Source organism: Myotis nattereri (assembly GCF_964212035.1).
Source record: "Myotis nattereri genome assembly, chromosome: 11".
NCBI lineage: Eukaryota > Metazoa > Chordata > Mammalia > Chiroptera > Vespertilionidae > Myotis > Myotis nattereri.
The window spans coordinates 80565938-80707580 of NC_138086.1; the positions used below are offsets into that span (position 1 = coordinate 80565938).

Consider the following 141643-nt stretch of genomic DNA (forward strand, 5'->3'; position numbering starts at 1 on the left):
ACCCGCTGTTTCAGAGTCCCCAAAGTCCTGTGAAGGACCAGAGAGGGAGTATTTTCGGCTTTGCAGGTTCCGGGGTCCCTGCTGCCACCGCTCAGCTCCCCCCTGGACGGTGAGAGCATCACCCGCACACACAGGGGAGGAGAAGGCAGCTCCAGGCACAAACGCCAGCTGCTGGCTGGGCTTGGCGCGGGCACGGGACGGGGTCTGCTGACGATGCTCTAAGCTACAGACACGGACAGATGGCACGTTTCCTTGTCTCCGAAGGAGTGGGCTTTGGAGGGCCGGTGGCAGTGGTACCAGGGACTCGGGGAGAGACCGGTGGGTGGGTGGGGCCGCGCCTCCCCTGGGCTCTGCTGCGTCCACACACTGTGTGGTGGGTGCGGCCCGGGAAGCCCGTGCTCGGGCGCAGGAGGCGTAGCTTCCAGGAATGGGGTACAGGGCATGCTGCTGTTTCCTTTGCACCCGGTTGCCAGGATTTCTGGCTCAGTCCTGGGCGGGGAGAGGTTCGAGGCAGAACCTGCAGGATGCCAGGGTGTGGACATGGCTGTACGCCCGCCCCCCCCGCCCCCCCATGGGAGCAGAGGGTGAGCCCCACGGCACCCTTTCCAAGCGATAAATGCACGCCCACAGGCTCTTGGCATTTCTTGTTGACCAATTCTGAGACCAGGGCGCCATTCGGATGGGACTGTTTGCTTTTCTACCCAAGTGTTTAACGTAGAGGGAGGACCCCGTGGCCTGGGGGAGGAGCCGGGACCCCACGAAGCCTGGAGAACTGCCTGAGGCCGGCACCGGGGGAACCCAGGCCCAGGCAGGAGGAACCCCGTCTCTGTCCCAGACCCCCCCACCCCTCCATTCTCAGGAATCTCTCTCCTCACAGTGAGAGTTACTTTGGCAAGATTTGGCCCCGAAGCAACATTTCTTCCAGCCTTGGCCCCTCCGCAGGGAGCTGCAGCCGGAGCGATGGGGGCAGAGGGAGAGGAGCGGGGCTGGTGCGTTCGCCTTGAGGTTGGGATCTTAGTCTCTCTTTTAAAATATATTTGTATTGATTTCAGAGAGGAAAGGAGAGGGAGAGAGAGAGAGAGAGAGACAGAGAGACAGAGAGAGAGATGAACATCCATGATGAGAGAGAATCCTGGTTCGGCTGCCTCCTGCACACCCCCTACTGGGGATCGAGCCCGCAACCTGGGCATGTGCCCTTGACCGGAATCGAACCCGGGACCCTTCAGCACTTTGGTGGGTCAGTAGTGAAGTGTCTGAAATGAGATACTACGGAAGAGTTCCCACCCACAGGAGTCACTGGTGGGCGAGGGGGTGGAGCCGTCCAGAAGTGAGGGGGGAGGTGGTAACAGGGCTGCAGCGAGTCCACCGCACCTGTGCCCAGGGCCGTGGGCATTAGTCACCCCCGAGCTGAATCCGGCGGGATCTCACCAACACTCCGCTCGCTTGGGGTCTCAGGAAGCAGACCTGTGGCCACAGAATCCCCTGGGCTCTGCGGAGCCGGAGAAACTCGAAGGAAATCTGAGGAGAGCTTTCGGGAGGTGTGCACAGGCGTGAAATGACCATAGAATCAAGCGCTTGCATCAGAGTGCACCGCCCACAGCACGGCACCCGGAGGGACCCCCGCTGAGGGACCCCCCACTGAGGGACCCCGTCCTGATCCCACTCCCACACGGAACCTCCGGGAATTCAGCTGCGACCAGGCCGCTGGGGTGTGGGCGGCGATAGGGAGGGAGGGTCCTGGTGGGAGGGGAGGGTGGGTTGGGAACTTCCTACATTCTGCCCCGTTTTGCAGTGTTTCAACCCGACAATGCTCTAAAAATAAAGTTTATTAATGAACTTTAAAAAGTCATCAGGAAAGAACATCTACAGGAGGTCAGATAGGATCAATAACGAATATCAACATTGTTAGCCAGGAATCCAGTATTATGCGTACAGGTACTTATGCATAGAGACAATGAACGGTGTACACCTAATTGCTAAATACTCGACACACAGTCCATGAGTCCTGATCCCACGCGTACACCATAGCCTGGGAGGCTTGCGTTCCACGTGGACAAATACTGCTTTCCTCTCTCCACACTCACAAGGTTAGAAACGTACCGTGTCCGCGCGCTGCACGGCTACTGCTTGATTCGGAAGGAAGTGACTGCTCTGTCCAGCCACTCAGTTCCACGGTCACCTCCAACCCACAGGGTCTCCGTGTTTGTCAGAGATTCTATTATTACACAGCAAGATTATTCTGCAGCCAAATTAGGCGGAAGGTCTTCTATATAAAAAACAAAATTAAATGCATGTAAATGTACCGCCAGGCGATAGGGTGGGGACTCGTAGGCCTTCAGAGAGGACAGCCTTGTGCACCGTGCCTGCCGCGGGAAGAGAGAAGCCACAAACGCGCATCGCTTGTTTTGGCCCCAGATACAGTTTGTGAAAAGGACATTCGACATGTTTCTGAAAGCACGGACCCTCTTGTTTCGATAGAAGCCATCCGACGGCTCAGGCAGGCCTCCTGACGCCTGCCCTCCGAAGGTGACTGGTGAGCCGAGGTTTCCTCTCGCCCTGGAAGCGAAGGCGGCGTGGCGGCCAGAGGGCGGGCGGCGCAGGCTGCAGGAGTGCCCGCTGTCTTTAGCTGCCCCACAGGAGAGACGGCGATTGCTGTTCCACTTGTTTTTGCATTCACGGTGGATTCTCATACGTGCCCTGACCCGGGATCAGGCCCGAAACCCTGGTGTTTCAGGATGGCACTCTAACCCACTGAGCCACCCGGCCAGGGCTGTGAGGTCTTAGTCCGGGTTACGTGGTGAGAACGCGCTGTTGACTAAAAGGCTTGGGAGCCCGGCCGGTGTTCCATTCCCCGTCAGGGCGCGTGCCCAGGCTGCGGGCTCCATCCCCCGTGAAGGGTGTGCAGGAGGCAGCCGACCAATGATTCTCCCTCATCACGGATGTCTCTCTCTCTCCCTCTCCCTTCCTCTCTGAAGTCAATAAAAACATATTTTAAAAAACATACCTTACAAAGTTCAGTGCTACATAAGAGGCTAAAATTCCTCAAAAAAGTTACAAAAATAGACGTACATGGAAAGTCCTGCCTGCGTGTGTCTGAGAGCCTGCCCCGCGGCAGGTGTGTGGGGGAGGCAGGCTTCCTGATGGGTTGGGTTTACAGCCCTGGGCGAGGGAAGGACCAGATCGTGGTCGTGGCCATGGCCACGTGCTCCTCCAAAGGCAGGCAGGCGACGTGGGCACTGAGGGCACGTCCAGCAGCCCTCGCAGTGCGGCCGCCCACAGGCCGAGGGGCCCGTTTCTCGCTCACGCCTGAGCAAACGCACTTGGCTGGGCACCTGCCCCTCCTGGGTCAGTTAGCTGCTGGCGACAAGGACTCGAGGCGTTGGGAGCGGCCGGCAGTGGCCACGTCCCGCGTGTCAGGGACCCCACGCTGCCCTGTGGGCTGCCTCCGGGGATCCCGACTGAACGCAGGCAGTTTTATCTGGTCCTGACCTGGGCGTGACCCAGACCACGGGCTTGTAGGACCCGGGGTGACCGCAGAGAGGGGGGTTCACCTCTGGCTGCCACTCCAGCCACACGGGAGCCCTGCGATTTCGGTTAAAGGGGCTTGAGGCCCCCGCCCTCTTCCTTTTAAGCTCACGGGGGACTCCAGTGGGCAGTGAGGGTGAGTGCCGCGAGTGAGCACGGTCCGACAGCCTTGTAGACGCTACGTACCCGGGGGCCCGTGGCCAGGAGCTCAGAGCGGGGAGACGGTCAGCTGGGGGCCCCGTCTCCGCCCCCCAGAACTTTCTTCACCCCAGGGGTCCCTCAAGCGGCGGGGCTCACCAGAATCCCCGGGGGGCTGGGAAAAGTCCTGGGCCCGGCTGCACCGGAGACAAAGCCCATCAGGACCTTCCCGGTGGGGACCTGGAGGTTCCCGGGCAGCCACACGGACCGGTGCCGGTCCCATCCCAGTCCCGTGTCTGCGGGAGAGGGGGCGGGGCACAGCTGGGGGGAGAACTTCCGACAAAGACCGAGGCCTGGGGGGTTCATCTGTCTCACTGAGGAGGTGACAGCGTTTCCACAGAGTGCGTTACAGGGCCGCCTTAGGGATGGTCTGGGACGGACGTCAGGACCGTGGCCCAGTGCGCATGTCAGCTTCCAACTCTCTGGAGGCCAGGCGGCCAGGTGGCCAGGTGGCGGGCAAGGCCAGGGCCGGGGAGGGGGGGGCGGGGGGGGCAGGAGCGGCAGGCCCACCCCCTGCAGGGGCGGAGGGCACAGCAGGAGCTTTGACATCTGGCCGACAGGGGCCTCAGATGGAAACCCGCCCCCCCTCCCCCGGGGCGCCCCGCTCTCCAGGCTCGGCCGTGTCCACCAGCCCCTGCGCCGCCCGGAACAGACGGGAGAATCACTTCGGGAAAAACACAACCTGAAGCGACCTGGGCAACTAGGTTTCATGCAGGAAAGCGGAAGCCCCAAGGAGTGCGCGCTGGAACCGTTTCTGCGGGTTTATTATATTTCACAGAAACCATTTCAGTTACAAAAACACGGGGACCTAATGGCCACAGGTGACCGGCTGCCGCACCCTCCCCGCCGGTCGCTGCGACCCTGGATGTGACCGTGGCTTCCAGTGCGAATACATGTCCCACGGAATTACTTACGCTCGGGGTGGGTAAACAATAAAGGTGGTCTCGTGGCAATGGCTTAACACGGCAGACGCTCAGCAATGTTGTGCGGCCGCCTCCCTGATCACTCTCCGATTTCTGGGGGGACGCAACCTCCCCAGTGGGGAGCCCGGGGCGAGGCCGGGGACTCCCAGGCTTAAAGGGGCGGTGGGTGGGCCTGGCTCAGCAGGTCCGCTGGCAGGTGCAGGCGGGTTCCCTCTGCCCGGAGCACACTTTCCACCTGGTGCCTTGGGCCTTCAGTCTCCTGCCTCCTTGCCCAGCCTTCCCGGCCTCCTGGAGGCACCCCCCCCCCACACACACACTGCCCCCAGTGCCGCCACAGGGCGTGGCTGCCGCATCTCGCCTAGCCTTGGCCCTCTTGCTCTAAGTTTAGCGTCTGGGGGTCCATTCCCTTTGCTCTGTTGTGAATTCTTGGAACCAGGGATTCTGTCTTATGGATTTTTGCACCGTTAGCACCTCTGCTGGGCTGGCCGAGGCCTCAGGAGTATTTGCGAGGGTGATGGCACTAACGTGAATGGAGCTTGTGTTTCCATGGAAACAAATTTTTTTGGTAACAAAACGGTGGGGCCCTGATCCATCGGAGTCACTAAATCTTTCAAAAACGAAAGGACAATTTTGCACGTGCGTGTGGCTGAGCACAGCCCGGGCCAGAGAGGTGGGGGAATGCGTCTTGCTGGGCTCGGTGGGCGGGTGGGTGTGGCTACGAGTGTGTAACGCATGGGGGAGGCCCACCTCGCACAGGTTGGGGTGTCGGAGCCCCACCTCGCTGGGCTCTCTGAGGAGAGAGACTTTTGTTAAAGAAGGAAAAACATTTTCTCTCCTCATGCACCTGCAGATGCTGCGAAGGCATTAGCGTCAACGTCAAACTCACGCCTTCATATTTGCCACCTGAATCCCACCCTCTCCACCCCATCGTCACTCCCCGCGGGGAAGCGGCAGTGCGAGGCTGTGAGTGGGTGCCTGGGTCTATTCACACGGGGGGCGGGGTCCCCAAAGGGAAGAGAAGAGTACCTTTCGAGTAAAAAACGTTTAAAGTGAAAGAAGGAAGGGTTTTTCTACGAGTAGCCTAAGCGAATCTTTTTTGGGGGCGACTCAGCCCGTCTCCAGCACAGCTTCCTCTCCGCAGCCTCCGGATCTGCGCCCGCCCCGACCCCCCAAGGCCGGATGGGCTTCCTCTGAGAACGTTCGCATCTTGATTAAAGGCTTCTGGTCTGAATGCAGCTGACTCGACTGGGAGCCGGCCTGGCCTGTTGGCTGTACCGTTTCCTCTTGCTGATGGGGAAACCGGATCGGGTTCCAAAAGGAATGGAATGGAGAACAAACAAGGAAGTCTTAAGGCTTGTCACGGGAAGACGCCGGTCAAGGGATGGAGGGCGAGGACCACGGGGACACGGACAGAAAAGCGAGTCCGAGGAGGAATCTGTCCTCGGGTCCTCCCTGCCCAGGAAGGGGGCAAGGCGGCTCATCCTCTCGTACCTGCCACGACAGGATGCCGTGCCGCGTACCGTCAGCCGCTGGGGTCAGGGAGGGCGCGTGTGACCGGGTCGGGGAGAGCAGAGGCAGAGCCGACGGTCCGCGTCCCCTCAGGCCGGCCTTGCTCTTGGTCCCAGGTGGGCCCCTGTCCTCAGGGCAGCCCGAGCTCCGGACGGTCCGGCCTCTTCCTCATCAGAGAAGCCCATTCGGAACCGAGCCAGTACCGGCCCTGAAAACCCCCGGGCCCCCGAGCAGTACCTCCTCAGTGTAGGCAGCTTTCTTTCCGAAGGTCCCTCATTGCCGGGTGCACGTCTGCCCCGGGGCGGCATTCTTTCCGGTGCCTTCTGAGGAGCCTCAGAGTGCAACGTGCCAGCGCACATCCGAGCAGGGGCGCCGCCTGGTCGAAAGGGGGCCGGTCAGACGATCTAAGAAGATCCTTGGATCCGGCCAGACCAGTCCGGGGCGGGGGCAGGAGTGGTGGGGCACGGCGGGTGGCTGGCAGGCCTGGGAGCTGCGTGGCCGGTCCCGGGGGCTGCAGGCTGGCCTGGCGGCTGTGGCCGCCTCCTCGGTCACGCGCCGATGGACTCGCTGCTCGGCAGGCCCACACGCAGGTAGTCTGTGTTCTCGGCCGTGGGCCCCGGGAAGAGGCCGTTGGCCTGGGCCTCCTTGGGCAGGAAGTCCTGCTGGTAGTCGGGGTTGTCCAGGTTGATTTGGTGGCTGCCGTTCGGCGCCCAGCGGGCCCCGTGGACGCTGGAGGGGTGGGTGGTGTTGAGATACTCGGGGTTGCCCACGGCGCTGCTGGGGGGGTTCTGGTAGTGCGGGTCCCGGCTGGGAGCTGGGGTCAGGGGCTGGTTGTGGTAGACGGGGTTCTGGACCGAGCCCGCCGGCCTCTTGGGGACCGACTGGTTTATGTATTCTGCACGGGAAGAAAGCAGAGGCAGTCAGCAGCCGTGCGGGCGGGCGCCTCCCTGGCTTCCTCTGACCCGGGAGCCTTCCCCAGGGGGTGGGTGACGGAGCGGGAGCCGGAGACAGCGGGCTTCCTGCCGCTCAAACAGGCTGTGCCCGTTCTGTGCCCCCAGAGCAACGGGCACCCTACCTCCCACCCCCTAGAGCTCTCGGAGGACAGCCTGCCCTGGGGGGTGCAGGCAGGCGGGGGGCGTCTGGGGGTAAAGCTTAGATCAGAAAAGTACATGTTCACAGGCCGAGCATGGAGCCAGGAGAGAAAAAGGGGATTGAATCTGTCACACACACACACACACACACACACACACACACACACACGCACACACAAACAGTCACACACATCCCCTCACAAACTCTCTCTCTCTCTCACACACACATACTCACATACACACACATACACACACACACTCTCACATACTCACACTCACGCACTCACATACATACACACACACCCCTGCACACTCTCACACACGTGTGTGTGAGCTGTTTGCTCCAATGCCTGGAACACCTGCAGATTCATTCTAAACCCTGAGCTCCGACCCCCCTGCCCACGCCCTGGGCTCGGGGGAGACGGCGGGCCACGCTGGGCTCGGGAGAGACAGCGGGCCACACTGGGCTCGGGGGAGACGGCGGGCCACGCTGGGCCCGTCTGTGCACATCTGCCTCTCCCTCCCTCCCCGGTGCCTGCCCATTTGCCCCATGTCCACCCTGGGTCCGCCCGAAGGAAGGCCCGGCCCGGGCTGGGGCTGGGGCTGAGGCTGCCGGGGCTGTCGAGCCTGAGTGTCCAGGACGGCCACTCACCTGGCGCGGGCAGGAAGGCGTCGCTGAGGCTGTCCTCGGTCAGGGCGCCGGTGGGGTCCGAGCTGTACCGCTGCAGGAAGCTGTCTTCCTTGTGGGGGCAGCTCTGCGGGGGGAGGGGAAGGAGGCGCAGTCACGGGAGCCGCACCCCCCAGTCCCTGAGCTCTGCCCCAGGCAGGCTCTCACTCTCTGGTCTGGGCAGCGGGAGAGTCTGCGTTCCTAACCGCTCCAGGGTTCCCACGCTGCTGGCCCAGGCCCGGCACCGCCGTCCAGCGGGCCGTCCACCCAGCGGGCCGCCTGCAAGGGCAGCCACGGCCTCTGACCTGCGCTCCTCCATGCGCAGCCTCTAGCCACGTGTGTGAGCAACTGAGTCCTAAACTGTATTTGGTCTTAATTAATGCACATTTACATGTCAGCCGTCCCATGTGGCCAGGGGCTTCCCCCTTGGTAAGTGGGGGTCCAGACCAAGGCTGCCTGGCACCGGGCCTCAGTGCCCCCCGAGGGCTGGGTGCCCCCCCTAGGGATCCGCTTCCTCGGTCTGGGCAGAGGCCCCCGCTTTGCATCTGTCACCAGCTGCCCGGTGACGCTGAGGCTGCTGGTCTGGGAGCCATGACAGAATAGCTCTGCCGTGAGTGACAGCTCACGCTGGCCTCGGGGCATGGGGCAGGGAGCCGGGCAGGGGAGGAGCCACGGGGCAGGAAGACCAGGGGCCTCTGGGTGAATCTGGGCATTGCCCGGTTTCCTAGAGCAGCGCCCAGGGTGCCAGTGAGCTCCGGTTTACTGGGCTCCGTACGTACCCCGTTTCTATCGATGCAAGTCACGGCGGAGTTGTTGCTGGTGGCACTCTGCAAGAGAACCGGAGGAGTTTATGGGACACGTATACGCTCTCCCCCGCCTCACCGAATGCACCCGGAGGGGCTTAAAGGCCACGATGGGCCCGGCTGTGCGCATCTGCCTCTCCCTCCCTCCACCATGTCTGCCAATTTGCCCCCGTGTCCACCCCTGCGTCCACCCGACGCGGAGGTACTGAAAGGCGCGTCCTCTCCTCTTGACCCATGAGCTGTAGGAAAACGAGGCCTGTATCTGACTGACTCCTGGTCCTCAGCGAACCTGAGAAAACTACCATCCCGTGGTCCCGACGCCATAAAAGAACGTCAACACGCTGACCCGATTCTTTCCGCCTTTGGCTTGTCACTCGGTGAAACGCACCTCTTCGTCTCTAAGTGCGTTTCACCAGATGGGCATCCTTTTCTCTAAACTCAAGTCACTCAGCCCGGCCGGCGTGGCTCCATGGCTGAGTCTCAGCCTAGGAACCAGGAGGTCAGGGTTCGGTTCCCGGTCGGGGCACAGGCCCGAGTTGTGGGCTCGATCCCCATTGTGGGGCATGCAGAAGGCAGCCGATCCAGGATTCTCTCTCATCATGGATGTTTCTCTCTCTCTCTCCCTTCCTCTCTGAAATCAATGAAAATATATTAAAAAACAAACAAACAAAAACTCAAGTCCCTGCAACCGGGAGAGCGTGAGCGGTGGCGGCCTCACCAGGGAGTTGAGCAGGGGCGTGCGGGAGGTGGCGGGGCTGTGGAAAAAGCCCTGCTGGGGGATCAGGTACTCGTCCGCGTCCACCACATCCTCCATGTCCTCTTCGTCCATCAGCGCGCGGTAGAAGTTGGAGTCCGTGGGGCTGGGCAAGTTCATCCTCTCGTCGCCCTGGGGGTGGGGGGGATTGGAGGCCATGAGCAAGGCCCAGGGGGAGGGCATCCCTTCTTGGCTCCCGTGGTCTAGGAGTCCATTGCTGGCAGACGCCGTGTGTTTACGGGTTAGTCACAGTGAAATCGCCCTGGTTCTCTTTTGTGTAGCGGCTTCCTCCCTCCCCAGGCCAGGAATTAAAACATCAAAAATTGCCCGCTGGCGTGGCTCCATGGTTGGGCATCGACTTGTGAACCAGGAGGTCGCAGTTCAATTCCCAGTCAGGGCACATGCCTGAGTTTCGGGCTCGATCCCCAGTGTGGGGCGTGCAGGAGGCAGCCGATCCATGATTCTCTCCCAGCATTGATGTTTCTCTCTCTCTCTCCCCCTTCCTCTCTGAAACCACTAAAAATGTATTAGAAAAACATTAAAAATTCCTTGATGCTTAAAAGCCCCCTGAGTGAAATGCCAATGCTTAGGGGAAAGAAGGCATGAAGCAGCAGCGTTTACAGAATGTGTATCTGCTGCTAGTGGCTGAGGTACTGTTTATAATACTAGAGGCCCGGTGCACGAAATTCGTGCACGGATACGGTCCTTAGGCCTGGCCTGCGATCAGGGCCATCCTCCCTGGCTGCCAGCAGCCAGCCCCGCCCCCTGCGGCCACCCACCCCCAGTTCCCCATTCACCATCAGAGCCTGCCAGCTGGAGGGGGGCGGGAGGGACCGAGAGATCAGCCGTTTTGCTCGCTTGCTGGCCTGGGGGACGGGGCTGGCACAGGGTGGAGCCTTGGACACGGATGCTTGTTATAGGGACAGAGGTCTGGTACCTGGATGACGAGGTAGCGCTGGGGGTCTCGGGCCATTTTGGAGAATTCACTGATCAACTCCCGGAACTTGGGGCGACTGTCCGCATCTATCATCCAGCCTGGAGGAGGGAGGAGGGAACGGGGTCCAGTGAGAGCCCCAACAATCACCCCCAGGACAGCATCGCTCAGGGGGAGGCTTACGGGGACCCTCCAGACAAGTAAGTGCTGCGGAAACCTCCTCCCTTGATGGACCTTCCCATCTCGGCAAACCGGTGCTGACGTGGTCGAAGTCGGACATGTGTGTGTGTTGTGTAATCAGACACCTATGTATCGTGTGTCCCTGATAACAGACATGTATGAATCAGAGAGACATGACATCTCTGATGGGCCCGCTGGCTTCTCTGAGGCCAGCACCGCGGCGTGACCCTGGTGGGGGGCCCTGGGAGCTGCTCTGACTGGGGGTGCCCCGTGGCCAAGCTCCCAGGTCCTCACTCCACGTGACCCTCGTCTACGGCCACTCAGCAGTCTCGCCAACTGGAAACCAGAGCCCGTGGAGGGGAACTTGGGGACTTTCTCTAAGAACCCGGGGGTCTGGGAAGTCTCCGCTCTGGTGTCCTCATGTGCCCGTGGGCCGGGGGGGCGGGTGGTGGGCGGCGGGGAGCAGAGGACACCCCTGTTCCCAGGCTGGTGGCCTTGCTTACAATGATCCCGGCCAATGGACGAGCTGCAGGAGCAGCCGGGAGCTGGCCGCCCTCCTGCCTCTGGGCCTCACATCTACTTCCTACCAGCGGGAGTCAGGCTATTTTTAGGCCAGACTGCCGGTGACCTCGGTCCCAGCTTCCTTGGCCCCCAACAAGGACGTTAAAAATAGATGACCCCGGGCTTGGAGTTCAGAGAGGCATCAATGTTTACATCCACGCTGCTCCCCGCCCCCCGTTTCCTTCTGGGTAAATGCTCAGCACACGGCCGTGTCGCCCTCGGGGCCGCTGAGCCTGGGATTCTGCTGCCGTAACAGCGTTACCGGGTCACACACACCCTGGCCCCGGCTCAGATGTTTACCGGCTACCCTGCCGTCAGGCCGCACCTAAATCCACGGCAGGAAAGATGGAAATCCAGGCAGGCATGCCCATTCTACCAGTCTCGTGTGGTCATTCATTCCCAATCTCTCTGGTCACACACTCCCACCCGGGCGGCCCTTCCCTGGAGCCACTCACGCCAGGGGGCCTGGGGGTCGTGGCTCACGGGGGACTTGGGTTTTGTTTATTTGCTCGCACCCACGGCAGACGCCGGGCCCCGGGGCTCCGTGAGTCAGGCTCGGCTTCCGGAGGAACTTCCGAGGGGCTGACTGACGGGTGTCCCTGGGCTGGACCGCCTGCTGCAGAGGCGGGGGCGGCATTTCTCTGGGGAGCCGGGGGCTCCGCTGTTTGGCTACGGCAGCAACACCTCCCCAGGCGCGGCTGCGTGGGGGCGGGGCCCCGGCGGTCACTCACACTTGACCATGATCATGTAGACGTCGATGGTGCAGATGGGCGGCTGCGGGAGGCGCTCCCCTTTCTCCAGGACGGTCGAGATCTCACTGGCCGGGATCCCGTCGTAGGGCTTGGACCCGAACGTCATCAGCTCCCACACGGTGACGCCTGCGAGGGCGAAGGTGCCGCTTTATGAGTCAGGGACCCCAACGCCTTGTCCTTGGTCATCACTATCGATGCGGTTTCTTATGCCTAGAAGCCTGTGGTCCCGGGCAATGGGCTCGCATGCTGGGAGCCTCAGTGTACCTCTCTGTAAAGTGGGGTGATGACAGTGTCTGTCGAGGATGTTACGAGGGGCCAGTAACATAACTGAGATGTTCAGACAACGCCAGGCAAAGAGCGAGCGGCCAATGAATGGTAAACTTTAGTGACAACAGCCAAGACACCACGGCCACGTGAATGAGTCAAGTCAGTCCGCTCTCGGGCGGGAGGGCCACGCAGGCCGCCCCCAGCAGCTTGGAGGAGGACACATGGGCTTGCAGCAAGAGTTTTAATCAAAGAAAAATTAGAGGGTGAGAGAGCAACCGAAGGCCTGGTAGGCACGCATACTGGAGTAACCAATGGACAGGGCACTGGGGCGGTGCGGGCTTGACCTGGGGGGCGGGAGCGGCAGGGGAGGGGTCAATGGGGAAAAAGGAGACAGATGTAATACTCTAAACAATAAAAATATATATATATATGAAAAATTAGAAACAAAGTCCCCCGTGTTCCTTTGATAAACATAAAAACCCTGTACTTGTTGTTTTAAAATCAATCATGATTTAAAAAAAAAAAATCACAGTGGTAATTTTCAAATGGGTGTTTTTTTCAGACCATCCTCCAGTTCTGATGGTCTTTCTTTCTTTCTTTTTTTTTTTAAAGCATCTGACTTTTTTTAAAAATTGATTTTTAGAGAGAGAGGGAGAGGGAGAGAGGGATAGAAACATCATGATGAGAGGGAATCATGGATCAGCTGCCTCCTGCACGCCCCACACTGGGGATGGAGCCCGCAACCTGGGCAGGTGCCCTGACCGGGCATCGAACCAGCAACCCTTTGGTGCCTGGGACGATGCTCAACCCCTGAGCCACACTGGCCAGGCCCTGACGGTCTTCCCACCTCTGTGCCTGCGACTCTCTGCTCTGGAAACACACGCACACCCGAGGGAGCTGGTCCTCGCCTGCACAGCGAGCGGCCGCTGCTCCCACCGCTGGGGACAGGGGACACGTCACGAGTCACCCCCACAGAGCAGCGAGCAGCCCTTCAGCAGCTGGCTGGGTGGCAGGGGAGGCGGGGGGTGGGGGGTGGGGGTGGGGGAGGGGTCCCAGTGGTGAACGCCCCAGCACAGCCCTCTGGGAAAATGCCTGAGTGACACTCTGCTCAGACAGCCCTTTGTGCAAAGGCAAGGCGGCCAGAAGGTGGAAGGTGAGAGGGGACTGCCGGGGGGCAAGCAAGCCGGGGTCCTGATGACGCCTGAGGGCAAAAGCGAGCCCCCTATTCCTACCGTCTTCTCCCAAAGACACCTCCTCACCGTGCATTTCTGCCGCCAGCTCCCCGAGACCACGCTTGCCACCATTCATTCCCAGCTCCAGTCCCTGGGTTAGTCCCTCACCAAACCTCCTATCTCTACCAGAAACTCTGCCCCGCCCCCCCCCCCCCCCCCCCGGGAAACCTCACTTGCTACCTCCCTTTGGTTCACTTCAAATTCACACAGGAGGTTGAGTTCAGTCTGGTTTTGCAGGTACAGGCATTTCCCAAGGTCAAGTTCTCATTCCCCGCCAGCCCCGCCCCCCACCCTCCCCTGCCCGTTACCCCCTGGACTAGTTCCCCGGCAGCGGTGGCGTTTAGTGTGGGTGCGTCACGCTTTCTTAGTGTCACTGACGCGGTGGTACTGCCGTCAGCCGCTGTCCTGGGAGGAAACGCCTGGGTGGTGAGCACACAGTGCAGCTCAGCGAGCGCTCGGAGCGGCTCAGCCCCGGGATCCCGGCTCGACTCACCGTAGCTCCAGACGTCGCTCTGGTGGGTGTAGATTCGGTGTAAGATCGATTCCAGGGCCATCCACTTGATGGGCACCTGGGGACACAAGGGACAAGGCGATAAGACAACCGCTGGCCTCCCTCTGCTGAGACCATGCTGCACGCTGCCGGGACAAGTGACGGGGGACGAGCGTGGGGAGGCCAGCCCCCAGCCCACCCCACCAGGCCCAGGGCTCTCCCAGAGGAGGGGCAGGTTTCACATCGGCGGAGAACAGGGCTGCTCTGGGAGGCCCCGAGCTGGCAGCCCAGGCCTGTGCTGTGCCCCGGGGTCCCATCCACCCACCCGTGCTTATGGGGGTTGCTGGGGCCATGCAGGCCGGAGAGGAAACTAAGAGGGTCCCTCGGACCCAGAGCATCTGAAGGCCTCCCCGCTGGGAGAGCCCCCGGCCGGTCCGAGGAGGGCGCCCAGCGTGCGTCACCGAGACCTCGGGGCTCTGACATGTTCTCGCAGCCGCGTGCCACCCACCAGCGGTGACACGCCCAGCTGCCTCTGAAGGTGCTTTCCCCTGCAGGGGCCGGACCTAACCTTGGGGACCCGGAGATGGAGCGGAACTCACGGGACTGCTTCCTGTCCTCCATCAGAAACATCCCTGCTCGCTCTCCCAGCAAATCCTGCCCCCCTCCCCCCAGCAGACCCCAGTCGCCCAGGACGGCCCGAGAGCGTCCCCCACGCCCGTCAGTCAGTGGCCGGCGGGCCGGCGCCGCGGGTCCCCAGCCAGCGCCTCACCTTGCCGCCCTCCGCGTGGTACTCCTTCTCCTCGGCGCCCAGCAGCTTGGCCAGCCCGAAGTCCGTGATCTTGACGTGCTGCGGCGTCTTCACCAGCACGTTCCTGGCGGCCAGGTCCCGGTGCACCAGGCGCCGCTCCTCCAGGTAGTTCATGCCCTGAGACAGGCCCCGCGGTGAGTGTGACGCGGTGGCTCCGTGACCCCTCCCCACCCCTGGCTGGCATCTCATTCCCACGTGGACCACGCGGAGGCGCCACGGAGCAGGAGCTGCGCCGCTGGGCCCAGACCTGGCTGCTGGGCGGTGGGCCGGCCCGCAGGACGCCCTCCCAGCGCCGGGCACCTCCCAGACTCACCGCCGATGCAGATCTGCCCGTCTGCCACCCTCTCTGTCACTTTATTTATGTTTTTAAAGAATAGCTTGCTTATTTATTTATTTATTTGTTGAGAGAGAGGAAGGGAGGAGAGAGAAACATGGATGTGAGAGCACAACATGGATGGGCCGTCTCCTGCACGCCCCCTACTGGGGACCATGCCCACAATACAGGCATGTGCCCTGACCGGGAATCGAACCCCAAAACTCCTGGTGCACCGGGCGACGCCCAACCAACTGAGCCACACCAGCCAGGGCTCGCTCACGTGTTTCACATGAAAACCACGTGGCTATTGAATTTGCTTCTACCAGCTCTCCCTGCCCCCTCTCCCACCCCCTCACCCCCCCCCCCCGCCCCCCCCGGCTGCCTCTGGAACCCTGTGCTGGTTGGAGTCCCTGCTGTAAGAGAGTAGGAAACAGCTGAGAAGCCCCTGGTTCCGTCACTGTGCAAACCCAGTAACTGAACTGAGCTCGGCCGCCCCGCTCCACGCCACCCCACCCCGCGGCCTTTAAAGGGCCCCAGCAGTGGGCTGAGCTGCGATGTGCTCTCTGGAGCCGGCTGGGGGAGGGGAGGGCAGGGCAGCTCCCTGTTCTGCAGCCTGCGGCTCATCGGCGGCGGTGGCGGCGTTTGAATCCGAGGTAATTCTGGGACGAGGAGATGAGACCCGTCTGAGCTTAGATCCCACGCTGTCCCTCGGTCTGGGTCCCACACACTGAGGCACCGGGGAGGCCACCCCGTGCCCAGCAGGGCTACGCTTTAACCAGCCACCGACGGCAAGCGCGGCGGTCTTGCTGGCGAGCTCCCAGAACTCTGCGAAGGGAGGTCGCAGGGCCGCGGGGCCTCTGGGGAGCTCACTTCCGGCCTCGAGAGCCTGGCTTCCATGTCATCAGCATGTTTATTTTTGTGAATGACTGTGGGCCGGCTGGACTGCATTCTGAAACACGGAGGTCCCAGGGACTCTGCCTGCCAGCCTAGACCTCACCCAGGAGGGGCCCAGGGCCAGGGGGCCCGCGAGGGGAAGGGTTTCCTGGCGGGGTGGCTGCGGGGGACATTTACAGGCTGTTTTCCCACGGCTGCCGCCTCCCACAGGCCTGGGGAGGAGCCCAGGGTGAGATACCCCACGTGGAAAATCCGGGTGCGCACAGACGCGTGGACACGGATGAGGCGGGAAGCAGGACGTGGGGCCCACGGTGCGCGCTCCCCACCGCTGACCCTGCCCTCGGAGGAGGCGGGCGGCGTAGGGTGTCTGACTCCAGAGCAGGAGCGTGTGGCACTGACATCGACTGGGGACAGGGACGCTCGCTCACTGGCCTGCGGGCTCTGCCCTGAGCTGGGGGCCCCTGCGGGTGACGAGCGTGGATCTGGGAGCAAGGCCGCCTGGCGTCCAATCCCCAGTTTGCTACTTGCTAGCCTGAGGCCTTGGCACGTTCAACACCCCATGCCTCAGTTTCCCCACAGTGAAGTGCACGTGGAGAACGAATCCTTTGAACTAAATTATTTTTTGGAAGCGGGTCCTTATTCAGTTTTATCTCCGAGACGGAGCTAAGCAGGCTGCTGCGTGCGAAGCTGTGGTCAGAGAACGGCGGCCGGACCCAAGCCTCTTCCTGAGGCCCGCGCCCCCTCGAGCGCTCTCCTCACGTCTCAGGCTGCTCCTGGCGACCTACGCTTCGCATTTGTCTGAGAACTCAACTCTGTGAGCTCTTTTTTAGAAATTGATTTTTCGAGAGAGACAAAGATTTGCTGTTCCCTTATCGATGCACGCATTGGTTGATTCTGGTCTGTGCCCTGACCAGGGATCAAACCCGCAACCTCAGTGCATTGGGATGACGCGCTAACCGACTGAGCCACAGGCCAGGGCTGTGAGGCCTTAGTCTGGGTTAGGTGATGAGAACGTGCTGTTGTCTAGAAGGCTTGGGAGCTCAGCCCGCGTGGCTCAGTGATTGAGTGTCTACCTATGAACCAGGAGGTCACGGTTCGATTCCCGGTCAGGGCACATGCCCGGGTTGGGGACTTGACCCCCAGTGCGGGGTGTGCAGGAGGCAGCCGATCCAGGATTCTCTCTCATCATTGATGTCTCTCTCTCTCTCTCTCTCTCTCCCTTCCTCTCTGAAATCAATAAAAATATACTTAAAAACAGGAACGGCTTGGGAAAATGCTAGCTTCATCACCGCCCAGACGGCTTCCTCTCCTGCGGACTGTGCAGTAGGAGATGGGCCCCCCGGGGCAGATGGCCCAGCACGATGGCTGCAGGGATGGGACTCTTGGATGAGAAGGCTGTACGCAGTGACCGTGCCACGCAGTACATTTCGGGGTTCACCACCTGCCTCACAGAGCCAGGAAGAGTGGGCACACTCTCTGGCCTGTCCGTGACAGCCCCCGTGGCCCCATGGGCCAGGTGTTCAGGAAACGCTGGCCTCCCTGACAGGCAGGCAGGTGAGGTCTGCGAGTCCCGAGCCCGAGACCTTGGTCTGGAGAACAGAAGCCATTTCCACGCCTGCAGCAAGGGGGTGGAGGGGGGCTTCCTTCTGCGCCCCCCCCGCCCCTCCCTCCCTCGCCACTCCTATGATTGTGAAATGATTATTTTTCCTTTCGCCTGGGCCATACAATTTTATCTGCCGTCTTGGCGGTTTAGCTGGGACAATAAACGGGCTTCCCGACAATATTTAGGCAGTTTCCCAAGACGGCCCAGCCCGGTGCCAGCGCGGGGCGCCTACAGCTCAGCCAATCCCGCTGCGCCAAGGCCGCGAGTGTAGGTTCTGGTCAGCCACCAAGTGTTTCTGGGTAGTTTCGCTTCAGATTTGTACAAAGAAAATGGTTTAGTCCTTAGATAAATAGTCCCTAACCCCGAGCAAATCTCTCTCTTCCTGGCTGAGGAAACCATTTCCTCCCCCTCCCCTGCCCCCAGACGTGGGTCCCGCCGGCTCCTGGAACACAGCGTCCCCTGGGAATTGGAAAGCGAATGTGTCACAGGCGGACAGCTCACAGCCGCTTGTGGAAGGACTTCAACACCAAGTACAGCCAAACAGAGCACAGGAGGCAGGACGGCGGACTTAAATGCGGGTTGATGCCCTGGCTGGTGTGGCTCAGTGGATAGAGCGTCAGCCGTGGACTGAAGGGTCCTGGGTTCCATCTCTGGTCAAGGGCACATGCCCGGGTTGCGGGCTCGATCCCCAGTGGGGGGCATGCAGGAGGCAGCCAATCCATGATTCTCTCTCATCATGGATGTTTCTATCTCTCCCCCCTCCCTTCCTCTCTGGAATCAGTAGAAATATATTTAAAAAAACGTAGCCGGATGACCTGATGCCCAGCGTGCAGTGGGACGGGCACGACTGGAGGCGGAAGACAATTCAGTTTCATCCCGAAGAGCGTGGGGCTCCCACGAGTGGCCGCACGTCCCGGGAGAGGAGGGACGGGCAGCAGGCTGTGGGCCGCGGGGCAGTGCCCTCCGACTGACCTTGGCGATCTGCACACACCAGTTGAGCAGGTACTGGGAGCCGATGTTGTCCTTGTGCTCGCGCACGTAGTCCAGGAGGCAGCCGAAGGGCATGAGCTGCGTGATGAGCTGGACCGTGGAGGTCAGGCAGATGCCCAGCAGGCGGCACACGTGGGGGTTGTCCACGCTGGCCATCACGTAGGCTTCCTGCGTGGACGAGAGGCGAGGAGGGCGTCAGACGTGCTCCCGCGGGCGCTGGGGGGGAGGCAGGCCGACCCCTCCCAGGTCAAAGAGCGACATGACGTGGAGGGGACAAGCTAGCCGGGAGGTGGACGTGTCCGCGGGGTCTTTGATGTATCGCGCTGTGAATGCCTAGGCGCAGCGCGAGGCCGGCACCCCCCGGGGGCCCGTAGGGACCTCCCTCCCTTTGCAGGGCGCCCCCAGTGGCAGAGACCTGATGTGCCCAGCCTGGCACTGCTGAGGTCTTCCCGAAAGACCTCTGCCTCAAAGCTAAGGAGGCTGCAGTTTAAGATGCCAGCGGTGGAGGGACCTGGGGAGCATTACGCTGAGCGAAACAAGCCGCTCAGAGAAAGACAAGGGTCCATGGTCTCGCTCATCTGTGGAGTCTCAGGAACCAAGTGAACCGACGAACTAAACAGACCCAGAGACACAGACGCATGGACAGACTGTGGACTCTCAGAGGGAAGGCGGGTGGTGGGTGGGAAGCGAAGAACCGATGGATTTGTGCGCAAATACGCATCACCCGGGCACAGACAGTAGGGGGGAGGGCCTGGGGTGGGGTGGGGGGAGTGGCTGGGAGAGGTCAATGGGGAAAAGGGGCCAGATGTAATACTTTCAACAATAAAGATAAAAAATTAAAAAATAATAAAACGTCGTCAGAGTTCCCACCCCGGAGAGGGACTCGCCCACGGGCGCTGGGCCCTAGCAGGAGCCGGCCAGGTGTGAGGCGGCAGGGCCAGCAGGGCTCCTCTGAGCTGGCAGGTGGCGGGGAGGAGGGGCTCCCCTCTCAGCAGGGCCCTGAGTCCCCGCTGTGGTCCCGGGGCCACCTCTGCCATGGGGAGCCAGAGACCCGCCAGGGGCCCGTCCGAGGCTGAGAGGCGCGGCGGGCGGGAATCTACCGGGAGGCGGACCCGTGGCCGCCGGGATTCCCTGGAAGCAGGGCGATCTCTGCGTTGCCCTCGCCGGAGTCTGGGACGGAAGTTGCGCTGCTCTGCGCCCGCTCTGCACCCGGTGGCCGTGCCCCTCGCTGCTGGCTGCCAGGCAGGGCCTCTGTGGGGCACAGGCCGGAGCAGAGACGGTGTGAGCCGCTGCTTTCTCGGGCGGAGGGAGCTGTTATTTATGACCCTGCGCACAACGGGGCCCTCTCTTCCGTCTGCGTGAGCATGCGGGGACCCTGACTTTCACCCATAAATCCTTCCTCTCTTCCGCTAACATACAAAGGGTGGGGGCTCTTCACGGGGGACCACAGGGCCTGGGGAGGCAGCTCAGAGGCGCCTTTGTCCTTCTCCGCGGCTCCCGTTGGACGAGGGGCAGCCGGGCGCTCCCTGCAGCAGTGAAGGCACCTGGGCCGCTGGGCATGGGCGGTGGCAGACAGGAGACGTAGGTGGGGGGCCTCCCCCTCCCCGGGCCTCACTGCTCCCCGAAGCCTGGCCTCACCTTCCAGCCCCGCCCCCCACGCCCCTCTGGTCCCCCTCCCTGTTCTGTCAGCCCTCCCTCAGGAGCCCCCACAGCCCTCCCCCCGGCCATGCCCTCTCCTCCTGTCCCTCGGCTGACTCCTCTGCAGGGGAGCCGCCCCAGACCCCCAATCTGAGTTCGATTCTCCTGGCATCTCACTTTTCCTCGGGGGGACGGGCTGGGCACAGCCTGGGAACTTTCTGTGAGAGACGCCAACTCCTGGCACCCAGATGCAGGGAGGCGGGCCCAGCCGTCTGTCTGTCGGAACAAGAGCTTCAGGCACTCATGGTGATGACACTTAGGTATTTGTGTGATTCTGAGAAGTCTTCTCCACCAGGCTCTCTGAGGAAAGGCTGCAGGTCAGCGCTGGCACACGCCAGAGCCCCTGGTACACGCCAGAGCCCCCAGTACACGCCAGAGCCCCCAATACACGCCAGGGCTCCTAGTACACGCCAGAGCCCCCAGTACACGCCAGAGCCCCCGGTACACGCCAGAGCCCCCGGTACACGCCAGAGCCCCCAGTACACGCCAGAGCCCCCAATACACGCCAGGGCTCCTAGTACACGCCAGAGCCCCCAGTACACGCCAGAGCCCCCGGTACACGCCAGAGCTCCCAGTACATGCCAGAGCTCCCAGTACATGCCAGAGCCCCTGGTACACACCAGAGACCCCAGTACACGCCAGAGCCCCCAGTACACGCCAGAGCCCCCAATACACGCCAGGGCTCCTAGTACACGCCAGAGCCCCCAGTACACGCCAGAGCTCCCAGTACATGCCAGAGCTCCCAGTACATGCCAGAGCCCCTGGTACACACCAGAGACCCCAGTACACACCCAGAGCTCCCAATAGACGCCATAGCCCCCAGTACACCCAGAGCTCCCAGTTCACGCCCAGAGCTCACAGTACATGCCCAGGGCTCCCGGTACACCCAGAGCCCCCGCACTGGACCCACTGCCAAGCGCTGATTATTTATTGCTCCCCTGCCCCCCGCCCCCGCCCCACGTGCTGCTGCTGACTCGGCAGTGTGGTCAGCCCTTGGCGGGTGCGCCCGGATCTTTCTTCCTCCTTCATTCCAGCGCAGCCGGCCCTACACCCAGGCACAGAGCCGCCTGGGACACGCCAGGGCTGCACTGCACGGAGATCACACGAAGCCGAAAGGCAAGGCAGAGCAGCCCTCCCTCCCCGCCCCCCTCCGGCCACGTCTCTGCACAAGGATCTCGCTGGGGGCCTTCCCGCTCGAGGCAAGGCTCCCCCCTTTAAGGAGCTACGGTTCTCTTTTCTGCGCCTACTACCCAGCAGGACGCGTGCCCATGGCAGGCCCGGCACAGTCCCACGGCCCTCATCGGGGAAGGGCCCGCCACAGGAAGTCAGACCTGCAGAGGCCTGAGCTCCTTTCCTCCGAGGCCGTTTCTGTCTAAAAGGGAATCGAGGCGCCGGGATGCGAACAGCCCACCCGAGACCACGGTTCTGGGCGGGAGCTGGCCCGCGGCAGGCGGCTCTCCGGCCCGTGCCGGCTGCAGGTCCACCGAGAGCTCGGGACGGGATGCGGCACACACCCCGCACGTCCGCAGATCTGTTTTGCATTCCCTTTCCCTGGCCCGCCATCAACTTAAGCTGGAAAGTCCACGGAAAAATGAACAGGCCCGTGGCTGCCAAAAGCACAAATCACTCTCTCCCCCGAGTCTGGGAATCGGTACAACCACAACACGCAGGCAGGCAGGCAGGCAGGCCTCCGGCGGCCCCTGCAGCTCAGGCTCCGGGGGTTTGGAAACATGTTGTCCTCATTTCGAGGGAGAAAAATCCGCGCCCAGCACTGGAGCGGCCGTCTGTGGCGGGGCCGGAGGACCTGGCTGGACCCGGGTGAGGATGGGGAGCAGCTCAGCGGGGGTGTCGGGCCACACAGAGCCTGGAGCCCCGCCAGGTTCCGGCCCCATTACAATCTGATGGAGCAACAGAACCAGGTCACCCCTTCCGCCCCCTCCCCCCCGCCAGGCACAATGGGGACGCTGTTGGGTCACGTGTCCCGTTCAGTGTGCGCACCAGCGAGTGAGCTGCGTTCTTCGCTGTTTGTTCTGGAGTCTGGGAGGCACAGGGTGACCCACGGCGAGCACGCCTGGTATTCCACCGCCCCGCCCGGCCGGCAGAGCCCGCACTCGCAGCCGCCAGGACAGGGGCCCCGGTCACGTGCAGGGTGTCTGAGGCCTGGGGACCTTGAAAGTCTGTTACTTTGTCCCAGTTGCCAAAATGAGTTTTTGGATCCTTCCTTCTTGCCTGAGTTCCCATCGGAGACGATTTCATGCTGAGCTCTGGGAAAAGAGCCCCCCGCTCTCAACCGCCCTCGGCAGAGCCTGTCTCCCCTTAAGAGTAAGGAGTAGGTGCCCTCGCCTGGCCGGGTGGCTCAGGGGTTGAGCATCAACCTAGGAACCAGGAGTCATGGTTCCATTCCCGTCAGGGCACAGGCCCGGGTTGTGGGCTCCATCCCCAGTGTGGGGCGTGTACAGGAGGCAGCTGATCAGTGATTCTCTCTCATCTTTGATATTTCTCTCTCTCTCTCCCCCTCTCCCCTCCTCTCTGAAATCAATAAAAATATACATTTTTTTAAAAAAACAAAGAGTAGGTGCCTGGCATGCAGCCCGCCGGCTGTGAGTTTGACATGCTTGATGTACATGCTCCCACGAGCCTTCGAAAGGAGGCGCTCGGCCCCAGGGGGCTCTATCGTCTACTTCTCTGTCCCCCGAAAGCACATTTCCTCCAATGTCAGGGCTCTGGGGGCCCTTTCCAGGGAACACGCTTCCTCCCCAAAGCATAGCTACTGGCTCCCACCGCCCTCCCTCTGCCTGGTGACATGGCGGGAATTCGCGCTTCAGCATCGTTCTGTGAGACCCACGAGGACTTCCGGAAGGAGTCAGTGACGAGTGAAGGGGATGCTGCCGGAGGTTTCCCCTGCAGCAGGGGCGCCGGGTGGGCGGGGGATGGGGAGAGGGGAGCCGTCACGAATGCCCGCGTCCCCTCCCTTCCTCCTGGTTCCGCTAACAGGAGCGGACACCGTGCTAAAGGGGCTTCACGCCGATCTGTGAGCCGTGACGGCGAGAGGTAATTGCCTTTGATGAGTATGTCCTCGTGTGGGGGCTGTCACGGCGCTTATGGATGCGGCGTCTTAGTTCAGGGGGAGTCTGAACTGGTGGAGGCAAGGGAACCCCTGGAGAACTGAAGTGGAGGGGCTGCCTCTGGGGGGTCGCTGCGTCCAAGCCTGTTTGAAAGGGTCCCCGCTGGCGTGGCTCACTGTGAGCATCGTCTGTGGGTCGGAGGCCGAGTGGGGATGTCACCGCCGACCGCTGCCCTTCTTGGCTGAAAGGGGAGCCACACCCCACAGACGCTGGAGTCGCTTTCCCTGTCCGTTAACTCTGCGCCCCTAACCTGCTGCTGACCCCCCCCACCTCCGTGGGCACAGCCTGGCCTCAGGCTCACCTGACGAGCTCCCGGAGCCCAGCGTGGCGGGTCCCACAGACTCGGAGGCCAAAGGAACCACACAGGATGCTCTAATCATGAAAACCCCTGACCAAGAGCAGGTCCTGGCGCAGTCATGGCCCAGGCCTGTGGCTCCCCTGGCCAAGGCCCATCTTCCGCCACAGCGTCTAGGATCACGGACCCTGGGGATGGAGAGCAATCCTCTCTCCTGGGCCTCTCGGGGCACCCTCTCCCCGGGAACACGAGCTCAGAGGAGCCCTCACGGCTGTCTTGTTCCCCGAATACCATCTCTACGGGCTGTGGATTGTTCACGACCCCGAACCCACAGGAGACAAGAAGTATGTGTCCCCTCGTTTCACTCTCGGCTCCAATCCCAGAGGCGTCCCGGCTGTGCTTTCTCTCGCCCCTTCAGCCACCACCCGCGGATGTGACGCACCCGCCTCGTGCCTCTCCTTCGCCTCCCGTCTATAAAACAAGCTGCAAAACTGCCACTCTCCGCAGCATCTCCCCAATCCTTTGGGATTCCGCTTCCCGGCAATTGTCGTAGTTTGGCTCGAATGAACTCATAACAGTTCTCGGGGCGGGGTGGGGAGGGAGAGGCCTGAGCATTTCTTACGTCCACCAAAGCGAAAACATCATAACCTGTGGAACATTCCAAGGACTCCTCCATAAAGTAACCATCCAGAGAGGCCGAGGACACTGCAATTATTTGGGGAGCAAGCGCAGAAGGCGGGCGACGGTTTCTAGAGTCGCTAGCGCATCATATTGTAAATTCTAGGCATCTTTCAAACGTCATTTCAAAGGTAAGAGAACTCGATAGAGCAAAGTGACCGTGAATTTCAGAGTTAGAGGGACAGTGAACTGGATCCCTCCCCGCCACGCCACCGCCGCCCCCCCCCACCCCCCCCCCCCCCCGGCAACCTGAGCACGTCTCTTTGGGCCTCCATTTCTTCATTCTCAGGGTGCTGGGCAACATCCCTACCCCCGAGTTTGCTAGAGGCGACCGCATGTCAACCTCGCGAGAGTGAGGCCCACCCTTGGAGGGAGAGGAGAGAATGGCGGAGCGGAGTCCTCCCCTCCTCTCAGGAGAAGGCCTGAGAGGGACGCGTGCCAATGAGAGGCAGAAGGAAGAAGACACGGAAAGTGACCCTTCGAATGTGGAGATGAAGGAAGTGTCCCACGCCAGCGTGCTGCCCGCCCCGAGAAAGGCGGCCCCTGACCGCCAGGCCCATGGCAGAGAGAGGACAGACTCACGTCGAGGATTTCCTTGTTGGCCTTCGGAGACGTGGCTTCCCGCAATTCCTTGATGGCCACGGGGATTTTAACCTTCTCGCCCTCCGGGATCCAGAGCCCCTGCGAGAGAGAGAGAGAGAGAGAGAGAGAGAGAGAGAGAGAGAGAGAGCAGGCATGAACTGGCAGGCCTTACACACGCCACGTGGGGCTTCAGGAGTGACGCCATCCGGAAGGGCCAGAGACAAGGAGCTCAGCCCTGCACGGCAAAGCCACTGGCGCCGGGAGTCCCCAAGTCTCAGTGGCTCTTTGGCGATCACGGTCCACGGATCAGAGTCGTCGGATAAACACCCTACGCTCGTGCCCATGACACAGAGTGCGCGGCTGCTCCCACAGCTCTAAGGCACCCGGTCCAGGCCTAACCGAGAGCAGGCTTCACGCAAAGAGGACTAGAGACCGACGATGGAGAGGAGGCTGCTCGGACCGGGGCCTGACTCGGAAGCTGACCTCTAGGGTCAATGCCAACTTCTATAAAATGTGTCTGTGGACACGTCTCACGGGACCACTTATTCGGCGCCGTGATTATAAAAGATTTCACCTCGACAACTTGGGAAAAATGCTGGAATTTCCCAAACCCTCAGCAACACAAGGAATAAGTGACATACACAGACGACAGCCGAGGACTCCGGCCTTGCTTCCCCGGGAGGCGAGGGGACACCAGCCCGAGCCCCCGGAGCGTCTGTGCCGTGCTTGGTGTCTCACCTTGTACACGGTGCCGAACGCGCCGGAGCCCAGCACCTTGATCTTTTTGAACTCGGTCTCCTTTAGGATCCTCAGGAGGGCCTGGTTGGGCGCCTCCCCGCTGGGGGTCAGGGGCTCCACGAGCTGTGGGCGACGAGGGTGAGCGATGAGTGACGGGGATGCCGGTCAGCCTCCACGCCGCCCGTGGACCGGGCCTGGTCCTGCCTCAGCCCAGAGAACCTGCCGGCTCGCTCAGGCCACACGGCCACCTGCTCTGAGGTACGTCGTGAAGACACGGGCGTCCCTGACCGGAACCGGTCCAGTTCAACAAATGTAACTTCCAGCTCTGTTTCCAGGCCCTTTAGTTGACCGGGGAAGTGTGGGTGAGGAAGCTTTTTATGGGGGGGGGTCATTTTGGTCGCCTGCTGAAGCCCCTGACACCCAAGTGCCAGGATGCCACCAGCTGCCCTGGGGACCACTCCCAGGGACTCCGGCTTCCGACTTTGCTGGGCACAGATGCCGGACGCGGACCGTCCTGGGGAATGGCAGTGCCAGGAACACACTGTGGGAAGCAGAGCTCGGAGAGGGGCAGGCATGGTCAGGGGCACCTTCCAGTTCCGTCTCCCCGCCCACGGGGCCTCCCCAGGACTCAGCAGGCACCGCTCAAAGGCTGGCTCCTGCACATTACGCACATACTGTCCTCTTTTTAAAAAAAATCTATATTTAAAAAATATCATCCAAGGATATTTTTCCATTGATTTTCAGAGAGGGTGGAAGGGAGGAGGAGAGACACACAGAGAAACGTGGATATATTGGTTGCTTCCCACATGAGCCCTATCGGGGCCGGGGATCAGCCTGCAACCGAGGTACGTGCCCTTGACCGGGATTGAACCTGGGACCCTTCAGTCCACAGGCCGACGCTCCACCCGCTGAGCCAACCCGGCCGCGGCCCCAGGTCCTGTCCTGCCCCCAGGCAGCTGTCATTGTGCCGTGCACTTACCCCAGAAACACGTGTGCTTCCCTGGGTAGTGCCCCCCATGTAGCTAATGGTCACTGGGCGTTCACACGCTTCCCGGCTTTGCCATCACAGGGAAGGAAGCGCAATGACGCAGTGACATCCTTAAACACAGTCTCAGGGGCCCACGCAGTCGGGCCCTGCCCGCTCCCCTGTGTGTGTGTGTGTGTGTGTGTGGGGGGGGGGGGGTGTCCCCAGGGGCTGGGGCGGCGCAGGGCGCACTCACCTCCCTCTCCTGCAGCAGCCGGCGCAGCGTGCGCTTGCGGACGATGTGGCGCCGACGCAGACACAGGCCCACCACCAGCGCCACCATCAGCAGCAGGAAGAGGCCGCCCACGATCCCCGTGGCGATGGACGGGATCCTGGGCCTGAAGGAGGTGCAGACACAGGAGAAGGTCAGGTTGTTGCCGACGTCATGGCATCTGTGTTTCACCTATGTCCTGCCTGTGCTGAAACACTGACGCCACTGAACACGCTCAGAGAGGCGCTGCAGCCGCTGGGGGTGGGGGGGGGGGGAGCTGAGGGTCCCTGCAGCGTCCTCACTTGTCCCCGCCCCCCACCTGGCTGCGTTGCACTTTTCAATTTGAGGCGTTATCTGGATCTCTCCATATAGTGGCTATATTAGTATGTAATTATTATTTTTTTTAGAGAGAGGGAGAAAGGAGAGAGAGAGAGACACTGATCGGCTGCCTCCTGCATGATCCCCACTGGGAATGGAGCCCACAACCTGGGCATGTGTCCTGACTGGGAATGGAGCCGGCAACCCAGCAACCTTTGGTGCAAGCACAACGCCCGACCAACTGAGCTACACGGGGGCAGGGCAATGGTTCTATTTCAATCTGTTGATTGAGAAAAGACATTAATTCCACAAGTAACTCAGGCTTCAGTTCCGGTTTCCATGTGAATCTGCATGTCTCTCAGAGTCTCTCTGCGTCGGAAGCAGCGGCCTCCCGTCCGTGAGCCCCGCGCTGCCCGCTGGCCTGGCTGGGGAGGGCCTGTCAGTGATGCCGTGCCTCCTCGAAGGGCCCTTGGCTTTCAAGATGGCACCACAGCCGCGGAAGCGCTTCGTGTGAGCTCGGAGGGGGCTGTGCAATGAGGGGACCGCACCCAGAGACCACCCCTGTCCCAGACCAGGGGTGTCACCTCGCAGCCTCGAACCCCCGGGCGAGGTTGTGCCTGATTCCTGAGAGAGCGAAACTCAAACTCAAACTCTAAAGCTCCCTGGGGAGAGAGCCGGCTGAAGCAGAAGATCCCGAATTTGAATATAAAGTTGTTATTCTTAAGTATGGATGCCATTTTAGCTTCCGGCAGACTTCATCGTTCCAGGTAGAAACGTAAACAAACAGCGAAGATCAACCAGTTGCGGCATTTGGACATACAATAACGGGACGTCGTCCTTACGAATTTCTCGTTAGTGGGTCACATGCACTTCGTGAAAGGGACAGTTACATGTTCTGCTTAGAGTACACGAGCCATCCCCCGCGTCCGACTGTCTGCCCACCACTGCCGCTGGAGCGCATGGGTTTCCATGGTTTTGGAGGGAACGTGAGAGAGACACAGGATCGAATCTGTTCCTATAGAGGATGTGTTCCACGTCGAGTCTTAACGAGGGCGAGCGAATGGCAAGGGAATGGCAAACTTAAAAGCGTAAACACAACAAAATCGGTGCCGGACGGGCGCCTGGGGGCGAGAGGGACCTCAGTGGAGGCGCTGACTGCGGAGGAGCAGCAGGAGCTGGCTGTGCCCGGCCCGGGAAGAGGGAGGGCTGAAGAAACCTTTCTCCCCGCAGCGGCCTCCTGTGTGCCCTGACGTTCCCCGGAGAGCAGGAAGGAACGGTGACCACGGCTGATTCTGGGGGGAAGCGTCCGCCGCACTGAGAGGGATTCCGTCGACATGACGGGAACCGCAGGGGTTCCCAGCCTGGCTGGGGTGGCTCAGCCTCTTGGGCGTCGACGGGGATGTCACCAGTTTGATCCCCAGTCAGGGCACAGGCCCGGGTTGCAGGCTTGCTCCCCAGTGGGGGGCGTGCAGGAGGCAGCTGATGGATGCTTCTCTCTCCTTGACGTTTCGACAGGTGTCTGTATAAATCTGATTCCTCTCTAGACGTTACTCATCGATAACCCCGCTCTTCCCTGCTGAGTCCGAACAGGAAGCCCAGCTCTGCTGGTCCCAGGGCCGCGTTTCAGCAACGATGGCCAAGTGACCAGAGCTGAAATGCTGAGGAGGTGGCCTGAGAAAGATCAGGGAGAAAGCTCACACAGGAGCTTTGTCACTGAGCAGAAAGGTCACTGGGGCACAGGCCTGTGGCAGGGCCAGCTGGGACAGGTCAGGGAGGGAGGCAGAGAAGCTAGGAGAAGGGAAGGGTCCAACCACACAGGTGTGACCAAAGAAGTCAGAGGAAGGACAGAGGAAGGAATGCTGGGCACTGAGCACGCACTTCCTGCACCCCTCACGGCAGCACCCCACCAGAGCCTGGAGATGGCGGGGTGGGGGGACCAGCAGGTGCTGGCCCAGAGGGAAGAACCTGGCCAGGCAGAGGGAGCCGGCAATGCAGCGGGCACTGTCTCTGCCCACATTGCGCTGCGTCATCAGACAACGCGGTCATACTTACTCGTTTGTGCAGCCTTTAAGACCTGGCCCTGTGCAGCTGCAGGGAGCAAAAGAGAAATACGCTTTGATTGTTCTCTTCCTTAGCATGTTCTCTGAAGAGCTGTTGTTAAGTCATGAGCAAGCCTCTTTTTATTCCATCATCAGGCAACTCTCTCTCTTATCTCTTAGGAGGCCGTGGCCCAGAGGGGTTACTAGTGAGTGAGATGCCCAGGGTCGTGATAACTTAGGTGGCAGGGACTGAGTGTCTGGGACTCATAACCTCTGCTCCTCCCCCATGCCCCCCGACTCAGCACAGTTCCAAGCGGAGAAGGATTAAGTTCCTCTCAAAGCGTTAAAAACCGCAATGCACCTCAATTTGGGGGCGGTGGATAATCATTTATTCTTACGCATTTATTCACTCGGCAAATATTTTTGAGCATCTACTCTGCGACAGGGACTGTTCTAGTGCTGAAAAGTAGAGAGTTTCCGGTTTGTATTGAAGTGTTTCCACGTATTGCTTTGGCGCAGGCACAGCTGTCTCACAGCTGTCTCGAGGGTACAAGAGGGCAGAACAGAACCAGGTCCTGGGTCGTGCTGGCCCAAGGGGGAGCGAGGGGGACGCAGGTGAGCGAGGACACAGGCCTCAGGGGCAGGGGACTGGGTGGCGATGAGGACTGCAGGCCCGAAAGCCGGGAGCAGGAGCTGGCTCCCTCCAGGGCCACACGACCGAGCATCACAGGAGGCAGGGACAGCGCCTGCGTTACTGTGACTCGAGCACCGGGCCCCGGGCACCGATGTAAATAAATGTCAACAGGAAAACAGACTATGCCAATTAAACGGAAAAGACGGCACTTTACGGCCTGGGGAGAGGGAAGTGCATTCGAGCGTGGGGAGAGGTCTGGGGCGCTTGTGTGACACGCCCGCTGATGACAGACATTTCCTGTCTCCTCTGAGGGCTCTGTTCTCCGGGGACCTGGCAGGACTATGCGCTCATTCCACCCGTCACGTCTCTGTGTGGTTAGGAGCTGCGGTGTCTCAGCACAGGCTCCTTCAGATGAGCCACTGGAGACTGAGCGGCCATGCACCACCACAAGCCCCGCCCACCGTGCCCCGCCCACCGTGCTCCTCCCACCACGCCCCCCCACCATGCCCTGCCCGCCATTCTCCTCCCACCATGCCCCTCCTACCGAGCCCCGCCCATGCACTCCTCCCACTGTGCCCTGTCCACCATGCTCCTCCCACCAAGCCCCACTCACTACTCTCCTCCCACCAAGCCCCGCCCATGCACTCCTCCCACTGTGCCCTGTCCACCATGCCCCGCCCACCATGCTCCTCCCACCATGCCCCGCCCACCATGCTCCTCCAACCAAGTCCCACCCATGCACTCCTCCTACTGTGCCCCGTCCACCATGCTCCTCGCACCGTGCGCCACCCACCACGCCCCTCTGCCAAAGCCCCTCCCACTGTGCTCTGCCCACCGTGACTTGCCCAACAGCCTGTTCTGGCTGCTGCCTTGCCCTTGGGGACCACCTGAAGCCCTGACTCCACCTCAAACCTCCGGAAGTGCCTCCTGGAAATTCTGGAGATATTTCCAATCTGTGAACTTGCAAGATAGGAAACCTTTTGTTCTGGGCGTTTCCTTTCCCAGGGCCCGAGGGGCACTCACCCGTAGGGGCAGTTGGGGTGGCACAGGTGGCAGACGTGACTGGCGTCCGCGAACTTCCAGACCAGCGTGTTGTTCTCGCCCATGACCCCGGCCGGGCAGGTCTTGACGCAGTGTGGGCCATCGATGTAGTGGGCGCACTGCACGCAGCTGTCGGGGCCCTGCAGCGCGGGAGAGAGGCCGTCACCTACGGGATGAGGGCTCTCCCCTTGGCCAAATGGAAGCAGCCTGTTACTTAAATACGTGTCTTGGAAAAAAGTCAAACAGTGTAGAAACTGCCCGAGTGGAAGGCGAGTTCGTCTGTGGTTGTGCTTGGGCCCTGAGCCCTGTTCACAGCGAGCATAAAGCCTGTCTGACCTCGCACACGTGTGCTACATACAAAACATGAGACCGTGCTAGTTTATTACACGTCACTCACACTCTGAGGGCATCTCTCCTTGTCAGCACAACCGGATGGGCCCGCATGTGCATTTACCCCCGGGCTGGTCGGGCGGACTTGCTCACACGTGGGATTTGTGGTTCAGGGCGGCTCGCGGCAGCCAGACCTGCCCAGCCCAGCAAATTGCCGGAAACCCACCTCCAGCCAGTCCTGAGCAGGAGGCGGTGGGTTGAGGGCAGTGCCGCTGCCCAGTTAACTGAGCAATGGGGTACCTTCCGCTCTGGGATGCTGAGTTCTCACTGATACTCTTCACCACATCACTACGTCGCTAGGAAACTGGATTTTAAAAAGTTTTCTAGGGCTTTCTTTAAGAATTCTCCAAAAATGATACACTCCCATTGCGTAAGAACTTGATGATGTTTGAGTAAAACTAAAGCAATGATGACCGACGTCAGAAGTGGGGGACACGGCTGACCCCATACCGGGTTCTGCAGGCTTCCCGCTTTGTGGGGACACGGTTAGGTGTGAGGGTGTGGGCAGGAGCGGGGGTGTGAGGACTTCAGCTCCGTCGGAGCCCCGCCCCAGCCCAAAGTCGCACGGCCTCTCTCTGGGGCGTGGGCTGGGGCGCTGTCCTCAGCACCCATGGGGCCGTGGGCCGTGGTGGGGGCGACCGCTGGGAGGCCCTTCCCCGTGGCGTGTGGGGGCACGGCATGAAGCGAGCTCCTTACGCGTCCTGTGCAGGTCACGTTCATGGGCTGGGGCAGGCACTCCGGGTGGCACTGGATGCACTCGCCGTTCTCCACGAACTCCCTGGGCTCGCTGCGGGGGGTGGGGGGAAGGACAGTGGTCAGCGCCTCCCTGGGGACCCGCAGCAGGACGCTGGCAGCTGCAGCTGTGAGCCGGTCTGTCTGAAAAGCCCGGTGACACGAACCACCTCTCTCAGCAATGCACAGCAGTTCCAGGTAAAAGCCACACGGCCAGGGTCCAGGGCGACCCTGTCATATAATAACCAGACTCTGACCGAACCCTCTGCCGTCTTCCACCAAAGCCAGCCATAACCCTCACCCAGCACCCACACCTCTCCCGGGTTCTCCTAGCGATGCTGTGTGCACGTGTCAGCGAGCGAGCCAGCGAGTGAGAGAGAAAGAGCCCCTGCGGACTCCCCGTGTGAGGGGAGCAGGAGGGGATCGCTGCAGAGACCACAGGGGACGGAGGGAGAGCCCTTCCCCCGCCATGGTCCGGCCCAAACAGTAAGAATGGAGCCCGGGGCGGGGGGGCGGGGGGGAGTGAGGACTCTGCTGGTAATATCGTCACCACTCCTCCAAGATGCGCCATCAACACGGAGCAAGAGGCCGTGTCCCAATCGAGAACCCAGGCGGGGTGGCGGAGACGACTGACACCTGCCTGGTGATGCCCGACCGGCCCTCACTGGGCGGTGAGCAGGAGCGGTTACACCCGAAAACGTGTCCCGCGAGTCCCCTTTCAGGCACTTGGCATCAGTTAAACCAGATGCCACCTTCGCTGGTCTCTGTGCTTCTGCCTGGGGCTGCCACGCCCGTGGAGGGGGCCGGTCTTGCAAAGGGACCCGTGCGGCTGGGCCCCAGGCGCTGTGGAGGAGAGACCTGGCACCTCGACGTGCTTGCTTTCATTACTTTGCCTTAAAAGACTTTTATGTTAGCCCTGGCTGGCGTTGCCTAGTGGTTAGAGCAAGGGTCCTCAAACTTTTTAAACAGGGGGCCAGTTCACTGTCCCTCAGACCGTTGGAGGGCCGGACTATAGTTTAAAAAAAAAACTCATCGGCTGCGAAGCAACAGGCAGCGGCGGCAGAAACACCTGGCAGGCCGGATAAATATTTTCGGCGGGCCGCATGTGGCCCGCGGGCTGTAGTTTGAGGACCCCTGGGTTAGAGCATCAGCCTGTACACCAGACGGTCACAGGTTCGATTCCCGGGTCAAGGGCCTGTGCCCTGGTTGCGGGTCCGATCCCCTCTGATCCCCGGCCCAGTTGGGTACATGTGGGAGGCAACCAATCCAGGTGCCTGTCATGTGGATGTTTTTTTCTCTCTCTCTTTCCCCTCCTCTCTCCCTCCACTCTAAAAATCAATGGAAAAAATACCCTCACTCCTCAAGTGAGGATTAAAAATTTTTATTTTATTTTATATTTTTATTGATTTTTAGAGGAAAGGAGAGGGAGAGAGAAAGAGAGAAACATGGGTGTGAGAGCAAAACATGGATCGGCTGCCTCCTGCACGCCCTGGACTGGGGATCGAGTCCACAGCCCAGACAGGTGCCCTGACCGGGAACTGAACCAGTGACCTTTCTGTGTGAGGGACGGTGCCCGACCCACTGAGCCACACCAGCCAGGACAATGACCTTGTCTTTTTAAAGAGAAGTGAAAACTGAAACACGAGCAGAGGGTCTACCTGTGGCATTAAGGAGAGCGCCAATAGTTCCTGCTCTTTGGCAGGCAGATCACTCCGCTAGGGGAGGGCCTGTCAGCTCATGGCGCCTACAGAAATGAACCTGACCTTGTCAACCTGCCCCGGAATATTTCTGGATCCATGCTGCGGCCCCGACAGTGAAATAAGAAGGAAGACTTCCTACAGCCATCCAATTCCAGCAGCTCTTCCCTCTCACAAAATTTCCGTTTTTCTTTAAATTTTCAAAAAACTGTCCCTGCCGCCCGACCAGCATGGCTCAGGAGTGAGTGTTGACCTATGAACTAGGAGGTCATGGTTTGATTCCCGATCAGGGCACAGGCCTGGGTTGTGGGCTCGATCCCCAGTAGGGGGTGTGCAGGAGGCAGCCTATCCATGATTCTCTCTCCTCATTAATGTTTCTCTCTCTCTCTCTCTCCCTTTCCCTTCCTCTCTGAAATCAATACAATATATATTTAGAAAACTGCCCCTGCTGAGCTCTACTCCTCAAGTTTACTTTCTCATTCAAAGATTGGCATCAATGTCAAGATTCCCACAGCATCGACAGGCTGTAACTGGTATTGATGGTAAGTAAACTCAGCAACCGTTAAATGGCTGTCTACTCCTTTGTCCATGGTCCTATTTAAAGCTATTTGCACCGCTCACTGTTTCTTGAACAGAACACAGAAATTAACCAGGGGATGGCATTTGCGTTAACTTAGTCTGACACGCCAGGAACGGTGCACCGAGGGACAGGCCGCATGGCGGCGGTCGTGGCCAGATGAACCGCTGATGAGCGATCCATCTTGGGAACTTTGTGCAGCTTAGAAAAATAGAAGGTATGTCCAGAAAAAGAGACTCTATAAATTATTAGGTTGGATTAAGTCAGGAAAATAGTTTGTCCATTTCCGTGTGTGATGAACAGTTGCTAACAAACAAACAAACAACAAAACAAAGGAAAAGAAACAACAGAGAGACAGGTTCACGGGGAACGGCACTGGCCCCGTCCAGCTGCCCTCCCACGGCCGCAGCGCTCACCCCTCCAGCAGGTTGCACCGCTCCATGCACTCCTGCTCGCGGCTGACGTTCTGGCAGGCCACGCAGTCCCCGGGCGCGGGGCCCCAGCAGCCCTCGGGTGTCGAGCACAGCCGGTTGCAGACTTGGCCTTGGGCCTCTGGGGAGACAGTGGGCACCGCAGTCAGGGGAAGAGTGACTGAGGGACCACTGGGACAGCGCCCCCAGTGAGGTGCCGGGGTCTTCCGCTGACGGACACGCCGGGGCCCTGAAAGAAGCCAGGACCCAGAACAGCCCCCCAGAGGCCGACTGCGAGGTGCCTTTTCCCTTCGGGGTGCCTAGGGCGCCACACTGGGCCTGGTGGGGTTTGCGGATTAACGTCACAGCGAGGGTGACGTGGGAAGGTGTGCTGTGCTCGCTTCCTTGGGCTAGGGAGGCACTGCGCCCAGGGTCTACACTCGGGATTGCACTTCATTCTCTCCGGAGCGGGACGCTGTGGCAATCGCTACTGCCCCCATAGTGTGCATGAGGACGCCAGAGCCCAGAGATGGGGAGGAAGTGGACGAAGGCCTCGGTGCCTGGAAGGACCGGGGCCAGGATGTGGAGGCAGGTCTGCTTCCAGGGGCCGGCTCTTGGCCACAGGTGCCGCCACCTGCCTGGCTTCACAGGCTGGCGATGGCTCTGACGCAGGTAGGAGACGCCACAGGGAAAGGTTCCTTCCACGGCGTGCACATGGGCGCACGCGTTTGTGTGCATGTGTGTGCATGCGTGTGTGTTAGCTAGAGCCATCGGAGACTGAAATGAGCAGGGGGGCCGATAGCTAAAATGTAATCTAATCGACACCAAGCTTACTCCTGTGCATTGCAAACAACTGACAGCCCGAATCTCCAGGCCACCGTCTCCTGCGAAAGGAGGATGCGCCAGAAGCGATCCTGTCCGGCGCCAGGTGGCAGCGCCGCCATCAGGAGCACACGGAGCCCCTCTCTGGCTGCGTCAGGGGGAGGAGAGGCCTTCGCGTGCTTGGGGGTGGCCCTGGGACGTTCTACGTGATCACACGGAGCCGCGGGCCCGCCCTCCGGCCGCGCGCCACTCACTGCAGTCTCTGCTGTCCTTGTTGCCTTGGATCTTGGCTTTCTGACTCGTGGTCCCGAAGAGCTTTCTCCAGTTGATGGTGTCTGCGTAGCACAGGTTGCGGTTCGCCGAGATGATCACGTCCCCGTCACTGATCTCCTTGAGGGAGCGCAGCCCCAGGGACGTGATGTCCAGCCCGACGACGGCGAGAGAGAAGCGGCCACTGTCGGAGAGAAGGAAACCAACCCCGTGAGACGCACAAAAACACGGCGTCGCTGAGCGAGGCATTTGGGTTTCCTGGGCCCTTTTAGATTCACTGCCCACCCCCCCCTCCATGACCGTCGGTCCCACTGCGCAAGGTACGTATTGCAACTTGAAATCTGCAAGTGGCCTGGCCGGTGTGGCTCAGTGGCTGAGCGTCAGCCTGTGAGCCAGGAGGTCACGGTTCGATTCCTGGCCAAGGGCACATGCCGGGGTTGTGGGCTCCATCCCCAGGAGGGGGCGTGCAGGAGGCAGCCGATCCGTGATTCTCTCTCATCATGGGTGTTCCTCTCTCTCTCTCCCTCTCCCTCCGCCCTGACATCAATGAAAAACATATTAATAAAAAAAATCTGCAAGTGTTTCCTTGTGAGTCCCTCCAGGGAAAAGCCAGTTTCCTGGCTGCTGAGTCTCTTCAATCCCAGGGGCGAGCCAGGGGCTGAAGGAAGGTCTCAATGCCATTATTTCCTTGCTGCCTGTTTACTCTGCCTGGGCATTGAGGTGTTCGAGCCTCTCAAACATCCAAATAGACTTCAAAAGCCACAGGTTCATTTCCCATCCATCTACCCAGCCACGCAGCCGCTGGACAAACACGTGAGGTAACATGTGACTCATTCTATGTAGGCCGTGTGTACATTTCCTACTCTCAGGACGGCACCCCTTTTTTCTAGTGGGGATACAATCATAGGAGCAGATCGTGTTCCCCAGCACCGTGAGTCTGGTGGTAGTGGGGGCAAGGGCAGGGGCACTGAGCGCGCCTGGGGAAGGCTGCGCAGGGAGGGGGCCTCCCGGAAGAGGTGATGCCCGATGGGGCGGACCTGGGAGCAGGCGCACCCAGCACTGTGCTGGTCCATCAGGGCGATGAAGAGCCCTCAGGGGGCCGGTGAAGGGACTCAGGTGGGAGGGCGGGAAGCCCAGGGCCAGCTGGAGAAGTAGGAAGGCAAGAAGGCGTGTGGCAGGTGCGGAGAGCCACAGGCCGCTACAGGGGCAGAAAGGTGGAGGCAGGGAGGCTGGAGAGGGGCCTGGGGAGGGGGCGGGACTAGAGCCCAGAAGACCTGACCCCACAGAGGAGCTCGGGGTGTTGTCTGCGATGACGGGGAACCACAGGAAGGAGGTCTGCACTCCCTGTCCCCACGGCCCGCGAGCGTCCTGAACTTGCAAGCCTTCCTCTGGTCTCCCATCAGCGGTGAACAAGCCGGCTCCCTCCCCGGGGGGGTGGGGGGGAGCGGTCCTAGGCTCTCCATTGTTATTGCTTCCACTGACCGTTGACATTCAGTGTTGCTTTGTGTTGGTTTCAGGTGTCTAGCATGTGATTAGACAATCGCATACTTGCAGCACCCGCCTAGCACCACCCACCGTTCCCACACCACCACCGACTATATTCCCTGTGCTGCACGTTACGTCCCGCGATCTCTCCCATCACGAGGACACGTCAGCCCTTCTACACAAAGCCTGCGCGGTCGTCCTCCAGCGCACCCAGGCCGTGACCGGTAAGGAAAGACGGGGACTGAGATAGACACGCCTGCAGGGACTAAGGAGACATAGCAACCAAATACAAGGTGGGTCCTGGCTGGCGTGCCCAGTGGTTAGAGCACGGGCCCATGCACCGAAGGGTTGTGGGTTTGATTCCCAGTCAAGGGCGTGTGCCGAGATTGTAGGTGCCATCCCTGGCCCGGGTGGGGACGCACGTGAGAGGTAACCAATCGATGTGTCTCTCTCACATTAATGTCTCTCTCTCTCTCTCGCTCCCCCTTCCCTCCCTTCTGCTCTCTTAAAAAAAAAATCAATGGACAAGTATGACTGGGTGAGGATTAACAACAAAAAAAGGCAGGATGAAGACCGGATCAGACGCGGAAACAGAAGGTGTTCACAGAGCAGCCAGCAAGCCCCGAATAAGGTGTCGCTTTGTTAACGGCACGGGGACCATGCTGACTTCACTGACACCAGCACCGCCCGCGAGACGCCAGCCCAGGAGAGACGGGGCGGAGGGCAGCAAGTCCCTGCAGCATCGCGGCCATACTTCTGCGCGTCTTATTTCAAAACACACCCGGCGGCTGCCGGGCTCGCACTCACTGCTGCTTGGTCCGGCCCCGGATGATCTCCAGGTTCCGGAAGGCGTGCAGGTCCGTCCTGTTCTCCGGCCAGGCCTGGATCAGCAGGAACCCTGTGGGCGGGCGGGCGGGCAGGAGGCAGGGCGCTCAGAAACCGCCATCCCGTCCGTGGCGCGAGGACAGGGTCCCGGAGCCCGCGGCACGAGCAGGACGGGGCGCTGGATCCGCTTCCCCTCCCGTCCGCCCGGAGCTGCACACACGGTGCGGGTGCCGGCCTAGGCCGCCTGCCTCCCCCCAGCCCCCCTCCCCCGGCCCGCCCACCCGCGCTGCCCCGAGGGCGTGGCCCCACCTGTGATCTCCTTCACGGTTTTCAGGTTGTCCAGCTCCCTCGGGTCCAGGGGCGGCGTGTGGGTAAAGGTGTCCCTGAAACGAAGGGGACAAAGGTCACTCCTCACCACTGCCTGACTGTGGCGGGAGCAGGGCTGCGGCCAGCGGCCCCCACCCCTCCCAGACTCACCCCTCAGAGGCAGCCTCTGCCCCCAACTCACCCCTTGAAGGTGGCCTACCCCCCGACTCACCCCTTGAAGGTGACCCCTTGCCCCCGATTCACCCCTTGAAGGTGACCCCTTGCCCCCGATTCATCCCTTGAAGGTGGCCCCCGCCCCCGACTCACCCCTAGAAGGTGGCCCACCCCCCGACTCACCCCTTGAAGGCCACGGGCAGGATGTGCAGGTCCCCGCTGATGGTGGTGCAGTTGCGGAAGTGCCTGATGTTGGTGGCGTTGATGGACAGGGTGTCTCTAAACTCCCCGATCCCTATCCCGTTACACACTGTGGAGAGAGGGACACGCCATCCCGTTCATGCCTGGGGACCTGAGCAGGCGGGGGTCCAGGGGGCGGGGCGGGGCGGGAGCGAAGCCGTGAGACTGTCACTGCCCAACCCGCGCCGACCTGTGTGGGGCTCCCATTGGTACCCTAACCACACCTCCGCCCTCCTACCACCCTGAGCCGGCTGTGGCCTTGTCTTCCACCTGAGAGAAAACACACACACGGTTTTTAAATCAAAAAGCAAGACGCAGTCCAGCCAGTGTGGCTCAGTGGTTGAGCATTGACCTATGAAACCAGGAGGTCACGGTTCAATTTCTGGTCAGGGCACATGCCCGGGTTGTGGGCTCCATCCCCAGTGTGGGGCGTGCAGGAGGCAGCCAATTAATGATTCTCTGTCCTCATTGATGTTTCTATCTCTCTCCCCCTCTCTCTTCCTCTCTGAAATCAATTAAAAAAATAATAAAAGGAAAAGATGAGTGAGTTTGTGCGCAGGGCCTATGGATGCCTCCTGTACAACGATCGCACTTTCGGGGGGTGTGTGTGAAAATTTACAGAATAAAAGATACAGTCGGGGGTCAGCAGGGATAGGTTGGCCTGGACGGTGCTCCAGGGACAGGGCACGGAATAAAGGAAGGAAGGGATTGCTGAGCCGGACAGAGAGCCACTGGAACCTCTCCCAGTGCCGCCGAGGAGCCTGGCGGGGCGGGGGCACCCAGCCCAGGGCCGGGGAAGCCGTGTCCCCACTCCGCGCCCACGCGGGCTCCTACCTTTGCGACAGGGCCCTTCGCACTTCTTGCACTTGCGGACGCCGTCTTCCTCCACCTCGTGGCTGTCGGAGCTGCAGGCCCGCACGCAGGAGCCGTGGTCGGTCACCACGTAGTTCCCTGTGGCGGGCGGGGGTGGGGAGAGGCAGGTGTGAACGCGGCGCCAGGTGTGTCCTCCTGAATCGCAGCGATGACAGGGCCCGTCATCCTCTCATTTTGTTTATTTTAAGGACAAAGAAGGGAAGGCTGCTTTCATCGCGTCCCAGGCCCTGATGGCAAACAGATCCCATCCCAGGCGGAGCGGATGTGCGGGAGCAGCAACCCCCAGGCTTACAGCTCTCTTCCCCGCTCTTTTTTTTTTTTTTTTTTTTTTTTAGGTTTTACCTCCAGGACTTATGATCAAAGCTTGAATCTTCATTAAAAATATGTGAGCCCAGCTGGTGTGGCTCAGAGGTTGAGCGTGGACCTATGAACCAGGAGGTCAGGGTTCGATTCCCGGTCAGGGCACAGGCTCAGGTTGTGGGCTCGCTCCCCAGGGTGGGGTGTGCAGGAGGCAGCTGATCCATGATTCTCTCTCATCATGAATGTTTCTCTCTCTCTCCCTCTCCCTTCCTCTCTGAAACCAATAAAAATATATTAAAAAAATACGTGAGCCTGAACGACGACTCCGCTCCCCTCAACGCGGCCCCGAGGCTGGGTCTACTCCCGGGGCTGGGCCTGCCTCGCGCCTGTGCCTGGCGGGAACTCGGGGAGCTGGTCCGGCACCTCCGCCCTCTCCTGGCCCCTCGCCTCACGGTGCACATGGGGCTCATGTCCACAGAGACGTCATTCTCTCCAGGGGCCTCTGCCTGCTTGGGCCCCAAGCCGACCTCACCCCCCTCCCCGGGCTGCTCCTCCTCCTGGGACGCGCCTGCCGCGTCCGGGGCTCTGTGCTTCCTCGGGGTCGTCACCCTCTCGCCAGCCCTCTCCCAGGCCCATGTCTGCCACATCGGACGGGGACGTCCTCATCCCGTCACTCCCTGCCTGTGGCCATCCCTCCGTCCCCCTGTCATTTCCTTCTGCCCAGAAGGTGCACATTCTCATCTCCGCAGCCCGCAGGGCTCTCCCTCTGCCGCTGCTTGTGGACACTTCTCCCTCCCTCCCTCTCCCGAGAAGTCAAGGCCGGTCCCAAGCGCGTTAACTAGACAACCCTGTGCTTCCGCGATGCGGCCGGGGCTGCTGTCACCACTTCCGAGAGCCGCGGACCAGCCGCTGCATATGCAGATGAGCAAAACCCAGCGACAGCAACGAAACAGCAGGCGACAGTCCCCCCAAGGGCCCAGGCCCCCTCTATCCACTGAGCAGAGGCAGCTCTGACACCCCCTGCTGGGGGCTATCACACCCCCCCGTCCTGGGTGCAGGAGACAAACGGTAAAGTGGCCCAATGGCCGCGGGTTAGGCCCACCAGACAGCTCACTGCCCTGGACCTCAGTTCCAGGGGCTGCCCAACACCTGCGGCAGCGACCTGCCCCGTCACCCGTGGCACGACCTGCCCCGTCACCCGTGGCACGACCTGCCCGTCACCCGCGGCACGACCTACCCGTCACCTGTGGCATGACCTGCCCCGTCACCTGTGGCATGACCTGCCCCGTCACCTGCATTCGGATGGGCCCTGGCCATATGCCTGACAATGAGGCACACGCCGACCAGACACTGCCTGAGCTGGGGACTCGGGGTCCCCGTAGGAGGCGCAGGGGAAACGGATGCTGGAGCCTGAAAGGGCGTGGCGGGCGAGGACTCACGGGGACACTTCTTCACACAGGTGGCGCCGAAGCTGTATTTGCCGTCGGGGTTGACGTCCATCTGGTAGGTGGTGGGGTTGTACAGCATGAGCGGCGGGCAGGTGTCCTTGCAGGTGGCGCCGTCCCGGAACCGGCGGCAGACCTGCGAGAGGCATGGACACGGGACATCAGAGCAGCCGCCTCGCTGCCCCGGACCTCGGACCGGGTCAGGTTAAATGGGCGACCACCTTTGGGCCTAAAGGACATTGTTTCCCAGAGCGCTATGAGCAGGGAGCGAGGGAGCAGAGGCGGACAGCGAGGAACAGTGCTAGCGTTCCTGTCACTATGGCAGCTTTCCTGCCAATAGCAAGCCTCCCGCTCTGGATGCGTAAAACCCACGGCTTGGTCTCCTCCTGGGACACTGGGCTTCTGCCTGAATCAGTGCTTCCCAAATCTCGTTCTCACTCTCTCTCTCTCTCTCTCTCTCTCTCTCTCTCTCACTTTGAAGCCTTTCATTTTTGCCGACCGGCGCAGGTGAGCGGAGCAGGCCGTTGGGTTCTGCCCGGAGGCCTCGGTTATGCTCCGGTGCTCGCTTAGAGCGGACGGCCCAGCACCGTGCGCGGCACAGCCGGAGAGGCCTTCCTCTCAGGAGCGTGGCTTTTCTGAAACACGTGTCCCGACTGCGAGCCTTTATGATCGTGGGGAGAGGAGAATGCACGTCTCCATCCGTGGGCAGAACAACACAGAGCTCGCACGCTGGGTGGGAACCACGACGGTGTTCTGCTCACACGCCATTCACGCCGGCTGCCTTTACAGAGGGCACTGGCGGGGGCGGTTCAGGGTACTGCCCGCCGCAGGGGCCCTCGCCTGGCAGCGTGCCGCCTGCAAGGACCAGGCCAAACGGGGCGCTCCCTCGTAGCCCCGCCCGCCATCGCTGACTGCAGGGCTCACACCAGCCTGGGGCTCAGGACTTCCAAGGTGCTCCCCCTCGGGGGCAGCTGCATGGGCCCCATCACCCCCCGGGGCAACACGGATTTCGTTAGGGCTTCCTGTAGTCCCGGGACAGACGGGAGCACCCCAAGACCCCCTGCGTGGGGTGCCGGCAACCTCTGAGCCGGGGTGGGAAGAGCAGAGCCTCGGGGCCCTGGGCCCCCTCTAAGTCTCTGTGGCTCACTCTCCTCAACGATAAACCACACGTATTTAGTCCTAGGCGCTCGTTCTATGCCTGGGGCCTCGTGCGAACGCCACCGTCAGCCGAGGAGGCCGGAGCACAGAGGTCACAGCCGCGGCCCAAGGTCACAGAGGGAGGGGGGAGGCAGGACGATGACAGAGGCTCTGGTCCCAGGAGGGGCGGCGTCCTGGCCCGCTACCACAGACGGTAACCCACACACCGCAGCCACGGAAGCCGCCACGGGGGCTGGGTGGGGGGCGGGACCCCGGGAGGCTGGGGGCAGCGGGCCTTACCAGGCAGTCGCTCTCGCGGGGCCCCGTGCAGCCGGCCGCACACTGGTTGTGGCAGCAGTCACTCGGGGACTTGCCCCGGCAGCGGCCGGAGCACTGCTGGGCGCAGATGGTCTTGGTCACTGAAAAGGAGCACAGGTCACGGTGAGCCGGGAGCGGGAGGGGGAGGCCGCCCCCAGGGACACCCTGGAGCAATCGCACATGGGGGGGCGGGGGAGGGGTGGGGAGTGATCGGGGAGGGACCTCGTTCAAGCTCCCGGACACCCCCGTTCTGCCAGACTAAACCCAGTCGTGACCGTCTGACGGCGCCTCAGTCTCCCTTATTTTTTGTTGTTGTTACTCTTCACCCAAGGATAGTTTTCCATGGATTTTTAGAGAGAGTGGGAGAGACAGAGAGAGACACATCGATCGGTTGCCTCCTGCACGCCCCTGACCACGGCTGGGGAGTGAGCTTGCAACTGAGGTACGACGTGCCCTTGACTGGAATCGAACCCAGGACCCTTCAGTGCATGGACTGACGCTCTATCTACTGAGCCACACCAGCCAGGGCTCCTGCTTGCTTTGAATCACTGGGGAGAACGGACCAGGTGAAGTCTAGACCTCTAGAGCCGCTAAGCCAGCGGTTCTCAACCTTCTGGCCCTTTAAATAGTTCCTCATGTTGTGACCCAACCATACAATTACTGTCGTTGCTACTTCATAACTGTCATGTTGCTACTGTTATGAATCGTCATGTAAATATCTGATATGCAGGATGGTCTTAGGCGACCCCTGTGAAAGGGTCGTTTGACCGCCAAAGGGGTCGCGACCCACAGGTTGAGAACCGCTGCGCTAAGCCATTAGCTACTCGTTGGAACCGAGCTTCCGGTGGCACCAACGCACATGCAAGTGACCGAAAAGACAGCCAGGGAGCCGTGTGGAAGGCTGTAAGAGTCACGTCACGGTCAGACGGTCTGTGAAGGACGACGGCCAGGAGGTAGGTGACAGGTCCCCAGCCCCCTGGCCATCGGTGCTCCTGCACTCGGAGCCCACAGAAAACCCTCCTGAAAAGGTCGCTCGGACCTCTCGGTAGGTGGGTCCCAGAGCCGGGGCTGGGGGGGTGGGGGGGAGGGCAGGCCGACCAGCCACCTGTTCCCAGGAAGCTCCGCCGGGCACTGCTCCAGGGGGTGACTGGTGCCGGCGGCTGACTTTCGCTCATTTATGGCCGCCTGGCCCACGTGCCCACAACAGCCGGCACCGGGTTCCCTGCAGGAGGCTGGCAGGATTGGTGTTCACTGGGCTGCTCACGTCTGGCCTTACGACCAAGAGTGACTTTTAGGTCTGGCCGGCGTGGCTCAGTGGTTGAATATCAACCTGTGAACCGGGAGGTCACAGTTCAATTCCTGGTCAGGGCACATGCCTGGGTTGTGGGCTCGATCCCCAGGGTGGGGTGTGCAGGAGGCAGCTGATCAATGATCCTCTTTCATCACTGATATTTCCCTCTCTCTCTCTCTCTCTCTCTCTCTCTCTCCCTTCCTCTCTGAAATTAATAAAAACATATTTAAAAAATGGCAGAGGCATTATTGAAAAACAAAAACAAACAAAAATACTGGCTTTGGGGCCTTCACACAAGTCTGGGGGGCGGAGGCAGCTGCACATTCGCCGCGCCCCCACCCGCCCACCGCGCTCGCTCGGGGACTCACGTTGTTGGCAGTTCTCCTTGCCCGCAGCCCAGCAGCTTCCGCTGGGGCAGCTCGGGTCGCACTTCTGGCCTAGGACAGAAACGGGAGAGTTAAACGCCATCTCAGCGAAGGGGCGATGAGAAGAGAGGGATGGGGCCTTCCCGGGCCCGGAGCAAAGCAGCGGCCTAGACTCGAGGAGTAGCCACCATGTTTCTGATGCTCGGCCAGCTGGTCTGGCTGGTCTGTGAGCAGGTGACTTATAAGGAAAGTAAGACGGCTGCACCTCGCACACCTCCATGTACACCCAGCCTTGACACGGAGGCAGCGTGGGCGCACGCAGGCCCCGGACACTGGGTTCAGTGAGCTCCGGCCCCGTTTCACGCGGGCTCAGGCAGGAGCAGCCCCAACATCCCTGCTCTGTTAGGGTCATCTACCCCGGGGGTGGGGTGGGGTGGGGGGGTGGGAGGTGCTGGCTGCAGTCTGCCCCTGCCCCTCCTGAGTGACGGATGGTCAGCCCCAGGGAGGCGGGTTTGTAAGTAAGAGCTCCCGGACTCTTAGCCAGAGAGGGGGGCACAGAGTCCTCTCCACAGGGAGGTGTCCACCGCGTGTATCGCTTTGTTCATCATCTACAGCCTCAGCTGTTCCCTCGCCAGCTACAGTCTGGAAACTTTCCAGCTGATCAGTCAGTGCTCGCAGCTGTCACAGGCGACGGCCAAGCACCCCCAGCTGAGAGGGGCCTGCTCTCGTCAGCGGTGCCGTGTTTGGGTCAGCACCCAGGATCCCAGGGATCTGAGGACCCTGCGTTCCCGCTGTGGTTCGAGCACCCCGTGTTCCAGCTGTGGCGAGAGGTCCCTGCTGGGGTTCCAGCTGCAGTTCGAGCACCCCGTATTCCCGCTGCGGCGAGAGGACCCCGCTGGGGTTCCAGCTGTGGTGAGAGCAGGCTGCCCACCAGCTCTGGTCACAGGATGTTGGCCCTGCCGCCGTCTGTCCCTGCAAATCACCCCCCGAGGACGCAGGTGCCCTGTCCCCCCAGCCAGCAGCAGCTTTGTCTCTGGAAGAACTCAGATCTCAGAAGAGCTGGTCACCACGCGACCGTGACCCAGGACACCCGCTCCTGTGACTGACAGTTTTCACAGCCACCCCCAGGGGCGGAGGGCATGAGTGCGATGCGCGTGCTGCTTAGAGTCAGGGAGGACGGCCAGGCAGCACCCTGAACGCACAGGGCTGCACCCTGTGAGGGGAGAGAGAGGGACCCAGACAGACAGACGGAGGCAGAGAGACCGAGAGAGAAGGAACCAGAGGGAAGAAAGAGCCAAAGTAACACACACAAATGTCAAGGGTGATCGTCGGTATAGAACTCTCATGTTCTTTTTACTTTTATCTCTACTTTACCTTATTTTTCAAATTTCTATTATAAGCACACAGCAGGTTTATAAAAGAAAAATACTTAAGTTGAAAATGCTTAAAGGCTTCTTTCTTTCTCTCTCCCCTCCCTCCCTCCCTCCCTCCCTCCCTCCCTCCCTCCCTCTCTTCCTTCCTTTTTGTTAACCCTCACCCAAGGATATTTTCCCATTGATTTTTAGGGAGAGTAGAAGAGAGTGAGAAAGACAGAGAGAAACATCGATGTGAGAGAGACACATCGATTGGTTGCCTCCTGTATGTGCCCTGGCCAGGACCGGGGCTGGGGAGGAGCCTGCAACCGAGGTACATGCCCTTGGCCGGTATCAAACCCGGGACCCTTCGGTCCGCAGGCTGGTGCTCTATCCACTGAGCCACACCGGCCAGGGCTGAAGGCATCTTCCTGGGACAGAGGAGACAGTGCTGACCCGGGAGCTCACCGCCTGCCTCAGTGCTAGTCTGCCCCGAGCAGCCTCCCGGGCGCAGTCCTTTGCGTCCTGCGCTTTAAGGTGAAGGGACCTGCGCCTTAGCCGGCCTCCCCTGCCTCCATCCCGGCCCCGCGGCCCTGCCCGGCCCAGAGCGGAGGCCGATGCGCCCGCACACTCACAGCTGCCGGGCGGGTGGCTCTGAAAGTCCAGCGACATGTTGCTCATGAAGCTGCCGTCCACGATGTCGTGCCACTGGATGGTGTCCACGCTGCAGAGGGTGGGGTTGTTGTTGAAGCGCACGGCGCCCTGCAGGATTTCTGCGGGAGAGAGGACGGTGAGCCCCGCGCCGCCCGTCTGCGCCCTCACGCAGTGCGCACGCATTTCTTTCTTTCTATTTTGTTAACCCTCACCCGAGGATATTTTCCCATTGATTTTTAGAGAGAGTGGAAGAGAGAGGGAAAGACAGAGAGAAACATCGATGCGAGAGAACCATATCGATTGGTTGCCTCCTGCACATGCCCCGATCAGGGCCCGAGGCCGGGGAGGAGCCTGCAACCAAGGTACATCCCTTGACCGAATCGAACCTGGGACCGTTTGGTCCGCAGGCCGATGCTCTTCCACGCTGCATCCTGCTGGGCGGACACCAGCAAGCCAAGGAGACTCCCCGTGGAATTCCATGGCAGCAGGTGGAGAATGAGTTGAGGCCCTGTCCGTGTGGCTCAGTGGTTAGGTCTGTCATTCAGTAACTGCTACTTTTCATGTCCCTGCCACAGAGTGAGGGCACGACCACTGTTACCTTCAGTTTTTAAAAAACCAGCTTCCCATCTCTCCTATCACCTTCCAGCTTCCTGTCAGAGGACGCTCATGCGTGACCCAGCCACAGAAATTCAGTCCTCCCCTGTCACACCTTCGTTCCTTGACCTGACTTAGATAACGTGACCCAGGAAACTGTCTCAAATATGCGTTGATTTTGTTGTTGTTAATCCTCTTCCGAGGACATTTTTTTTCATTGATTTTTAGAGAGAGTGGAAGGGAGGGAGGGAGGGGAGAGAGAAAGAGAGAGACAAACATTGATGTGAGAGAGACACAGTGATTGGTTGCCTCCTGCACAGATCCTGACTGGGGTGGGGATTAAACCCACAATCCAGGTATGTTCCCTTGACCGGGAATCACACCTGTGACCCCTTGGTGTGCGGGTTCACGCTCTGACCACTGTGCACACCAGCCAGGCACTAGGGGTTGATTTTTAATGCATGTCCCTTACACCTGAGGCCCAGGTCACAAGACTGGCAGCTTATTCGCTCCCTAGGCACAGAAAGTCTGCCACACTCCCTTCTCCCAGAGCCTTCACCATTTCTAACTCTCCGGATGCTTTTCCGTGAACACGGATAACCTGGCTACATCTCCCTTCTCATTGCACGTGTACCACCTCTTCAGTAACCTCCACCAGCTGTATCTCGCACATGAGTGGCACGGGATACAAGAGAAAAGCAGTTAGTTGCCTACAAGGGAGTGCCCATTCCACTGTCAGCTGATTTCTCAACAGAAACTATGCAGGCCAGAAGGGAGTGGCAAGAAATACTCAAAGTGATGAGTAGCAAGAACCTACAACCAAGAATGCTCTACCCAGCAAAGCTATCATTTAGAATTGAAGGCCAGATAAAGAGCTTCCCAGACAAGAAAAAGCTAACGGAGCTCATCACCACCAAACCACTATTCCATGAAATGTTGAAGCGTATTCTTTCATAAGAGGAGGAAGAAGAAAAAGGATAAATATTTGAACAACAAAATGGCAATAAATACGTATCTATCAACAATTGAATCTAAAAATCAAAATAAAGGAACAAGAAATCTAATAAAGTAAACTGATGAATAAAGTAGAATCAGAGGCATGGAAGCATGGAACAGACTGATGAATCTCAGAGGGAAAGGGGAGGCGTGTGTGAAGAGATTAACCAAAGAAATTATATGCATATATGCGTTAGCTATGGACACAGACAACAGGGTGGCAAAAGTCTGGAGTGGGGCGGGAACCAGTGGAGAGAGGCAACGGTGGGGGAGTGGGGGGGGGGGAGGGAGACATCTGTAATACTCTCAATAATAAAGATTAAAAAACCCACATTTGCTGTGATGAATAAAGCCTTCCCTGAGTGAAATGAGGAAAGGCCAGTTGGGCTGTGTCCCATTTCTGCGCTAGGGCCTCCGGGCCGGCCGCTCACCCTGTAGGTTCCGCATGGGCAGCTCCCGCAGGCCGGTCTTGTTGGCGCCGTAGTTGGACAGGACAGACAAGGCGTGGGTGTTCTCAAAGAGCATGTTCCCCCGGATGATCTGCAGGTTCTCCAGGGGGATCTTCTCCACCACGTTGAGGGCAATGAGGACGTAGCCGGCCACCTCCTGGATGGTCTGAGGAGACAAAGTGTGAAGCTGGCCTATCTCCTTCGAGGAGCTCAAGAACGTGAGGTCTAACACGGGCCCAGGGAACCAGGACGCCCCTCTGAACAACGCACACGCGTGGTGACAGCCGTAGAGCATGTGGGTGACTGCACGGAGGGCGTGGCAGGTGACGGGGGCACAGTCATTCCCACTTCGTGCCCCCTGAGCCCGCTGGCGGCAGGAAAGGGCAACATGACTACTCAGCAAAACCGTGACTCGCTTCCCTTGGCCTTCAACACACTCAGGTGAAGATGGGAACGGCTTTATTAATTTATCTTGCATCTATTCTGCCTGCTTGCTCATGAAAAAAAGAAAACAGCCACCCGTAAGGAGGCCAATCACACCCAGAGTTCAACTGCTGGCTCCTGCTGGCTCTCTGGAGCCGACTGAGAAACATGGGGACACTTGTGAAATGCGGTTAAACTCTTGGTGGCTGGAAAGCAACCGTGGCGGGAGTGTTTACACCAAGGCAATGGGCAGATGCTACAAAGCAAGGCTTTTCAAAAAGTAAGAGCCAGTTCCCAGGGTGCCACGGCGGAAGCCATGGTGACAAGATACCTCTCGGTGTCTATGATGACCGTGGAGCGCCGGCCAGGCCAGTTCCTCTGGGGCGTCCTTTGGTGACCTGGCACTAGCTGGGAGAGTGGCCTCCTCATGCCACGTGCACCTCACGCTCCCTAGGACTCAGAACTGCCGTGGCTGAAGCCAACACGCGCCCAGGAGAATGCCGCCCAGGCTGTGCCTGCCTCTCTCCACTCCTGTCATGTCTGGGCGAGGCACCGAACTCATGGAACCAACCTTTAGGAAGGACAGGTCGTAGTCCCTCTGCATGTAGGTAATCTCCAAGTTCCCAAGGACCACCTCGCAGTTGTTGAGCATCCGCTGGAGGTTCCGGAAGTGGTCGTCGAACGTGCCCAGCTGGGTGAGCTTGTTGTTGGTGCCCTGGCAAACTGGGGGGGACAAAAAGGCATCCCATGAAACGCACAGGAAGGCACACAACTAAAATAAAACCACATTCACAAACGCCAACGGACTCTGTGCTCCGGCGGCTCAGGACGTTAATTTTGATGGAGGCAGACGTGACAGCACAGGGCTAAGCTTTACAAGGAGCAGGTCAGCGGAAGGAAGAGCTCACTCCTACCCGCAGGGACTCGTTCAAACGTGTTCAGAAGTCACGGGGACACAGACGAGATTCTATAAAAACCTCTCAGATGAGACAGTCGGTAAGAGCTTCAGCAGGCCAAACAATACGCATCAGAAAGCATATGAATAATGTAATTACAACGTCGACTGAATAACTGCGTCGCGAACTTTTTACTTTGCCAAGAGAAAGCACGCCGCCTTCTGTGTGTCAGAGTATTTGCAAACATAACACACACCAGGCGACGTGTGCGGACCACACGGTGTACAGCCGGGAGTGGACGATGGGCGCGTCAAGGAAACCCAGAGGCAGGAGATTTAGGATAGTCTTCTAAGCGAATGCCTCGGCCACACGGTGTACAGCCGGGAGTGGACGATGGGCGCGTCAAGGAAACCCAGAGGCGGGAGATTTAGGATAGTCTTCTAAGCGAATGCCTCGGAGACTGAACCCCAGGTCTCATTAGATAAGGTTTAGTGAATCACGAAGTGGAAACATACATTCAAAGACCGCCAGTGAGAAACTGACAGTGCTCTGTCAGTCCGCCCTCCTGGCAGCCCCGCCCGCACAGGTGCGCTCCCCGGCCGGCCGGACCGCCTCGGCGCACTCCGCTCCTTCGTGTGCGAAGCTACCGGACTTCATACCAGAAAACATCTCCCATGAGGGGGAGACCCGCTTGGTAGTCTGTATTTCAAAGCCAAGGAGAGGATGATATGAAGTCACATTTACAAGCCCAGCTCTTTAAAGGACACGTTCAGGCAAGCGTAACAGAACAAAGGGGTTCGGGCCTTTGAAGCTGGGAGCTTTGAACCACAATCCCTCTGGGAGTGAAGACACAGGGCCCCTGGCCTCGGAGGGGAGACCGGGACCGGCCGGGGTCGCCCGGGTGTGCAGAGGCGGCACCACCATCGCAGCCAGGGGCTGAGCCCCGAGACGAGGCCAGTCCCCAGGCGGGACCTCCTCGAGGTCACCTCCAAAACCCGAGCTGCTCTTCCTGGGCCTCTGCGCCGCCATGGGAACTGGCCGCCCAGCATCACCTGGCGTCTGCCCTTGCTCCTCGGTGTCAGGGCAGAGAGCATAAGTTCAGACGCCAGCGCTGGGCATGAAGCACCCCCACTCCTCGTTCATCCTGTGGGGCTCCCCCCTCCCCCGCCCCCCGCCGTGTCTCACCCACACTCTGCGGCAGAGGGAGTCACATGGGAACTCTGATGGCGCCCCAGCGACTGGCTTCCAACCACAGCCTTGGGCGGACCCAACGTGGCCGGCCGCTGCCTTTGCCCAGGAGTCCGGGCCGCTCGCTTTCAGCCTCGACGTGGAACCCTTGAGCACAGTTGGCTGCGAGGCACAGGGACAGGGCCAGACCTACTTCCCAGCGCCAGGTCCTGCGTGAAGGCGCCCCCACGATGTAGGCGCAGGGTGGTGGCGGCGACGCGGGCTCCCCACCGGCACACCTGGAGGCCACCACCGCTCCCCTGGCGACAGGCTGGCCCTCCACCTTTCGGACTACCTGACTGGCTGTGGGCTAGGTGGCCACAGGTGTTGGCGTGCCCTCGTGCCAGCCAGGTGAACGGTGACGGCGGGAACTTGGGGGGGGGCACCCCTCAGGAGTTCTCAGCCACAGAGGGAGGCACATAGCTGCTTCCACCGTAAGCGAGGCAGGACATTCGCTTGTAAGCTTCTCTACTCGGAGCCAAAGGGTGTTTACTGTCACGTCGACGGGGCCCCTGGTACACGCGCCACTGAAGCTCAGCCGGTTTTATTCCAGAAACGGACAATGTCAAGAAGACGGCGCTTGGGCTTTCATTCCGCCCTCCTCTCTCGCTCACCCAGGAAGCGCCCACTGAGCACCGGGAGAGTTTCTGCGATGAGTCTCCGTCACGCGGCCTCGTGGTTCAGGGTGAGTCACTTTGATCGTCAGAAACAAAGACCCTCCCTTTGGAAGATGACAGCAGCACTGCTCACTGTCGATGTGAACGTGGATTCATGAAACGTGTTGGGAACCCGCTGGGCAGCGTGTGTGACTGAACCAGTGTGCTTACGTTCCATGGCAGGAGGATCCCACTTCGGAAAACGTATCGGAGGAAAGAGACCCAAATACAGAAGAAAAAAAGAAGCTTCGTGCAAAATGTTGATCGTTATTGATTTGTTTTTTAATAATGCCCCCGCCCCCCGCCCCCGTCGCAAAGAACCCTAGAAGCCAGCTGCCCAACATGTCTGTTCTGGGGAGAAGAAGGCTGCTGACATGTACTTGGTTCGGTCTGAGGCAGGCCCACCTGGAACCCGTTCCCCAGGTGAGGACGAGGTCCCCGCCCGAGGCAATCACGGCCCGGGCCCGGCCTCGTCCACGTGCCCACAGGACACAGCGGCAGCCGCGGGAGCCCGCGCAGGACCAGAATGGAACAAAGTATAATCTTGGTCCACCTTTCACACCAAATATCTCATGTTATGAAATAAAGCAATGGCAACATTTGAATGTGAGGCCACGGAGCCAGTAAACGTATTAAAAAATAGAAATCACAGACCCGCTGGCAGATTGAAGACAAAACCACAGAGAGCGAGCGCCTGTTAATTCTTGTTCGGCCACTGCCTCATGGTGTGCCCTTGCGGCACCGCCGGCAGCTCAGGAGGCGCTTTCCTCCAGTGCAGACCCAGGGACACCCCGCCTCCCAGGCTGCCGACGGGGCGGAACGGCAGGAAAGCTGGGCGCTCCTTCCCTTAGAGGGAACGACTGGGAATGTGCGGGATGTGACACGGGTGCGTCGGGCGGACGTGTGCCTGCCCCGGGCGTTGTCTGTTTCATTGGGAGCGACTGGATCTGCAGATAGGCTTAGTCAAACGTGGAGTGCTAAGCAGAGTTACTGTGTAGAACCTTCATAAAGAAGAGGAAGAGAGAGAGAGAGAGAGAGAGAGAGAGAGAGAGAGAGAGAGAGATATGTTATACTTTAAGAATGTCCTTAGAATATGCATTTAGGACTAGGCATTTAAGCAATGTATCCGAAGAGAGAAGAGATTCAATGACGTCAGTGCTGTATGTTTGACGACTAACAGTGTGTGCCCAGCCCTGTGTGCGCTATGCCTGGCTTCAGCCCTCGCAAACCTGAGGGCAGATTCCACTGAGTCAAGAGCAGCAGGAGCTACTCAGCACTAGCTTTCCTTCCTCAAATCTGGTGACGAGTCGGAACCGCAGAGAAAAGCTGAAAGGACCGTACCGCGGACATGCTTCCGTTAGCATGTTGCTATGTTCCCCTCGTCATGTATCTACTCATCTTACTTTTTTTTTTTTAATGTTTTTACTGATTTTAGAGAGAGAGGAGGGGAGAGGGAGATAGAAACATCAATGATGAGAGAGAACCATGGATCGGCTGCCTCCTGCACGCCCCGCACTGGGGATCGAGCCCGCAACCCGGGCCTGTGCCCTGCCCGGGAATCAAACCGTGACCTCCCAGTTCATAGGCCGACGCTCACCCACTGCCCACGCCGGCCGGGCTGTCTTACTTTTGATGCGTTTAAAAGGGGCAGATGTCAGTACGCGTCACCCCGCAGGCCACCACTTCTGGTTCAGTGGCTGTTTCCTCTGCCGTTGACGGACATGCAGAGGAAAGTGTGACCTGATCCCTCTGCAGCGGAGCACCTGGCGAGTTTCCACAAATGCACACGTGCGCACACGCGTGTCACCCACACTCCTCTCACAGGAGAGGACACCATCACCCTAGTGAGCCCTGCACGCCCCTCCCGCGGATCCCTGCCCCCCAGCCTTGCGGGCTTCAGGGCTCCGCGCTAGCGGGATGACGCCACGCTGTCCCTGTGGGCGAGGCGCCCTTCGGAGGGCAGCCAGGCTTCTGGGGGTCCCCACGGTGAGGCCTGGCATCTGCTCAGCTCTGAGCGACAGGCTCAGGCAAGGGCTTCTGGGAAGCTGGCTGCTGTTATCCTTGGACCCCGAGGGCTGGCCCACAGCCTGGCCATGTTTTTTCTCGAGCCCTACACCTTATCGTAACCGAGAATAAAACAAGCTGCCTCCCCGAAGTCTCAAAATGCCCCTCGTGTGTGTGTGTGTGTGTGGGGGGGTGAGCCTGCCCCTCCCCCGTGGCATTGGGGGGTCGGCACCCCTCTTTGCCCACAAGCCCGGGCAAGACATTCAAACTAGTTTCTTCAAGTTTCCCCCAACCCACTTAGACGCTTGGAAGTGCCTGAGTAACCGTGTAATTGTTTTAATTTGCTGTTTTCTCGACGCCACATTAATGGCTGCCCGGGCGGCTGAGCCCTCGTAAACCTCTCCCTCGGCCTCCTGAGCTGCCTCGGCCCGTTTTCCACCGAGCGCCTCGTTCTGACGCAGAAACCACGTTTCTCTTATTTATTCCACATTTTCTTCATTTCTCAAATTTTCTACAGTGACCAGATATGACTTTATAATAACAAGTAACTGAGAATACAATGTACAAAAATCTGCGGGGTATGAGAGAAGAAGGTGGGGATGTTAATAAAATACACTTGTTTAAAGAAAAAAAATGGAGAAGCCACCACGCACACGCACAACTACTGAGATCCTCCAAGTTTTCCGTGATTCACGATAGGAGGCTTTGTGAAACTGCTTTAACAATGAGAAACAATCGGTGAGCAGTGCAGAGCCGCCTGCAGACCGTGTGAGAAGGCAGGCGCCGGCGCCGTGATTTGTTCCTCGCATTATTTCTCAGAACAGGTGCATATGGTGGCATCGTACGGCGACGGTTTCCAGATCTATAAATACATTTTTAAACTTCGGGGACCACAGAGTACATTTACCCACAGAGAAATGTTATAAAGCACGATTACAGTACCGGACTCGCCTGTGAAGATTTGTGATAATGGGAACGTAGGGAAATTACGGCTGACTCACACGCAGTGGCAATTAGGAAAACATGGAAGCAAGCACAGGGCAGCACCAACATGTTCGCTGTGCGCTGAATCAAAGGCTTTGGCATGTGGGGGAAGTCGCACTGGAGCGGCGGCGATTTTTCTTTATTTTCCAAAACTTTCTCTTTTGTCCACAGTTCCTTGCTGGTCATATTCGAGTTCATAACGAATGACTAACTTGCGGCTTGTAGGCATCCAAAGAGCGTTGACCTTGAATCTGCACGGCAACCGGGAAGTGCTCAGGGGACGCTCAGAAGTCCTCTCCAACACCCGGTCACCTGCCCGCCCCGTGCACCTGCCCCCCGTGGCACCTGCCACGCTGTGGCACAGCCAACACGCTGCACACTGAGGGACCCTAATGAGTTAACGAGCAGAATTAGAGCAGTGATTCTCAACCTGTGGGTCGCGACCCCTTTGGCGGCCAAACGACCCTTTTCCAGGGGTCGCCTAAGGCCATCCTGCATATCAGATATTTACATGACGATTCATCACAGGAGCAACATGACAGTGATGAAGTAGCAACGAAAAAATTGTATGGTTGGGTCACAACCTGAGGAACTGCATTTAAAGGGCCAGGAGGTTGAGAACCGCTGCTTTAGGAGAACATCTTTCCTTTCTGATGTGATGAAGAGAGCTCCAGCACTGGCAGGTCTCCATCCCCAGGATTCTCTGAATTCAGAGCCAGTGAAACAATCCCCAGGCGCCCGGCCGGTGGCTCAGCGGCTGAGCTTCAACCTATGACCCAGGAGGTCATGGCTGGATTCCCGGTCAGGGCACAGGCCTGGGTTGGGGGCTCCATCCCCAGTGTGGGGCGTGCAGAGGCAGCCGATCCATGGTTCTCTCTCATCAAGAAAAAGAAGTATAAAAATAATCCCAAGCCAAGTTCATGATTTAAAGATATATATATATACCAAGTAGAGTAAGGGCACCTTTGCGTCTGTGTCCACTCTCTTGGGTGTTAACTGGTATTTCGTGAGCCAAGAAAGGCCAGTCCCATGAGGGATTGTGTGTGTGTGTGTTTAAATATTTTTATTGATGTCAGAGAGGAAGGGAGAGGGAGAGAGAGAGACAGAAACATCAATGATGAGAGAGAATCACTGATCGGCTGCCTCCTGCACACCCCACACTGGGATTCGAGCCCACAACCTGGGCATGTGCCCTGACCGGAAATCCAACCGTGACCTCCTGGTTCATAGGTCGACGCTCAACCCCTGAGCCCCCGGCCGGGCTGAACAACAGTGAGGTTAGCGTGCCGGCTTTTCCCTCCGCTCTGGCCGGCTCCGTCTCCCGGATCTCCGCCCGAGACTGCTGCTCACGCTGCTCAGGGCCTCTGCTCACAGCGCATGCGTCTGCGAGGACTAGCGCCCCTTCCCTTCCCCGGCTGCCTCTGCCCCCTGCCAGGCCGGCTTCCGCTCTGTGGCCTCCGAGCTACTTTCTCGATGAGCACCCGGCCCACCACCCTCCCCCGCGCAGGGCGGTGTGGCGTCAGGGATCGCACCTGCCTCTCCCCTTCCCGGCGCCCCGTGTGCAAAGCTCTCCCTCCAGGAGGCCACGGCTGAAACCTGCCTGCCCCCTGATGTGCAAGTGGTGGCCCAGCAGATCCACGGAGAGAGGGTGGGTGGCCCCAGCAGACCCATGGAGAGAGGGTGGGTTTGCCCTTCTCGTCAGCGGGCTGGCACCAGGGAACGCCAGGAGCCCTGAAAGAACGGGCAGCATGGGTGGGGAGGGGCTGGCAATGACGCGGGAACAGAGAAGTGAAAAGGGGGGTTGGTGGCAAAGACCCTGCTGGGCACCAGGTGCCAATCCCGGTGCAAGGGGGGCTCAGCCTGCCCTGCGGACCCCTCACCTCGGACTCCACTGCCCTGAGCAGAGGGAGCCGTGGGCAGAGCGGCAGGGGCGGGCGGGTGGAGGGTGAGCCCGCGGTGCCCGTCCATCCCCTTCGCCCTCGGCTCGCTGGCCGGCCGCCGGCTGCTTCTCCCGGCTTCTCAGGGGCAGTGGGTCGCGGTGTGTGTGTGTGGGGGGGCAGCTGCCTCCTGCTGGATGCGCCCTCCCACTCGGTGTCGTTGCCAGCAGGCGGCGGGGACGTGAGGTGAGGCAGAGCCATGGAGACGCCCTCCCGGCACGGCCTGCTCACATCCTCGGCCTCCTCTCCCTGGGGCTCACGCGAGTCGCTCCCTGAGGACGCGGCTGAGTGAGACGCCCGTGGTGGCTGCGGCCGGCGGTGTCCCCCTCCAGCTCGCCCGCTGCCTCCTGTGCGCGCCGGAGGCACCACGGCCGTGGCGGTCGGCGTCGGGGTGGCCGTGGCCTCGAGGCGGGGCCTGCGCCGGGGCCCCGGGGGCCGTCTGTGCTGCTCACTCCTCACCCGCGAGACACAGTCAGACAACGGAACGGCCGTGGCCAGGACGGCACGGGAAGCGGCTGCCGGAAGGAGCACCCGGGCCCTTTGGGAGAGGCCTTTGTCCACGAAGTAGCCGCAGGCGCCCCTCAGCCACGCAGGAGACGCGCTCCAGGAACATGGGCCGGGGACTCGCTGCTGGTTACCGGGCATCGGACAGGCGGCAGCTCCCCCCGAGGGCGGACCCCGCTGCCTGGAAGGCCGGGCCGGGAGATGTTAGCCGGCCTCCTGCAGCCCCCCTCCCGCCCCCAGGAAACAGCTGCCCTCCGTGTCCTCGCTCCCCTCCCTGGGCCACCGCTGTGCCCCCATGTGGGTACCGGGGCCCCTCCGCCTGGTGGCCGGTACCCACTGGAGTCCCTCCCCTGCCGGGCGTCCCTCTGAGCACCCTCCGGAGAGGGTGAGTCATGTGCCAGGAAGCGAGGCTTTCCAGCAGCCGGGGGCGAGCCTGGCTGGCCGGGTTTCCCTGCGGCAGACGCGGCCCGGGTTCCGCCCCCTCCCGAGGTGGCTGACGTGTTCTTTACAAGTTTTCTTCTGTGATTGCCCGTCTTTTAAAAAACCTCTCTCTCTCACGCACACTTGTGCTTGCTTCTTATTTTTTTGGTATTCCTCACCCAAGGAGATTTTCCCCACTGAGTTTTAGAGAGAGTGGAAGGGAGGGGGAGAGACGGAGCGAGAAGCATCGACGGGAGAGAGACAGCATGCACCCCGACCGGGGCTGGGGCTGGGGCCTGCACCCGAGGTACGTGTCCTCGACCGGAACCGAACCCGCAGCCTTTCAGTCTGAGGGCCGATGCTCTAACCACTGAGCAACACTGCTGGGCACCCCTCAGCTTTGTTGACTCTGGAACCATCAGCAAACTGAGTGGCTCCTGCCGGCGACCAGTGGCCGTGGGCTCAGGGGCTGGAGAACGCGGCTCCACCACCATCAGGCACCGTCTCCATCATGGGGGTCTCTTCCCGCTCTGTCCATGATGCAGGGGCTCCTGGGAGGACCCGGGGGTGGGCGGTGGAGACTCTGGCTAAGGCAAATGGCACGTGGCCGACCCCCAATCAATGCCACGTGACTCCAGTCCGCGCGGGGCCTGGCCGGGTTCCCGGCGGGATGAGCCGCTTCCTTCCCCCAGCGCCCCAGGCTGCCCTCCGCCCTCCGCCCTCTGCCCTCCGCTCCCTCCGCTGTGTGCGGCCTGCGCCCGGGCCCTGCGGGCGGGGCAGCTGGAGCCGGCCATGGCCACCTGGCCCGCCTCATCTCAGGGGCGGCCAGGCTCCGAGGACGGCGTGGGGGCCGTGTCCTCCGGCCGCCCCTGGGCACGGGAGAGGAGGCCGCAGCCCTGGGGCCTTTCAGAGCAGCCCCTGCTCCAGCCCCCGAGCAGCCCCTCCACCCGGCCCCGCGGTGGTTTCCTAAGTGGGGCTGGGGCTGTGGGCTGTGTGTCTGCACGTGTTTTTGTTTGATGCTCGTTTTGAAATGGACATTTTGTTTCCACTTACTCCTCCTTAAGTATCTCCTCAAGTGGCTTTTCCAAGGGGAAAGCAAGCAGCAGCTCCCAGTCCTCCCGGGCCTGGGCGAGGCCGGACCCGACCCTCTCCCGGGCCAGCTCTGCAAGCACAGCCCGCCTCCCCGGCTCGCTGAGGAGGAACACGGACTCAAAAGCCACCAGCAGCCGCCAGGGGAGCGGGCCCAAGCCAAGCCCTGCCGCCGGGACTCTCCATTAGGCTCAGACACGACGGTCTCTAGAACACGTGAGCCCTCACGGGGAGCGCCAGCCACTAAAAGCAACCGACCTCCCGGCCCGTGGCGCAGTGGCTGAGCATCGACCTATGAACCAGGAGGTCACAGCTCCATTCCCGGTACATGCAAGGGTTGCAGGCTCGATGCCCAGAGTGGGCTGTGCAGGAGGCAGCCGATCAATGTTGCACTCTCACATCAATGTTGCTCATTCTCTCTCCCCCTGTTCCTTCCTCTTAAATCAATAATGATAATAATAATTAATAATAATAAAAGAATAATATGCTAATTAGACCAGACATCCTTCTGGATGTCCTTCTGGACGACCTTTCAGACGAAGCCGGGGCTGCGAGGGAAGCCCGGGTCCCGGGTGCCAGAGGGAAGCCGGTGCCGGCAGCCGGGGGAAGGAAGGCCTATGCTTGCATGAATTTCGTGCATCGAGCCTCTAGTGTGTATATAAAAGCAGCAGTTCTCATAGGCAGCCGCTTGCTATCAGGCGGGCCCCCTGCCTGGAGAAAGAAGAGGCGGTGCTGCCAGCCAGCACGGCCTCTCATCGCCACAGGTCTCCGTCCCGGAAACCGAGCCCGCAGTGTCGTTTCCGACGACCCAGAGCAGGCCCGGCCGACTTCTGAAAAGAGCAGGGACCAGCCCTGGCCGGTGCGGCTCAGTGGGTGGAGCACCGTCCCATGGTTCCATTCCTGGTCCGGAATGGCTTTGTGTCCGGGGTGCTGCCGCTCTGCTCGGCACCTCTACTGTTAGGACTGCACACACAACCCCACGTGTCCCACTACCTCCTGGCTTTCCACGCCCGGGAGATGGTTGTCAGGCCAGCTTGTCCGTCCCGAGGGGCTGAGCGTTCTGATCGTGCTCAGAGGGTCTGGCACGGCCCATGCTGTGTCGACAGCTCCGTCACGGAACCCTTCCTCGCCTTGATCTGAAGCTGGCCCACGGCTTGTGTCCTCTGGCTTAGCACGGAGGCATGCCACTTCTCCTCCACCTCACAGCCCTGCAGGCCCCCCCCCCCCAGGGCTGTGCTCCAGCCCCCCTCCCCGTCCGCGCTCCTGGGAAGGCCATGAGTGGCCTCCTGCACGGCCGCGCCCCCCCCCCAGAAAGACCCTGTGCTGCTCCTCTGCCCGGCTTCCTCTCGGGGTTCGCCTTCGCTCCCGCTGGGGTGATAGAAGCGTCCTGTTGCCTCACAGCACTTTCTGTCTCTTTCACGAACACTATGTCATCCCGAGAACAACAGCAAACATTTTGTTTTCCTTTGCGGTCCCTTTCGTTTGTGACCCAGTCGGCCAGCAATAAAAGATGAATAAATATCGCTGAAGTGCTTGCATAAACATCATGTATAAGTTTTCAGCGGCCTTGGCTCACTCCTTTCTTTTTTTAAGGCTTAATAACGCACACACCAGTTGAGCAATGGAAATGGAATCCCCACGGTGTCTATTAATAGTCGGGCTGCCGGTAAATTCCTCCCCAGCTGGATGAGAAAGTATTTTTCCTTGCTTGGTGTTCAGTTTCTATAGCACCCTCCTGACCCCGCGGAATCGGAGCTGCCACGGGCTGCAGACACAGAGCTGGTGCTGGCGGCCCCCTTTCCGATCGAACGTGTTTGGGATTCAAACATCGCGATGCCTTCCCCAAACCATGAACCCCTTAGAACAACAGACACGAAGGCATATCGCGACCATCCTGGCTTTGCTATTGCTTGTTATCCAAGAGCACAGACACATAAAGATAAGTCACACGGGTGACTCGCAAAACAGATTTCCTACTTTCCTCTAAAAATTGCAACCTTCCGCTTTTCTCCTTGTGTGTTTATCTTGCTTCCAGAAAAGACTTGGCCTCTCTCCTTTGTTAACCTTTCTGTTGCAGCTTTCATGTTGGAGTGCGACAATGACGGGGAACGGCTCCATCATGACGGTCATTCGAGGCCAAAGACTCCGGGAGTGGATTCCCTCATCTCTTAGCAAGAAACTCCTTGCGCCCCCTCTGCGCCTCCCTACCCCCCCCCCCCCCCGCCCCCGCAGACACGTAAAGATAATGCCCAGAAACCTCCTCGCTGCTTTGGGTGATCAGAAGTGTCTTTCAAAACACAGGTGCTCCATGGCATGGATGCTCCATTGTGTAGATGCTCCGTGGTTTTTTTAATCCACTCATCTGCTGATGGGCACTTAGGCTGCTTCCAGACCTTCGCTGTTGTAAACCGTGCTGCTATGAACATAGGGGTGCATGTATTCTTTCTGATCGATGTTTCCGTTTCCTTTCCTAGAAGCAGGATGACTGGGTCAAACCACGGTACATTTACACCATGGAATACTACGCGGCAATAAAAAAAGAAAAGACTCTTACCATTCGCAACAGCGTGAGGGGCCTGGAGAGCATGATGCTGAGTGAAATAAACCAGTAAGAGAGAGACAAGGATCCCATGATCTCACTCCTCCGTGGAGTCTCAGGAACCAAATGAACTGGTGATCAAAATTAGACCCAGAGACCGAGAAGCATGGACAGACTGTTGAACCTCAGAGGGAAGGTGGGGAGGGTGGAGGGGGGGGTGGGGAAGAGATCAACCGATGAACTTGTCTGCATATATGCATAACCCGGGGACATAGACAGTGGGGTAGCGAGTGCCTGGGGGTGGGGGGATGGGAGCGGGCTGGAAGAAGTCAATGGGTGGGGGTGGGGGGGGGGAGGAGGACCTATGTAATACTTTCAACAATAAAGATTAAAACACACACACAGGCACTGTTACGTGAACCTCCACTGCCTTCCCCAAGATGCTCTACGGCAGGGGTTCTCAACCTTCCTAACGCCGCGACCCTTTCATACAGTCCCTCATGTTGTGGTGACCCCCAACCATAACATTATTTCCGTTGCTACTTCATAACTGTCATGTTGCTACTGTTATGAATCGTAATGTAAATATCTGATATGCAGGATGTATTTTCATTGTTACAAATTGAACATAATGAAAGCATAGTGATTAATCACAAAAACAATATGTAATTATATATGTGTTTTCGGATGGTCTTAGGCGACCCCTGTGAAAGGGTCGTTCGACCCCCAAAGGGGTCGCGACCCACAGGTTGAGAACCGCTGCTCTATGGTGAGGCCAACCTCGGATGCCTAGAGACTCCCCGTATTAAGGTGAGGGGTGAAGTGATGGGGCTGGAGCGCATCTCAGGGTCTAGAAAACCGCTCCTTCGAGAGCCCCTTACCCCACCCCACGCCTGAGGACCAAGCCCAGGCTCCGCCGTGCTGCGGAGGTGGAACGGTTTGCCTTCGCCCCTGAGCCTGCCCTGGCTCCGCCGCTGCCCCTCCACCTGACCGAACACGTCGAGGGAGATAAAGTCATTCCTGGCAGCCGGGCCCTGCGTGCCCCTGCAGGCCAGGGCTGCGCGGGGTGCTGTCCAAAGGCCTTCCGATGGCTGGGGGGCCGGGGCCCTGGGCCATGGACATATTTCAATGGGCCAGTAATCTGTCATCTAAAGCACTTTTCTTGTTTGTTTGTCTTCTGGCTTTTTAAGCTGACGAGCTGGTTATGGAGGCCAGGAAGGAGAGGAGTGAAGGAGCGGCAATGTGCGCCTCATGCCTTAACTGAACTCATCCTGAAGCTGTTTACTCGGGCCCGCGGCCAGATCTCGGAAGCGGGGGGTGGGAGCAGAGGGGTGCCTCCCAGTGAGCGGATTCCTACTCTGTTGAACGACCCCTCAAACCAGATCTCCCCCGCCCGGAAGCTGAGAAAGTTTTCTACACAAGCACGTCTTTGTAAGCTCAATTGACTTTTACAATAACTAGTGCTTTGAGTTTAAGAAATACAGATGTTGTGTGGGCGGTGGCGAGGGCGAGGGGGTGGGGAGGGAAGGGGAGGATCGAGTGGAGTAAGGTTTAGATGTCTCCTCCTTCGGAAAATGTGGTAACACTTTCTTTCATGGAAAAAGCACATCGATGTGAAGGATTACTAAAACATGGCAATCGTTTGTAGGAGAGAGAGAGAGAGAGCGCACGCGCCATGGCTGCTGGGCGCAGGGAGGCCCGACTGTGCCATCTCCTTCCCAGGTCCTTGTGACAGAGTCTCTGGAATTGGAATTTTATGCTCGAAAATAGTCGAAAAGCTGGGGAGCACAGCCAGGCCATTCGCCCAAATGCTAGTGCAATTTTCCAAACCAACACAAAACCCCAAAGATTAAGGAACAATGAGGAGTAAGTATTGTCAGTACCAGCCAAGGAATAAGGGAGCTCCGATGAACTCACCAATCCATTCATTTCCATGGGGAAGTGGTTGTTGCCATTAGAAATACACTTGCCTCCCTCCCCAAGTCTCCTCACTCAGCGTTCAGTATTGATTTGAGGTTAAACGGGGGTGTTCGGGCTTGGCTGAAGGTTTGTGGCTGTTTCATAGGACAATTTCAAAAGTAAATTTTAAGCCCCAAATCCCACAATAGTTTTCACATAATGAATGGCTGGGGCAAAGGACTCCTCCCCCCTGAGCCTCCCTATCCTCATCTGTAAGATGAGGCTAAAAGTGCCCCACAACGGGTCATCCGAAGGATTAACATGGTTAATATCTGTAAACAGTGTCAGGCTCATGTAAGCTATTGCTATCATCATTACCACCACCATCACCACCATGACCATCCTTATCTCCATCATCATCTCCATCATCATCATCTTCCCATCCTCACCACCATCATGATCATCACCATCTCCATCATCATCATCACTATCATCCTCACCACCATCATCACCATCACCACCATCATTGTCTCCATCATCATGATCATCATTGCCATCACCACCGTCAAGATCATCACCATCTCCATCACCATCATCACCACCATCATGACCATCATCACCATCTCCAGCATCATCTCCATCATCATGACCATCACCACCATCATGATCATCATCACCATCTCCATCATCACTATCATCATCACCATCATCATCTCCATCACTATCATCATCACCATCATCATCACCATCATCATTACTGGTGTCATTTTGGTGCCCAGGGGCCAGGGACATGGCACGGATGAGACTAACACTATTCCTGCCTCATGAAGCTTACAGTCCATATCTCCATGTGGGCATGAGTCAACCGAGTGCACTGCTCACGAGGGGCCCATCCCTGGAGCTGGTTATCTCCGGCCCAAACCAGTGCATAATGATGATGGAGATTTCATAAACATCCCAAGATCCACGGCATCCACACAGGGTCCCCTCCAGTTTCCAACCGTAGGTTGTTCCCAAAGATCCTAAACAACACCGCGATTGTAGAGCTTGAGTGTGCGATTTTGAAAAATCCGAAAACTTAACAAGAGCCAAGTGACCTTCCAGAGCCTTCTTGGTCCACACCTGTGCCCCGCACAGCCTCCGCTTGAAGATTCCATCCGCGTCAAGCCTCACGGGCATCCGAAACACTGGCACCAATAAAACGTGTCGAAACGAAGCTCTGGGTGCGACGGACGTGGTACGGATGGCACAGGAACACTGCCAATGGCGCGGGGGAAACGGCAACAAGCCCGGACACTTCAAAGCCGTGACTGATCGACAAAACAAAAGCTCTTCCTGTAACGTAAACGACAGCTTTCTGGTTCCCAGCTCTATTTGTGCACGGCTCTCGCTCCCTAACGAGACTTTTTACAACTACACGCGCGCACACACGTGCACACGCCGCCTGAGCTGGGAGAGGCCAGCGGCGCCCGCCCCTCAGGACGCCTCCTCTCCCTCTGCTCCTCTCTGTGCCTCCCCTGCAGGCCTCCTTCCCGGGGCTGCACGTCGGGCCTGAGCTGACACGCGTGCTGGCGAGGCGGGCAGCGCCGGCGCTCCCCTGACCAGGCCTCGTGGAAGCATCCCGGGCGGAGGGAGGGGAAGCCTGAGGGCGCCGCGGGGCGAGTGCACCGCACGAGGAGGTCCCGCCGCGAGAGCAGGGCCTTTCCCACGGGCTCGCTCCCGCAGGGGAAGGAAAGGCCAACACGCTTGTACGGAAAGCACATCCTCTCTGGGGCGCGTCGTCCTGTGCAGAGACACGCAGTGTTCCCAGTGCCCCTTATGCCTGTTGTACGTAAAGGCATGGTTATGCTAATGACTATCAGTGAACTTACACATCGTTATTGTAGTTGCTTCAGCAGATACCCATGTGCCAAGGAATGCCTCTCATTCCCTGGCGTTCACCAGCACGTCACCATCATCCCACGAAACTTTCTAGGTCCCAGCAGTCAGCGTCTACAGCCACACCTCACAGCTATTTTTTCCAGACAACACGTTTCAGACACAGCCTGGTGGCACGGAGAGACCAGGGCCACTCAGCATCTCCTACAGGACGCCGGGGCGGGGTTCGGGGCCGAGTCTGTGGGCGTCGCTGAGCACAGAGCAGCCCGGCCTCGCCGGTGTGCTGCCGCGAGCTCCTGGCCACCGTGCACCATCCGCCCCCATCCTGACGTGACCGGGGCCTGTGCACCATCCGCCCCCCATCCTGACGCGACCGGGGCCCGTGCACCGGCCGAGCCAGAGGGAACCTGGGCGACGGCAGCGGTGGAGGGCAGGCTGTGACGCAGCGACAGCAGAGGCTCACACGCTCATTCCCAGAGAGACAGAGGCACCGAACACACCCCAAACGTCCCCTGAAGGATCTGATGCTTGCGCTGGTCTGTGCAGAAGAAGTTGAGAGACGAAAGGGGTAGAGACAGGTTGTGGGGCGACACCAGTGCAGGCAGTAGGAGGACACAGGTACATTTGCTGAGCAAGTTGGGACCGATGCCAGATGCCAGTCGGAACGGCCGCTCACCGGGCACCGGTTCGAGGGGAGGGTGGCACGGAGGGCTGGAACTGCCGCCAGCTGGGGCAGGAGGCTCTGCAGGGCAGGGGCGGTGAGGGTGGGAGGGCCGCCAGTGCCAGAGGCGGTGGCATGCAGGCTGGGGCGGCGAGACAGGTGAGAGTTCAGGTTATCCAAGGGCAGGGATGGCTGAGGTCGGGGCGCCAGGAGGGAGGCTGAGAGCGGGAGGAAAGGGCGGGGGGTGCGGGGGTGGGGTGGGGTGGGGTGGGGAGAAATTCGGTGTTTGAGGGTTTAGCCAGAAGCTCTCTGGTTCACGGGCAGCTCTGAGGGAGAAGCCTCCTTGGCGGGTTACAGGCTGTTCCACAGAACACCTAACCAGTGGTCGGCAAACCGCGGCTCGCGAGCCACATGCGGCTCTTTGGCCCCTTCAGTGTGGCTCTTCCACAAAATACCGACTCCTGCGCATGGGCCACGAAGTTTCAATCGCACTGTACGTGCGCGCCCACAGGTCATATTTTGTGGAAGAGCCACACTCAAGGGGCCAAAGAGCCGCATGTGGCTCGCGAGCCACAGTTTGCTGACTACGGGCCTAACCTGATACCATTCCTCTGGAACGCGGGCTCAGGCTCACCCTCGAAATTTCTTCTGGGTGGTACGGAAGGCCTCGTGTGAGGTAAAGGGACTCTCATGGCCTGAGCTGAGATGAAAACTCCCAGTAGACAGGGTGTCTATTGCATCTCAGAAACTCTCCCTGCGCTTGGACACTTGCATGAGGCCTGTTCTCCCAGCCATCTCAGCGCAGCATCCAGCGTGACTCCAGGCCGTCGGATGGCAGAGAGCCACAGGCACGGGCAGACCTTGGCCGGATGCGCCCCCCCCCCCCCCCCCCGCAAGGTCGCCTGTCCCACCAGGACGCACCTGTACCTGCCAGAGAACTCAGTCAGTGACAGCGGACGGCCGACTGCGTCGCCTACATGCCGTTCTGTCCCCCCAGGAACGGCCTCCCCTGCGACGCCCTGTGAACGGGTGGACCTTGTCCAGGAGAGCGCGGCCATCTCAAACGAGACACAACGGCCATGGAGCGCGGAGCGCGTGTCTCTGACCTGTTCCTAGTGGGGACTCTCGGAGCCGAGAGAACGGCAGCGATGGGGCTGGCGGTGGGGCGGGGAGTGAGGAGGACGTCGGAGAAGGCACGGCGGGCCGGCTGGTTACGGGACAAATGAGATCTCTAGAACCGGGGGACTGTTTGCTTCTTCCCGTCAAGCAAAACGCGAAGATGCCCGAGACATTTTCCAAACGGCCACGCCATGAGCGGAGGGAGGAGGCCATGCGCGCGCGGCCGTCGAGGGCGCTCCTCTGACCTGCGTGTTCCGGGAAGGGCAGCCGCCTGCGGGCACCCCCTCCGCTGGGCGCCTCTCAGGGGCAGGAGCCCGGGAGGAGGCGGCCCTTCCCTGCCGACCCTGCCGGGCAAGGTCCCCCTTTGCTTTGCTCTCACACGTCTACCCCCAGGTCCCCTCCCCGCTGCTCCGTCCAAGCGCTCAGAGGCAGGGGCTGGAGGGCTTTGCCAGGAGGACCGCGAGGAGAATGTCTGCCTCCACGCTCGCCCCGCCCGCGCGGACACCGCCCGCCCGTGTTGTAACACTTGGATCTCGCTCATGGAATCTTCCCCGCTTTCAACACACATGACCTCTCCCCAGAGACTTGGTTATCACTCCATCCACCCCGCCCCCCGGCCCCGTAACCCGTCCAGCAAAGCCCCAACTTGCAACAAACAGGCGATTCACGGCCCCAGCAAACAGTTATCTCATCTCCCAGAAACGACACCTGGCAGGCTCCCCCGAAAGGCACTGGACTCACCTCCAGCCACACTGCTCCCTGCTAGCAGGGTAAACATTAACACCATAAATGTGCCTTTTAAGTCTGAAGGCGCCGGGACCATGGAAAATAAAATCATAAAACTAGTCCCAGGGTGTGTCTGAGGGTGTGCAGGCAACCCAAGGAGAGCGAGGAGTTCCCGCTTCGTCCATTCGTTACTGGGCCCTGTGCTGAGTGCTGGAGGCCAAAGGCAGGTCTGGGCCTCATGGAGCTGGTCGCCCAGGAAGGAGGGAGGGAGGGAGGGATTGAGGGAGGGAGGGAGGGAGGAAGGGAGGAAGGAAGGAAGGAAGGAAGGAAGGAAGGAAGGAAGGAAGGAAGGAAGGGTCTGGGCCTCATGGAGCTGGTTGCCCAGGAAGGAGGGAGGGAAGGAAGGAAGGAAAGAAGGAAGGAAGGAAGGAAGGAAGGAAGGAAGGAAGGAAGGAAGGAAGGGAGGGAGGAGGGTCCGGGCCTCATGGAGCTGGCCGCCCAGGAAGGAGCGAGGCAGACCCTGCATCCGGTGTCTGTGCCCACACCTGCAGGACAGGCCGGCGCGAAGGGAAGTGAGCAGCCGCCTCCTCCGGGCTGATTTCCCCAACCACATCCTCGTGCCGTTAGACATTCCTTCTCACACAGTGAACAACCTTCAGGTGAGAGAATGGGCCGAGCATCTGTCCGACCCAGGACGGCGTCCACGGCGTTGCCCTGCGGCCTCCCTCGCAGGCAGGGGGGTGATGCCCGCGGCCCCAGGAGCAGAGCCCGGTCCTGCTTCTCGTCTTCCCTCTCTTTCTAGGGCCCAGGCTGCCCGGCCTCCCCTCCGCCTCCCGGGCGTCGCACGGAGGCCCTCCTGGCGCCGCCTCCTGGGTTTCCTGTCGGCGGGATCCCACCTGGTGAAACTCCCGAGCCTCCAGCACGTCACCGTGGCTTTCTCCAGCCTCCACCACGCAGTCACCTTCGCAGGGACAAGTGTGGAAACCGTGGGAGACAAGCCTTCCCGCTGTGGCGAGGGCATCGGCGGAATGCCCGGGCTGTGTCCGCCAACAGGCGGTGCGGACTGCTCTCCCGGATGCCCGGGCCCCATGCCCACTCCCAGGCCCCACGGCCACGGCCAGGCCCCACACTTTAGTGGAGGAGGCAAGCTCTTCCGTAAAATGTGGATTTGTGTCAAAATAGTAAATTAACAGCAAACCATGCCAAACCCCGTATACCTCCGGCTTTGCTGTTTTCAGACAGTGTGCCATTTAACCTTCACCCAATCCTGGCCTCCTCCCCATTTTACGAAAGGAGAAACCAAGGTCTGGAGATAAGCTACTCATTTGACCAGGGCAGAGCCACCGTCAAGCCCTCATTCTGAGCCCTGGCTCCGGGCCGCCCGCCTCTTGCACGCCCCGTCCTGGGGATCGAGCCGATACCCGGGCATGTGCCCCGACCGGGAATCAAACCGTGACCTCCTTGTTCATAGGTCGACGATCAACCCCTGAGCCACGCCGGCCGGCCATGTCACCATTAGATTCCCAGGAGCACAGGCTTCAGAGCGGCTGAGATGAAACAGACAGGTGACCGAGGCCTTCACACGTATTTCGGGATCTAGAACAAACTCTCCAAACATTTATACGGAACCAAAGAAGACCCCGAAGAGCCGCAGCAATGTCGAGAAAGGAGAAAAAAGTCAGAGGGATCACAAGACCAGAGATGACGTTATCCTACAAAGCCTGGGCCCGAGTGCTTGTCCGTGCTCCCCCGCCCCCCTCGCCCCCTCCCCCGGGGCCCGGCCGCTGCAGGAAGGCCCTGTCCTGCTCGAGGTCGGCGGGCACCTGGACGGGACTTGAGCTCCTATAAAAAATTCCAGAGTCCAACAGCCCTGCTTCCTATCCCACCGCCTGGGCCAGGGTCACAGCCATGGCTCAGGGGCCGTCGTGCCGGACGGGACGCCGCCTGCGAACTCCCCGAGCTGGGTCCCCCCGCGGTGCTTTTGGTGGACGGGGGGACATAGTGGCGTTTTCGGTGGATTTCCCCTCGCTGGCTCCTCAGGGAGGAGGCCACTGGAATTCGATGGGGAATGTGGGAGGGGTTTTCTTGTCTCCAGGGCAGACACACACCCAGGACTTTTCTCACACAGGCCCCTGACCACGCCCACGGCCACGCCCAGGCCCCCCTCCCTCCCTCCACGGACACGGGAGAGCAGGCTCAGGGGCCCAGGCTGCACTGGGGGAGGAGAGGCTGTGTTGGGGGGGGCAGGAGGCTGTGTGATGAAGTGAACGGGGTTACCGAGCGCCCGCTGGACGCAGGCATGCACGGGCCCCGCTTGTCACCACCGCGGTCAGTGCTCTCGGGCTCCCTGCTGGTCAGAGGCTCCGGGAGTGGCTGTTCTGGTCACTGAGCTGCTGTTTAACTGAAGGCGGAGCAACCAGGTCTCTGAAGCGGGGCCTCCCTCCTGCCTGTCCCCTCTTTTCACTCTCAAACGTGTCCTGCTGTCAGCCCTGCAGCGTGGCTCAGTGGTGGAGCGTTGACCTATGAACCTGGAGGCCATGGCTCAATTCCCAGTCAAGGGCACGTGCCCAGGTTTCGGGCTCCATCCCCAGTGGGGGGCGTGCAGGAGGCCGCCCATCCACGGTTCTCTCTCATCACTGATGTTTCTCTCCCCGCCCCCCCCCTTCGTCTCTGAAATAAAATAAGAAAAAGTGTCCTAGTTTGGAGGGAAACTTATAGGAACACCCTGAGTCTGAGGGCAGCCCTGGTCTTCCTTCGGTAATATCTCAGGGTCCGCAGGATAAAGCGGCCGCCCGGGCGGGCGCGGGCCCGGTGGCAGCCCAGTGTGCCCGGGGCCGTGTGGTGCCCTGAACAGTGTCCGGGGCTGCGGAGAGGAGGCAGAGTCCGGGGGGGGGGACAGCGCCTCTTGGCGCCTGGGGCTCTCAGCCGGTCAAGGCCCTGTGGCCAGCACTCAGCCTGAGCGAGGCTCCTCACGGCATCACACTGCACACCCTGCTCCCCCCCTTGTCTCTGCTCTTCCAACCCCAACAGGCTCCCTCTCCTGCGAGGCTGTCCGTGCCCAGACGCGGGGCCTGCCCCTCCTGGCCTGGAAGGAAGGCGGCCCCCCCACCCTGCCGTCTGCCCCGGGGCCTGCCAGGGAGCCCGCCGGCCGCTCTGAGGCCACGTCTAGACGACACTGAAGGCCTTGATTGGAAGTGACAGCCCCCAGCTAATCATCTGTTTGTTCAGACCCCAAATTACGGGGCTGAGCCTGGAGCCCTCCCACCAGCTGCCCGTCGCCGGGGGGTGGGGGGGGAGGTGGTTGTGCCTGCAGGTTGGCCCGGATCCTGTCACCTGCCAGATGCTTTGCTGGCTGCGCCCGGACACAGACACGGACACAGACACGCCGGGACCAGGGAACGGCCCTGGGCTGCAGCCATCGGACGTGAGAGCAGAGCTCCCGAGAGCAGCGCCGGGGGGGACAGGCCTGGTCTCCCCGCGGGACGGAGCTCACCTGTGGGGGCTCACAGGGGGGCTGCTGCGGAGTGCAGGGTGCCCGCTCCTGGTCGTGGCATTGGCTTTTCCCATCCGAGGCGGAGCCTGTAAAAGGCGGCTTTTCTGCCCGCAGCAGAAGGGGCTTTGCCGCCTGGCTGCCTGCGAATCTGTGCCCCGGGCAAGGGCCTTTAGCACAACGCCGGGCGCAGGGCTGTGCCCTCCCCGTGAAATGTCCCCTTCGCCTGGCACCACCCAGGCCCGAGTGGGTGTCTGCGTGTCCGCACCCGTGGGCTGGCAGCGGTAGGGCCGCCTGTAAGGAGAGGCCTCCACATGGCCTTCTCTCAGGTCCCCCCTGCCACGGACTCGTCCACCCTGAGCAAACCAGCTCCTCGAGTTTCAGACCCACTCGGGCCTGTAAACCCGCACCCCCCTCCCCCTGCCTCTTACTAAAGAGGGCGGGTCACAGCCTGCTGCCTTCCACTCCAGAGGGGTCGGTCCCGCCCAGAGCCTGCTGACAACAGGCTCAGGAACTGAAACCCAAGGCTAATGAAGAAAAAGGAAGAAAAGGTGTGAGGGTGAAAGGAAATCCCAGCCAGCCAGACACAGCCTGCCCGGCGGCAGCTGCTCCCAAACCGGTTCCTGCGGGTTGCAAATCCCGCCCGCCCTGGCGGGGCGCAGACGCAGCCTCTGAGGACGGGAACACGGGGGACACGCTGTCCTCCCAGCGGCTGGGCCGGTGGAGCGGAGGGCGGGCCGCCTGGAGCGGCCACCACGTGGTCCCGGCTGGCAGGGCCGCCGGGGAAGAGAGCAGCCAGCTGCCGCCCGCATTCAGCGTCCAAATCCGATTTCTATGCTCCCTGACTCAGTTCCTGGGCCATCAATGGAAGGGGAAGCAACAATGATGCCTCGGAGAATAAGAGCGCGGGGCGCCTGGAAGCCCCCCAGCACCCCTCCCGGAGGAAGCTCTCCTGGAGGCGTGCGCCCCTCGATTCTGCAGCCGCCCCGGGAGGGTGAACGCACCCCCTTCTTGGCCTGGAAACGCTCTGCAGCTACTCACACCTGGGCTGCGGGCTGCCAGGGCCAGCTGGGCACGGAGCAGGCCGGTGGCCGGGGGCCAGCGAGAGGCAGGAGAGAGGAGAGCGGGCGGAAACTCGTCCCCCATGAAGTCTGAAAAGCAGGATTTGGACTTCCACTTCCGGACACAGGCCCACGGCGGCGTGGAAACCCAGGGATCGCCAGGCAGAGCGCCGCCTGGCCCCCGAGGGCCGTGAAGAAGTTGCCGCTCCTGAATTTCTTCTCATGGATAGATTTTGAGTTGAGGTGCAACTCAGTTAATCATCTTGAAACAGTTACGATTCAGAGCAAAGGCCCGTCCCATCGATCAGGGAGGTTGGCGCCACCTGGGCTGTGCCGGGCCTCTGCCTGCCTGGCCTGGTGGGGGGTGGGGTGGGGGTGGGGCACGCAGAGGGCCCGGCCGGCTGAGAGCAGGTGCACCTGGCTGTCTTCTCATCTGCTGGGGCGGTTGGGGAGCAGGTCACAGAGACCCTCTCCGCCCGCTTTGGCTACATCCCTATGAAGGTTTCAAATTTCTCTCTTTGGAAATTCTCCTAAGAGTCACATGCACCTTCTTCCCCACCTCCTTCTCCAACAGAATCCTGTACTGACAGCGTCACGCCTCTCAGCATCCATGCGTGTGTCATGGCCCCTCAGAACTTTCTCTCCTTCCGGGACCAGCCGCCTTCCGTCTGGCTGGCTCGAGAACTGAGTTTGAAAGCTGTGTATTGCGAAAGCACAGCCAGGACCCAGGCTGGGCCCCTGAGGAGCTGCACGGAGGAACTACTTTGGTGCTACTCAAAAAGAGGATGGCTGGCCTGGCCGGTGTGGCTCAGTGGATAGAGCACTGGCCTGTGTGTGGACTGAAGGGTCCCGGGTTCGATTCCTGGTCAGGGCGCATGCCTGGGTTGCAGGCTCCATCCCCAGTAGGGGGCTTGCAGGAGGCAGCTGATCAATGATTCTCATCATTGATGTTTTTATCTCTCTCCCTCTCCCTCTCTACAATCAATAATAAATACCTTAAAAAAAAAAGAGGATGGCTTTAAGGCTGTTTTTGCTTTTGTTTTTGAAATGCCAAACAGACTCTTTAAACTTTTTTTTTTTTTATTCACTTCAGAGAGGCAGGGAGAGGGAGAGGGAGACAGAAACATCAATGATGAGAGAGAATCATGGACCGGCTGCCTCCTGCACGCCCCCTACTGGGACTGAGCCCACAACCCGGGCCTGTGCCCTGACCGGAATCGAACCGTGATCTCCAGGTTCATAGGTCGATGCTCAACCACTGAGCCACGCTGGCTGGGCCCAAACAGGCTGTTTGTCAGGCAAATAAGCCCATGCCCACAGTCCTGGGCCCCAAGGATCCTTCGGTTCTGTCCTTGGAGGCCAAGGTTGCACCTGAAGGAGGAGGCGGCCCTTTGAGGTCTTGGGTGGGACACAGCCGTCGGCAGAGGCGATGCCCCGACTCACAGTGACTCATGGGAAAGAGGGGCCCTGGCCGCTGCCTCCCGACCGGCCTCATCTTGCTTCCCGCTTGGCCTCCTGCAAGAGAACCCCCACCGTCCAGCAAGCGCGATGCTCCGAGCCTTGATGTCTGTTTCTTTTGAAGACGGCGCCGAGGCTGCACCTCCCGCCGCACGCAGCCCGAGTCCCGTCCCTGGGAACACCCCCAGCCCCGTCCCTGCACTCCCGGGCTCCTTACGGAGCTTCTGCCGGGAACAGCCCCAGGTCGTCGGCAGGAGGATGTGATCCTTGGAAAGAATGAGCCACCCTGGACTGCGCGCGCTCGGATCGCATCCATATTTTATGTGGAAGGGACTTCAAGTAACTTCGCAGACGCCGTCATTTAATCCCCTGCACACGCCGGCTTCCAGGCTGCGGATCCGCTGCCTAATAAGGCCGCCTGTTCTCCGTTCGGGCGTCTGCATTCACCCTGCCCCACGCCGCCCGCTCCCTCCTTCCTTCCAGGCTCCCTCTATCACATCGCCCTGTTCTTTCTCCATGAGCATGAGCATCGTCGGAATTTCCTTGTTTTATAAAACCATATTCCTATTGATTTCAGACAGGAAGGGAGAGGGAGAGAGAGACATCAATGAAGAGAGAGAGTCATCAACAGGCTGCGTCCTGCACGCCCCACACTGGGGATGGAGCCTGCAACCCGGGCTCGTGCCCTGACCGGGAATCGAACGGCGACCTGGTTTATAGGTCGGGCTGCAGGCTCAGGAGGCGCTGGCTCCCCTGCCAGGCAGCCCAGCTGGCTTGTCACTTGTCAAAGTGACGGGAACGGCCAGCTGGCCGCAGGGAGGGGCTGCTTGGCCTGGGAGGAGGGAATCGCTGTCTTTACACCGAGCTGAACACGTTCGCATGCGGCTCAGAGGGCCCAGCTGAAGGTGAGGCGGGGACACCGATCTGGTCTTAATAACAAGTTAGAAAACGCTGCGAGAGCTATCAAAAAAAAAAAAAAAAAAAAAAAAGGGACGCAGATTGTCCCGGGGTGGGAAGTTCCATGTCATGGGACATGCATGTGGTTTTAGCGGCCCCAGCCCCGGGTGCCAAGGTGGCCGCCGGCTTCAGCCGTGCGTCCCTGCGAGGGGGATGAGGAGGTGCCCACTCGCGAGGGTGAAAGCCTCACGCCGCCCCGGCCGTGAGCGGTCGCTGGGCAGGAGACAGGGAAACAGCCAGCGAGGGGCGATTCCCGCACACGGTCCCCTCTGGAGGGCCCGCCGCCCACCTCCGGCCTCGCCCGCACCCGGGGGACCTGGCCAGGGCACCGCTTGCGAGATGTGGCTCACACAGCTGTTTACACGGAACATCTGGCCACAGAGGGGGCTGTGTGAGGCCACAGCTGGACGTGGTGCCCCAGGGAGCGCTGTCCTGAGGAGCTCTCGGCATCCTGAAAGCACTCCGAGCCGGCCGGCCAGGCGGAGGGAAGGCTCGGCCATCTTCCAGAAAGCTCCACGGCACGGCCAGGCGTCCCGGGAGCAGAGTCCGCTCTGGGGGCCCCAGAGACGCCGCCGGCCATGCGCTGGGCCCCAAGCCCGCCACGGACGCCGATCCGTTTCCCACACACCTGGCGACGGCACGGGCTCCCAGCCGTGTCTTAGAAACAACGAGGAAAAGGCAGACACCGCCGATGGGCGCCGCCCGCCGTGACCGCTGAACAAGGCGGCCCGGTCCCCGCACCCGCTCCGGCTCTGAGAGCAAACCGCACCGTCCACGCTCCCCCAGAAACGCCCCAGCGACCACAGTGAGGGAGAACGGAGGCCTCTGTCTTTTTCATTTGTTGTTGTTTTTTTTTTATTCCACATCTGTTCACAGAAGTTGGCAGAAGCCTTGAGAGCGGCTGTGAAATCCACACCCACTTTCTCACGGGTCGGACCTGGGGACAGGGCCCAGCACTGGCATCAGAGGATGCTGCCCCTCCTCCGGCCCCCAGCCCGGGGAGGCCGCAGCCGGGCACCCCTCAGGCAGGAGGGTGCCTGCCCCCTACCAGCCCGGGGAGGCCGCAGCTGGGCACCCCTCAGGCAGGAGGGTGCCTGCCCCCTACCAGCCCGGGGAGGCCACAGCCGGGCACCCCTCAGCAGGGGGCCGGGCAGCAGGGGGTCCTGCGGGGTCTGACCAGCTGCCAGGGCTCCCGGTACAAAGTGCTCCCTAAAGTGGGAGTCCGTAGATTGCTGTGACTGCGAGTCATGGTGTTCACGGTCCAACATGCTAACTCGGCCGAGGCCGTTCTAATGCTTCAAAGACACCAGCTTCCTGTGCAGGGGCCGGGCTGTCCAGAGCCTGCGGCACCGCACACGTGGCGCTCGCTGCGTTCCCGTCTCCTGCCCCGGCTTCCCACATCCTGAGGCCGGGCACCGTCAGCGGGTGCGGGCGGGGAAGGGAACTGGGAGGACGAGCGGGATCAACGCCTCCTCCCGAGCTCAGCCGGGTTCTTGGCGGGAAACTGTGAGCAGGTATCGGCCTCCCACCTCAGGATGCTCCCAGCACGGTCCATCCACGGCCCAAAGCTCCTCCCTCACACCCTCTGTGCCTGGGCCTCCGGCGGGCAGGCCAGCCTGTCCTCGGACGATCGCCGGGGCCGCAGGGGGGCACCCACCTCCGAGGCCCACTGTGCTGGGCGGACCTGCAGCCCGGAGGCCTCTCCATGGCTGGAGCCTCTCCCCTGAGGACAAGGGCAAGAGGCTGGGCCCGTTCATTCTCTCCTCCCGCTCAATGGAAACTCGCCTCTAGAGGAACTTCTTCCAAACGGATCAATGTAATCAGCAGATGCTGGCGTCTGGGGGGCACGCTGTCCCCTGCAGTGGGGAAAACACGCCGTCCAGGGCCCAGGGACAGCTCTGGACAGGAAGTCCCCCTTCCGTGCCCCACACGCCCCACACGGCCGGGCTGGGAGTTGTGGGCGCACGTCCGTCCCGGATGGTTTTGCCATCATCGGCCCTGGAGCCAGCTCCTGCTTCCTCGCTCGGAGACCCGCTTCCTCCCGGGACCTGAGGGGCAGAGCCGCCCGCCGCCACTGCCTCGGGCTGGACTCCACGGGAGGCAGACACGGCGCCGCTGGCGGAGAGAGGCCTGGGCCTCGGTGCTTGGAGCAGACACAGGTGCCTCCGGCCTTGCACCAGGCAACCTCACAGATGCCAAACCCAACCACACCGAGCAGACAACGCCCCGGCCTGGGCAGCGAGTCCCGCAGAGGCGCCGGCACACAGGCCGGCTGCGCGTGGACGGCTACCAAGCCCCCGCAGGCCCCGTGCCCGGCAGGGCCACACCCGCAGGCTGCTCTGCACTCACGGCCCCGGAAAGCTCGCAGGTGAAATGAAGGCTAAAGATAAAGCGGCAGAACACGGGGCCTGACACGCATGCCTTTGTATAAAAACAGAAGCGAAACCTCACGACCCATTTCTACTTGTACCTGCATTTGCACGTCAAACGCAGGAGCGAGTTCTGGAAGCTTCTCCCCCACTCCTGCCCATTTCTGTGGGGGCTGCAGGCGTGACCCTGGCTTCCCCTCACTCTCAGCGTCCCTCCCTTCGATGTCTCACAGCAGCGGCATTTGCATACTGTGTCAGCAAAGCCCAGCCCAACAAACAAACGAACAAATAAATAAACAAATACAGGGAGACAGAGAGGAATGGTGGACGGGCAGGTGACGAGGGAAAGGCAGGAGGGAGGGAGGCAGGAGCAGTGCCGCAGGAGCCAGAGCCGGGCATTTTTCTCTCTTTAAAAAAAAAAAAAAAAAAAATTTTAGTGATTTCAGAGAGAAAGGGAGCAGGGGAGAGAGAGAAACATCAATGATGAGAGAGAATCATGGATCGGCTGCCTCCTGCACGCCCCCTACTGGGGATTGAGCCCACAACCCGGGCATGTGCCCTTGACAGGAATTGAACCCGGGACCCGTCAGTCTGCAGGCGGACGCACTATCCACTGAGCAACACCAGCCAGGGCCACAGCACAACCTTTTCAAACGCCACCGAGAACCTTCCTGGAAGGAGCACGAGGTGCGGGCACGGAGGCCTGCAGGCAGCAGGGCAGCGGCCGGGCTCCGGGCCAGTCTCCGCTTCAAGTGGGCAGTGGGCGCGGGGAGCTAAGTAAACGCTGGCCGCAGATAACGGGCCATTACGGCCTGGACGACTTCCTGAATGGCCCACAGCTCGCTGCTCGTTTCCTGCCGGGGGGGCGGGGGGGGGGAAGACATGTGAGGAGAGCGTCGGGGCAAAGAGTGCAGCGCGTGGACGTGGGCAGAGCAGGATGGGACGGACATCAATTCATGGCTCAGAAGGCAGAACAAGAGGAAGAGGAAAATGTCTGGTCTCTTGTGGGTCATCCAACCCACGCCCCACGCGTCTGTCTCTCCGGCCGGGGCTGCCGGCTGCTCGATCCCCGCCGTCCCCAGCGGAGCAGAAGCGGGTGGCCTGGGAGCCGGACCGGTGACCGAGCAGCAGAGCCGGGCAGTGAGGGCAGAGCGAACGCGGCACAAGGAAGGGCGGAGAGAGGAGCCTGAGAGAGAGAAGGGCTCCCGCAGCTCCTCTCCAGGGGAGCTTGGCGGTGGTCGGCCAGGTCCTGGATGCGGCCAGGAAACCACGGCTCGGGGCCCGCAGCTCCCTCTCCCGCCCTCTCCCCCCACAGCGCCTTCCCAGCCTCTGTCCTCCGAGACCGCGGGACAGTGTCGCTCTGCCGGGCAACCACAGGCTGCGTCTGTGTGTGTGAATCTGACAACCTGTCATCATTGGTTTTAAACAAACACAATAAAAACAGACTCTCAGATACAGACAACAGACGGACAGCTGTCAGAGGGGAGGGGCTGGGAGGTGGGGGAAGGTGGAGGGACTGAGGAAGAAGAGTCGTGGCACAGACAGGAGCAGGTGTGACCAGAGGGAGGGGTGGGAGGGGGAAGAGGGTAGGGGGGTGAATGGTGGCGGAAGGAGACGTGAGTGGGGAACACACAGCACAATATGCAGATGAGGCACCACAGGCCTGTGCACCTGAAACCTCCCTCCTTTTATTAGCTAGTGTCCCCCCCCAACAAATTCCATTTAAAAAGACGAGGTGTGTAGGGATGGGGTCCGTGAGAGTTAGGCGCGACCTCCTCAGCTGCTCGCTTCCGACAAGCCGGAGAACTGGGCGCACAGCCGCTCCTGCTCCAGGCGAGGGGCGACCGGGTCCCCGCCTGCTTGCCCAGGGAGCTCCCCTTCACCCCGGGGACCCCAGGCGCCCAGCGGCCAGAGGCTGCCCCCCTCTGCAGGACAGCAGGTGGCCGAGGGCAGGCGCGCTCAGGACAGCGCCTCAGTTTCTCCCAGACCACAGCTCCCTGAGGACCTGGCCTTTGTCGGGTCTGCAAGCCACGCCTGGGAGAAGGCGGGGCGCGGTGGACACAGGGCCGCTCCGAGCGGCAGCAGGCATGACCGGGACCAGGTGTGCGTCCCCCTCAGCACGGCGTCCCCACGGCCCCTGTGTGACGAGGAAGGAGACCGTCCGCAGAGCTGAGCACTCGGGGGCGTGCCCCGCGCCCGCACTGCGTGGGTCAACAGGCTGCTCCCTGGGCTGCGGAGAGTCCGGCCATAACCCTGGTTAATCATTCATTCCCTCTCCCTCTCTGCGGGGGGCCCTGCCAGAAGCAGGTTTCGCAGTGCTTCCTGCTCTGATCAGTTTACTGCGGAAAACCTACCTGCGAACCTGCGGGACACACATGGGCCGTCGGCATAAACAGCTGTTCCGCTCGAACGCGCAGGACTGAGCTCCCGTCTTCTCCGGGCACTTATCTGAGCAAGCAGTGGCTGGAAATGGGGCCGGGAGCTTCACGTCCCCCCACCTCCCGATAGATAAACAGATAAATGATCGAGGTCACCGGGTCGCCCTCAGGCCACAGATCAACAGGGCACCACGTCCAGGCTCAGTGACCGACTTGCTTGGAAAACGGAAGGGAAAGAAATGAGCTCCCGGTCATCGTAGCAACCTAGGCCGTCTTCAAGCCGGCGGACCCCCTCCACCCAGGAGCAGAGCGACCACATCAGAGGCAGAACAACAGCCCAAACGCCGTCACCTCCACCTCCCCCATCAGACAAACATTCACTCAGGACGGGCCACAGCCTGGAGTCTGAGACACAAAACCACTGAACTTTCAGGAGAGAACAGGAAAAGCTGCAGGATTCCGACGCCGGTGCGAGTTCGTGGACAAGACACGGAAAGAAAAGACGTGATAAACGTCTTAATTGCAGGCTGTGCTCGGCCAAAGGCCATGTCACTGGAAGGGGCACAGAGATAAGCTGCCAGGGGAGTAAATATTTGCGAGCCCAGGTGTGACGAAGGCCCAGAACTCGGACGGCCCTCTCCCGTGCGGGAGGCTGGCGCTGGCCAGGGCCGCGGGGCATCCGCTCTGCTGAGACCCCTGGCGGGCGGGGGCTGCTCTCTACCCACCGGTCTGTCCTCGGGTTCAAGGCCCGCCTGGGGCCCCTCCGCTGCACTCTTCCCCGCCCTGTCTGGATACCGGGGTCCCCATCCCCCACCCCGGCTGTCCCTGGGTCACTAGCATGGTCCCCAGCTCGGCTGACTGGGTTCCTGCAGGCGCCCCGCTCCCCACTTCCAGGCCCGAGAGTCGCTGCACCTGCTGTGCACCCGGGAAGTGCTCCTGCGAGGTTTCCTCTTTATGGGCGCGGCCATCTCTCGCACCCGAGGGTGCCCGCGGTCTCCGGGTCCCCATCATTCCCAAGGGACCCCAGGCCCTGCTCCGGCCGGCCTTCGGCGCCACACACGCGCTCGCCGGGGTCGCCGGGTCAGCTCCCGGTGGAGGTCAGCATCCCTGTCATTTAATCGCATCATAACCTCAGGGAGGGTGGAGCCTCGAGAGAGAGCGGCCGGCCCGTGCAACGGTGCAGGCGCGAACAGGGGCCTCTTCACGGTCAGGGAAAACCACACGGAGGACAAACCTTCACTTTCTGCGCGAGTGACCAGAGCGAGACAGAAAGTGCAGCGATGAGACAGCGCCGCGACGTCCGCGCAAGCCATGCGGCTCGTTGGTTACCGTGTGAAGCCCCGGGAACAGGACCTCAGGTCTCCACGCACCTCCTGGGCAGCGTGGGTACCAGGTTCGCCCCAACGCGCCCCGCGTTCCCGGGGATGCCCGTGCCTCGGTGAGGAAACTGTCCCGCTGCTGCCCCTTCGGCTACAGAAACTCCCAAGTCTTTCCGGGGTTGAAGGGTATTGAACATTGGTCCCCACGTCCGCTGACCCACCCAGTGATGAGAATTATCCTTCAGTTTAGAGTTTCAGCCAGGCAGCCCCCGAGAAACGAATCAGCACACCTTTCGTTTGGGCTTGAATGACTTTGGCGGACGAAACGGTGCCGCGGATCGTCACGGTGAGCAGGGCAGGGTCTGGCAGGAGACGTTTGAACACCGAGTGTCCCCTCCATCACCCACGACCAGTGCCCAAGTGCGAGCCGGGCAGTGAACCGGCACACGGGCGCGGCCGTGCCCAGTCGAATGGAAAGGATCACGCAATGGGCTTGCTTGTCTCCTGTTTAAAGGTCTGCTCAGCGCTTCGACAATGCCCCCGCCTCCGCTGAAGGCCAGCCCATCGAATTTAACGGCCTCTTTAGCTCAGCAGATTCTGATGTGGAGAGGCGATTTGCATGGCGTTCTGCACAATCCTATTGACAAACGCACTGAAAGGGAGGAAGAGCTCCAGGGCTGAGTACATCGTGCAGCCCAGAGCCTGCCAGGGGAGGCAGCTGTGGCCGCTGACAGCCCGCGCACCCTCCCCTCCGCTCCGCCCTCAGCCCCGAGGCGGCCACGGCTCAGGACCCGGAGCCTCAGGTAGCCAGCCCCCTGCTATCAAGCTCAAGAAGACCTGTTCCAAGATGCGGAGGGACACAGCTGTGTCAGCTGGGACCACACCTGGGGAAAACCTCAGACGGACGAATGCGTTCCGAAATACGGCGGGGTTTTTGTTGTGTGTGTGTGTGCATGTGCGCGCATGTGTGTACATGTGTGTGCGCCTGGCGTTGCTCAGAGCACGGCTCGGTGAGCGGCTCTGAAATTCCACAAGAACCATTTCTCTCCTAAAAGCCCCAAGACAAACACCTCTGTCCTTGTGTCTGCGAGGCAGCGGATAACACGACCCCCACATGAAGAGCGGAGCCCAGGGGATGGGGCTGCGGGTGAGGGAGCGGGGCCTCGCCCCCCCAAGAAAGGAAGAGGTGCCAAGGCCAGGGACCCAGCCTGGCAGAGAGGTGGCCGCGGCCGGAGTAACTGTTCCATGCCCTGTTTCTCTTAGCTCCATCGCTACCGCACCAGCCTGCCCTCCCTCAGAAGAAAGAAGACTTGACCCTCGCGACCTGCCCTGACCCAGGTGATGGTCCCAGCTCCCTACCTGCCCCACCTCCTCTGTACTCACAGGGGCTCTTTGAGCGCTGGGAGAAATGACACCTTTCCACATCTGAGGGCGCCGCCCTCCCCACCATGCGGGCACTGCCACCTGGAGTCCAAGCTCCAGCACGATGAGAAATACATTTTTGTTGTTTATAAGCTAAAATACAGACTTTAAGAAGGTGAATAAATGATTTTATGATATTGAGATGTTTTCTTATTTAAAAAAATTTTTAAATTGATTTTGAGAGAGAGAGAGAGGAAGGGATAGAGAGAACAGCTGCTCCCTGCTTGCCCCCCACTGGGGATCAAGCCTGCAGCCCAGGCATGTGCCCTGACCAGGAATCGAACCACGACCGCCCGGTGCCCAACCAGCGGGATCACACGGCGAGGGCGAGATGCTGTCTTTACGTTGTTCTTCTGCTGATTTCCCACTCAGGGGCTCTCTGGGCCAGAACCTTCACCAAAATAGATTTCAAAAACACTTCACAGTCTCAAGGTTCAGACTCCGATGAGAACGTGTTGCTGAAACGCCCTTCTAAAGAAAGCTCTGTCACCAGAAGGCGATGAGCCATCGCTCCTCAGCTACCGTAAAACCACCGTGACTGCCGCCTTGTCAGCTTACAGATCACGGTGACCATGTCTCTGGCTTCGGGGACAGGTCAGCTGGGAGCAGCGGTTCACAGCAGGAAAGCGTGCGTTCCCGCACGCCAGATGTTCTTCAGTAACAAAGTCGTCCTCGGGAATATAATTCCTGCCGCGGGGACAGGCGAGAAAAGGTTTAAAACAATTAGGTGGACAAAGCAGGCAGACGTGCTCCTCACAGCAGCTCAGAGGCGATGCCATGATGCAAATTCAAACTGAGCTCAGCCCGGCCCGTGGCTCCATGGCTGCGCGTCCACCTAGGAACCAGGAGGTCACAGAGTTCGACTCCCGGGCAGGGCACAGGCCCGGGTTGCAGGCTCCATCCCCTGTGTGGGGCGCGCAGGGGGCAGCCGATCCATGATTCTCTCTCACCATGGATGTTTCTCTCTCTCTCTCTCCCCCTTCCCCTTTGAAATCAATAAAAATATCTTTAAAACTAACTGAAAGCATCTGCCAGTGTTTCTCCAAACAGGACTGAGTGATTGATGGATGGGGGTGCGGCGGGCACTCCGGAGGCACCTGGAGAACCGCTCCTGAAACCGATACGTGAGCTGACGCGAACCGGTCCCCAGGCAGCAGGGCCTTCGCAGGGAAGGGTCCTCCCTGAAACGGGGAAACAGCGCCTGATCCCCCGCGGCAGCAGCCCAAGGCCCTGTGCCGCCCACAGCTCTCCTCCCCACCCAGCCCACAGCTCCCCCCCCCCCAGCCCACAGCTCCCCTCCCCACCTGGCCCTGGGCTCCACTCCCCACCCAGCTCACAGCTCCCCTCCCCACCTGGCCCTGGGCAGGAATGCTGTCACCAGCTCCGTGGTCCCCACAGGAAAGTGCGGGCACAGATGGGCCAGGAACCTACCATCGCCCCTGGGCTGGCCGCGGGAGAGCTGGGATTTGCACCTCATTCGCCCGACTCTGACCGACGTGCTTTTCCCACGGGGACACACGCCACAGATGAAGCTGTAAAGCCCGCCAGACTCAGTCCCCCGGGCCCAGGCCTGCGACGCCCCTCGAGGAGGAAGTCGGCCCCTGGTTGCTATGCTAAGAGCAGCTCTGACACGTGCAGGGACGGCTGTAAACAGCTCAGGACGGCTGTGAGCGGACGTGATGTCAGTACGGGGACTTTCTGATCAAGTACACGCTCCAGCCTCCCGAAGGCCACCTGCAGAACGCGAGCTGCCTGTGCTACCCAGGCAGGGGTTAGTAACGCGTGTGCCTCTGGGGGTGACCCTGCTGGGAACCCCACAGGCTGGGGAGTCTGTGGGGGTGGCCTCCGCCGTCTTCCCCGGGCCCTCTAATCCCCCGCGAGACAGGAATGTGCTGAGAGCTGCTCTGCTAAAGAGATACACCACACCCCGCAGCGTCTTCGTAGATGAGACCTAAATGGACCGCACATATTTCTGTCATAAACGTTGTGGGTGTTTTTCTCTCCTTCACATATAATTGGGAGAGAGAGTCGTGTGGTTCTGCACCGATGTGAAAGGAAGATTCCAAACGTGTTAGTATTTTAGTGGAACTATCTCTATGCAGAGTCCTTGCGAGCTATGCACATGTGCACATGCACACACACACACACGCATGTTGGTAAGCCTGCTTAGAAAGAATGTGCTCTCTCTAAAGCCGCGGTTCTCAACCTGTGGGTCGCGACCCCTTTGGCGGTCGAACGACCCTTTCCCAGGGGTCGCCTAAGACCATCCTGCAGATCAGATATTTACATGACGATTCATAACAGTAGCAACATGACAGTTATGAAGTAGCAACAAAAATAATGTTATGGTTGGGTCACAACATGAGGAGCTGTATTAAAGGGCCAGAAGGTTGAGAACCACTGCTCTAAAGAGACGATGAGATGGAGCAAAGCCTGCGAATTCCCATGACTCCGCCAGTGCACACAGGACGGCTGAGAGCCAACAGCCTGGCCCTCATCTACGGCGTTTTTTATATTTATTGACTTATCTTCCATCGTCCTCTATCCCTCGATGGCCTCTCTCGGCCCCGTGTCTTCAAAGACTCAGGCTATCTGTTGTCAACTCTTTGTAAAAAAATCTGAGAAAACTTTTCATTTATTTTTTAATGATTCTGAATTTTTTTTTTTTTTTTAAAAAAGGTAAAACACGATGATGCGTAAGGGAAGGCCCGTGGGAGCCCAGACTCCGAGCGGCTGCTGCTTCCTCCCGGCCCCGGAGCCTTCGCACAAGAACGGACGAGGCCCGTTCTGGAAATAGGCCTGTGATCGTATCTGAGTTCTCCATCATCGCGTGAATTAATGGAATTCTTCCTGCTTTTGAGCATAACCCAGATGCTCCGAATTCCTTCCTGCTTCCTTCCTAGCAGAGCGGGGGGCGGCCTGCAGTGTTAGCCGGCCGCAGGGCTGAGGGGCAGGGAGCTCCTCTGGTCCCGAAGCCCCCAAAGCCAAGGCCCAGACCCCCCGAAGGACGGGAGGCGGCCCTGGGCTCGGGGCCGGGCTCCACACTGCCTCCTGCTGGGGGGCTCCGGGCGGCCCTCGCCTGCCCCCCGCGATGGGAGGCAGTGGCATGGGCACAGCCAGGCTGCTGTGGCACAAAGCGCGACTATAAAGCTGGGGTTCAGGAAGACTCTTCGTTCGTGTCTCCCTTTTCTTCCTGTGAACGGGTGAGGGGCACGGAGAGGCCTGGACCAGCCCATCACGAGGCCTATCCAGGGACCGGACAGCGCGAGGAGACACACGTGGTGTGTGCGCTTCCCTCCTGCACACACGTGCGCGCTTCTGGACCCGGCGCCAGCAGGGAGTCAGGACACGGCTGGGCTAACTGGGTCATCTGCCGCCGCCGTCTGCATGGCCGCCGTCCTCTCCGCCACAGGGACCACTGGGCTGGCGACGGCAGGTCCCGTGCCCACACAGCCCTGCAGCAGGTTTTCTGTCCGTGTATTTCTGCGTGTGTGTGCGTGTGTGTGCGCGCGCGCGTGCATTTAAATCCCAGAACTCCACACGGAAATTTGATAAAAAGTCGGACACTTTGGTCCTTTTCCTGCTCTGGCTACGGCGGTTACTCAGGAAAGGGCCCCCTGCGCATGAAGCTGAAGAGCTGGTGATTCCTCTGAACGCCAGGCGGTAGGAGAGCAGGTCGATGGTATCGGGGGACTCGGAGGAGAACAATGTCAGTCGTCAGAAGCTGCGCTGTCTCCCGGGAATAAGGAATGGGGGTGCCCCGGAGGCAGGGGAACCAGAGCCTGAACTGACTTCCCCACCGAGGACATGCAGGAGCCGACAGACCAGTCATCAGAGAGACGCACATTAAAACCACGACGCGGTACCACCTCACACCCGTCAGAACGGCTGCCGTCAACCAGTCAACAAACACATGCTGGGAGGATGCGGAGAAAAGGGAGCCTCGCGCACTGCTGGTGGGAATGCAGCTGGGGCAGCCGCTGTGGAGAACAGTGTGAAGTTTCCTCCAAAAAACGAAAAATGGAACTGCCATCTGACCCAGTGACCTCACTTCTGGGAATATATCCAATGAAACCTGAAACGCTGATTCGAAAGAATGGATGCACCCTGTGTCCACTGCAGCGTTGTTTACAATAGCTGAGGTCTGGACGCTGCCCAAGTGCCCATCGGCAGACGAGTGGACAAAAAGCTGTGGGACATTCACACCAGGGAACGCTACTCAGGAGGAGAAAGGCAGGAACTCTAACCCTTCGTGACAGCACGGAGGGGCCTGGAGAGTATTACGCTCAGCGAAGTAAGCCGCTCAGAGAAAGACAAGTCCCACGTGATCTCACTTATAGGTGGAATCTAATGAACAAGATAAACTAACAGAATAGAAACAGACCCATCGAGACAGAGCAGACTGACGGCTGTCAGAGGGGAGGGCGCTGGGAGCTGGTTGAAGAAAGTGAAAGGACTAAGCAAAACAATAACAAAAACTCCTGGGCGCCGACGGCACCACGGTGGCTACCAGAGGGGGAGGGTGGGCAGGTAAAGGGGGATGAACGGTGAGGGAAGGAGACTTGACGTGGGTGGTGGACACACAGTTGGGAGGATGGGAAGAGGGAAACCAAAGAAGGTAAACACTTCCAGGCACAGCCATGGCCACGGGCGACAGGGTGGGGGCTGGGAGGAGGGGGAGAGAGGGGAAATAGGAGATATCTGTAAAAAAAAAAAAAAAGTCGGTGTTTTATTCCTCCTCTTTCCTCCCCCACACCTGGGCTTCTCATCTTAGACACACACTCAGCCCCTCCGCACGCAATCCTCCGGCGGCCCTGAGGATTCCGGAATGTTCCGACGGCTTCGGTGCATGGGGTTCCGGCTAAGTGGAGGACCAGAGTGAAATAGAAGCCGGGGCCTTGATGACTTCGCCAGGGAAGACGAGGTTCAGCAAGACCGAGGAGGAAATGAGGGGGAGAGGCACGCGGCCAGAAGGCAGAAAAGGATGGAGATGTGGGAGGTGGGAGGCCGATTTCCGGGCGTCGAGTCCTTCATTCATCTCATAGTTGGAAATTGGACCCCCGTCTGTTCTTCCCATCCGATCGGGCTGAGGAGGGTGGGGACGTGGGGGGCTGTGGAGCAGGCGGCGCGGGCAGCACAGGCGTGGGCTGGGCCCGGGGAGTTGGGACACATCGCTGAGCCTCTCTGGCCTCCGTCTCCCCACAGTGAGGAGGCCTCGGGGTGTCGCTCTCCCAGGCTGGTGTGAGCACTGGAAGGAGGGGACGGGAGGAGCCCGGGGCTGGCGCAGAGCAGCACCCAGGACGGGCGAGTCCTCTCGTCTGAGCGGTGCGGGCTCCGCACACGTTGGGTGGAAAGCAGTTTCGCGTCCAGAGCAGAGCACCCCGTTTTCAGCAGTTTTTCCAAGATGCGGCCGGTCAGGTATTCCCAGGCGGTCAGACATTGGCAAGGAAAGAAGGCGACTGGGATGCAGAACCCCCCTGCCCCCCCCCCCCGCCCCTCCGTGGGGAGACAGGACGTGAGCCACAGGGCCACGGGCCGCTGGCCTGCCCATCAGACGCCTCCAAGCGGCACAGGCATCCTGGGAAGGAGCAGCACCAGCTTCCACTTGGAAACCACGCCCACGAGCAGCGACGATGGAGAAAACACCGTCCACACAAGCAGGAGGGCCCCAGCCACACGGCCCAGAGCTGCTTGCAAATCACATCCAGGGCTGGGAGGGCTCTGGTCTGAGCTCCAGGGTTAAGAGGGGGTCCTGGGGGGGTGGGGCTCTCACTCCTGCGCCTCTCACACAGGGATCCCACGCAGGGGCCGTGTCTGTGCAGACTGATCTTAACTCAGAAACGGTCTCCTTCTCCACCGCGTCCAGGGAGCGGCCAAGGCTGGGCCCAGGCCCGGGGTCCCTTGCTCTGAAGTCTGGATTTCTGACTTTCCACGGGTCCCCCAGTGTGTCTCCTCTCCCGGTTAATGGGGTCACTCAGTTCCTCCTCCAGGCCCCTAAATTCCCCCGGAGCCGAGACTGCGTGTGTAACGCTGGCCAGTCAGACCCCGCCCCCCCACCCCCCCATGGCAGCCCAGAGGGCCCATGATCCTCTGAGGATCAGCCATCGGGCCATTCATCTCCAACAACCGGACCCACTGAGTGACTTGGGTGTTTGCGACGCTTCATTCTTTGGGGGCCGCAGAAAATACGTCAATCAAGTGATGAGCCGCCTGGTGGGCCAAGGAGATGAGCTCATAGCTGGTCCACCTCTTTCAGCCTCTTGGCGAAGTGCCATTTGTCTCGCGTCCAAAAATCCACATATGGAGAACGAGTTTCCCACGGAGATGCCGAGACTCACGCCGTGATTTATGTGTGACAGACATCCTCCCAGACCATCGACCGCGGGCGGGCAGGGCTTGTCTCGCAGTCGCTCTGGCCCAGGAGGCTCGCCTTCGCCCCGAGCCCACGCAGGGAGAGCTGTGCTGTGACAGCACGGCCAGCGGGCCTGCCCCTGTGGCTGACGCTCGCACGGACATGGGAGAATGATCCAGATCAAGACACAGCCGGGCCGTGGACGCTGGTCTAATTGGAAGCAGCTGAGGACGGTGGGAAGCAGCGCTCTCGCCCCTGGGACGGCTCTCCTTCCTGGGGCCTGCAGCCTCCTGGGCCTGGACTGAGGGCCGCACCCCCCCCACCCCCCGCCACAGAAAAGACAGCACCCCACCCGCACGGAGACCGCATGCCCCCTTGCGTGGCCTGTGCAAGACCACGAACAAGATCCACTGGATTCACTTCACACGACTCACGGAGGGACGGGGCATGTTGTTTTCAACTCGAACATTGCTGGTGGAAACGCCAATCCAGAGCACCCGCAGGGGCGCCTGGGCTGGAGACGGCACCCCGATTAACAGCACAGGGAGCGCCTCCCAACTCAGAGTGCACCTTCTGGAGGGTCGCTCTGGAAGACAGGTGCAAGCAGGGGACAGGTGTGAGGCAGGGGACAGGTGTGAGGCAGGGGACAGGTGTGATCCAGGGGACAGGTGTGAGGCAGGGGACAGGTGTGAGGCAGGGGACAGATGTGAGGCAGGGGACAGATGTGAGGCAGGGGACAGGTGCGAGGCAGGGGACAGGTGTGAGGCAGGGGACAGGTGTGATCCAGGGGACAGGTGTGAGGCAGGGGACAGATGTGAGGCAGGGGACAGGTGTGAGGCAGGGGATAGGTGTGAGGCAGGGGACAGGTGTGAGGCCAGGGAACAGGTGTGAGGCAGGGGACAGGTGAGGGGCAGGTGTGAGGCAGGGGACAGGCGTGAGGTAGGGGACAGGTGTGAGGCAGGGGACAGGTGTGAGCCAGGGGACGGTGTGGCACAAGCTGGCATGGAGATCTGGCCACGCCCGTGCAGCGTAATGGAAAACAACGTGCGCGCTCTTGTGCCCGCTGACCAGGCAGACACTTGGCTCTTAGGCTCACGTGGTCGCAGGTGGCAGCTGGCGGACGTGGGCCTGAGCTGGGTCTCTTGGCTCCAAGGCCCAGGCTTCTCTCTCCAGGCCGCACGGCATCCCTGACTGGTCAGAGGGAACCGCGCTGCTCCTCTGGGAACAGGCCCCGCGTCCTTCTCCGTTAGAGTCTCCAGCACACGGCCAGCCCCTGCCCAGAGCCGCCGACGGCTCCCAAAACACGGAGGAAGAGTTAGAAAATGGTTTCCTGGAATGAAGGCAAAATAAGGAAGAACCCATGAGGCTGTACTTATGAAGGGACGTTTGTTGGTCTCGGGTTCTTGAAATTATCGGGAGTTCCATGCACAACGGTGGACTAAAACGATACCGAGGAGCGGTCAGTGTGAACAGGCAGTTCTGTCCCTGGATGGGTAACGTGGTCGGTTGGAGCGCTCTCCCTGTACACCAAGGTGGCGGGTCGATCCCCGGGCAGGGCATGTACGAGAATCAACCAATGAACGCATCACTACGTGGAACAACAAACCAACTTTTCTCTCTCTCCTCTCCTCTCTCTCTAAAGTCAACAAATAAAAATGTCAAGAAACGTTTTTCGCGCCTCATTACACTCTCCTTGCAGAAGGTGGGACTTTGGAAAATCAGCTTTCCTATGATGCTCCCGTGAAAACCGAAACGTCAGGAACCCACGCAGGACAGCCCAGGAGGAGTGGGCAAACCGACCCGCGTCCCTTCAGTTAAAGAAAGTCAGTCCCATGACACTCAATGACCATCCGCGACGAAAAGCACAGGAAACAGCTCCCTCGGAAAAGGGAGAAAACGTCAAACAAGAACCATAAATTAGAATAGTGCTGTTCTCGCTCAGAACCACTGCGTGTCTTCCTCGGGGTGGACACGGGTGAGCCCGCCGCCCCCTGACGCCTCCCCCGGCTCCCAGGCCCTCTCTGCTGCCCAGGTCCAGCCGTGCCCAGCACTTGGCACTGGGCACCGGCCTCTGTCTCCACCTCCACCTCCACCTCCACCTCCACCCCCACCCCCATCCCCACCCCCATCCCCACCCCCACCCCCACCCCCACCCCCAGCCCCACCCCCACCTCCACCTCCACCCCCACCCCCACCCCCAGCCCCACCCCCACCTCCACCTCCACCTCCACCCCCACCCCCACCCCCACCCCCAGCCCCACCCCCACCTCCACCTCCACCTCCACCTCCACCTCCACCCCCACCCCCACCCCCACCCCCAGCCCCACCCCCACCCCCACCTCCACCTCCACCCCCACCCCCACCCCCAGCCCCACCCCCACCCCCACCCCCACCTCCACCTTCACCTCCACCCCCACCCCCACCCCCACCCCCAGCCCCACCCCCACCCCCACCTCCACCTCCACCTCCACCTCCACCTCCACCCCCACCCCCACCCCCAGCCCCACCCCCACCTCCACCTCCACCTCCAGCTCCACCTCCACCCCCACCCAGACGTTATCTGGGTCAAGCACACGGCCAGTGTCCACTCAGCACATTGCTGGGAGATCGCTGTTTTCTCACGCGATGATGTAATGGGTAAGCAATCACGTGAAGCTCTGATGATCCACGCAAATGTTTTCTCAACAAATATGGATGGAGCGCCTACTGCAGACTAAGGAGTTTCCATCGGCACCAGGCGGGGAGCGCGCAGGGATGCAGGGCGTCAGAGCCAACACGGCTGGCGAGAGGGCGGGGTGGCCGGCACAGGGAGCTGGGGGACAGGCGAAGCCCAGGGGACGTTCGGGGCCGTGAAACTAACTCAGTGTGATACTGCAGTGGGGGACACAGAGCTTCATTCCTTTGTCAAAACCCATGCAACTTCCGCCCAACATTCAAGTGGGTGTCTGCCTGGTATGTGGCTGGAGTTAGCACATCAGCACGGGAAGTGGAAACGGGGCGATTTTCTGTTCGGGAAGCAATGTGGAGCATGAACACAGCACTCTCACACCCCTTCCCACATGCCCTACAAGGAGACGACGAAATATGGTCTTTAACTGAGCAGCTCTGGGACCTGCTCAGGCTCTGAAAACAGGCATCGGTTTCCATCGCACAAAGCAAGGAGGCGGAGTAAAGTCCAGGGGGAAGGCAGTTTCTGCCATCACACGTCTCGTATGTTTTGTGTCGTGGATCCCCACACATTCTTCACCACAAAACACAGTCTTGACGGGGTGGGGGGCACCTCCTCACTTCTCGGGGACGCAACAGCCCTCCTCAGTCACTGATTGGGCATCGAACTGTGACCTCCTGGTACATAGGTCGATGCTCAACCTCTGAGCCACCTGCCTGTCTCTAACTCACACCATTTGTCTTAGGTCTGACTATGGAGCCAGAGCGTAAGTCACGCTCCCTGTCCACCTCGCAGACGTGCGGACAGCTGGCCGAGCCTGGCCGTCCACCGCGCTCAGCACACCTGAGCCTTCACCTGCCCCTGCATGGATTCTCACTCCCTGCCCTGTTGGCTCCAGTCCACCCACAAACTCCAGCTCACTGCGGTCCCTGTAACCTGTGCCCGGAATGACACACCCTGCCCCCCACGCCTTCTGACGGGCACAGGGCACGGCCAGACCATTACCTCCCAAATTCAGGACACTGCGCTCTTATGAACCAGCCCGGCCAGCCGTGTCACGTGGCTGTTGGCTCATGTGGAACCCGCCGCCAATGAAAACACCCAGATCCCTTTTCACACTTAGGCAACTGGTGTGCTTTCGCATTCCGTCAGTCACTCGACACATACTGCCTTCAAGAAAATTATTTCCACACCCACAGCTGACGGTTCTCCAAGCGAGGGCCGGAGAGGCGGGGAAGCACAGACTCTGACCGGCGGCTGAACCTGAAGTTGAAATCTTCCACGTGAATCTCAACGGTAACCGTAGTCTGCAGCAGTGAGTCGTTAAAAGACACGCAAGCACGCAGAGGCCCAGGGACACGTCAAGTGGGAACCTCGACAGACGAAGGAGGTAGAATCCCATCACGCCCACCGCCGCTGTTCAAGGGAGTTGGTTCAGAGAGGCCCGGAGGCGTTTTCTGAGAAAGAGCCCGGTCATGACTGTCCCCAGTTTGAAAATCAGTGCAAATCAAGTCTTTAGGTCAGAAATGTTATGCTCAGGGCTCATGGAAAAGTACTGGGAGCCACTGCCCTGACACATCACACAAGTCCCTTCATGTCCCAGGTGCCACCTTCCACACAAACACACATGCTCTCCTGAGAGATGGAAAATACTCAGGAGTTTTCCAGAAAACTCTGAAGCCGCCCAAACTGCTCTAGAATCACAAGATGCCTTTACTGCACCTGCCCTGGCCTCGCTGGTTTTCCAGGTTGTGACCTACCTGTGGCGGCCAAAGACCTAGCTCACCTTGTGCATTTGGTTTCCAGGCCTTGCACAGTCAATTCATTACTAAGAGCAAGCGCAAGCTCAGAGCGGGAGGGGCCGCCATTTACAACATGAACCAGGACACGGAGCCCACAGAAGTCCCCGCCCCCCTTCACCGAGGCGGGCTGAGCACCATGAACACACGGAGCTCGGGAAGCCGACCTCAAGTTGGTGGAAATCGAACTGAGAAAACAAAAGAGTAAAAAACTCAAACCCAACTAAGTTCAAGACAACGTTCTATGTAGTGGCCTGGTGTCTGGGAGGTGTTGGGGGACAGGGACTTTGGGGAGAGGAGAGGAAGAGAAGAGAGAGAGGGAGTCGGATACCTAGACGGGACACGTATGCATTTAGGACAGGAACCACAGGTACCATTATGCACAGAACCTGTGACACAGCTGCAGTTCCTGCATGGTGCCTGTGGGCTGCCCTAGTACACAGGCGCACATGTGTGTACTGATTCCAGGTATTTTCAATCTTGAACTTCAGATGAAGGGGACTACCTGACAAAAAGACTTGAGGAGCTGGGAACACGGTCAGATTGGCATTTTAGAACGCTCCTAGCTATGTATGATGACCGGGAGAGCTTTCAAAAGATACTTACAAGGCCCCTCCTAGCCCACTGACAGCAGAATCCCAGGGGCCGGCAGCGCTGGGAATGTTTAGAGCTTCCCAGGCGATTTCAACGTGCAGCCAAGGTTTGGAAACGGCTTTAGAGACGGCCCTGGCGGCAATGCAGGAAGAGCCAGGACAGAGCGGGGAGGCGGGGGGACAGCACAGCCATCCCTGGGGGACAGGACGGCTGACCTAAGAAGTCAGGATGGGGCCCGAAGGGCAGGACGGATGAAGTGGGGGGAACGGACGTCTCGGGTGCCTCCGGTGCCTGTGAGAATACGAGTGGGATTTCCCGGAGCACCACAGCAGGGGGTGCAGGGGGACAAGCCGGCCTTGGCCTGGCGACAGGGCTGTCAGTCCAACCTCCAAGGGGCTCTATGCCTCGGCCGCAGATGCGAGCCCTGGGCAGGTGGCGGGTCCCAGGACATGGGGAGGAGCCCTGAGAGCCAGGAGGAGGGGAGGCGGAGGAGGGAGCTGAGCCGGGGGACCGAGGTTCATGCCCCAGGGAAGCTGCCAGGACTCACGACCAGGCTGTGGGGAGTGTCAGTCCAGAGGCCCAGGCTGCCCACGGTCCTGAGTGTGCCCAGGGCCCGGCCACTGGGTGCTCAGACTCCCTGCGCGGATCTCACACGGGATTGTCGTCAGGCACAGTCCCAGCGAGTGCCCCGATTCTGAGGAAAAAGGCACCATGTGTCTGTCTAATAGCCCAGAGCACCCTAGTGGCCGCCCCACCCGGAGCAGGGGGAGCTCTCCAGCTCCGAGCGGGTCCCACGGGGGAGCCCAGGAAGTGCGGGCCCTACAGGACCTCCCTGCGCGGCGGACCGAGGGCCACGTCTGCCCGACCCATGCCACTCCTGTCCGGCCAAGCACGGCTTTCCCTGCCGTCTTCAAAATGGTTCCCCACTGTCCAGCAACGCGGCTCAGTGGTTGAGCATCGACCTACAAACCAGGGGGTCACGGTTTGATTTCCGATCGGGCACAGGCCCAGGTTGCAGGCTCGATCCCCAGCAGGGGGCATGCAGGAGGCAGCCGATCCATGATTCTCTCTCATCATTGATGTTTCCCTCTCTCTCTCCCTCTCCCTTCCTCTCTGAAATCAATAAAATATATATTTAAAAAAAAAACCAAAAAATGGTTTCCAGTCCTCAGGTGGAGCTTCCCACCCAATACTACTTAGTCCCGCACCACCAGAGGGAGGACCACACGAGGGGGCGGATTCTGAGAACCCGCTCAAGGTCACCCGATGTTGGGCTGGGGTGGAGCTAGAAGGGCCAGGTTCTTGCTACTGTCGGGCGGGGCACTCGATCTTTTCATAGAGAGCGAGCTTGGCTCAGGGACCGAGGGCCCGGCTGGGCATCAGAGGGGAACAGCGTCCAGGACCACTGTGACTGGCCATGTTTAGTCCTTCCAGAGCCGGGTGGGCTGGGGCTCCAGGGGGAGGGGAGCATGAACAGGCCCAGCCCGCTGTGGGGCGGCCCTTCCCTCACCCGGGGCTGAGCGGTCCAGTCAGCCACCCTGGGAGGGAGGAGCCGCCTTGTTCACAGATCGGAATGAAAGCTCTTTCGTGAGGCCCAGCCAGGGCTGTGCTGGGGAATCTGGTTTGTCTGCTTCAGACAAAACTAGTTCATTGTGAAGCAGATCAGTTAAGAGCTTCAAAAAAAAAAAAAAAAAAAGTGAGCTCCTGTGAATCACGTGGAGGGAAGGCTAGGGATCCAATGTCCCCCTAGAAATGGGCCCCGCAGAGGGGACCTGGGCCAGGCAGGCTGGGGACAGGAGGGGCAGCCTGCGGTCCCCCACCCTTCGTTTTAATTGTAACCTTGGCTTTCAGGCCTGGGTAGCTGACAAGGATTAGATAAGCCACATCCTCCCAGGCCCACCACCCGGGACAGGGACCGCCAGGGACAGGGACTACCAGGGACAGGGACTGCCAAGGACAGGGACCGCCTGGACAGGGAACGCCTGGGACAGGGACGGCTGGGAATGCCTCCTGAGGACTCCCACCCGCCCTTGTCCCCGCCCTGTCCTGCGGGCTGCTGTGGCCGCTGGATGAAAACTGTGTCAGAGGAGTGCCAGAAGGAGTGGGAGCAGCTCGGAATCGCTCTGTGAACTCCCGGGAACAGGAGACCCGCCCGCGGCAGCGGCTATAGGCACACTTGCTGAGACCCGGACACTTTCAGAGACGCCACGAGACACCCAGTCTCAGCACCATCCAGACGAGAGCCGTGAGCCAGCCCCGGCCGCGGAGCACACAGCCACCGGGCGCTGCCTCGGAGACCACGCGCGGGGCCCACTGCGGTGGCTGCCCTGCAGGTGGCCTGTGTCCTGGCTGCCTCCCCGCCCAGTGCTCACGGGGCCTCCCAGACTCAGACGCAGAGGGACGGCCTTGAAGAGCAGACACTGGGGTTCCCTCCATAAGCGACACCCCCAGGAGCTGGGAGTCATCGAGGTGGCGGCCTGAGGAGGGCACAGCCGGCCGCCCCTCCTCTGACCCGACGGCAAGCAAGCCTGGAGGCAGCGCAGTGACCCTCCGAGGTCTGACCTCAGTGTGTGCGACACCGGGAGGAGGAGAGGGGGGACCCAGACCAAAGGACAACAGAGCCGCTGAGCTTGGTCCTCACGTGGCCGCCTGACCAGGTCCCCTCGGGACACAGCGCCAGTTCCGTAAGGGCCGCCCATCTGGACCAACTGCTTCCACGCACAACTCAGCTCTGGAACTGCTGACAATTCTTTCCATCTGATGAGCAAAAGAATTCCCAACTGCTCCTCAGACTTGTTATTCTTGCCCAAGTGTGAGTATGAGTGAGAATGAGTGTGTAAGCGTGCGTGCGAGTGCATGTGGGTGAGCATGCGTGTGTGTGTGTGTGTGTGTGTGTGTGTGTGTGTGTGTGATGGCTGGGACTTGTTGAATCTCTCATATTGCAAACGTGACCACGACTGCTTACTTTCAAAACCGTGGGGAACGAGGTAGATATGGCGTAGACACAACACATGCATAACAGAGTGTGTTCTTATTTTAAAAAAATACTGGAGATTAAGGTCTGCAGAAAGGCCTGCCCGTTAAAGTGGAGGACACAGCAAGTGCTTGGAAACACGCAACCCGACGCCTGTGAAATGTAAACGCGGGAACGTCAGCGTCGGAGGAGCTCAAGCCTGCCGGGCCCTCCCCCGGACTGTCCCCCCGTGTGACCGAGGTGCCTTGGCAGACGCGGAGGACAGTGTGCCCGGGGGATTTCTACTGCGGCTGCATGCGTCCAGGCCGGGCTCTGGCAGCCAGACGACAGCCGGGACAGCCGGCGGCAATGAACTTGCAGAAAAGACCTGACCGCAGCGGCTCCATGTGCAGGCAATTCTATTGACGGTTTTACTTCTGCTTCATACTATGACCCAACCCCCCGGATTCCTACCCAGGACGCCCCGCCCGGTCCGGGGAGCTAGAAAGGACATACGTACTCCCACAGCGGCACCCACCAGGCTACCTGTGCCTGCACCAGGGACCAGAGCGGGGGGCGGGGACGGCTGACTCACAGGCACAGGAGAGCCGCTGGCCTGGCGCACAGATGGCTTGCTCACAGCCTGGATTTCCTCCGTTAAGAGGCAGCGTGTGTGTGATGGACAGCTTCTTCCTGGGAACCGCCGCGTGCGAGGCTATTGGAATGCTTAGTCATTCGGAAGAAGAAACTCCGTCCCAGGTCATTCAGTTTATTTTTCTGTTTGATTTCGGAGTCTGCTGCCACTAACCGTGCCGGGGATGGGGCCAGGTCATCTGTCCTGAGCCGCACACTGTTTGTCCAGGGCTACCCTCCTTCCCGAGCTGAGGAATCTGACCTTGGATCCCGCCCAAGGTCACACGCCAGGGAGAGCCTCGGCCCCAGCGTGAACCCAGCCTGTCCTGGAGGCGCCTTAGGCTCTCGATTCTACTGGCTCCATGAAAACCTGTGAGCGAGAAAACAGACACAACCACCGCAAGGCACCGCGGCAGGTCCACCGCAGGGCGGACCGAGCCTCTCCAAGGGTGAATGACAGCTGCGGTCAGGTCACCCGCGGGCCACGGGGCAGTCCCAGCTGTGTTTACCTAACTCTGCTGACGTCGTCAGTGCTTACAGTTCACAGTCCACACAGGGCCCTGCACCAGCTCACACAGCTGGTCACTACTGGCCACAGAGCACCCAGGGCCCGGCATGCGGCCCTCACACGGATGGAGAGCTGGTGACTAGACTAGGACGGCGGGAGCTCAATCGTGCAGACCATCATCCCTGCTAGGAAAAGACATTTTACTTTAAAGATTTTTTCATCGATTTTTAGAGAGAGAAGAAGGGAGAGGGAGAGAGAGAAACATCGATGGGCTGCCTCCTGCATGCCCCCGCCCCGGGAATCGAACTGGCAGCCTTTCGGTGCATGGGACGATGCCCAACCAACCGAGCCACACCAGCCAGGGCAGCAATAGACATTTTAAAAACATCCCCCCGTAGCTGATTTGTTACTGAATTATAACATACTCAGAGGGTCTACTGCTTGCTCCGTGTTGTGCATTTAGAAATAGACAATGATGGGCTGGAAGTTTCTGCGCCCCAATGGAGCGTTTTCTGAGATAACGAACATGTTAATAAACTTTTCCTTGACTTAGGACTTCCTAGCCGTGTCGTCATATGTGTTTAGGTGATAAGAGCACACAGATCTTTTTTTAAAACCCACCTGTCACCACACAGCCACCTTTGCGTGTTGTGTGCGCGCGTGTGTGTGTGCTGAGAACTACGACCTCCTCTCTTGGCAATTCCCCAAGCCTGCGTATCGGCAGCGTTATTAACGACAGTCGCTGTGCTGTACATTCGACCACAAGGAATCGCTCAGCTTCCAACTGGAGTCCGTGCCTTTGACCCTCTCCTCGCCCCCCTCACCCCGGCTCCTGGCAACCAGCACCCCACTCTGTGCCTACAAGCTCAACTTTATGTATTTTTTGGAAGTTTCCACACATAGGTGAGATCATACAGTATTTGTCATTCTACGTCTGGCTTATTTCACTTAGAATAACGTCCTCCAGGCCCGTCCATGTCGCTGCAAATGGCAGGAATGCCTTCCTGTCTCACAGCCGGGTGACAGTCACCGCAGTTCACCTTCCTCCTCCGCTCCCCCACCACGGGCACGCAGGCGTTTCCATGTCCTGGCTGTCGGGAGCCGTGGTGCCAGGGGCGTGAAGGGCAGCGACTCCAGGAGATACTGGTTTCGTTCCTTCGGGGTCCCCTGCGTCAGCACATGGCGCTCGGGCCGCGCACACCCCACGCGCAGCCTGGCTCTCGGCCATAGCAGGACCTCGAGTCTCCTCCTGTGCGAAGTGAGAGCTGGACCATGGTCCCGCCCGGCTCTGAACGCACTCCCTCCCTCAGCAAGTGCTCATGGGGCGCCAGCTGCACCGGGCACCGTCAGTGTGGCTCTACTGTTCAAGAAATCGCTGCATTTTATGACGCACGGTCCTTCTGGGGGAAACGTGTTCCTGGACCCACACGCAACCACACTGCTTTCCTGATGGGCCCTGATTCCAGCAGGCCCCGCGCCAGTCCCCGGCCCTGCCCACGCGCCACAGGACGCCCCCGGGTGTGTGCGGCTCCAAGGCTCTGGCAACGGCCTCGGGCCCGGCTGAAGGCACCGTGACGCACCGGCCGCTGGGAGGTTGAGGGCTGTGATGGGTGACATGGGCTGCCTGGCCCTCTGCCGGGCCATCAGGCGCAACCACGTGACACCTGAGCCCAACACCACGGTCCCGGAGAACCACGCGGCAGACACGCCACCGTTCGCCGCCCGCTCTGCCATTCCAACGCCCGGGCACAGTGCTACCCGCGGGCAGACCGCTGCCGTCGGAGAGGGAGGTTTCCGAACAGAGCGGACGCCTCCTGTCCCCCCAAAGCCCGGCTCAGGCAACTGGGCTTCCTGCTGGTTCGCAGGGAGCAGAGCGGTGAGGGGTGTCTTATCTCAGCGCCGCCCGGCACCCCCAGGAGGGGAGAGAGGGCAGGGAGGACGGGGTGCTTCCCTAGCAGCGAGGGAGCCCGTTCCCACCCGGGCCCCAGGCTCCGCTGGGCAGGTGCCAGGTGGGGCGTCGAAGGCGCCTCGCATGCCTCCCGCTTTCACTTGGGGAGCGCTCAGGGCGGACAGGCCGGGGCAGGTGAACCTGGAATGCAGGCCCCAGCGCACCTCGCAGGAATGCCGCCTCCCTGCCGGCGCCGCGCTTGGCATGCAGAACCCTGGCGCAGGCCGGTGACCGCAGAGCAGGAGGAATGGAGGATCCGCGTGCACGCCGTGTCTCACCTTCAGCGCGGCTGACATGGCGGGGGGGGGGGGGGGGGGGGCTGTCCTGGGCGTGAGCAATGTTTTGTGCATCCCCGGCCCCTACCCGCTCGATGCCAGTACCACACTACAGTGTGAAAACCAAAAATGACTCCAGACCTTGCCAACTGCCCTGGGGGTTCGGGGATGCCCGCAAAAGTGTCCCCCGGTGAGAGCCACTGGCCTAGACTCCACATCCTGCTGTTGTCACTGCACTGGCGCCTCCGGTCCTAGGCCATCTGCAAGTCCTGAGTCTGAAGGTAACGCCTTGCGTGTAGGTGACAGTCATTACACTTGGAGGACAGACGCCACTCAATTCGAAATGGGTAGAACACACACCAACAGAGCTGTGCTTTCTCTTCCTAAAAGACGCCAGTTTACCATCCGGCCACGTAGACGCCACCGTCTATTTTAACAACAACAAAGGGTGCTCGCAGACACCCCTCCACCCCAGTAAAGCCACGGGCAACGCCAATCCCCATTTCCCGGGGTAAGACGGGAAAGGAGATTTTGTGAAATGTTTACAAGCAAAATCAAGCCCACGTCTCTCCGCAGCCACGCAGACCTGCTGTCGTTGCCGTTTTGATTTCTTCTGGTTCCCTCTATTTTACGTCTTCCGGTGGGAGGGTTCAAAAATCACCTCGTTGCTGGTTCAAAATGTTCCCCGTGCACTTACATAGAGTGCACTGCGTGAACCCCCTCCGTAAAGGAGACTGTCCCCCACGTCCACGTCCCGCGGGAGGATGGATGGGAACCGGGGAGGGGGGGAGGCGTGCACGGAGTGCTGAAGACCATGTGATACTTGAGACATGAGTCAGGGAATTAAGTGAACGTTGCCCTCCCTGCCCTTGACATTCCATTTCTTTTCACTGACAACCCGTCTTCTCACCATGGTGCCAACTCGGGCAGATCCGGACACACAGACGGACGGACGGACAGGACACGGCTCTGCCTTTGGTCACTGACTGTCCAACTCTCTGGGGTGGAGTGAGCTTGCCGGGCACAGCATCTCCTGAGGTTCCAGTCCCTGGTTACTTCCCGGCTAACTGAGCGTCCAACTGACTTTCCTTTGACGTAAAATTTAAGCGTTGCCAGGGTGGTGACGGCTATCGTGGCCTCATCCTGTGCACGCAGAGTCATCAGCTGTCTCTTCATCACTACGCGGCCTCTGCCAACCACCCATGGCTCCGAACCGCCCGCCCGTGTCTACGGATTTGAGTTTTTTAGAGAAAACAGAAATCGAGGCCCCTGCGCGGTTCGGATGATGGCGGACGCTGCAGGGAACTCCTAGACCCTGTGCACACAGACTTTGGGTCACGGTTGTGTGAGGTCAGGCAAGGCTTTTCCCTGCTCATCCCATGCTAATCCAACTGCTGATTCAGCGAACGGACTTTGGAACCCATGGGTGTTGTTTACTTCAGAGGTGATGCCACGTACGGGAAGTAAATAAGGAAGAAAACGCGCGTCACGCTCCCGGAGACAGGCCTGTTTGCCTGCACCTCAATCCAGGAAGGCCGGTGAGAAAATCCCCGAGTGAAGGCCACTCCAACCGAACCCTTTGCCGGCTTCAACCAAGTCCTTTCCCCACTTTTTAAAATACACTCGTGCTTGTCAGCGGCTAAAGGTGTTAAGATTTGAGGAGTTTGTATGGAATGCAAGTCCCTCAGTGAGGTTCGGAGCACGCAGAACGTGATTACATAGCACCACTGAGTCCGTGGCTGAATGGGCCACGTGTTGTCTTTTCGCACAGAGCGTGTGCCTAGCGAGGGGCTACCCCCCCCCCCTTCCCCCTGCGCTCACGCCGTTTAGAGACCACAGCAGAAGCCCGGGCGCCTCGGCCCACGGCTCCCGCTGATGCTCACATCTGCGCACAGTGAGCGCCGCTGCCATCCGGTGTGCAGTCACCGCATTCACCGCCACGGAGGCCCAGGCTGCCCCGGCTCAGGGCTGCCCACTGCTGTGGACTCGGGCGGGCCGGGAAGTGGCCAGGGTCTCGGTCACGGCCTCAGAGGTTCCCACGGAGAAAGCAAACACACTCCTTCTCACCCAGCGGATGCGACTCCTCGATGAGTGATCGCAGCATCTTCCGCTGCGGGGCCGCCGCCCTCACCTGGCCGTGGGCGCTGTTTACAGTGGAATTCCCCGTGTCCCCGTGACCCCTCACCCGGTCGAAGGCATAAAGGAGACACAGAGGCCACTAGTCTCTCCTGCTCCCGTAAACAAGATGAGATAAACAGCCAGGGCCGACGTTCTGTTACCCCGAGGTTTTCTGGGAAAAGGCCTGCTGTCCCCACAGCGCGGTCGGCGGACACCGAAAAGCACAACCCAAGACCTGCTCCCCCAGGACTCGCCGTGCGGCCTGGAATGCAGAGTGAACGCCAGCTCAGGAGGCGCGTTCACAGGTTGCCCTGCAGCATGTCAGACTGGCTCTGACACAGCGCAGCGGCGGTGAGGTCATCGCCAAGGCCTGCTCCTCCCATGTTTTCATTTACTGAAGCTCCGACCCAATGGACGTTTTTTGTTTTTTTTTCGATTTTATCAGGGAATTCACATGATTACGCAAACCTTCCAAGCCCACCTTTTCCTTAAAAAAAATATTTTTATTGATTTCAGCGAGGAAGAGAGAGGGACAGCGAGATAGAAACATCAATGACGAGAGTTTCATTGATCGGCTGCCTCCTGCGCGCCCCACACTGGGGATATCGAGCCGCAACCTGGGAATCGAACCCGGGACCCTTCAGTCTGCAGCTGGTGCTCTGTCCACTGAGCCAAGCCGGCCAGGGCCCACCTTTTCTTAACTGTGTCTGAATTCTACCCGACTTCCGCCCTGGGTCCCAGGATTGCTATGTCTTTGAAGAAAGGCAGTGGTTCGGAAGAAAGTTTATGGGCAAATAATCCACTTTTTATATTTTCCTGGGGTAAAAAGAAAATCTTGCTTCTGACCAGATCCAAGTCCGGCGCAGAGAACTCAGCCACGACGTGGGGAAACACACAACAGCGTTCCTTTCCTCCTCATTTCTTTAAGGGCCAAGTGACTGTTTCAAACGCTAACGTCATTAGGTGGAACCTACATACAGTGACTGCGGCTTTTTGCTAGAAAACGGCTCAGTCTGTACATAAGTTCCAAAGAATTTAGCTTATCCTCAGACAGGGTAAATAAAACCATAAACTCTTATAATAAAAATAAAATAAAAATCTTAGGAACTTCTCTGGTAGAGCAGCATCGTAATTGCCCCCCTCCTGCCCAGTGGCCTCCCGAGTGGGGCTGGGAGCCACAGGGACACTGGCGTCCCAGAAGCCGCTCAGGTGGGGCGCCGAGTCCGTGCTCAGTGCCAGGTGGGTGGGTGAGGGTGCCCGCGGGTGATGTCACCCCTCAGGCCGCGGGCCCTGGGCGTGGGTTTTCATTGCTGCCGACGGGTCCAAGGCTCCAGGCGGGTTTCTTCCTCCCGGTTCCGGCCCTGCTGAGTCAGGAGACTCAAGTTCTCAGTCCCGACACCAGGGAGGTGTCCCCTGGGGTCCAGCACCCCCCCCTCCTGGGGAGGGGGCCCCACATGGCCTTGCCGGCTGTGTCCTTTCCTAACGCTGACCCCCCCGAATGCGTCCTGGGCTCCGGGTCCCCCTCCGCAGCGCCCTCTCCCTATCACCCTTCTTGTCTTTCCTTAGGCCTCAGTGCAGACCCCACGAGGGCCACACAAGGGGCAGCCGGGTGTCCGGCTCAGGTGGGAGGGCCCAGCTGGGGGCGCGCCTCCCTGCCCATCCTCCCATCCAGGCATCCAGACATCCACCTTAGCATCGGCATTTGGAACCCATGGGTCTTTTCAGGAAAGCGGGAACCACTCTCCTGATCGGAAAAGAGAAGTGTGGTGGGGGGTGGGCGTGTGGTGGGGCGGGCGCACGGTGGGGGCGGGCGTGTGATGGGGGTGGGCGTGTGCTGCCAGCTGCCACACCCCACGGTGAAAGGCTCTCCCTTCCAAGCAGCAGACGAGAGCTGGGAGAGAGCTGGACGTTCAGGGCGGATCTGTCCTGTGAGCACAGTGCCCTGGGGCTGGTGACCCACTGCCCGGCCCCACCCCGACCCGGAGAGCGAAAGGGGAATGGGGCGATGCCCACAGGGCCATGCAAATGAGACAGGTGAGCCGCTCCCTGTCCGGGAAGGTGGGGAGTGCCGCCCTGCTGAGCACACGGCTGTCCTGGGCTGTCCGGGCGGCCGCGGGTCTGGCGCAGGCGGAAGTGCCCACTTCCACCCCGGGCGACAGCCTCACCTCCCGCCACTGAACGGGGTGGACTGGACGGGGCTCCGGCCGCGGGCTCCCTGGGCAGAGGCTGCACTGTCCCGGGGCCAGTCCCGCAGCTTTTGGGGGCAGGAAGGCGGTTCAGCAACTCGGGCTCGCCTGTGGTTCTGCACGGAGCTGAGGAATGACCACGAAAGACGCACATTGGGCTCTGCCCAATGAGACCAACGCACTAAAACACATGTCCCCTCTGGTGCTGCCCGCCCACCGAGTTCATGGCCGTGCAAGGGCGTCTGTGTGAGTCGGGATCCAAGGCTGAGAGCTGGCGGCTCGAGACACTCCCCCAGGAGGACCTGCGGAATGAGGCTGCGCCTGCCCCGTGGTGGGAGCCGCCGGGACCAGGGGGCTGATGGCCTCTTCTCTGTCCCAGGGCGTCTGCAGAGGCTGATGCTGGATTCGGGGAAGTGACAGGGAAGGAGACGTGGCTCCCCCCAAGGACCCCATCTTCCCGCAGGGTCTGCAGGTGGCGAGAACCTGCCATGGCCTTTCCTGGGGGGTCTGTGTGGGTGGGAAGGAGGAGGAGGAGGGCCTCACCGCGTGTCTACCCTTTTCAACCTCCTCTAAAACAATCTGCAATCGCTGGCTGCGTGGCGCAGTGGCTGAGCATCGACCTAGGAACCAGGAGGTCACGGTTCAATTCCCGGTCAGGGCACAGGCCAGGGGTGTAGGCTCCATCCCCAATAGGGGGCGTGCAGGAGGCAGCCGATCCATGATTTTCTCTCATCATTGATGTTTCTCTCTCTCTCTCCCTTCCTCTCTGAAAGCAATAAAAATATATTTAAAAACCAAAAGAAAACAAAAAGCAATCTGTAATCATTGTAGAGTAAATTGAAGTAACAGAGTCCCACTTGGAGGCTGAGAAGTCGTTTTGCCCTTGAGACCAGAGGAAGGAATCGATGCGGGGCCTCTGAGGCCTGGAATTTTATAGTAAAACCTTGGCTTTCCCTGCAGATTTCTGCCATTTCCATCCAGTGACCACGAGCCCAGAATGTAATGCTTTTGCTGCAAGACAACCAACACGTAGAAAAGTGCGCGAGTGGAAGACGCCCAACTTCGTGGATTCTTCCCCAAATGCCTCCTTCTGTGTCATCGGCACCGACACCGAGAAACTCCCCGAGGCCCGCGTTTCAGGAGGCCCGCGCCGAAGGCCGCTGTCCTTCAACCAAAGGCGGCAAAGCAGACCAGGGAGATGACGCCGAACACGGGAGGGGAAGCGGACCCCCGGCCACCTGGGACTTGAACAGAGTATAAGCAGCACACGCACGTGGATCTGAAGGCTACAGGAGGGCGTTGGTTTGTCTAATTAACCAGCCCCTCTCTACTCTCTCTCTGTGTGTCTGTCTCTCCCTCCACCCTCGTTCCCTTTTCCTCCTCCTGCCTTCGTGGCCCTCCAACGTTAAGGACAAAAACATTTCATTTAGAAGAAAACTCAACTTCCAAGCATGTCAGACTCGCAGCCGGCGGGCTCATGTTTGACGTGCTTGTGAAGGCTGTGACATCTGTCCTGTCACCTCCCTCACTGACTAACATGGTGAGCGTTCCTCCTAGGTGAACACTGGCTAGGACGTCAAACCAAGTATTGAGTCCTTTGCTCTAGCATGTGACCCCGGAAAGAGGGGACACCGGGGCGCCCTGAGCCTGTCCCACCACTTTCTGCGAATCTGTGATTCTTTAAAAATAAGGAGTCAGCAACAAAAGCTTCGCTACCGCAGCGAGCCACTGCGCTGTTTACACAGGGTGGCCAGGCTTTGTGTACAGTATGGCTTCTGTCTAGGAACTAGAGTTTTTAAAAAAGTCTTAACTTCTCTCTTAGGTGAAGGGACATTGTTGAAAGAAATGAGGTCAACGTATCACATTCACACAAATACCTACTCTAATATGTCCTGACGGTGAGCTCAATGCTTCCACATCACCCAGAGGCCACCCAACAGTTAGCATCCTGAATCCCTCCTTCCTACCCATGTTTTTTCTTCCCTTCTTAACATTAAAAAAAAAAAAAAAAGCTAACTGTAGAGTTAACGTCCAGAGAAAGTAAATGTTTGCCTTGCAGAGCCTTACAGGTCAGGAGAGACGGCCGCGGACCCCCTGTCCCGCCGCCCCGCCCCGCGTGGCTCCAGGACCTCCCAGGGGAGGACCAGCCGAAGGCGGGCCCACCTTCCCGCCCGCTGTGAGCACGTCCCATAAATCCTCTCGTGTTTAAAGCAGCTACGCCATCGGCAATGCCCGTCAGATAAATGATCATCTTTGAACTGTTGGCTTTTCCATTTTTGGTGTTTCTTGCAGCAAAAGCAATTTATTTTTACTCACAGATTTAAAACAACTTTAAAAATAACTTTTATATGCTGCTGCGAGGAACCAGCGTGTCTCCAGTGCATGCTAATTCATGGCCAGCCTGTTACTTGCCAATGTGAGAACGAAGACAGAGAGAGAGAGAGATTGGCACTGTGTTTTCATGGCCCCACATAGCCACCTGCAGGCCTTCTCAGACGCACGAGGTGAAGACGGGAGAGCTACGGCGATCGAGGCTGGGCCCAGGCGGACATGTGGGCCCCGAGCCTCAGCCACAAGAGTGCACCACACAGTCCACGGCACAGCTCAGCTCATTTCAGATCAACAGCACTAGAGGGATGACACATCAATCCTCTTCTCTCTTACTGTTTTTTTGTTTGTTTGTTTGTTTTTTTTTTTTTTTTTTTTAGAGAGAGAGGGAGAGGGGTAGAAACATCAATGAGAGAGAAACATCATCGATGGGCTGCCTCCTGCACCCCCCCGCCCCCCGACAGGGAACGGAGCCCGCAACCTGGCCTGTGCCCCGACCAGGAATCGAACCGTGACCTCTTGGTTCCTGGGTGTTGAGCGACACCCGCCTGCTGCAGGGGCCCAGGCACAAGGGGAGAAAGGATGGCGGAGGAGACATGAGGCCTGGGGCCTCCGCAGCGCACAGGTGGCTTTCTGACCCCCGGCTCGGCGAGCCCCCAGCCCGCGCGTCCTGCCGAGGAAGGATCACCTTTCCTTCTCTGAGTCAAGAATGCGGGGACATTTCCCGCATTTTTCGTAAATGACGCACACATTCCACTTCACAGCCAGAAAAGCCCGAGGAGACAGAGACTCGGGGAGAAGGATCTGCTCGGAGCGGCAGGCGCCTCCTGCCACCGTGTTTAAGCTCGTGTCTCGCCTGCGTTTGTGTTCGCCCTCAATGCCGAGGACCGTCCCGATGCCAGGGGCCTTGGCACCGTCTAGTTTATCCTCTGGGAGCTACTAGTAAACCCAGAAGGCAGGTTATCTCCTATCGTAACCGACCACGCATACAGGGGAAACTCCATTCAGCCGTGTCCTAGGAAAATACCTTTAGCAGCGGCACTTTGCAAGGTATGAGACATGCACATGCATGTTCGTATTAGAAATAATCCCAGGGAAGGGGAGGAGGGTGGGAGCAGGGGAGGGAGGATAGACTGAGGTCCTACTTTGTTCTCACTCATAAATGGTTCCATGCACAACGTCCATTCAAGTCCCAGGAAGTGGCAGCCGATGTAAAGACACGAAGAGGTAACTAGAAGGTCTCGGGTTATCCATTAACTTGGCAGCCAAGCCCAGCCAAGGGCAAGTTCTCATTCAACGCATTTCAAAGCCCCTGAAGTCAGCACCCTAAACGCCAGCAGGTGCCAGGACGCTTCTTCAACAGCCACCGTGCGTGTGGCTGTGGCTCATCTGGCCTCAATCAAAAGTGAAAGAGAGGACAGTTGTTTCCTTGTCTAACTCTATGCAAATGCACGGGGTGAAAGAGAAAACGGGTTTTGCAAATTAGCACCGGAGCAAGCTTGAGAGAGTTTGCCCGACGGCGGGTCTCGCTCGGGACGCTGCAGCAGCTGCGGTGGGTTATGAAGTGTGGTGACGGACGGGGCGATACTGACAGGAGGCCATGAGCCCTGCAGCTCCCAGAGTCAGTGTTGCTGAGGGGTGAGCAGCACCAGGTTTCTGACCCGGAAAACAAATCTCCCTGGAGAACTTGCTCAGATCCCGTTTACGATGGGAATTTCCCGGGCACCTTGCCGGCCCCAAGGCCCTGCACAGATTCGGGAAGCGACTGGTTTCCGTCCCAGACACCACAACACGGATGCGTTTAGGAAAACATGTGGTTTTCACATGCAAATGCCAGCTGTCACCTGGGAGAGACTGCAGCACATAGGCTTCCCCCAGAGCAGTGGGTCCCAGCGCGGGGCAATTGGACTTCTAAGGGGGGCAATTCGAGTGAGTTATTAACTGTGAAGTTTTTGCATTCCTTATGGTTCTAGGGGCCTCATAGACAACATGTAAATATATGCTGCGTCATATTTATGCATCTCAGTTCTCGATGATGTTTTGAAACTTCATTTGCTATTTTTTCCTCTCACTTCGTATTAGTTTTTAAACAAGCCCTTAGTGAGGTCTTCCTCAGGACTTCCACTGTCCTTCCCTTCGTTTATTTTCCTCTTTCACGGACGCCATGTTCTTTGGAAGCTTGTTGAGACCAAGTGAATGGCCTTTTAGGCTTCCTCCCCGTGAACAGGAGCTCGCTGTTTGAGTAATTAGGGTTCTATGTCACGGGTGGGGGATCAGGGTTTTAGAGATGCTTAGGGGGGGGCGTGGCCAAAAGAAGGCTGGGAAGCAGGGCCCTGGAGCCTGGAGCGAGAGAAAGGAACTTGAGCGAGCGGCCCCAGTGACGTCACGCGGGAGGAAACCCAGCCGCCGAAGCACATGACGTCCGCACGGGCAGGAAAACCTGCAGTGTCGCATTTCTGCCTTTGGAACAAAACCCTTCATGAACGCTCTGCAAACAAGCGCTCAGAGCACAGACGCCGAGGGGCTCTCTGCTTCCGTGCGGCCGACCGCGCCTGGGCGCTCACAGCCCCGCCACACGCTGTCCTTTGGCACGAATCCACCTGTTTGCGTCCGGGTGCTCTCTGCACCCACACAGGTGGGGCTCCGCGCCTCCCAACGGTGACTCAGGAAGTGGGGATCTTCGAGCTCACAAGCGACTGGGGCCCAATCCTCCGGAAAAGCATTTTCCGAGTTCGCGTGACTCAGCGCCGATGACTGAGCCCGGGATCACGCAGGCGTTCGCCTCCTTTCTCTGGGCCCTCGGTGGTAGGCGTCCCCTGAAGGGTGTGAGGTCGGGGATCACGCAGGCGTTCGCCTCCTTTCTCTGGGCCCTCGGTGGTAGGCGTCCCCTGAAGGGTGTGAGGTCGGTGTTTGCTTATTCATAACAAGTGTTAGGGACAAGTCACGGGATTGGGGAGAAATGTTAAAACTATCAACTGTAATCCAGGCTCTAGTTCAGTTCTTTACATCTGGCTGTTACTTTAAAAACACAAAGAAGCCAAATGACTGTTCTGATTTTTAAATGCAAAACGTGTCACCTGACGGGCATTTTCCTTCTGATGAGGTCAGTTTCCTCAGGCCATTTAGAGAAATAGAGCAGGGAATTCTGGGGGCTGGCCCCGGCCCACAGGTCTCTCTCTTCTCCTTCTTTCCTTGTTTGCGGTCCAGCTGACGGTTCTCCTTCGGAGAAGCTCCCCCCCAGGAGATGGAATCAGCCCCCTGCTGGCTCCCGCGGAGCCCCCGCCCCCCTGCCCCCATCACACCTGGGATAAGCCATCGCACCCCAGTGAGCTCAGCTCCTCCAGGAGGTGGGGCCTTTGGGAACCTTGTTCTTTTAGGGTAAACCCAGGGCCCAGCAGGAGGTCGGCACGGAGAGCGTCCCTGCTCCTCTGGCCCTGGCTGTCCCCCCCACCCCCCTGTGTCCGTCTGTGCTCACAGACTATGGGTCCCACCCCCGTAGGCCCCTCAGAGCCCAGGCTGGGGCTCCAAGCACGTGCCCTCTTCTATTATCAGGTTCAAGGTGCTCCTGCTGCTGCCCCAGGAGACACTGGGAGCTGCAGGAGCAGACTTCTGATGGATGAATTCGTGGAAATAGAGCAGCTTCGAGGCTGAGGTACCGGTGAGATCCACAGGGCCCCTGGTCCGGGGGAAGCGCGTGCGCCGAGTCAGACCCCCAGGGGAGTCGGGGAGCAAAGACCAGTTCTTCTCCGCCACAGCAGCAGGCGCCACCCGACAGAGTCGCCGCGGACTCGTCAGGAAGGATCACAGGACCTGGGTGCAGCGAGGCACCCTCTCTCAGAAGCACCTCAGGTGGCCCGAAGGGACGCTTGAGGTTCGAGAGCTCCTGCTTGGGGAGAAGAAAACGCCCCTCCCCCCCCAGTCTTTTCCACTCAGTCAGTGACGTCTAAACTGCGGACTCGGGCACATCTCAGATGAGAACGGGGAGTCCTCTCTGCGGACTGGCAGCCGTGGACACACACGGTCCGCAGTGCACTGACAGGCGCTATTGATTATTGATCAGCTGCCGATCACCGCCATGAGCGGGCTGCTGGCCACAGCTGCCCAGAACCCAGCCTTGCTCCATCCCATCGGGGTGATGATAGGACGTGTGACAGGCTGCGGACGGGCTGTTCCCCAGCCAAAGGCAATCCCTGAAGGGGACTCTCCAGGGAACAATAGTTCAAGGCCATGCTCTCCTGGGCTCCAGGCCCTCCCGCTAGCTCCCCCTGGACCTTCCCATCTGAGCCCCTCGAATCCGCCCAGTGACTCGGGTCGTCCTAAGAATGTCTAGCCCCCAGGTGGACTCAGTCTACCCAGGCTTCCCGCCAGAAGCCTGTGTGCCCCCTGGGTCTGCATCTCTCACACACGCTGACCCAGCAGTTCACCCTCCCACCGGCCTGAGCGAGCGGCTCCTTCCGCACTCCCATCCTCCTGCATCTCCACCTCTGCTCTGCGCGCCCGCACTGCCCTCCCCGGCTCCGTGTCGCCCCCCACCCACTCCCCGCATCTCATCCCCGGCTCCTATCTCAGAGCCCTGCGGCCACCCCGTCTCACACCGGGACGGCGGAGCTCCGGAACTGCAGCCTCACCCCAGTCCGGTCTGTCTCTCCTGTCGCTGCACCGAGCCCCGGGCCTCCTGGCGCTGGCTGCTCCTGGCGCGGCTCTGGGAATGGCCTTCGTGTCGCCTTCCCCGGCAAACACCCAGCGCTCTGCAGGCTCCAGTGAGAGACCCTCCCCTGCGGGCTCCACCTGCCCCGGTCCAGGCGGAACTGAAAGCAAAGCCCAGCCCTGGCTGGTGTGGTTGGAGGCTCAGCCTACAGACCGGAGGGCCTGGCTTCGGTTCCTGGTCAAGCCATGTACTTGGGCTGCAGGTCCGATCCCCAGCCCCAGCTGGGGAGCATTTGGGAGGCAATCGGTGTGTCTCTCTCACATCAATGTTTCTCTCTCTCTCTCTCTCCCTCTCTCACCCGCTCCCTAAAAAACAAATGGGAAAAATATCCTCAGTTGAGGATTAACAAAAATAAAATAAGATAAAGCAAAGGCTAATCCCAGAAGGCTGCCCTGTGCCGTCGGACCTGCCGCTGCTTCTGCAGGGTTTCAGGCTTGCTGCCTGCAGATCTCTCTTCCCCTAGCTGACTGCCGGACACTTGAGAGCAAGTCCCGCGTGTGACTCACCCGCAGCTCAGACCGGGGACGGAACAGCCCAAGTCGCTCCCTGTGGTTCGAACATGAGGAAAAGAATGCAAACAAAGCCCGAGCCGTCATAGGTAGCGATGCGTGTCCTCACGCTGAAGGACAAACAGCCGCGGTCCCCTTACGTAACTGTTTATCCCAGCTCAGGGCCACGTGCGGGCGCAGGAGAAGCGGGTGGTGGGAGCATGTCGGGCTGTGGACAAGGCCTTCCCCTCCAACCGCCAGGCCCTGAGACTGCAATTCAAGGTCTCGCTCATGAGACGTTCCAGATGTTGTCGTCGGAAAGGACGCTCGGGCCGTGGGGCTTCCTGGGAGAGCCCGCCAGAACAGGCCGCAGTGCGGAACCAGAGGGAAGCCTCCCCTCCAGCTCGCCGCACACACGCCCTCTGAGCGCGCTGCCGGCACCGGCAGGAGGGAAGTGGGTTTTAAGCACACGCAGTGCACAGAGGCCTTGGCAGTGACAGCCGGGCTGATATTCCACCTTGGAGGCTCCCAGACCGGTGTCCACCCCAGCCCTCCGCCTCCTGCCGGCCTGGGGCACAGCTCCCGGCCCCCGGCCCCCACCACCTCTCCTGCTCCCGGCGGCCCGCGGAACTTTCTGGACACCTGAATGGAGTGTGTCTACCTAAATGCGTAGGAAGAACATTGGACTTAATGGTTCCGACGAAGCGAGAACTTCAGTCAAACTGGTTATCTGACATGAGGGGGTGGGCCTGGATCCGGGCCCGAATCCCAACTGCCCTGCCTACACTGGGGCCAGAGGGCAGACCCCCCTCAACTGCTGTGCAAAGAGCCAACTGCTGCGATTTTCTGAGAAAGGGCAACCTTTTGGGGGGAAAGCGAGAAAGAAGGTGTGCGCAGGCGCGATGCCACGTGGGACCGGCCCCCGTGACGAGCCTCCTCCGCTACCCGGCGTGTGCTCACCGTTCCAGAATAAACCTGTCGAAACGCACTGAGACCAAAGCTGCTTCTCATCACAACTTCAAATGTTCACAAAGGACAGAAGGAGACAAAGCCAAAAGCGTTCCGCGGCGATCTGAGCGGCCCCGCCCAGTTTTCTTGTACTGACAGGGAAACAGGGCACGGGGCAGCCATGTTCTAGAACCGTCAACTTTCCTCAGAGTGGGCGCCTGTGCGTAAACCTCCCTCTGAGGAAGCCCATGTCTGCTGTGCGAGGTCTCAATTCAAACAGAGCCGCAAACACGACCTTCACGGCAAGCCACAGGGCGCACAAAGGCCACGCGATCCACCCGGCGGGGCCTTCAACCCGCTGAGTGTCCCGACACTCTGACCCCACTGCCCATTCCAGGGCCGGGGTCCCAGCATGGGGTGCTGCCCTTCAACACCCACAGTCATCCAGGTAAGAGGAGCGCTGGCTGCCACGCCTGCCACTGACCTCCAGCCACAAGCTGCGGGTCCCAGAGCTGAGATCAAAGCAAAAACAAGACAGTATTTTCTTTCTAAACAGGGCGGGACCCTTCATCGCTGCTGACACGGCCTCTACAAACATTTCAGAACGCGTGGAGCGCTGGCAGGGCCCTCAGGAAGGGAGCGCGATGGGGCTCGGCCGAGTGTGTGACACAGCGCAGCTCTGACACTAAATATCTGAAGCCAGAAATATATGAAGACAGCCAAAAGTCAGGAATGTGTTCGGGGGCGGGGCTGCAAATGCCTGCCTTTCTCTTCACCTAGGTGTTCTGCAAGAGCCAGGGGCTTGCTCAGCAATCGATAGATCTCCACAGATCGCCCGAGGGATGGAGCGAGGCCCAGATTGGTGCTGACTGGGCGACTGAGAACCGCAGAGTGTGAGCAGGAGTCTAGACCCGGGACCGGGTACCACCCTGAGGAAGCCAGTGCCTGGTCCTGTCCTGGCGTTCGGTGCTCTCCTAAGGCCAGAACTCACAGGCAGCGAGGCAGAGGCGGGAGGCGAATGAGGGAGGGCTCTGGGGCAAGAAGGCCTGAGTGTGAACCCTGGTTCCGCCTCGTCCCAGCTGCCGGGAACTCACTTTACTTCTCCGACCTCCGTTTCCCCAGACATCACGGGAGCACCCGCTTCCTGTGCCTGGTGCAAGGGTTAAAAGGCCCGAGAGGACAGGCGAGTCCACCTCTCAGAACCAGGCCAGTCTTTTCTCTAAAACAAGGACATTTCTTGAACAAAGCTGACCGCACTTGTTTGACATGGGTCGTTACCACTCTCTGTCAAAAGCCACAGCTTGTATTTTTTAGACTTTGCCCCTGAAACGTTGGTCTTTTTCTGTGACTCTAACTGAACGACGCTGGCCCGCCTACTCCCGCTGCTGGTTTTTTGTTTTTTTCCAGGAGCATCCTGTTTTAAGCGAATACAGAACTAACAGGCAAATCAAGTGGTATTTATATTTTTTTTCCAAAACAAATCTCCCTGCACTAATCGTCGTGTTTGAAGGGATAACAGGAGGAGCTGGGGGTGTTTCTGGAGAAAAGGGATGAGTTAAGGTGCCCCGAGAGTTTAATGTCACTCAGGACAGGGTCTGGACAGCAGAATGGGAGGCACAACCCCCTCCCCGCCTCTGTGGCTGGGGATTCAGGAGCCGGAAGGACCAGACCCTGTCAGGGGGGGAAGGGCCCCGCCCCTGGCGCAGCCCAGCAGGGAGTAGACAACCATCCCTCTCGCAGGAGCACAGGCCCTCAGCGAGCAGAGGAGCCCACGGTTAAGGAAATCACCCTCAGCTCCTGTTCCCACATTTTGCAAGAGGCTTCAAACTCCAGATGTTCCCAAAGAGCCCTTTCCGTCGCCAGCTAATCTTTCCGGAGTCTGTACCAATCGCTCTCCTCTGTGCCAAGATTGCCCGCACCTGGCAGCGGATCCCCGCACCTGGCAGCCAGCCGGGCAGAATCACCTGAGGAGCTCCGAGCAACCCCGCCGCCGTCTCACCCCGGACAGACGGAGGAAGCCCGCCTGTCTGGGGCTGGGAGGCAGGCTTCGGGTTTTATCTGCTCTGCTTTGGTCTAAAATCCCGAGGGATTCTCATTTGCAACCAACTGCGGCAACCGAAGCTTTAGCCCAACTAACGCGCTGGGCCCCAGCCCCCACTCCCCGCGCCAATGACCTCAGCGGCAAGCAGGGACCTGACTCCTGCAACCGGCTGCGCGATGTTGAAATCGCGCAATTAAACCTTCCGAGCATGTTTCTTGTTTCTCACGTTGAGGGGGGGATGGCCGGCAGCCACCCACGGGGCCAGACCCGCTCAGGTTCGCGGTGGACGCTGGGCCCACGGGAGCCACAGACACCCATCCGTTTTGGCCAAAAATTAACTCGAGTATTTTGGTTGGCTCAATGTCAGAATCTTCCGAAAGCGAAAAGAAACCTCCCCGAGAGAAACTCGGGATCCCGAGGAGGAAAGTTTGCTAAGAAAAAAAAAAAGGCGGGGACCCGATCCCCAGGAAATTGGGCACCAGGACCCAGAGGTCCGCCCGGCTGGTCGCAGCCCCCCGGCTCCACCACGAACCCAGAGCCGAGACCGAGGCCTGCGGGGGGTGGGGGCACGTCTGGGGGTCCCCAGAAGCGACCACTGCACCAGACCCCACGGACCCGGGGGCCGCGGGAGACCTGGAGGGAGCTCGGGGGTCTGCGCTCCCCACTTTTGACGGAAGAGGACACCACGTCCCCCCCAGGCAGCCACAGGGAGTCAGCGACCGAGACCCGCACTCGGCCTCCCGGCCAGGCTGCAGCTGCACCCCGGGAAGGGACCCGCCCGCGAGCCGGTTCCGGGGGGGACGGCGCGGTGCAGGGAGGCCCCGGGGTCCCCGAGGGGAGGCGCGCACTCCCGCCGCCCTTCCCGAGGCCCCGGGACCTGGGACGCACGTGCCGGGACGCCCGCCGCCCCGTGCGCGAGGGCAGGAAAGTAAGAAAGTTGCGAGCGCTTCGGGGAGTCCCGATCCCCGCACCCCGCGCCCTGGTCCCCGCAGCCCGCGCCCGCCGTCCCCTCCTCCGGCCGCCGCGGGCTCGCCCGGCGCCGACACGCAGCGGCACGTCCCCCGCGGTCCCGGCCGAGGCGCCCGTCCCGGGCAGCGCAGCGCGGGCGGCGGGCACGCCCTTACCTTTCTTTTCCTCCAGCGCCGGGCGCGCCGGGAACTGCGCCGCCAGGAGCACCAGGAGCGCGGCTCCCGCCGTCCGGGAGGGTCGCATCGCCGCAGGGAGCCCGCAACGAGTCCGGGAGGGAAGCGGCGGCCGTGCGCTCCGGCGGCGGCGGCGGCGGCGGCGAGGCGAGGGCTCCGGGGGTGGCCTGTGGTCCGGCGGGGAGGCGGTGGCCGCGGGCTGCTCGGGACTCGCCGGGGACGCGGTCCGCCCTGGCCGGGGTGTGCGCACCGAGCGGGGGGCGGAGGCTGCTGCGCCCGCGCCGCGCCGGGGCTGCCCGGACGTCTAGCGCGCGGGGCGGGGGCGCGGGAGGCTGGGCCGGGAGGAGGAGGGACCAGCCGAGGAGGAGGGATCGCGGAGCCCAAGGCGAGGCGGCGGGAGGAGGACCCAGCGGCGGACTTGGCGGCCCGCAGCCGCACGGAGGTGGCGGACGGAGGTGGCCCCGCAGGCCCGGGCGCTCGGAGAAGGGCGGCGGGAGGGGGCGGCGCGCGGGAGCCCAGCGGGCGCCCTACTTAGTCTCCGAGAGGGCGTTCCCTGCCCTGTGGGCCAGGACTCGGCCTGGGAACTAGGTGACCCAGCCTGCGTGCAGCCAAATGGGTGCCAGGGTCTCCGTGTCCCCCTCTCCCTTCCACCTGCCGAGCAAACTGGGACCAGCTCCCTGTGAGCTGGCCCAGCCGGGGCCCCAGGCCGGGCAATGGCATGGATGGGGCAGCGCCCCTTTATCTCACCCATCGCCTGCACTGAGCCGGGGACCTCGTGGGGACAGAGGACCGCCTGGCAGCCACGTTGTCCCGCGCTGGGCCGGGGACAGGAGTGCCCGGTGGCTGAGTTGGAGCTCTCAAGTCCGAAGGGCCCTTCACGTCCCGCCAAGCATCTGCGACATCTTCTGAACCGGGACAGCCCGCTCCTGGCCCGGAGCCGGGCCTGCGAAGTGTTAACTGAATGAATGCAGGAGGCCCCGAGCCCACAGCCCTCAGAGGCCGGCACCAGCCATGGTGCTTGAGAGCAAATGCCTGTGGTCAGTTCTTGCGCAAAAGTCAAGCGCTGCAAATACGGACTGGACACCAACCCCAGTGGGGTGCTTTTCCAGGAGAGCCGCCCGAGGCAGCCGCATGGGGCCAGGCAGGAGCGCCCACCTGGGCAGCTCCCTGAGGATGGGCCAGAGGAATGAAGCTCCCGGGCTGCACCAACCTGGGCTGCGCCATGTCTGCAACACGCTCCTTCCCCACAGGACAGGTGTCCTCGAACCCCGTTCCGCACCCAGATCCCAGCCGCCCTCACTAAAACCCCTGCCTGCACCCCATGGCACTGGGCCCACCCCAGGGATGGAGAAATGGTCATCCCCAATCCCCCTGGACACTGATGTGAAGTTTGGTTCCTCCCTGAACTGGTGACATGGGAGCGACACTCGTGACTTGGTACTCTTCTGCGGTTAAGTGGAGTGTCCGGATGGGAGCGGACGGATAACCGTGGAGCTTGTTAAGTACAAAACCAGGGGAGCGGGCCTCCACATACTTCAGCCCCGTCTTCGCGAGGGGCATCCGACCACCTGTTTCTCTGGCCTTGGAGGTCACAGCGAGAAGGGACAAGGAAAAACATCAAAGCCTGCCTTTCAGAATTTAAAAACGGATCTTGGGTAAACTGGGGGCTGCCTCCACATGGGATGCGGTGCCTCCGAGTGGGACGGGGCTCCCCATCCTGAGAGAGAGGTGCCTGCAGGGGCATCGGGGACCAGGGGAGGCCGAGTCAGGGATGGGACTAGGTCCCTTCCGACCCTACAATTTTGCAGGAACATGCGTTTCTAAAACAGGCTTCCAGTTGGATGGACATGCACCTGACGGCTCCTCTGAAGATATTTTGAGACACAGAACTGTGCTGACTGCCCCCCCTCCCCGCCCCCACCCTGGGGACAGCAAGGGAGCTGGGGACCCGGGCTGGGGGGAGACTTATTGTTTTACCGTCTGTCCTCTCAGACCACTGTGGGCAGCAGCACCTGCTCCTGTAAGGGAAGGGCCGTGGCTCCGGGCCCCCTGCTGAGGCTCCTGGCACTCCGGTGTGGGCTTCCTTGGTTTCCTCGGCCACACACTCTCTCCCGTTGAGTCTGGTCATTCGTGGGGCCGTGTGGGCAGCGCCTGGAGGAGGCCGTGTCTTTTTCAGGGACCGTGAGCTGGCACAGCGGCTGACGCACCCACCTGTCATTAGCGCCCTCGTTAGCATTGTGTGTCGTTGGGATTCTCGGTATCTCCAGGGCTTGGGGTCAGGAGGTGCTAAGAAGCAGAGCCGCATTTTTGGATGCTGGTTTCTGGCTCTGTTGTTTGCTCATTCCTTTGCACAGATGTCTTGTAGGAAGTTTCTGGACCCTGCACAGTGCTTTGCCCACATGAAGGTTTAAAACTGAGATGAAGCCTGGCCCGTGGGGCCCAGGGGTTGAGCATCAAGCTCTGAACCAGGAGGTCACGGTTTGATTCTGGTCAAGGGCACATGCCTGGGTTGCGGGCTCGATCCCCAGTTAGGGGTGTGCAGGAGGCAGCCAATCTGTGATTCTCTCTCATCATGGATGTTTCTCTCTCTCTCTCTCCCTCTCCCTCCCTCTCTGAAATCAATACACATATATTTTTAAAACAATAAACAAAAGGGAGATGAACTTTGCCTAGGCGTCACTACTCGTCTCAGGGAGAGTTCCAGCTGGACGCGTGAGCCCCGGGCGGCAGCCGGTGGCCCTCAGAGCACGCTCAGGGTGCCGGTGTGGTTTTCTGAGGCCCCTTCAATATTTGTTCTACTTGAACTTTTGGCCACATTTTTAAAAATCAAGTGATTTCCATATTTAAAATGTGAACTCTCTGTTTCTCTTGAAAAACATGGTGGCGTGCTGGCCAGTGGGGTCTGCTTTCGTGGGGGAGGGGCTTTGATAACTGTCCCCTTGGGAAAGAGTGAAGTTGGCAGCTCACTCAACCCACCAAACCTGCTTTGCCAGTTCAGGGCTGCGGCTGAGGCTGGCATTTCAGCCTGTGCCCCGCCCTTCCTGGTTCAGCCGTGCTCTTTCCCTCTTTACAGCTCCTTCCCTCCTGCCCTTATCTTCCTTTCTCCCTCCAGCTCCTTCTGGCTCATCGTGTGTGTGTGTGTGTGTGTGTGTGTGTGTGTGTGTGTGTGTGTGTGGCTGTGTATGAGGCTGTGTGTGCCTGTGTGTGTGCATGCGCGCGTGCGCGAGTGTGTGTGAGTATGTGTGCACACACACATGCGTATCTGTATTTGTTGATACATTTTTGTCCAGAGGTCAACTCATAATACTTTATATACCACACTAGACCTCACTTTAAATTTGCATAATTCAAATATGGAATAATATAAAAATCACAGCTCATACTGATACCGTATCATTGTTGTTGACATACACACATATATATATGAATATAAATAAATCCTATATATATAAATGACATATATATATATATATATATAAATCATATGAATATATGTATATATATAAATCAGGAGCAGAGAGTGGCGGGTTACGGGGTTGGCAGGACTAAGTATCATCGTTTATCTTGCAGATCAGCAAGCTTTGCCTGGCTTAATGGTCGATATAAACGGTAACAGATGATGGAACGTGAGCTTCACTAGGGAACAAGTGCGGAGGCATTCTGAGGCTTCTTAGCTGCTTGCAGCACAATTATTATAATTCTGCCTCCCCGCTGTAATGGAGGCCACGCTGCGAGGACCCACGGCCCAGCGTATGTTCTCCAACCAGGACCCAGGCCCCTCGCCCCAGAGAGGCCACGGGCCACGGCAGCGTTCTCACCGAGGACACCAGGCAGGGAGTGTGTTCGGAACCTTAAATGTTCTCTGTGTTTCAGCTGAGGCGTTTTCCCATTAAAACATAAACTGACGCTGTGTATAAAGAATTCACACTCACACACACACTCATACACACACTCATACACACACTCATACACACACTCATACACACACACACATACACACGCTCACACACACATTCACACACTATACACACACTCACACACACTACACACACTCATACACACACATACACACTCATACATGCACACGCATACACACTCATACACACACCACACACTATACACACTCGTACACACACATACACACATACACACTCACACACATACACACACTATACACGCACTCATACATGCACACTCATACACACACCACACACTATACACACTCGTACACACACACATACATACTCACACACATACACACATTATACACACACATACACACTCATACATGCACACTCATACACACTCATACACACATACACACACTATACACACACTCATACACACACACTCATACACACACTCATATACACACTCATACACGTACACACACTCATACACATGCCACACACTATACACACTCGTACACACACATACACACATACATACACACATACACACACTATACACACTCATACATGCACACTCATACACACTCATACACACACTATACACACACTCATACACACTCATACACACACTCATACACACACATACACACACTCGCACACACACTCATACACACACCACACACTATACACACTTGTACACACACTCATACAAACACTCAGACACACACACTCAGGCACACATGCTTATACACACACACACACTCACACACATACTCTCTCTCACACACACACACACACACACACATACACACACACTTAAAGGGACAGAGGTACCCACATGAACAGAGATCTAAAAACCGCCATGACCTCAGGGTGACCTTGAGTATGTTTTATACAGTTCCAGTCTTTCCAACCGAAAGCGCTGGTGTGTCCTCTGTGACTGCCAGGAGTGGGTGCTCCTCGGACAGCAACACCCTGAACCCACACAGGTGAGCGCTCCGTGTGCTGGGCCTGGGAGCCGGCTGTAGCGACAACGTTCTTTCTCTTCCCGGGAGGTTGTCTAAGGAGACAGAGCCACAAGCCCAGCTCACGGCTCAGCCCCGGGCCCTCGGCGAGTCCTTCGTAGGCCTCACGGTCACGGAACCATCAAAACATACAATGAATCACGCCACAGTCAGAGAGAAGCCCCTTGGCCTCCCACCCACAGGTCAACAGCCATTCCCCCGGGTCGGGTGAGGGGTCCAATCCTCAGCGCGGAGGCCCTCCTGGCTCCTTACCTTCTAAAGAGCTGCTGTTTGCTGTGGCAGCTGCAAGAAGAAAAGGGCAGTGAATGGCCACGGCGCTGGCGCGGCCGCCTGGACCCACGCGGCCTGCAGATGCTCGGCGAATAGGGGCCCTGACGTCTGTCAACTGGCACTTGGCTCTCTGCGGGCTCTGCACAGCCGCCCTCCCTGCGCACAATAGCTCCCCATGGCCTTTCTTCCCAGGGCGGGCGCTCTGAGCCCTGCGTGGGGAGGGGTGGGAGAAGGCGCTGATTTCAACAGAGACTGGGGTCTCCGAGCAGCTGGGGAGGCGCACTGGGGTTTGGAGGCCACGTGCAGAGCTCGGTGGGCGGAGGCCCCCACTGCTCTGCGGGCCTCTGCGGGGACCAGAGGCAGCGCTTGGAGAACCGGCCTTCAGATCCCGGGCTGGACTGTCCTTCCTCCTGAGCCTGTAGGAGCTGACACTGGCTCTGGGCCCCGGCCGGGACCGTGCTTGGTGAGGTGCTTACCTCTGACTTTTCCAGTCCCTTCTCCGGGATTTCGCTAAGAAGGATTTGTTTGTAACTGCTTCTTTTTACTCTTTTTGACCCCACCTCCCCCCCACCCCTCGCCTGAACTCTGTTGTTTGTGTGTGTGTTTTGTGATCTCTCGCTTTTAAATGAGGACTTGGAGGCCGGTCCAGACCTGGAGGACTGAATTTCCGACGTCACAGGAGGAGGGCAGGGAAGATGGCCCTCTCTTGCCCCTCCTTCCTGGGGACTTGGAGGCATTGCTAAAGTGTGCGATACACAGACCTGTAACACATGGAACCTATATGTTTATGTTGACCTACGTCACCCCAATCGATTTAATAAAAAAAGAATTAAAGTGTGTTTTTCAAATCATTAGTTAGATTTCCTACAGTGTCTTTGCCCCAGAAAAGGGAGGGCCTCAAAGTCTACAGGGAAACTGGTGGGGAGGGGGGCAGGGGTGGGGGTGGGAGTCCTCTCCCTGTTGGAGCAGGGGTTGGAGCTCCCAGCCCCACCAAGGGGATCCTGACCCTCCCCCTTCCAGGTCATGTCCTGAGGTGACAGGGGCTGCAGGGCCTAGGCAGGGGTTCAGCTTCTGCTAGAAATTAGGGGGGGATATTACAAGATTGGACAGAGATATGATTGACTTAGGTCCTTCGTGGGCCCTCTCTCAGCTGTGTCCACATTGGAATGAAGGCAGGTAAGAGGCCATTACAACAGGCTGGTGAGACGTGGTCCTGGCTTGGAGCCCTGGAGGTGGTGGGTCGGGGTCCGATTCCAGAGGTACAAGGCATTGAATGTGGTGTGTGCGAGAGAGACGAGAGCGGGGATGACCTTGATCAGCACGTTGGCTGTGGCAGTCTTCATAGACACCAGTACAGGAAAGGGTATATGGAAGGGAAAAGTCAAGGGTCTGGTTTTGACTTGCTGTGTTTCACATGAAGATTGTGCACAGCTCGTTGGACTGGAGTTTGACCTTCAGGAGCGAGGTCAGGCAAGCGATAACAGCTGGGATCATCAGTGAGCAGATGCTGCTTGGAATTGAATGGGATTGCAAAGTGATTAGAAGAGTTGACATAGAGAGAATAAAGACGGAAAGACAGAAGATAGGAAATCTCACCGTGATCTTGAAAACCCGCACATTTATCGTCAAAGTGGAGGAGAATCAAATGGCAAATGCAACTGAGATAGAGCAGACAGATAGGTGAGAGGAAGAGCAGGCGAGAGCGCGGGGTGGGAGGGAAGCCAGGGCTAAACAATGATTCACGAAGGAGGAAGTGAATGGTCAGATGTCAGATGCTACTGAGGAGCCAGGCACGATGAAGCATAAATGGATCTGCCAATGTCAAAGTCATTGGTGACATTAGTGAGAGCTGTTTTGGGAAAGTCTGAGGGGGGCAGGGGGAGGGGGGTGGAAGCCAGACTTAAGTGGGCTGGAGAATGACTCAGACCCTGTTTTCAAAGGACTCCTGACTTTTGATTCTTTTATAATTCCAGGCCTGCCCTTTGAACCTGGCCTCCCCGTCTTGATTCTCAGACTTGACTCAGCCCTAATCTGCATGACCTTCCTCCCTGCCTAATTAGTCCCTTTGGAACACAGCTCTTGGTTCAGGCCCGTGCAGCACCCAGACAGGGCCTGAGCTCCTCAGCAAGGGAAGATGATTGAAGCTGTGCCCATTCAAGCAATGAGATGCGGGCCTCGGGTTTGCATCCACACTTGGCCACGAATTGCATACAATTGGAAAGTTGCTTAACTTCGGTTTCCTCATCAGTGAAGCGAGGACTGATCATCTACTGGACTGTGTCATTGCGGGGATTATCCTTCCTGGCACATGATGGTTTCCCAGTCAATGGTGGTTACCAAATGTCCTGTCTTCTCAAAATACAACATCCCTTTAGTCATCTTTCTAAGGTGGATTCCTAAATCTAAATACAAGCTTCTAAAGGGATATGTCGTCACTAAGGAATGTAGCTGCTTCCCTGTTGACATTTCTTGACTCATCCATCGTTTGCTGATTCAGCACCTTTCATGGGACAAGCACAGAGCCGGGCTTGGGGCAGTCGGTGATGAGCAGGAAGAGCATGGCGCTCAAAATTCACTGCAGCCGGCAGACAACTGTAACAAAAAAGTCAAATCATAAATCATGTGACTGTAAATTGCAGCAGGTGCTGGGCAGGAGACATAAAGGGTGAGGGGAAGCAGAGCGGTGGGTTAGGGCTGCTTCCAGAAGAGTCCGTGGAGGAAGGTCTTTCTGAGATGTTGAGGTGTAAGCCGCCATCGGACGGGCATGAAGGAACCAGGTCACGCATCCTTCTTGCCCTTCACTGAGAGACTGGCCGTATAACGAGGTGTGTTGGTGTCTTAGCCGCGTCACCAAATCCACACCTAGGTGACTGTGCATTTGTTCACGTCTATGAACGCTGAGTGTTTTTATTTCTCCTTCACCGTCTTTCAGTGGATCAAGTCAACCATCTTTAAACATTTGCTGTGTCTAATCTCTGTGCGGGAGGAGAAATCTTAGGATCGTGCAGGTTAGAGACACATAAAGATGAAAACGAATTGACTCTGGAGGAGGCCTCTCCCATGAACCAAGTCCTTAAACTTCACACCAGCTCATCGAGTTTCTTGGGGGCCACGTTTGCTCCTGGGTTCTTGGCGAAGCTCCGACAAGTGGGGTGGGGGTAAGAGACTTCGGGACAAGAGCGGTGATGCTGTGTCCTCCTCACAGGTCCGACGGGCTATCTGCGTGAGTTCAGTGACCAGCTGAGTCTGCTTCCTGCCTGCTGAGCCAAAGGATTAGCTGTAACCTGGGGGGGAGCCTCGGCAAACAGACCAGACCGACTCGTGCCCTCGCGGAGGTGGTGGTTCTCCGTCTGGCTGCTGAAGGCTGTCACCTGTGCCACAGAATAAGCTGTCACCTCACCAGGACCGCCACCTCGGCATCCTCTGCACACACAGTTTAATCCGGGTTAGAACCGTGTCTGGAGTGAGAAGCAGGGCGGGAGGGCTGCCCATGTGCCTCCCACCTGCGTCAGGTTTATGGCCGCTCTCGAAGGTTGTCTTTGAAACACAGAGCTACCGTCTGTGGATTTGAATTTGAGGCTGACTGAGAAGGGAAGCACGCCCTCCACCGATTTTCCGTCTTTAACGAGAAGTGGGAATTAGGCGGCGCCTGGCCCCTTTGTTGCAATTATCTTGTTCGCAGGGTAATTTTTTCTTATTCCTGGATTGTTTCCCCGACTCCAAGAAGAGCAGCCCTGATTCCGGGAACTCCACATCAGGCCAACCGGACAGACAGGGGCAAAGGATAGATTCGAGTTTGAGATTTTATTTTTGCTACTGAAATGCTCTCCTCAGTGGTACAGAGGAATTGCAATATATGTCTCCCTCTTCAGAAGATGAAGAGTTCGGGCGCAGAGAGGGCTCAAGAGTCGTAGGACGAGTTTGCAGGAAGCATCCAAAAAGGCGGTGTTCACACACTCTTTCTGTCCTTGCTTTCCAAACCAGCAGCCACACCGAGAACCGAGAAAGAGGGGGAGGGGCTGGGAGAGCTCAGAGAGCCTCCCCCACTGGATACTAATTTTGGTGACAGTTGATTGACAGGCAGTGGGTGTTGTGGACAGCCCCAGAGAGCCACCAGGCAGCCCAGCGGCCATGGGTGACCCCGAGACGAAGTCACTGTATGACTCTGAGCAAATCACATCATTTATTCTCGGTCCCGACTTCCTCATTTTAAAAATGCAGTTACACTCTAATAACTGTTATGGGCTCTCTTCCAACTTGGCTATACTGCTGTGGGGGATAAATAAGGCATTTCTAGGAGCAGCTACATCTACAGTGAACCAGCTGAAGTCCTAAAAATCCACTTAGGCTTTTAATACGGGGCTGCATCTAGCAGGGCGGAGGGGCAGGTGGATGAGAGGTGGTGTGTGCCCGCGTGTGACTGTTACGGGAAGACGTTCCCCACTGCGGTCACTGTCGTTGCTGTTGTTGTGCTTATGATCTAAATGATTATAATTGAAATGACGATGTTTCATATGAAATCATAACAATTTATGCACAAAGTCGGTGATGACTGGAAACACAGCCCCTTCATACGCAGGTAAAAGCCTGGGAAGGGATGGGATGCAGTCCTGTAAAAACGTAGTTGGGTGTGGATGATGGAGTTAAGGTGTGTTTTACCTATTTCTCTGCAGTTTTATGTTTTCCTTCGAGTATTAACCATTTCATGATCACTATAGTGAACTATAGTTGTTTGAACTATTTCGTACCTAAACACAAGATGAACTTCTTTTATGTCCAACAATAATAGTGGTGAAATTATTACCGCACGTTGGCCAATCCAACGAATCTTGAGAAATGCTTCCCACTTATACATGAGGTTTTGACTTTCTCTGCAAAAACTTGCTTTTCACAGAACAATCTGAGGCAAAGACAGCACTCGGGTTTGCAGAAATGTTTTCATTTAGGTTCTTGTGTGAATTCCATCGGCCCCTGTGGTAACAGGGAGAGAAAGCAGGAAAAGGCTTCGACTTAGCAGAATTTCGGAAATATCAGGCTTTTGGAGAATAAGTCCTCACGCTCAGGAAACTCAGCAGTTAAGACAATTCGCTGGAATTTCGGTGTCAGGCGTTCCACACCCGTTTCTTCTGTAGGATGAGGAACTGGAAAAAGGACACAGCTCTTTCTAGCAATAAAAGGCTCACTAACCCTCCTCTTTCTTTGAAATTCCTCAGCTTTTCTTGTTATTTACATTGGTTCTTATTCAACACTTCTCTCACTCTATAGTTCAGATAGAGTCAGCTCTTTGATTCTATTTTTAGTTCAAACCCTTTTTCCTGCCCCTGCCCCTGCCCCTGCCCCCACCAAAACGTGAAGATCCGATTTCAGGTCCAAGGCGGATCGCGCCTGGTTTCTGGTGGGAAAATGTGTTCTCTCTCTCTCTCTCTCTCTCTCTCTCTCTCTCTCTCTCTCTCCTGCCCATGGGGATGGGGATGGCAGAGAAGACGCCTTTGGGGGGCAGAGGGCCTTGCTCCCAGCAGCGACGCGGCCCAGCTGGCCCCGTTCCGCCCGCGCTCCTCATGGAAACTCCGTGCTGCGCGCTGGCAGCGGGCGCTGTCACCCTCTCCCACCCAGCAGGGCCTCTGGGCACTTCTTACAGTTGCAGCTGTTGCCCAGCGAGTGCCATGTCTGCTTCTGCGTCGACAGTTCCCATTGGCTCCTGGCGGCACGAGTCCCCAGAGGCTCTGGCTCCAGGGCTCTGGTGGGGCGCCCAGCGCTGCCCTCAGGGGGACACGGAGGGTCTCAGGGCTCCCGGCACTGGGACACTGGTCATGTGTGAGCTTGGGCTGCTCCGCGGGGCCCCTCAGCCCAACCCTGCCCAGAGCTGTGGCGATGGGCACCTTGTTGTCAGGCTCTTCTGATGAACATCATTCGTTCGTTTGTTTGTTCGTTCATTCATTCAACAGCTGTTCACCGAATCTCAGAAATGTGCCAGCCACTGCCAGGCAGCAGGGACTTCCAAAGGAATTTACGAACTGGCGGCGCCTCTGAAGGGAAGACTAGGACGGAAGATCCAGCGTAAAAGCGAAGCGAACCCACCATGAAGTCGGTTAGGCCGCGCCAGGAATGTGCCGGGTGAACCATAGAGGGCGGAGAAGCAGAGCTGAGCCCCTCCGAGACCCTCTCGGTGTGTGTGAGCCCGGGGGGTGAGGACCGGCCCCGCGGTGGGCACGGGCTGGGGGAGCGAGAAGAGCGTGCTCCGGGCCCAGATGCGGGGGGCGGCCCGCGAGCTTCAGCATCACCAGCACCAAGTTTCCCGGCACAGACATCATGGGAGCCAGAGCCAGACAGGGAGGCAGGGCCCTGTCGTGATGGGCATGGTGCGTCCTCTGCTAAGGAACTTGTATGTGTTCTCTGAGTATTGTCTCTGCAAGCGAGAGAGAAACACCGACTCTAACTCAGAACTGAAATTCTACAAGGCAATTCCCTGGCGGTGTGGGGGGCGGCTGGAGAAGACGCCTGACATGCGTGTAGAGCAGCGGTTCTCAACCTGTGGGTCACGACCCCTTTGGGGGTCGAACGACCCTTTCACAGGGATCGCCTAAGACCATCGGAAAACACATTTATAATTACATATTGTTTTTGTGATTAATCACTATGCTTTAATTATGTTCAATTTGTAACAATGAAAATACATCCTGCATCAGATATTTACATGACGATTCATAACAGTAGCAAAATTACAGTTATGAAGTAGCAACGAAAATAATTTTATGGTTGGGGGTCACCACAACATGAGGAGCCGTATTAAAGGGTCGCGGCATCAGGAAGGTTGAGAACCACTGGTGTAGAGGGTTGGGTGTATTGAGAGTGCCCGTTGGAAGTCCTGGGGAAATGTCCCGGGTGGGGCCACCTTCTTTCGGAGGGACAGGCGCTGAGGGCCAGTGGACCTGTGACACCCAGGGAGATGGGGCGTAAGCGAAGCCCAGGGCAACCATGGAGGTGGCCATGGGCATGTGAAGGCTGGCATCCGGGTGGCACATGCCTGGTCCTGAGAGTTGGATGCCCGTGCAGCCTCCCTGAGTTAGTTGGGTGGAGGTGAGTAGGGAGGTGTTGGTAGCTGAGATCCCATGTGAGATATTGAGCCATTGGACCTTGATTTTTAAATCCTATCTGCAGGTTAGTAAACATTTGGGGAACAGTTGGATTTGTGTACTGAGGTCCAGACATGGTGTACTAGTCGGTGAAAGTGTTTGTCACACAGGAGAGTATTTCACTCTTCAGAGTGAACGTTTATTTCTTCCTGACAAAGAAAGTACAACTCGGAGAGGCTGAGCAATCCCCCCCCCCCACCTCACACCTTACACCTCACACCCGCTGCTGGTCGGGGAGAGAACCCCAGCATCTCGGATTAGCTTCCAAGTCTGTCTCCTAACTGAGAAGTCATTGAATTTCTCCTGGGAGCACAGTAGTCACTTGGGATGACGAAATTCAAATATTGTTCCTATTGAACAAACACAGCAAGTTTCTGTAATAATATTTGTATAAAAATGTGGTTTTCAGCCGCCAGTCACTTCAGGGTGAGACAGGTCCCTGATTCTGTTCCCACCCCACTCTATTTATTTTTCAAAACCATAAAAAAAGCGCAAGCATATAAGTTCCAAAACACAGATGCATTCACACACACACACACACACACACACACACACACACACACCAGGAAACACAGCGTGAGGTTTTCATAAACAGTACTTGGTCACGGGGTGTGTCTTCTGGATTAAGTACTCCACAAACATCATCCCATATCGTCTTCAGAATGATATTTCTTTTATGTGGCATGTGGGCAATTTCGCAATTATATAATGCTCGTGTCTATTAACTTGTGAGAGTGGTTCAAACCGTATTTCATTGTCATAAAATACGGCGTTCAGTGCCCACATGCGTGGTGTGTCATTGCGGACCCCGGGGAAGAGCCGTAGCGCTAACACAGGCATTGCCCTGGGCAGCTCACAAGCAACCAATCGTCCACGAGGCGACAGTGGGAAAGAGAAAATTAATGGAGTGGGCAAGATGAAAGGCATCCCAATAGATCCTCTAGTGGGAATAGACCAAGGTTTCCTTCCCACCTCTCTTCCCACGGAACTCCTACCTCTCACCGGGTTCTCACTGTGCAGCCGCCAGCTTCCCGGAGGCTAGTGAACTCCTGAAGAATCTCCCTGTTTCATTTGAACTGAAACGAGAGAAGTGGGCAGTCAGTCAGGGGTTGATGGTTGTGCCGCAGAGAGGAAGAGAGAGGAAGACCCGTAAGTCCCTAATGTCGAGGTCCAGGGAGCAGCACAAACCCCAAGGACCGTTTCGTGTTACTTGGTGGTGGCAGTATTTCCTGGGCTGTACGATTTATTTCGGCATCCCTCCCAAGAGCCCTCAGGACTCCCTCTCCTTACACGTGATCAAAATAGACTTTGTCATGCGCAACCTCACCAGCGATTTGAACACAAAGAAGTGATTAGCATACAATATACACGGTGTGCCTACAGAGCAGCGAGGTCAATCCATAACCACCTGCTTAGATTGCAAAGAACCTGGCAATCATGGGGATTAGACCACCTGGCGATGGAGACCTACCTGAAGCTGGAGGTGCCTCTGCAGGAACCCAGGGACCATACGCCAGGATGGCTAGGACTGTGGGCAAGACTGGACTGGTGGGTGCCAACTCCAGGACTCTGTGATGGTCAGTTATGTTATTACACAATTAAGCCATGTAAATAGATGGGGACACGCAGGTCAACTGTACAAATATTAGACATAGATTCAGTGAAAGATGTAGATTAGGTATCCCTGCTAATACAAGAGTCTTTGGTGTGGCGCCAAATCCAGAGTGAAAATACATGAGTTTGTACGCGCAGAGATTAAGATAAGGTGAGAAATTAATGTCTGCTTCTTAATGACTGGGAAAATTTCCAACTACTCATAGAAATTAAACATCTCTGTGCTCTTGTTTATTTGATACATAAATGAAAACCTAGGTTACTAGCACCCTGCAGTGTTTGACTTTAATAGCATTTTCTACAAAGACGTAAAGAAAATGACTGTTGAGCCCTGACCAGTTTGGCTCAGTGGATAGAGCATCGGCCTGCGGACTGAAGGGTCCCAGGTTCAATTCTGGTCAAGGGCATGTACCTTGGTTGTGGGCACATCCCCAGTAGGGAGTGTACAGGAGGCAGCTGATCGATGTTTCTCTCTCAACGATTTTTCTAACTCTCTATCCCTCTCCCTTCCTCTCTGTAAAAAAAAACACAACAACAACAACAATAAAATATATTTTTAAAAATGACTGTTGAATTGATGAAAATGAATTGAGTAAGGTTCTATTTATTAAAAACATTTTTCATTTAAATAAATACCATCTCGGTCACCAGGTCCATATTATTCCACTTTTCACCTTTCACAAAGGGGTTACATGTCCTGGGCAATAACATTTATATCTTTTCCGTTAATCACTATTTACTACAATGATTTCTTCCCATAGTTATATACTTAAAATAAATGGGATACTCAACACCAGTGAATGTGATATTTAGATTGGTAGATGGATTTCATTAAGCACTCTTTGTTTAAACATCTTATTTAAAATATCTTATTGGTGAAGTAGCCTCTAGATTCTTACCTGGCTGAGACTATTCTTGGCCTTTTATTTGAAGGACAACCTGAGTGTGTACCAATTCTGATGGCCTTTGGCCCGCTGTCTTTGGCATTTCTTGTTCTTGTAAATAACCTGACTCTCCAACCGCCACCCCCTCATAAAGGTAACTTGTGTTTTCTACCTGGATTTTTCATGATTCCTTATCTGGAAGTACAGCAATTTCACTGGCTGTGTCTTGCTGTGCATTTTCTTGAATGTGTTTATTCTGGGACAACCTACATAATCAAGTATTTCTTTATTTCAGAAAAGCTTTGCTGAACCATGAGTATTGTCTGTTACTTCTTCCTGTTCTGTTCTTAAGAGACAACAATCCACTCCCCCGCCCCCCCAGGCCGGCAGGCTCTCTTTATGGGAGCCAATAGCGATGGCCAGTTGATAGTCTTTCTCCCCCAGTGGTCCCCTACATTGAGGTGGGTCTTCATGGGGACCCACATTTGAGCCCAGACTGTGTAAGACTCAGCAGGTATGTATCACCGCTTGCCATATGGGATTTGGAAATTACTTTGACTCATAAAGTGGTGTTTCCCCCTTTCCCTTTCATCTTGTGGTGGCTTTTGAAGGGTCTGAGGCAGGAGAAGCAAGCAAAATGCCAGGCACTTTCTTCTTTAAAAGAAAGTGCCCATGACCTCGTCGTCGCCTTGCCCTCCTGCTCTGGCAGGGTGCTGACACAGAGTTGGATAACAAATTACAACGCCCCATATAAGGCGGAAGTCATCGGAAATGACTGCGGCTACAATCAGCTGGAAGAAGTGACCGAGGCTGGCTCGGACCACCGTAATGGAGTGTCCACGAAGAACTTATTGGATAGTTGCCACTGTTTCCTGAATTTCCCACACACAACTCAAGTGAAGGCATCATAAACAACCCATTCCCACTGGGAAAATGGCTGAAATACAAGGGTCGTTACAGTCCAGTGATTTTGGTTGTAAGAAGATAGCTATTCGCATTAAGCTTCCAGGGTCTGTCAGGTTTTCTTGTAATTACATTTCATGGAGAAAAAGAAATAAAAGGACTTCCAGGATAATGTTGGGGTTTTTCTCACTGATCTTGTTCTTTGTATTCAACACAGAACAGGGCACCCGAGGTATGATATGTGGGCCCTTCTTTTCTGAGGAAACTGGTAAAATCATAGCAAATTATTGTGAAGTTTAGAATTCTGAAATCCTTTTGTCTTAGGTACAAATATTCAAACAAGTCTTTGTTGAACTTGACAAATGCTAAGCAAAAGGATAGACAAACGAAACAGGGGACTGCTTTTGTGCGCTGCTGGTGGGAATCAGCGAGGTACACCCGTTGTGAGTGGGAGCTAGCTGTTTACGGTGAAAGGGCATTTCCCGTGAACCCGTAATTTAACTTCCCGAGTTAGACCTGACAGAAACTCATGCCCACATGCACAAGACACAAAGTATTTGCCGCAGCACCGCAATAGCTCCAAATTAGGAACAACCAAACGTCCGCCATCGAGAGCAGAATGGATGAACAAACCACAGTAATTCATAGGAGGACGTGCGTGGGTAGGTCGGCCAGCGGGGACTGTGGCTTCCCTTTGGCGTTCTTTCCCAACCAGCTATGGCGGCGTTGGCTTTTGCTCACTGTAGCACCTGTTCCAGGGGTCAGCTTCTGCAGGGACTGACAGGGCCCCGCCTCCCTTAATTTCCCTTAGATCCTGTTCCTTCTCTCACAGATTGTAGATTTGTCCTTCTGCAGTTTGATACTGTCTCAGTTTTATTTCTCTGATGTTCCTCAAATTATCTGTCACATTGTTCATTTCTCACTAGTTTTTTTTTTTTTTTTTTTTTTTTTTTTTAGGGCTTTTTCAAGAGTGGGAGTGCTGGCACCGCTGACTTGCAAATCATGAGACTATCCTATATAATAAAAGCCTAATATGCCAATCGACCAAACATCAGAACAACCAGTTCCTATGACACGCACTGACCACCAGGGGGCATACGCTCAGCCAGAAGCCAGGCTCACAGCTGGCGAGGGCAGCAGTGGTGTGGGAACCTCTCCCGCCTTCGTGGCAGCGCTAGGGATGTCCGATTGATGGCTTAGGCCCGCTCCCCTGAGCCGGCAGTCAGACATCCCCTGGAGCTCCTGGACTGTGAGAGGGTGCAGGCTGGGTTGAGGGACGGCTCCCCCCCACCCCCCAGTGCACAAATGTCATGCATGGAGCCTCTAGTAAAACAAAAATTAAACATACAAGCAAAATAATTGACAAAAGAGTAAATAAGTTGGAAAATGTTTTTAGCTTCTATGGGAAAATGTATTTGTTATTTAAACTAAGGAGGGTCCAGTGAGGTCTCCAAACTTCACTGTGGAAATTTTTCCCAGAAGAAAATATTTTTCCTAGGCAAGCATTGGACGATGGTCAGCATCGGTATTCCCAAATAAAATTTCACGTAAAAGGCCGATGAGATGCCTTTTATGCTTTGTGGGATGGCACAACAGCTGGCGTGTTGGAGACGAAGGGCCCCACTCACCCATATCGGGTCATACAAGTCAACACAGTGCTTCCCGCAATTAATTCAGCCGCATTGATCATGGCAGACATAACAGACAGGCATGCACACTGACAGACACAGTTACCTGTTGCTCAGAACTCTCCTTCTGGGGATTTAAACTGAGGCCTCTATTTAAAAGTAAAAAGATGATTATTGTAGTATTTGTATAATAGCAACATTTTGCTATCAACCTCAATATTTGAAAAAAAATTAAAATGGAAATAAGTTACAGGATGCAGAACTTAATAATTGTGGAGTTTATGCAACATGCAAGTGCTTGAGCTACAAGCAAATGCCATACTCATTTCTTGTCAGGAATATAACTCTGTAGAAGTTATATTCTTTTCTGCAACAAAACAATGGAACTCGTTTGCCATATCGGGATAGGAGCATCAATTTAACTGAACAACAATGAAAGAAGCATCCATTGTCAATGTACTGTTATGGAATGTTGCATTGGTAAGACTGAAATACTTACGACGGACACGGGTCGTATTAAAGGGCTTTGCCAATGTCGGTCCCAGTCTCTCCCAACCCCAAACTGCCACCTGCCCTCCCCACCCCTCTGAGCCTGTGAGGCTCACACGTGGGTATCCGGGCAGCTGCCCCGCATTCTGCCTGTGTGTGGGGCAGGGTCTCCTTTGCGGTGTCCACTGGGCATGTGTAGGCTTTTGGAAATCATTGGCCTCCTTATGAAGAGGCCCAACTACAGCTCCGTCTGCCATTTCTAAAAACTCCAGCCTGGACGCAGTGGCTTCTGGGTGTGTAATTCGCCTGTTTCTCAGCCCTCCGCCCGACTCACCCGTGTGTGCAGGTGTTCGCCGCCCGACCCGAGACGGAGCAGGATGTCCTGAGAGCGGAGGTTCCCGGGCGTGTGTGCCCGCCCTGGGACCGGGTGGTGTGGGTTCGCGCTGGCGAGGAGAGCCGTGTGCTGAACTGTGGAGACATAGCTGGAATAGTTGGCATCTGCCTGTGGGTTGGCACATTCCAAGGACACGCTCAGGTGTGCAGTCGCCTGGGCTGTTGCAACCCATCGAAACGGGATTGGAATCATCTCGAGCAGCACAAAGCTCAGGCACCTCTTGAACCCCTTTTCCCTGGACTCCCCGCTTAGCTAATGAATGTGCCCCAACCCCTGCCCCCCAAGTGAATGAACTAATCAGGGTTCTAGATGAGCTACCATGATCGGACTTGTCTCATTTATTCTTTTAATCTTATAACAACCGCTGTAAGCGTGGGCCAGACCCTGAGCTGAGCAATTGACTTCAGTTAACCCCCGGGACGCAGTTCCGATGTCTACGTGCAGTTACAGCCTGGGGAGTGGAGACGGGAGGTGATGGGGCCTGGCCCTGTACGGAGAGGCCTGAGGAAGGGCCGGGCTTGGTAAGTTGCACGGCTCCACCGTGAGCCCAGACAGCTTCCTTCCAGAGCCCACGCGTGTCCTTAACCCCCGTGCTGTGTGCTGTGCGACCAACGCGGACAAACGAAACTTGGAAAAGTCCAAGCAGACGGCCCGGCATCCGAGCGCCGACGTACCCTCTTCTCAGAGTGCGTCCCCGGGTCTCGCCCACCTGCCCTCTGCCCGCCTCCGCTGCCTGGGAGGGAAGCTGCCACTACAGGGCCAGGGCGGGTGTGGGCGTCAGCGGCTGGGTGGCATTGCTCAGATGCCAGGGGAGATTTTCCCGGACGCATCTTCTCCACCTGCCTCGTATCTGTCCTGATGCTGGCATGTTCCCATCGTGTCTCATGAGGTAGAGGACTCAGTTGACACCATGGTCCTAGGGGCCCTGGCCTTCCTGAGTCAGTGAGGGGAGCCCAGGGCAGGCCAGGTCTCCAGACCAGATTTACTTATTTTAAAAAATAGATATTTTCATTGATTTCAGAGAGAGGGGGGGAGAGAGAGATAGAAACATCAATGATGAGAGAGAATCATGAATTGGCTGCCTCCTGCATGCCCCACAGTGTAGATGGAGCCCACAACCCGGGCATGTGCCCTGACCAGGAATTGAACCATGACCTCCTGGTTCATAGGTCGACACTCAACCACTGAGCCACACCGGCTGCACTCTCTGGAATTCTTTAAGGAGGTGGTTCCCCTAGCTTGCCGACACCAGCAGGTGCAAAGTGACTACAGCTCTGAGCTGAAGTGCCATCAAATCAGGTGACTGTCAGGTTATTGCGTCTCTCTCTTTGGTGTTGGAAAAGCAGAGAACAGAGAGGTGCCTCCACGCCCCCAACACCCCCGGCATTTTATCCGAAGGGCCCATGTTCTAACACTGCTTGCTGTTTTATCACCCCCCGCCCCCACCCTGTACAGGTAGAGAGAAACCCCAGGTGAGCTAATAGGCAAGAAACTAAAACGACCACTCATCGAGGAGTCTCTACTGAACAGAACGAGGGGAGGGGACAGAGGGGAACTTCTAGGATAGAACCCTAACAACATGTCACATAACCTACAAGAGTGAGCGAGTTTAAGGAGCCGCACCAAATGTTACCCCCATTTTGAAAAACGGGATTTGTCTTTTCCTCACTGACCTGCAGTTCTCCGTATGTTGTGGACGCGAGCTCTCCGTTGGAAATATGTGATACAAGCATCTCTCCTCTGCAGCTTCTGTGTCATTCCCCTAATGGCACCGCGAAGAATAGATTTTCTTTTTTTAAATTTTACTTTTCAATTACAGTTGACACTCGATATTATTTTGTAAGCGTGTCCGGTGCACAGCACGGAGCTGAGACAATCACCTGCGTCACAAAGTGGTCCCCCGACATGTCAAGTACCCGCCTGGCACCACATGCCATTATTACACGGCTATTGGCCATATTCCCTGTGCTGTGCTGCGCAGCCCCGGGACTATGGTGTAATTACCAATCCGTGCTTCTCAACCCCTAGCAATAGATTGTCTTAAGTCAATGTGGTCCAATTCGTTGTTCTTGTGTGCGTGTCCCGTGTAAGAAATATTTGCCTCCATAAATCTTGAAGATGTTCTCATCTGGGTTCTCCTACGAGATTCATGGTTTCGCCCTCCATGCTCCTCCACGAGACATCTGGAACTGATCTTCGTTCTGTGTGATGAGGTTGGAGCCAGGATGACATGTTTCTGTGAGGGTCGGCGCTGACCCCGCCCTGGTGGCTGTGTTCCTGGGGTCTGTTTCTGGGCTCTCTGCTCCCCCGTCGGCCGGCTGCCCGTCTTTATCACGTCGCGTTATCTTTATTGTGAGCTGCGTCCTGGGCCTTGACCACGGGCAGCGCCACGCCTCCGCCCCGGCTTTCCCCGTCAAGGCTGCCTTCCCCGCTCCTGACCTTCTGTATTTCCCAGTAAATTTTAGAATCAACTTGTCAACGTCCACACACGCTCCCCCACCTGCTGGGGTTTTGCGGGGATTTCATGGCTGCGATAGATCGCCTGGAGGGAAACGGAGACATGTTTGCAATATTTCATCTTCTGGTCCACGGATACGATAAATCACTCTTTATAACAACAACACTTGGCAGTTTTTTCTGTAGAGGCATTGCACATATTTTGTTTGACTTATTCCTGGGTATTTGACGTTTTTCAATGCCTTTGCCGATGGTATCTTGTTAAGTTTTTCATTGGTTGCTGTTGCATAAAGATGCGATTTTTTCTAACACCTTACGAAAGCAGTTACACATACAGAAAATGCAAACAAGTGCACAGCGAGCACTCCCACGCAGCCACCCGGATTGAGTGTCAGAAGTCACCTCGTTTACTTTTGCACAGTCATCCAGTGGCCACTCGCCCAGCGTCGGAAGGCGGGAGACCGTGTCCAGCTCACGGACATGCGGGCAGAACCGGAGGTCCGTCTTACTCAGTTGACCCGTTCAAATGCTCATCTCCTTTAGCAACACCCGCAGGGCCAGGCCCAGACCAACACTCAGCCCTGCGGCCCAGGCGAGTGGACACCTACAGTGACCATCACGGGGAGAAGAGCCCAGACCTCGGAACGCAGTGCCCAGGACGCCCTCCCTGCCCTGCCATTGGCAGCTGTGAGCCTCAAGAGCACCTACCTGCCTTCCAGGCACACTTTTATGAGAAACCTCACCCGTCGTCATGCTGTGTGGGCTCCAGTTCCCACCCCGGGGTGCTCGTCGCTGAGTCCCTTTCGCCCCCGGAGCCCCGTGGCTCTAAGAATTCTGACCGAGTCCAGGGTCTTTGGGAGGAATTTTTTTTCTTGCTGGCTCACCAGGTCCCATCACTTTAAAAAAAAAATCTTTATTGTTGAAAATATTACACATGTCCCCCCTTTTCCCTCATTGACCCCCTCCAGCCCACCCTACCCCACCCCAGGCCCTCACCACCCTATTATCCATGTCCATGGGCCATGCATATATGAACACAAGGTCTTTGGCTGATTACCTCCCACCCACCCACCCTCCCCCGCCTTCCCTCCGAGATTCCGCACTCTGCTCCATGCTTCGAGTCTCTGGGTCCACTCCGTTCATCAGTTTATTTTGCTATTTAGATTCCACATATGAGTGAGATCACGTGATACTTGTCTTTCTCCGACTGGCTATTTCTCTTAGCATAACACTCTCCAGTCCCCTCCACGCTGTCTCAAAGGGTAAGAGACCCTTCTTTTTCTTTTCTTTTTTTTTTAATTTATATTTTATTGATTTTTTACAGAGAGGAAGGGAGAGAGATAGAGAGTTAGAAACATCGATGAGAGAGAAACATCGATCAGCTGCCTCCTGCACATCCCCCACTGGGGATGTGCCTGCAACCCAGGCACATGCCCTTGACCGGAATCGAACCTGGGACCCTTTAGTCCGCAGGCCGACGCTCTATCCACTGAGCCAAACCGGTTTCGGCGAGAGACCCTTCTTTTTCACTGCTGCATAGTATTCCACGGTGAGAATGTGCCACAGCTTTTTCATCCACTCGTCCTCCGATGGGCATGTGGGCTGTTTCCAGGTCTTACCTCTGTAGATTGGGTTCCACCACTTTGGGACTGTCTTTGTCCGAGTCTGAGCCCACGTCCTGGTAAAGGGCACAGGGAGATTTCTAGGCAAGAGCGTGGCTTCCAGGAACAACGTGAGCACCGATGGGACTCTGCCCGCAGTCCTGTTGGGCCGCTTTCTGGTGGGAGATTCTACATGACCTGCCGCTGATGAGGGAGAGGCTGGGCGAGAGGAAGAAGACATGTCCCTTGTATCGTTGGTCCTTCAGCCGTGCGTCTCTTCTTAGAGCTCCAGGCTGCTCAGGGCTCTGTTTTTGCAGCTCACTGTCCAGCTGGCAGAGATGCTGCCATGGCCCCGGGGAGTTGCCGGGGGCGGGGGGCAGTTTCTGTGTCTGTGCCTTGCACGCTGAGCCCAGGGCAGGGGGGGCAGCATGAGAGGGAGGGGGCTGGGGGGGAGGGGCTCGGCGCCAGGATGGATGCTCAGAGCGGAGCCGACTCACTGCCCAGCCGCCACCCGGCTATGACCTTTGGGCTGGTTGTTTAAACTTCTAAAAGCTCTAGGATCAGAGCTTTCATTTCAGATGTAGTTCTTTGATCGTTTTTTAAAAATAGCTATTTTTTTCAAACACAAGCTCTGAGATGGGAAATGCCATCTCTACTGTACAGGTCTTATGCAAATGATAATAATTAATAATTAATGATAACAACTCAGGGTCTTACATCATTTGCCTTAGTTCATCCACTTGGCAAGACGCAGGGCTGGGGCTGGGCTCTCTCTGGTCCTTGCCATGCGGGAGCAGGTTCATGTTGTTGTCTGACCATGAACTGATGAGAAAGGGAATGACATTTTTCTTATCAGCTTTGCTCCTTTCTGCTGCACAACTGTTCTTCCGCAGCAGTTTTCACTGCCCATGGCGACTTCCAGGGGCTCACCTGTCTCCACATCCTAGCTCCGCCGTCCTGGCCGTGGGTCCGTTACGGGACAGCGAGAGCTCACTGCCCACGGCTCCTTCCACTCGGACGGCAGCCCTCCAGGCAGAGCGCACCGGCCCTGCCCAGCAGCCCACAGTCAGCTTCCCCGTGGCAGCGACCCCACAGGAGGCAGCCAGGAGGCAGCAGGTGGCACAGCAGGGGTAAATGAACATGAAGCCCTTTCCTTTCTTCAAATGCAACAATGCATTGTGGGAAGGCGCCTACTTTCTTGCTGCTGTTTCTAGATGGTTCTTCTGTCCCTCATCTCATTGGATATCTTGGTGACATCTGGCACTGCGCCCGCTTCCCGCTGTTGAAAGTGTCTTGTGTGTTGGTTTTCTTGTTGCATTCTCTCCCCTTGAGGACTTTTATTTTTCATGTTCCTTTTCGGCTTCTCATTTATTTCTCCTGGAGCACTGGTATCCCCAAGGCTGTCTGCATTGCCCCCTCCTCCCCCATGACCTCATCCAAACCTGGACGACTGCTTCTTGACTCGTCTCTTCCAGGAAACAGAGCCTGAGGAAGGACACGAAGAGCTGAATATCAACGTCTTTCCGCCCCTGATGAGTAACAGGCCCAGGCCTCGCTGGAACTGCCAGGTTACTGTCCGCCAACGGCCCCAAAGGGAGGCGGGCTGACATGTGTGCCTGGCGATGGAACTACATAACATCGCCCATGTATTTTATTGATAAAAACTTGAACTTGAGCCCAACGGGTGTGGCTCAGTGGTTGAGCATCAACCCATGCACCAAAGGGCCAGTGGTTTGATTCCCGGTCAGGGCACATGCCTGGTTGAGGGCTCAATCCCCAGTAGGGGCACGCAGAAGGCAGCTGATCAATGATCCTCTCTCATCATTGATGGTTCTCTCTCTCTCTCTTTCTCTCTCCCTTCCTCTCTCTCTAAAGAATCAATAAAAACATACCTAAAAATATTTGAATTGAATTGGATCAAAAATCTAGATTTAATTACAAGTTTCTAGGAAATATAGAGGATAGTACACAGTCAACAACATCTAGAATATGTTCATTTTTACAGGACTAGCAACTCACTATCTTCAACAAATAAATTGGGGAAGAGGAAGGAAGGAAGGAAGGGAGGGAGGGAGGGAAAGAGAGACGAGGAGAGGGAGGGAAGGGGGGAGTGGTAGAGAGGCAGCAAGAGAGAGAGAGAGAGAGAATAGATTTAAAATAAACCTTAAGAGAGATTCTTGATTGAAACAAACATAAAAAAAGTATTGTTCAAGTGCTCATTGGGGGTATGTGTACACTAACTGGATATTGGATAACATTAAGAAATTGTTAATGTTTTAGCTGTGATAAAGGTATTGTGGTTATTTTTTTAAACCCCAAAAACCTTAATTTTTGAAACATTTAAGGGTGAAAAGAGATAATGGCTGATATTTAGTTCAAAATAATCCAGGTCGGGGCGTCGGCGAGGATATGGATCAAACGAGACGGGCCATGGGACGGGGTTTCTGTGGCTGCCGAGCAGGCCTCCTGGAGGGAGTGACGGTGACCTCGTGCTGAGCCGTGTGGCATGGTGCCGGCGGGGACGCACGGGCAGGGCCCTGAGCGGCTCCCTGTGGAGGACTTGCCGGAGGCCGGCAGGGAGGGGGGTGTCTGGAGGGCGGTGTGCTGAGAGCAACAGGAAACGGACTGGGAGGGAACGTGACCTCAGGCCTGTGAGGCCTGCCGGCCACCGATGAGATTCGGCTTTTACGTCTCATCCCTTTGGGAGCCATGGGCGCGCTTTGGGCGAGGGCATCTCCGCACTCACTCACGTGTGGGGCGCCGTGTGGGCTGCAGGGCGGGCGGGCGGAGGCACAGGTGGCGGTGAGGCCGTGGGCCGGGGGTGCTCCCGATAGCTCAGGGTGTCCGCTGGCTCACGGCGGGGGCAGCCAGGACGAGAAGCGTGACTTCTGAACGACCAGTGAGGGCAGAGCGGACAGAATTGACATCACGTGGTGAGAGAAACACAGGCGTCAGGGATGAGGTGACTGATCCTGGCCTGGCACGTAGTAGGCACACCGCACACACCTGCTCAACTCTGACCTGTTCTTCTTCACTGAACTGCGGGCTGGCATCCCGTCTTCCCCGACGTCACAGCGTCACAGCTCGCGCGGTCCTGGTAGCCTGCAACAGGAGCCCCCCCCCCAACACCCCGACAGTCCTCCCACGCCGAGGGCTCGCCTGGGCCGGGCTGCGTGCTGAGGGATGAAGCGCTCGCTGGGCCGCTGGGCTCTCCGGGGCGCCCTCGCCAGTTCCCAAACCCCCGGCCACGGGGCCACAAGCCTCAGCTGGGGAGCCGGTGGGACCCAGCCCAGAGCCCGGGCGCCTGGACGGCTTGCTGCGCAGGAGCAGGCGGGCGCGGTGGGAAACGGAGACCGCAGAGGCACATGGCCCGCTGTGTGCTGGCTGCCAAGCCCCCCGGGGAAGGGCACAGCCATTGTCTGCGGGGAACAAAGATGGATCTTGCCCCAAACGAAGAATAGGCAGACCCGGGCTCTCGGGCTCCGTCAGACGGCCTGTGTGCAGAGGGTACAGATGAAGGGCCGCGGGACGGCCAGGATTCCGGCCGGACCTTCTCCGCCTCCCGGGACGCCAGCTGCCGGGTTGACTGCCGTCCAACGTGCCGGCGGGGAGAGGAGGCAGCCAGGCCTGGCGGTTGGATGGCCCTT

The 141643-nt window shown here is 58.5% G+C and overlaps 1 protein-coding gene across 1 annotated transcript; it reads right to left on the bottom strand.

Moving 5' to 3' along the window:
* Nucleotides 1-1815: 1815 nt before the first annotated feature.
* On the bottom strand, nucleotides 1816-115757 carry EGFR (epidermal growth factor receptor; the record flags this gene model as incomplete). The annotated part of the gene is made up of 28 exons (XM_081102759.1): nucleotides 1816-7050; nucleotides 7899-8001; nucleotides 8693-8740; nucleotides 9435-9602; nucleotides 10408-10505; nucleotides 11877-12023; nucleotides 13890-13965; nucleotides 14656-14811; nucleotides 18480-18665; nucleotides 24876-24974; nucleotides 25614-25736; nucleotides 26834-26975; nucleotides 29219-29254; nucleotides 30863-31020; nucleotides 31967-32057; nucleotides 34693-34828; nucleotides 35763-35962; nucleotides 38071-38161; nucleotides 38398-38471; nucleotides 38752-38878; nucleotides 39643-39759; nucleotides 41421-41562; nucleotides 42864-42982; nucleotides 44541-44609; nucleotides 46525-46662; nucleotides 48565-48748; nucleotides 49577-49728; nucleotides 115670-115757. The coding sequence occupies 28 exons, from the start codon at nucleotides 115755-115757 to the stop codon at nucleotides 6704-6706; spliced, it is 3615 nt and encodes a 1204-aa protein (XP_080958885.1). The 3' UTR covers nucleotides 1816-6703.
* Nucleotides 115758-141643: the final 25886 nt, after the last annotated feature.